Source organism: Paroedura picta, chromosome 16 (assembly GCF_049243985.1).
Source record: "Paroedura picta isolate Pp20150507F chromosome 16, Ppicta_v3.0, whole genome shotgun sequence".
Classification (NCBI taxonomy): domain Eukaryota; kingdom Metazoa; phylum Chordata; class Lepidosauria; order Squamata; family Gekkonidae; genus Paroedura; species Paroedura picta.
The window spans coordinates 28975865-29097760 of NC_135384.1; the positions used below are offsets into that span (position 1 = coordinate 28975865).

A 121896-nucleotide genomic window follows, 5' to 3' on the forward strand; every position below is an offset into this window, starting at 1 on the left:
ACCAAGCTCTTTGCAGCCAATGCATCCCGATTCTGGACCATATAACCAAATTGGGGCTTAATTGCAGGAATGAATGGCAGATTCTTAAATCTTTGCTTCACGAGAAGGATCATACTGTACTGGCTAAAGTTGCCAATGTCCCTTGTTCTATGTTAAAAGTCAGTCTTTTGTGTTTGCAAAAACGCTAGACTGCCTATCGGGTTTCAGTGTCTATCGCCTAAGTTCATCTGTGTTGCGGTTATCTGTATTTATATGAATTTTATGCCATTAAAGTTAATCCAGACCAAATCTGGGTTAATCTTGGCAAGGCCATGGGTGCCGTCAGGTGGACAAATTCCTCCTGATAGCCCCTAACATGGAGGTTCCCAACTAGTGAGAAGTCCTCCTGCTGCTCTGGTCACATTTTTGAAAAACAGCAGAATCTATCTGCTTGTTTACTTAGCCCAGGTGTGGCACCCGGGATCACCTTTGGGAGGTCTGGAGGAGAATCAAGCAGGCAGATCGGCTCAAACCTTTGACAACAGCCAGGAGCTTGCAGAGGTGGAAAAGAAAAAAACGGGGGAAAGGAGGGATTTGTTTGAGAAAAGCTGTTGCACGGTAAACAGGACAGAAAAGAGATGGAGACAGCCACTTAGGGCTTGCCTGATGTGTCCCCAGGTCATTCCTGGGCGGGATCCTCACGGGCATCTATGTGGAGGGAAGGCCATGCCCATTAGCGGGTTTCTGGTTAACCGTGGGGGGCAAAGGTGACCATTTCCTTTCTTTGAGCGATGTGCAGATACAAGGCACATGCCTTCCAGGGCGCAGGCGGGCTCCGTTCCAAGGATGAGCTGCCTGCATCTTCGGTCTGCGAAGAACACCTTCGTCTACATACCCTCCTTTTGATCCGTTCCCCACAAAGAACCTTAAAAAGGAAGGTTTCCCTTTGTTGTTATCCCGCTGGAGGGAACTTTCACTGCCCGATAGCTCTGGCAAAGGTAGAGTGACCAGATTGTCCCACTTTTGGAGGGACATCTGGGGGCACCTGGCAAATTGTACTTAGGTTGCAAGTAAAAAATATATATATTGCAATACTATTTTTGCGTTCCATGCGTTCTATGAACATTTTCGTTGCTCCATATAGATCAAAATTTTAATCAAGAACCCCCCCTCCCCCCGATCAATGGTGTCCTGCTTTACCAATGTTAAAATCTGATCACCTTAAGCAAAGGGCTTTTGGCACAATTGCCTTCGTAGCACACCCAAAAGAAGCAAGTGTGGAATAGTGGTTAAGACTGTCAGACAGAGTAGCCGGTCCCCTGGTTGGACCTAGGGACCCCCCTGTTTTACAGCTCCTCCCCAGCTGACAGAGATCAGTTCCCCTGGAGAAAATGGCTGCTTTGGAGGGGGAACTCCGTAGCATTATGCTCCCCTGAAGTCCCTGCCCTCCCCAAATCCCACCCGCTCCCAGCTCCACACCCAAAGTCTCCCGGAATTTCCCGACCCAGAGCTGGCAACCTTATAATTATCTCAACAATCCCAAATGGAGATTCTAGGTCACTGTTATGGCAGAGAACCAATCTCTTTCTTTTGGCGACTTTGGAAGAAAGAATATCACTTAGGGAGAATGAAAGAGGTGGAGGCCCCACTGCGCCTACAATGGCCCTTCTGGAATTTGATCCCGAGACTCGCAAACGTTCCTTCTTGCCAGCGAAGGCCTCTGGGAAACAAGCGTGCCTTCTTAATACCAATAATTTTTATCGCTTTTTTTGAAAGGGAAGGAGTGTTGGGCCCGGGGGCACAGAGAAGGAGCTAGGAATTTCGGTTAAGTGCTGGATGGATGCTCCTCACTTGGCTGGTCCCCCTTCGGGCCACAATGGGGCCTACCTGTCCGAACATTGACGGATTTGTTCTTACACAAGCCAGAGCTCAGAAAATCCCTGGCAGCCGTGGAGGGGGGGGGGAAGAGAGGAGGAGGGAAACGGGGCCAGAGCTTAGAAGCTCCTTGGGAGCATTTTTCAAGCGTCAGCTCGTTTCAGAGACCCCAAGCCCACCCAGGGCACTGAGGTTTTCTTTTAACTTGATAGAGTCCTTTTCACCCCATGTTGATACCAGGGGTACAGAATGTCAAAAGTATGTGAGCAACACAGGTCCAGCCAGGCGCATGGCTGCCCACAAAGTCTTGCATGGCGCAAACAGGTCAACTAGCAGGCTGGATGTGAAATCTGCATACGCAGCCAGAGGCTTCCTGGTTGTCACTGGAGTAAATTTACTTCAGGGGATCCTCCCCAGCTGCCCTAAATGTATCAAAGCAATGTTAGAGAGGCCAAGGTGATGGAGTTTGTCCTCGATCTTACTCGTCCGTCTGGAGTGACAGAGATCTAAGAATATTAGCGTGGTTAGACCTGAGGGGGGAAAGAAACTTCTCTCGAGCCAGAAATATCAGGCTGGAAGCCAAACACATGTTTCTCGAGATCCCAGCTCTGCTTCCAGCCTAAGTAAGGCATGAGGTATACGGCGAGACACTCCAAACCGAGATCTGACAAATTTAGCTTGAATTCCTTCCAGTTTTTGATAATCGTTATGCAAACATACCTGTGCACCGTACATCAACTGTGGGATTACCTTTCCTTGGAAAACTTTCAAAGTCTAAGGTATCTTTAAAAGCATCTTAAAATTGCTGCGGACGTTCTTTGAGCCTGGTCAGTTTCTCGTGTCCCTTGTTCTGCCCACCAGCCAGTTCCTGGGAAAACCGTCCCTCGATATTGGAACGCTTTAACGTGCCTGATTTCATGACTGCCTCTCTGCCATCGATGCTTTGTCAACCTTTTGGAGAAGACCGGGAGTTTGGTTTTTGAAAAGCGAAGTGCTCTTTGTCACAGTATCCCATGAGTACCCAAAGAGCTCTTCTGAGCCCTGCTTGGGTGTAGGAAAGTATAGCTGTATCATCATCAGCCTACAATAATGTGGATCGTGTTCTTCCTGCAATGCGTGTCAGGTGGAAATCTGGGTCCATTAGATACTGCACCATGGAGTTGCTATAAAAAATTAAATTATAAAGGAGCAAGGATACATCCTTGTTTAACTATTCTTTTTGCAGGCACCATTCATTCATTCATTCATTCATTCATTCATTCATTCATTCATTCATTCATTCATGCATTTAATTTCTATTCCACCCTCCCAGCATAGACTCTGTTCTATGCTCTGGTCGTTCTATGAAAATCCCCACAATGTTGTATGTAAACCACCCTGAGCCTTATGGGAGGGCGGTATTAAAATCTAACACATAAATAAATAAATCGCACAGTTCTAAAATTATTATCATACAGTATGCGTAAGGGTAGAAGAAGTCTACGAGCTATAGTGGATGCTTCTAATTCCTGCCAAAGTCTATTTCGTGAAATGCAATCGAAGGACATCTTGTCATCTACAAAGGCTATGCACGGAGCGTATTTTTTGGCCAAATGGCTCAATAGCAAACCTTGGTCAATGGTAGAACATTAGTTCTTGAAACCTGCTTGTCCGTCTGCAGTGAGGTTCTCCGTGTCGAGCCAGTCCCAGAAGAAATTGCAGCTGGCCTGGAAACAGAATCGATTTCTTGCATTTGAGGCAGAATATAATATACCTGGGTCCTTGTGCTTCTCTCTATCGGGGTGCAGTGGTACACTCCCCCACCCCACCCATCCCAGAAGATTAGCCTGTAGCTTTGTAGAGAAGAAACAGGGGATGGTTAGGATTAAACAGGGCTCTGCAGAAAGCCCGATATTTCTCCCCGCCCTTAATCATACCCCACCATTTAACAGCTTGCTTGCTGACAAGCATAAAATCAGCTGGACAAAAGACATTCTCAGTTGTCTAGGAAGTTTGGGAAACTGAGAATTCTCTGGGATGGTTCACTGCTAATCCAGAACACATGAACACCTATTGTTGTGTGATGATAGATCTGGTGCTGGGTTTGGAACAGAAAGACCCGGGTTTGAAACAATGCTGGGGAAAAAATCACTGGATGTTCCTGCATTGCCAACCTCCAGGTAATGGCTGGAGGTCTCTGGCTTTTACAGATATCAGTTCCCCTGGAGAAAATGGCTACTTAGGCAGATGGACTCTATTTGTGGTTCGAAAGGCAGTTCTAGGGGGTCAATGACCCAGTGGGGTTGCCAGTCTCCAGGTGTGACCTGGAGATCTCCTTGGAGTACAACTGGCCCTCAGATGACAAAGATCAATTCCCCTGGAGAAAATGGCTGCTTGGGAGGGGGGGGGGGACTAGGGCATTGTACCCTCTTGACAAACCCTTCCCTGGCCAAACCCTGCCCTTACCAGACTCCACCCACCCAACCTCCAGGTATTTCTCAACCCAAAGTTGGCAATAATGTGTCCCAGGGAATTCTTATCTTTCCTGTTTCAGGAGATGACGAATTTAAGGCTCTTGTCTGCCCTGCAACAGTCAAACGCCTCCCCCTCTTTCGGAGGGATCGATCAGCTGTCACCGGGTAGCCCGAAGCTAGAGGCAAACTCACAACATGCACACAGAAGATTTTAGATTTTAATGGATGCTAAATGTTTCCAGAGACCTTTGACCTCCCGCTAATGGCTGGTGCTGACCGTGGCACAGTCCTTCTCATCGCTGACCACCCGTTAAGGGTCAGCTGCTCTGAAGCTTGGCCAAGGCAACATCTTCGCTGGGATTTTTGCAATTTGGGGGCAAATGGAGGAGGAGAACTGCCGTTAGGCGGACCGGCTTCTCCGATTGGGTTGTGGGGGCTGTTTCCAAAGGAAGGTTAAAGAAAGGATGCAGAGAAGAGGAGGGGGGGCGAAACGTGAATGCCGAAGAGCTACATAGAGGAAGGCTAGAGAAGGAAGGGAAGAAAAACAGCATTATTTTTTTTTAAATCCAAAATGCCGAGAAATGTTATTCATTTACCAAGATTTATCCTTTCATTGGTCCAGTTTCCTATGAGCGTTTATTTCACCCTTGGATGCATTGGGTAGTAAAGTCTGGAAAAATTAACTGCAAGGCCTTAACAAAGGGAACCATTTACCTGAAGGACTTGATTCTGAAATATTCGGAAATATGCCCCAAACGTACACAGATGCAACCCACAGTTTGAGTCTCTTATCATGAATTTAGGAGAGAGCCTCAATCCCTTGTGCATCATGAGGGGTGGTGAGAGCTGCTAGCACCGTGTCCACCTCCCCACCAGCTACGAGTGCGGGAATGGGGGGGTAAGTTTGCCAAATCCAGATTGGGAAATGCCTGAAGATTTGTGGATGGAGAGTCCACCTTCTAAAACATCCTTTTTCTCCAGGGGAACTGATCTGTATAGTCTGGAGAGATCCCCCAGGTCCTACCTAGAGGCTGGCCTCCCTAAATGTTTATATTAGCTACCTTGAAGGGTTGTTGTACAGGAACCTCTGAAAACTCTATATGCTCCTGGCCAAGGTGAAATCACAATTAAAGGAGTAAGGAGACTGCTGCTCTCCTTTTTTTGTGCCAACAGTCCCCAAAACCTTTGAAAGGAGTGTCAAAGTGAGATGTTTGGACTGGCGTCCTTTCCCCTCTCCTTGCAACACTGCAAGTGGGGAAATCTGGACCTGTTGAAATTCTGCCTTGAGAACATCTCTTTAAAACATGCCCAAGCACAGGTTTTCACTGGCTCAGCTGAAGCATTCCTTCTGGGGACTGAGAGAACTATGTGACTGCCTGTTGAGACATCTGGAAGGTGCAGGACAGGACGTCCGCATGGTCCTTGGCCCCACCATTGCTTGGAGCTTGCCATGGGGACACCAAGAACAGAGCTCTCCCTCTCATCCCCTCGAGGGAGGCCCAGCAGGGTGCCGACTTGGAGAGCTGCTCTTCGGTGTTCCCTCCCTTTTCGTAGGGCTTCTCCCCCTCCCAAACACCTCTCGGCTGCTACGTTGGTGGTGGAAGAAGGCAGCGAGGTCAGGCGGTGGAATTTTAGCTGCAGGCCACCGAGGCGAGATGCCATTCGGCTCAGCGATCTAAGGTGTGGGGCCGTGGTTGCCTTGGAGAACAGCCATTTGGGGGAGGCCGAGGCGCGGCCCACTCTGGACCCGCTCCGGTGCGCTCATTCGCAGGTGGTGCTTCCTCCCGCCACCCCTGGACTCCAGCCCCATGCGCTTGTCTCTCGCCTAATCTTTAATGCTGTCTCCAGGTGCCCCGAGGTTGACCCCCTCTGGGAGGCACGGTGGTGGAGGAGGAGGCCCTGCGGACATTCGGGCCTTGGAGGGCAGTCTAAAATCCCAATAAATGAATGAGCGAACAAATAAACAAACGAATATTGAAAACAACAGCTGAAAACCACACCGGTTGAATTGGTTTTTCAATAGAGGCAGCCAATATCTGTATTAAATTGAATGAATAGCAGATAAGGCATGTAAAATATATTGAGCGATCAAATCAATTACATTCTGGTATTACGTCTGCATGAATAATCACCTGTAAAGAGCTGCAAAAACAAAAAAATACAGTTTCACTTGAGAAAACTGTTGAACCTCCAGGAAATGCAACAAATCTGGCAGACCAAGATGGAACAAGGACCTAATCTGGCAGGGATGAGGAGGAGCTAGAGAAGACCCCAACAGGCAGGAGTAAAAGTACCCTCGATTTCGAAGAAGAAGAAGAAGAAGAAGAAGAAGAAGAAGAAGAAGAAGAAGAAGAAGAAGAAGAAGAAGAAGAGCTGGCTTTTTTTGTACCCCATTGTTTACTACCTGAAGGATTCTCAAATCGCCTACCCTTCCTCTCCCCACAACAGACACCCTGTGAGGGAGGTGAGGCTGAGAGAGCCCTGAGAGAACCGTGACTGGCCCAAAGTCTCCCAGCTGGCTGACGGGTAGAAGGAGTGGGAATCAAACCCATTTCTCCAGAATACAGGCTGCTGCTCTTAAAACACGACACCATGCCCGCTCTCTGGTACTGCCTTTCGCAGAAGATGGGAGGAACCGTTCCAGCCACTCCATCGCTGGCCCCGTACCGGTTTACGTTCTTCCTCACTGGTAGGACATGTGTGGACATCATCTCAGCTGGCTTGGCAGACCCTTCAAACACCTCGTTTTTCCTTTGCTGGTTTTGACCAGTGAAATATTGGTGGCAAACCACTCCGCTTGCATTTTGAGCCAAGCCAATGTCTGTGGCAAGGGTAGTCAAACTGCGGCCCTCCAGATGTCCATGGACTACAGTTCCCATGAGCCCCTGCCAGTGTTCGCTCATGGGAATTGTAGTCCATGGGCATCTGGAGGGCCACAGTTTGACTACCCCTTGGTCTGTGACCATGACTCCTCTCCCCTCTCCTTTCCCCCTGCGTGCCTAACCTAACCTCCCACCCACCCCGAGAAAAGTCCAGGAGGAATCTAATCAACGATACCCCCGGGGAATTCCCAGCCATGCATTCCTTCCTTGACATCATCTCCCGTCTGGGCAAAGCATTCTGCTTATGTAAGTCTCCTGACACAAGACGACAACACAAGTATCTTCAGGCCGAGCGGAAGGCCTGTAATCCAAACTGACAAGACTCCAAGAGGAGGCGAGAGCGATGGAGCCGGGTGCGAGAGACGCGTGGAGGGCTGACAGGACCGTTCAGGGGAAGTGAGGTTGGCTGGAGGGGAGGCAGGTGCAGAGACCCGCAGAGATGAGCCGGTTGTCTCTGAGCGCACACAGCATGCTGGAGGCCTGCTGTGATCTTCAAGCAAAGGTTGGATACACACTTTTCTTGGATGCTTTAGGATGCTTAGGGCTGATCCTGCGTTGAGCAGGGGGTGGGACTAGATGGCCTCTATGGCCCCTTCCAACTCTATGATTCTATGATTCTATGGTCCACAGAAGGACCCAGATTGATACGGACAATCCTCAATGCATCCCAGCCACAGAGGCCAGCATAGAGCCAGCTTGGTGGTCAAGAGTGACGACATCTAATCTGGGGAACTGGGTTTGGTTCTCCACTCCTCCTCCCCATGAAGCCAGCTGGGTGACCTTGGGCCAGTGCCAGTTCTCTCAGAGCTCTCTCGGCCCCACCGACATCACAGGGTGTCTGTTGTGGGCAGAAGAAGGGTAGGCGACTGGTGGCCGCCTTTGGGACTCCTTCAGGTAGTAAAAAGCAGGGTACAACACCACAGCTTTCTACTTCTACTAGTAGGAAGACCTGCAGACTGAGGGATGCCAACCTCCAGGTGGGACCTGGCGAATTATCGCTCATCTCCAGACTAAAGAGATCAGTTCCCCTGGAATTTTTGAGAATTTTGAAAAATTTCCTAAACATTTATTGAGTGATATGACCATATATGGTCAGGTTGACCTGCCCCCCCCCTTCCCAAACTGGCCAGTGATGGGCCTAGAGGGGGTGGGAACCCGGCTCCAGATGCATACACAGCTGTGCTTCCCAACCATATTCTGCACGATCGTGCCCCTTCTGAGGAAGCCTGAGGAATGTCTTGGGTTTCATAATGGGAAACCAGTTCAGAATGGCTGCTCTGTGGCATTATACCCTCTGAGGTCTCTCCTGTCCCCAAACCACACTTTCCCACAGCTTCCCACCCCCCAAAAAAAGAATCTCCAGCTCCTTCCCAGCCCAGAGCTGGCAACCTTATCGCTCAAGCCAGGTCCAAATTGGACTTTCTATTTTAGCCAGAGGTCTGTCACGTTTAATCTTTGTCCCTCTCCATTCTCCGGAACAAAGCAGGCCATGCGCTTGGCTGTCTGACTCCGGGTTCTGCTCCCACATCCTGGCACATTCCTGGAGACACACCTTTTGGTTTTAGTTACACCTCAGAGTTCAGAGTTGAACTCCACAAGGCATTATTATTCCTTGGGACATGTTGTTGTCTGTCCCAGAAGAATCCGACAACTGGGTCCCCCTTGGGGCTAATAGTCAAGGAGATTCCTCATGTTTAAACCTGACCCACCAGGCGCTGCTCTCGGAGCGGGCGGAAACCTGAGACGCCAAAGTTGGCAGCGAGTGGGGCCGGACTCTGTGTGTGTGTGCAGGTAGGTGGGTGGGTGGGTGAGCAAGCGAGCGAGCGCATGACACTTGTGTGTCTCCCCAGCACATACCTTTTCCATCAGCCATGCCTTGATCCCGCCTTGAAGGAGGCAGGGAACACACCTGTGAGACCAGGCTGGGGAAAGGCCTCTGGGCGTAGATGCGACACGGCGGAGGAGAGCAAGAGGGGGGAAATAAGTTGTTAAAGGTTTTTCAAAATCCGCCACATGCCGGTTTCAGGTGACCCCCCTGGGTATTCTGTTTCACTCCCTTGTTCAGAGCATGGCATGCCAGGGGCCTAGGCTGAAGAGAAGCCAAAATTATTGAAAACACTTTAGTATGAGACCTACCGGGCCAGTCTGGGCAATCGCCTCCAGCAGCATCAACCTCTCCTTGGAATGTTTCTCCGTTACTCGGAAACTTAAGCTGAAAAGTAACTCGATTTAGTGCCGTAGGGTTAAGAAGAGTGTAAGCCATGAGTGTGGGGATGCCCACCCCCAGGGGGGGACCTAGAATCATAGAATCATGGAGTTGGAAGGGACCTCATGGGTCATCTAGTCCAACCCCCTGCACTAGGCAGGACACTCACAATCCTACCGCTCATCCACTGTCACCTTCCACCCCCTTGAACCTGGGGATCCCCCAAAATTCTACCATCTCCAGATTACAGAAATCAGAAAATGGATGTTCTGGGAGGGATGGGGTGGGGGGACTCTATAGAATTGTACCCCACTAACTTCTAGAGGAGTTTCCCAACTCAGATCTGGTGACTCTATCCCACCCCATCCCCTTCCGATGGCTAGGGGGAACCTGGTAACCCAACATAAGTCTTCAAATAAGATTTCACCACGGCCGGAAGCCTAACGGGTGGATTTGGGCATTGGACTAGCCTCCAAAAATCCTTATTAGGAAGTGGGGGGATCATTGCGGCCCTTCGGAAGATCTGACCCCCCTATATATTAAATTATTTATTTGAAACATATTTCCATCTTTTAAGCCGCTGAATCGCCGAGACGGTTTGTTCAGGGTCAAACGTTGGCCGACCACCTTGAAACCAAAAGAATGCCGCTTGTAAGAAAGCAGACTAACCGGGGAATCCCATGTTCACCTTGGGGGATTTTGCCTGCCCCACGCACACTAAGCCTCAGATGCAGGGAGCGCCTTGAAGAAAGGCATTCTGGGAAACTCCCAAGGATGAACACCTGTAAACGGCCTGAACAGTGGGAGGGGCAGTGAGGCAGGCCAAGTCCCTAGGAAAATGTTATGGAATCGGGCTTTGTTAGGTAACCACTTGGAAAACGGCCCCAGCACCTGCGACATCACACCAAAGGTAGCGAGGAGTTTGCCGAGCTGGGGAGCTCTTGAAATTCGAGAACAGAACACGCATGCCTTTGAGAAGAATGGTGCACCTGGTCCCTGCAGGAAAAAATATATATATGTCTGAGCAAGATGTATATGTGAGCTTAACGTCAACTTCTTCCAAAGACAGCACATGTCATGCGCGGGGGCGAACTGAGTGTGGAGCAGCAAAAGCTACAGCGCAAAAGGAGAGGACAGCTCGTTTGGCCAGGGAACCGCTGAGTCAGATGAACCCTTAATGCAGCTTTCCTCCACTTTTTGACCATCGAGAAACCCATGAAATGTTCTTCAGGCTTTGAGAAGCCCCAGAAGTGACATGATCATGCAGAACATGGTTGAGAAGCAGAGCCCAGCCCCCCCCCTTTCCACCCCCTCCAAGGCCATTTTGAAGGGGGTGGGTGGGTCAACATGGCACTATATGGTCATATCCCCCGATAAATGTTTAATAAATTAAAATGTATAAAAAAATTAACTCCCACCCATTCAGGAAACCCTTCCAGGGCCAAGAAGCTCCAGCATTTCATGAACCCCTGGTTGAGAAAGCCTGCCTTAAGGCCATCTAGTCTGCTCCACCCAGCACCCCACCCTGGCAGCTGTAGTTCATCCACCCCCTAATCCCCATGACTCCATTACAACCCAGCTTTCCATAAGCAGATTATTAGAATTATTATTAGAATTTTACAAATAGGGAATTCAGCAATCAAATGTACCTTGCTCACATTGTTTTTTGCCACGTTGGGAACCTCAAGGGATCAGGACTGAATTTATGATTGGCAGCCTAGGCCTAGGGGTAAAAGTAGATAAGAAGGTAGGTAGGTTAATTGGTAGGTAGATAGATGATTGTGGATGGATGGATGGATGGATGGATGGATGGGTGGGTGGGTGGATGGATGGGTAGATGGATGGACAGATGGACAGATGGACCGACGGACAGACAGATGGATGGATGGGTGGGTAGATGGATGGATGGGTAGATGGATGGAAGGATGGACTGATGGACAGATGGACGGTTGGGTAGATGGATGGATGGATGGACGGACGGTTGGGTGGATGGATGGATGGTTGGATGGATGGTTGGATGGATAGGTACGTATATTACGGTCAGTGACCACTGCAAAATACATAACAGCAGAATACAGCAATAGAAGAAAGTTAATTTATTTGCAATATGGCATTGGAGGAGTTTTCCAGTTCCTGTGGAATGCCACAGAGACAAATCAGTGGGTTCTCGATCAAATTGAGCCTGAACTTTTCTTAGAAGCTAGATGGAGCTCTCCTACTGGGCCTATGGTTGAGGCCAGCTAGATAACAGCTGCAGCAAAAATTGGGCCTCCCTCGTGGCCCCTCTGCCCTCCTTTCCTGCCCCATCTTCTCCCAATGAGCTAACATCATCTTGTTATCCAACTCATCCAACGGTGTTAAATTGTGGCTTCATATCATTCTTAATCTGGTTTTATCTATGCGGATTATTGTTTTACTGAGTTTTTAGACTATGTAAACTGTCCCGAGACGTGCAACCGAGACGGGCGGCATATAAACCGCAAAATAAACAACAAAATGACTAAACTGAGGCTATCGGAGTTTCCAGAGATGTAACAGCCATGGGGAGGGGAGGGGGGCTAGTTGTCCTGCAGGCCCCATCTTATGTTGCCAACCTCCAGGTGGATCCTGGAGTTCTCCTGGAATTACAGTTGCTTTCATATTACAGAGAGAAATTCCCCTGGAGGAAATGGCAGATTCGGAGGATGGACGCCAGAGCATCACATTCCTCCTGAGTCCACTCCCAAATTGCCAGAAATCTCCCCAATCAGAGCTGGCAACTCCGTTCCATGAACAAAGGTTAACTGTTGCCTAATGGGATATGGACAGGGGAAGAGACATGGGGGGTCAGGTTGCCGCTGAACCTCACCGAAGACAGATTTCTGTCAACACTCGAGGTTCTCTTGGGTTGGACCCTTCCCAAAACAGCTGTTTTGAAACGTCGGAATGAGCCTCCAAGGGAAAGAAACCGGCTTGCCCCAGCCACAGTCACGCTGTCTAGGTTTACACCAGGACTGCCAGATGTTCGACAATTTATGCAGGCAATTATAAGAAGAAAGGGTCTTTTTCGACAAGGTGTACATGTGCGCTCAGGTGTAAACACACAGGCATCTGTGTGGCTCAGGACCTCGCCTGACAGACATGTGGGGCCACGCAGCATCTCAACCAGGGTTTTGTAGGATATGCTTCATACACTACTGCAGGGGTAGTCAACCTGTGGTCCTCCAGATGTTCATGGACTACAATTCCCATGAGCCCGCTGGCAGGGGCTCATGGGAATTGTAGTCCATGAACATCTGGAGGACCACAGGTTGACTACCCCTGCACTACTGCATAGTCCAACCGCTTGGAGTACATCTGGCCCTTCCACCACCCCAGGGTTAGGCAGCAGCTAGGCCATTTGCCATTTTGTCCCCTCTTCCTACCCCTTATTAGAGGCTGGTGTGGGGAGGGATTGGACGATCGAGTAATTACCGCCATGTTTGTTCCAGTTTTGTGGTATGATTTTGTCGTCCTCTTTTTTAATGGGGTTTTATTGAGGTTTTTACTAGACATTTGGTAACCCGCCACGATCTGGTCTCGGGAGTGAAGGGAAATAAATTTAATAACAACAACAACAGATGGAAATAGATTTCCCAAATCAAAATGGAAGCCAAGGCATTATGATAGTCTATAGACTACCACTCCCATGGGCCCCTGCCAGCACACGCGTGTGCTGGCAGGGGCTCATGGGAGTGGTAGTCCATGGACAGACACCTGGCAAGCCGCAGTGCTTCCGTCCCTATGCACATCCCCACCATTTGCATTCGAACTCTGCCCTACACTTCCTCTCTCCCCTGGGGGTAGCAAGCGAGGAGTTAAGTCTGACACCTCTTCTCACAGGATTCGACGCCTCCTTTGGCGGTTGTCCTGGCTTTAAGCCGCAGTTTAAGCAGGGTCCCCCCGTGACCACAGTCATACCCCCAAGCGCCTCGTCTCCGAAATGTGCTGAAGCCCAGAGGTTGAAGTTCTCTCATGTTCCCATCACCGATGGGATTAAAATGTCGTGGGAAACGGCATCTTGGCAACGGGAGTGTGCAGGGTGGCTCGGCATCTGTTCAGCCATGCCAAAAATCCTCTCACCCTCCTGACGCTACCCTGGTCCTTCTGCCTGGGCAGCACGAACCTGGAAGCAGTAACTGGGTGGTACCGGAGAGGCTGGCACGAGGCCCATCTCCGAAGATCTGTGGATAGAAGAATTCTCAAGGGGGGAAGGAATGGCTGTTTTTCCTCTTACCTGGTTCCAGAAATGATTTCTCCACGCCTTAGCCTTCCTCAGCATTTTTGCCATTGAGAAATCGCGGAAATATTCTTCAGAGTTTGAGAAAGCCCACAAGTGGGAAGGTGGTGCAAAATTCCGGGTGGGAAGCATTCACGCCCACCCATTCAGGAAACCCCTCCAGAGCTTTCAAGAAACCCATGAGAAAGCCTGCTTTAAATTCTGAGACAATCTTGACCTTTCACTTAAATCTTAATTATTATTATTATTATTACTATCAATCTTGACTTTCTCATGTATATCCTGAGGAAGTTTCATATGTCTAAACTTCCTTGTCTTGAAAAATATAGATTAAAAATAATATCTAAAACATTGATCATACTTCTTTCTATCTAGAAATCGCTACTATTATAAGTACTTCCCAAGATTCGGTACTTTGACCTATTTTTAATATATTCCCCACTTTGTTTAAAATATCTGCCTTCCTTCCTTCCTTCCTTCCTTCCTTCCTTCCTTCCTTCCTTCCTTCCTTCCTTCCTTCCTTCCTTCCTTCCTTCCTTCCTTCCTTCCTTCCTTCCTTCCTTCCTTTAAAAAAAAGAAAAACTACCAATCTTTAAATTCTCATATAGGCTTAAATTTTCAATATTTCAATATTCCTTTTCAGAATTAAGTGTTAATAAGAAAGGATACATGGGAGGGGGGAAATGTAATGATTAATGTTACAATGCAAGTTTGATTTACTCTTCTGTATTCTATTCACTAGACACTTAAAAAAATTAATTTAAAAAGAATCTCTGAATAAACCAGTAAACTGAGAAAACAACAACCCTGTACTGATATGCACATTTATTCATCGGTGGTTCAAAGGTAGCTGATTCAACTCAAGTAATTGGTTGAGAGGTGTCGTTCAGGGCTTACAAGGGAAATACTCAACATTAGTCTGCCTTCTGTGAGTTTTGCTGTATTTCCTTCATACATTTGCCACGATCTCCCTTCTTCTTTCAAAATGGAAACCAGGAAAAGACACCAAGAGCTTTTAAAAACAAATAAAATGGCTATATTTATGGAAACATGAAAGACAGAGCACAGACACCACCAGCTCCACACAGCCAGAAAAGGAAACAGGAGCACAAAATACATACTCAGTTTAAAAACAAACCAAGGCATACACAGCACTATTTACATTTTTAAAAGCATGTACAGTCAGGGCAGCAACGCAATAAAACGTTTATCTGCCGCTTTATGGGAAAGCATACAAAGGTCATAAATAATATAAATATCTGTTCTTCCCCCTATCCTAAGTAGCTGTACATTTTGAGGTAGGAAAACACCCTTGCATCTACCCTTAAATGCGTTAAGCAGTTTGCTGGAGTAAATACTTAAAAAAAACAAAAAACTCAAACAAGGAAGCTTTTCCCTTTTGTTACAGAAATCAGGGGATACCCACAAGATATTGCTCCAAAGTCTTTCCACTCCTTCCTTCTCTGTGGGACTATCCAAGCTCAGTTTTAGAATCCAGTGGCACCTTTAAGACCAACAAAGATTTATTCCAGGGTGCGAGCTTTCGAGTGCTTGCACTCGAAAGCTCATGCCTTGAATAAATCTTTGTTGGTCTTAAAGGTGCCACTGGACTCTGATTTTTGCTGGGCTGCTTCCGCTTCTTGTAACAACAAGAACTTGCTGCACGTGGAGGAACGGGGAATCAAACCCGACTCCCCCGGTGAGAGGCTGCCACTCTTAACTACGACATCATCCTGTCCTCTCCCCATCTGCGATGGAGTGGATTGAAAACTTAGATATTTGCTTTTAGGGGGGTTTCCCACTCTGCCTGCATAACTATTGCATCCGGTTGGCGATGTATTTATGTTATGTTAGATGCTTCCTGTGTAGAATAGATAAATAAATAAATAGTGCCAGGGGCGTGGAGGGGTGACCCTGGCCAATGTGTCTGTGATACAGCCACGCAAGAAGACTCGCTAGAATTCCAAGTCAGCGTCAAAAAAAAAAAAACCCGCCCATCCTAGAAGCACCAGACCAGCACCATCAACGCAGGTATGCACGTGCTCATCCGTGGGACTTCCCAATAAATTCCCTCCAATTCCTTGCCTGCATAAGCAGGCTCTTGCATAAGCAGCCACAGGAGTGGCATGGTCAAAGGAAACATGGGGTTGCAGGTCAAGGTGACACCTTACAGGTGGTGGAAAGTGTGGTCAGGTTGTAGACAACCGAGGGTGACCCCTCAGGGCGAGAAACGTTCAAGGTGGTTTTCTCTGCATCACGGCCCTGGAATTCCTTCGGGGTCCCTCATCCAAATACCAGCCAGGGCCCACCGGGCTTAGCTTCTGAGATCCAATGAGATCAAGCTAGCCTGGGATGCCCAGGTCATAAGGACCTAAGAGAAGCCCTGTGGGATCAGACCAGTGGCCCACCCAGTCCAGCACTCTGTGTCCCACAGTGGCCCAAACCCAGGGGCCATCAGGAGGTCCACCAGCCGGGCCAGAACTCCAGAAGCCCTCCCACTGTGGCCCCCCAAGCACCAAGAAAACAGAGCATCGCTGCCCCAGACATAGGAACATAAGAGAAGCCATGTTCGGTCAGGCTAATGGCCCATCCAGTCCAACACTCGGTGTCACCCAGTGGTCAAAAGCCGGGTGCTAGCAGGAAGTTCAGCAGGGAGGTCAGAACTCCAGAACCCTCCCCCCGTTGTCCCCCAAATGCCAAGAAGTGGGAGCATAAGACAGAGTGTTCCCTCTATGCCCTGTGGCTAAGAGCCACAGACGGACCTCTGCTCCATATTTTGATCCTCTTGAAGTTTGTCCGTGCTTGTAGCCACCTCCACGTCTTGCAGCTCAGAATCCAACGTGTGAATGAGTCTTCCGACGCCTGACTAGGCCCCCATAAAATCCCTGTCCTGTCCCTACTGAGGGCTTCTTGCAGCTCAGGCCCTGCCCTTTCTCTTGAACACGGTGCTAGTATAATTCAGGCTTCCTGTGCACAGTGTCCCAGGTCCAATCTGCAAGGATCACCCCCTGCAAACCATTCCAGGCTGGGGAAGACCTCCGTCCAAGACCCTGGACAGCGACTCCCAGGAAAAGCAGAGAATCCCGCACAAGATGGGCCAACAGCCAGAACCTCCACAGAGCTGCCGCTTCTAGCAATGTCCTCCTCACTCCCTGGCCCCCCAGGAGGTGAATTCCAAGCTCTGGGTTCTCCTCGGTCCCCGACACCCAAGGGACACCAAAGTCCTGCAGCTGCCCCCTTGTCCCATGGCTATTTGCAGCTGTAGAGCATCTCCTCTTGCATGCACTGCTGGCATTCCACGTAGCAGCACCACTGCACCTGGCAGTGACAGGCGAAGGTCACCATGCGGCTCTGCGTGTTGTAGCCTCGGCCGCAGCACAAGCTGTCGCAGTTGAGCTCCCGGGAGCATGTCCTTCCGGTGGTGCCCGCCGAATACTCGCTGGGCAAGCAGAAGGTCGGGGAGTCTTCCAGGTAGACCAGGTCCGTGGGGCGAGGGGCGGAGGGCCCTTTGGCCAAGCGGCCGTGGGGCTGAGGGCCGGCCAGCTCCGAGTGGCCCACGGCGTCGTTGGAGGTGCTGAAGAGCTTGACGGCGTGGTCGTAGCGCAGCTTGAGCAGCTTCCCCGTCTCGTGGAAGGGGGAGAGCTGTTTCCAGCAGGTCCTCACCGCGCACGAGCCGGACACCCCGTGGCACTTGCAGGTCGTCTTCAGACCGTTTTTCACAGCCTGAGGAAGGGCGAGAGAGGGAATTAGGCGGCGCCTAGCAAGAAGGACTGGGAAAGTGGAGCTGGAGGGGGTCCGGAAGAGCCAGGCTGCTGTTTGGGTGGGAAGAATGAGGAGGACCCCCAAGCCACCTTTCCCTTCCTATCCCTTTCCTCTCCCTGTCAAGTGGGTGAGGCTGAGGGGGCTCTGAGAGAATTGCTCTGCAAAAGCAGCTCTAACTAGCCAAAGATCAACCAACTGGCTGCATATGGGAGACGAGCGAGGGGGCCCTTCTGCACACATTGGATAATGCACTTTCATTGTGGTTTTGCAGCTGGATTTTTCTGTGTGGGACAAGATAATCTGCTTCTAAAGTGCATTGAAAGCACATTATCCAACGTGGGCAGACTAGAGACCGCCATAGAAGCTCCTCTCCCCCCCCCCCCCGGTGGAAGCTTTGGAGCGTCTTCTTGGGGGAACTCTTCAAGTACAAGCAGAGCTAAGCCGGTGGAACAATTCCAGCCGGGCCGGGAATGGGGCGGCAGCCAGAGAATCCCACCCTCCCATAACGTCAGCTTTCACCCGGGTCCCTGGCCCCGCAAAGCACCCAAGCTTTAGCCCAAGAGTCCCTCCAGAACACTGGAAACTGTCTTTTCTCTTCGGATCACAATGCAGCTGCATTTCCAAGTGCTACAAGAAGTGCGATTATAAAAATACCTGGCCATGCTGAGAGCCAGGGATTGGAGCTGGCGGGCGGGTGGGGGCGGGGAATTAAAGGAAGGGGCATAAAAGTCAACAGGGGGGTGGCTTCCGCTGCTTCCAACATTCAATTAGATGGTTTATTCAACAAGAAGAGCACACAACAGATGTCAGTGAGACCATGGTGGTCAAGGAAAGGGCAAAATGGAGGAGCACTTTATAAATTTTAGGAACTTTTATTGTATTTTATTATGTTTAATGTTGTATGTATTTTGTATTTATGATTTAAATGTCTTGTTGTAACCCATTTGTGGAGAGGGGGGGGTTCAAAAAATTAAACTATGAATGATTTAATTAAAAGGCCTACTCTGTAATCTTAAATAGTACAAATCTGGGGAACGATGAGTCCCTGTTAATGAACAGATACCTGCCAGACTGTCTTCAAGGGCAGCCCCAAACAGATCACGTTACAGTAGTCCAGCCAACGGGTTCCGGAGGTTACCTTGATCCCCATGTTGGTGTTGTGCATGTCCACTTTGGCCTTCAGATCTTTCCCGACCTTCTTTTGGCCCAGGAAGTTCTTCAGGAACCTGATGCTGAACTTGAGGTTGTCTCCGCAAACACCCCACTGCCACGCCTTGCGATTCTCCAGATCGGGAGAGTCATCGCATGTGCAGCGCTCCATCCTCCCTGCGCTGCATGCTCGAGCCAAGGAGTGGGTCAGCGCTGCCGAAGACACCGCGTAGAGAAAGGCTGTTTCTTTAAATCCTGGGGGGAGGGATGGCAGGGAGGGAGGAGAGATGGCAAACAAGTTGTTAGGACTAAGCGAACCATTGGAAAAAGAAGAAAAAGGGGCCCTTAGTTCTCCCATTGTGCATGAAACATAGAAACATGGGACAGTTCTGAGACTCCAGGAGGAGGAGGAGGAGGAGGAGGAGGAGGAAGAAGAAGAAGAAGAAGAAGAAGAAGAAGAAGAAGAAGAAGAAGAAGAAGAAGAAGAAGAAGAAGAAGAAGAAGAAGAAGAAGAAGAAGAAGACAAAGAAGAAGAAGAAGAAGAAGAAGAAGAAGAAGAAGAAGAAGAAGACAAAGAAGAAGAAGAAGAAGAAGAAGAAGAAGAAGAAGAAGAAGAAGAAGAAGAAGAAGGAACAAGACAAAGACGAAAATTTGGTTCTTATATGCTACTTTTCTCTGCCCGAAGGAGGCTCAAAGCAGCTTCCAATTGCCTTTGCTTCCTCTCCCTACAACAGACACCCTGTGAGGTGGGTGAGGCTGAGAGAGCTCTGACAGGACTGTTCTGGAAGAACAGCTCTCTCAGTGCTGTGGTGAGCCCAAGAACACCAAGCTGGCTGCATGTGGAGGCGGAGGTGTGGGGGAATCAAACTGGGGTCTCCAGATTAGAGGCTGCCACTCCTTAAGCACTGGCTAGAAGAGAGATAGAGATTCAGGTGTGGAATAGATAGCCCAGGTCTCGTCAGGAATTAAACAAGGCCAACTTTGGCTAGTAGTTGGATGGGAGGCCTCTCGGGATTTGGTTGGTTCCAAGGAACACCAGAGGGCAGGCAATTGCCTTGAAAACCCTATGGGGTCATCATCAGTCAACTGTGCCTTGTCAGCTCAGATACCGACGGTAGGAATGAACAAAACCCAGAAACGGCACGGTCACACCCCAAATCCACTTGGTTTGGGAACTCTCAACACATACTTTCCTTCAGGAGGTCCGTCCTCCCTCCCAGGCTGCAGTTCCAGCGCTCATTGCGGAATTGGTACTGGCACTCGACGATCCCGAGCCGGACGGCGTCCCGCAGCGTCTCCGCCAGGCCCGGCTCCCTCCGGCAAAGTCTCTTCTGCTTCCGGGACAGCCGGAGCAGGTCGCATTGCTTCAGGTGAGCTCTCCCCTGGGCAGGGTTCGTGGAGGGCCCCAGCAGCGGGAACTGGATTAAGGCTTCTTTCCGCGTCAGCCTAGGGGAGGGGAAGGAGAAAGAACTCAGGGCTGGAGAGGCAGGAGGTGCGTCATGCTAATTAGCAGGGGAATGTACAAGATCTGCAGAGTGCATGATAGAGTAGCATCTAAAAGAGTGTCCTGCAGGGGGCATCGGAGAAGGTACGTATTTAGCATAGTTAGATCAGGAACTCCCTGCACCAGACATGACAACATAAGAAAAGCCATGGGCCCAACCAGTCCAGCACTCTGTCACTCAGGGGCCGAACCCCAGGAGCCCTCTGGAGGTCCACCAGCAGAGCCAGAACTTCAGAAGCCCTCCCACTGTGGCTCCCCACCCAAGCACCAAGAAGACAGACCATCACTGCCCCAGACATAAGAACATGAGAGAAGCCAGGTTGGGTCAAGCCAGTGGCCCTTCCAGACCAGCACTCTGGGTCACACAGTGGCCAAAACCCAGAAACCGCCAGGAGGTCCACCACGTATCTAAAACAATAAATAATTTCCTTATAACACGGATTTCCATAGCAGATCCTTTAAACAAGTCTACAAAGAACAAGGAAAAACTTTCAGTTTTATCTATGACAAATATAAATCAAATTGCTTTCAGTTGCGCTATGATGATGGTTCCTGGCGGGGAGAAAGGCAAGGGGCAGATAAAACAAATCAAGCAGCAGATAAAACCAAAGTCTTATCGGGCTCAGTAAGCGAACAAATGCCTTGTCCGACAGGTGGGGAGTTGTATTTCTGATGCTCCCTCGTAAAGTGGAAAACTAACTTCACAAGCCGAGACCTAGAATATTTTTGCGTTTTTTTGTATTTTCAGAGCATTTTTTGGATAGGAGAGCACTGAAAATGTGATCCTTCACCTGCAGCCACCCCTCCGTCTCCCCAGGCATATGGCAAGTATTTCAGGCTCAAGAGGAGATCCCTCCTGCCCTGTTGCTGGCCTTTCAAGGGATCTGGTTGGCTCCTGTGTGGGACGGGAGGCTGGACTAGATAGACACCTGGTCTGATGCAGGAGGGCTCTCCTTACATTCTTGGGTTCCCTGTTAGTTTCTCCCATTTTCCGTGGTCCGCAACTAGAGTGGCCTTTCTAAGCCCCGCGAAGTCACAGCCTCTAACCAAGGGTCCCTTTTGTATCATGCCCAGAGGTCGGTAGGTTCCTTTGACTTCTTTTCACTGTCCTTTGCAGCATGTTATCCTTCGTGGTTTCTGTTTGGTTCCAGTTTCCTCCTATAAACTTGGGTGTGAATCCTTTATTGGAATGACACAGGCACGTTTATTATTTGCTCACAGCTCATCAGGGTGCGAGTTTACACACAAAGGAACAGTTCTAGGAAGTCTCCTGCCATTCTGAGTCAACATCGAGGCGAACTATCAACAGTTATTGCATACTTCCCCCCCCCAAGACAAACAAACAAAAAAAGTAGAGTTTTTTCTATCCTCCTGAATAGAGGAACGTCTCCTAGATCCTTCAGGTGTTTAGCAGTTGGTTTTGGCACAGTAAAATAAGAACAGTCCCTTGAAGCATCGGAAGGCCTGTGCATTGGCCAATCCTGCAGCTTCCCTTGTCTCCAAAATACAGGAAACAGACAGCCACACTTCTGGAATAAAACGTGACCTGGTCTTTTGCAGCAAGCAGGCCTAAGCATTTTCAAAATGTTTCAACTGGGAATCCAGAGGAGCTGCTCAAGGGTTAGAATGCTAAACTTCAAGAGCAAGGACTGGATTTTAACAAGTTAGAAATTAAAACCAAAGTCCAGTAGCACCTTTAAGACCAACAAAGATTTATTCAAGGCGTGAGCTTTCGAGTGCAAGCGCTCTGGTTTTATTGTGCTACTTCAGACCAACATGGCTACTCATTTGAATCTAGAAGAAGAATTGGTTTTTATACCCCGCTTTTGTCTACACGAAAGAGTCTCAAAGTGGCTGATAATCACCTTCCCTTGCTCTCCCCACAACAGACCCTCTGTGAGGGAGGGGAGGCCGAGAGAGCCCTGACAGGACTGCTCTGTGAGAACAGCTCTAACAGGACTGTGACTAGCCCAAGGTCACCAAGCTGGCTGCATGGGGAGGAGCGGGGAATCAAACCCGGCTCTAGAAGCTGCTGCTCTTAACCACTACACCAAGAAGGAGAAAAACCAGAAAGTGGACAATTGGAGACAATATTGTATGATGATAATAATAAGAACAACAGTTTAGATGCCAAACTGTAGACAAAACCTCCATGTGAAAGCAACTTGAAAGCAGCAAGGATATTAGGAATGACCCAACTCGAAGAGAGAGCTAAGAAGACATTACGCCTTGGGGAAAAATTAACAAAGATGCTGAAGACGGTGCCTAACTGAGAAGCAAGACAGAAAAGTCAAGATTTTCTCAGAAAAATCCAGCTCCAGTGTCTCTCATGCGGTAATTCCATGGAAGTCAACACGCTTTAAAAGTTGTTCATTCGGCTTACAATTGCCCTGCTAAGTCTTGTTCTTTTCCTGCTTTGTACCAGCACCCTCCCAAGACCGGGCGCTCACTAAACCAGGCCACACAGGTCCACCCCCAGGAGACTGCATGCGCCGCGGCCGGCTGTGAGGCCTCACGCATGCCTGGTCACAGAGCCAAAAGGCCTCCAGCCACGGAAGAGCGAGCCAGCGGAGAGATGCCTATCGCTCACCCCTTGCCCAACAATGGAATGCTTCCACCCTTTCGGCCACACAGAGTTCTTCTTCCGGCCAGCCAGCCAGACTGGTTAATCGTTAAGCCAGGAAATTTCCAAATTACCCGCCCCTCCCCAAGATGGCGGCAGCCAGCGCGGTGTCGTGGCTAAAGAGCAGCGGCTTCTAATCTGGAGAACCCGGTTTGATTCCCCAATCCTCCTCCAGAGGCAGCCAGCTGGGTGACCTGGGGCCAGTCACAGTTCTCTTAGGGCAGTTCTCTCAGAGCTCTCTCAGCCCCACCGGCCTCCCAGGGTGCCTGTTGTGGAGAGAGGAAGGGAAAGGGGTTTGTAAGCCGCTTTGAGACTCCTTCGGGTAGCCAAAGGTGGGGGATATTTGTAAAAACAGCTCTGAGGGACACTAGTCTTATGTGAGCATTATCCCTCCTCCCCTATCTGCACTGTGTAATCTTAATGCTGCATTGAGCAGGGGGTTGGACTAGATGGCCTGTATGGCCCCTTGCAACTCTATGATTCTATGATTCTAATTAATGGAGACACACCTCTGCCATGCATAAGTGATCAGTTAGCAGTCTTAAACAGAACCAGAGTTGCCCAGATCCTCTCTGCCGGCCAGCAGGGCATGGGGGATGCCAACTCCAGCTTGAGAATTCCTGGAGGTTTGGGGGTCCTTGGATTTGCACACCTGTTTGGAGTAGCTCCTCAGCCCTGGACAGAGTGGTGATCCGGGACCACTCAGATTTTTTTTCACAGTGCGCTCCACATTCGAGAATAAAATTCTACATACCGTTTGTGGGCGGCACGCTCTATAGGGTTCTTGTGCTACCTCCTGGGCCATGGTGATGTTATGTTCGATTTTATGCGTGTTTACTCTATATCGGACCACCGAAGAAGGCTCTCTGGCCAACCATGCGCAGACGTTGAGGTTATTATTCGATAACTATCATTGCGAAATACAAATTGCATTTGGGTCTCAGTAGTCAACGCTGAAATTGATACTATGGCTTAGGAAACAAGAGACCTGTTTAGAAATATATGTTTGTACTGTTCAAGCAAATGTTTGGAGCATCGCATTGGGAAACTTAAGCACAGTGGCTGCCTCGTGCCCGGCATTCACCACATCTTCTAGGTTGCGTCTTGAGATCTTCCGAATTACACCCGATCTCCGGCTGACCAGGATCCGGGGAGGAAATGGGTGCTTGGAGGTGGGCGCTAAGGCATTTGATCCTGCTGAGTCCTCCCCTCCCCAGGGTCCGCCCCCAAAAATCCAGGAATGTCCCAACTCCAAGCTCCCCCCACCCTCCCCACTCAGAGATTAGCTATTAAGTTTGCAAGTCTGTGATCAGTCAAGCAAATCTAGAGATAGGGGTGGTCACATCCAGTTCAGCCCAACAGGGGCCTAGACCAGGCCATTTGTGGTTCAAGGGACTCAGTCATCCCAAACCAAGAAGACGGGATCGATCCAGGTTGGGTCACCGCGTTGGTCTGAAGCAGCAGGACCAAGATGGAGTCCAGCTGCACCTTGAAGACCAGCAAAGTTTAATTCTGGGCAGAAGCTTTCGTTTGCAACACACTTCTTCCAAAATAATGAAACGGAGTTTCCTCAATTCTTCATATAGGAGTGGGAGGGGATGGCCTGGAAAGTTTACCTAGAGTTCAAATTGATCGGTGGGTTGATTTGATTTTTATACCGTCTTCCCAGCTCACTGGCTCAGGGCGCTGTGCATTGTCATAAATATCTGTACAATAAAACCAGGTAAAAGTTGAGATCCAAAATGAAATTAAGAATTAAGCCTATTTAAAAACAAGCGGATGAGGGGGAAAACTCACGTAAGGTCAATAGGGGAAACTCAGCACCTCTTCTTACAGCAGGGGTAGTCAACCTGTGGTCCTCCAGATGTCCATGGACTACAATTCCCATGAGACCCTGCCAGCGTTTGCTCATGGGAATTGCAGTCCATGAACATCTGGAGGACCACAGGTTGACTACCCCTGCATTACAGTATTCCTTTATTTTGGGATATGTGCAAATCAGTATCTTCAGTGCCAATATGCTGGTATAAGTATTGGTTGGGCGAATTTTGGCGAATTTCAGCTGAAAGAGATATTGCATGTCTCCCATCATAAAGAAGATGTGCCACAAAAATTTGTTTCTGTTGACCTTACACAGGTTTTCCCCTCACTCTACCGTTACTGTGTCCTCCTTTTCCAGTTAAAAAGAAATGACAGCATTCAAGTTTAAGGGATCTACCTCAGAAGCCCAATCCCCAGAACTTCTGAATTCGCCCCAGACGGACGGAGGCAAATCTTGTGAATCTTCAAAATTCCAATAATTGCCTCAATCTCTCTCAACTCCAGTTCCACAATTAATTCTGCATCCGAACTCTGTCTCATTATATCAGAAGAAACAGGCATGCCTGCGGAAGCTCGTATTTTGAATAAAACTTGGTGGGTCTTCAAGGTGCCGCTGAATTCTGCCTGTGGCCAGGAGGCAGCGCTGACCCTCCTGAGTCCCAATTCCTGCCGCTGTTTTGGAGGAAACCTGAGCTGGGCTCAGGTGCCTCAGATTGAGGCCGAAAAGGATGACCCTGCTGTTTTCCTAAGTGCCCCCAGGTCGTTCTACCTGCCTGCTAACAAACCTGGGATGCCAGCCTCCAGGCGGGACCAGAACTGCAGACGAGAGCAATCAGAGCCTCTGGGGAAAAGGGCTGCTTTGAAGGGTGAACCTTCTGGCATTGCACCCCCTGAGGTCCCTGTCCCCCATCCCAGGCTCCAATCCCAAACTCCCAGGAGTTTCCCAACCTATCGCCACCCCCAAGGCCCCCCTACTCCCCAGCCAGGACACCCAGCAGCCCTATAACAGCCCCCCCCCTGCGTGCAAACAGAAGAGCGTATCTGTGTTGGGAAAATTTATGGTGTATATCGAACAAGGTTGCCAGCTCTGAGTTGGGAAATTCCTGGAGAATTTGGGGGCGGATTCTGTGGAGGATGTGGTTTGGGGAGGGGAGGGACCATAGAGAGAGTACCCTAGAGTCCAACCTCCAAAGCAGTCATTTTTTTCTTGGTCACCTGGAGATCAACTGTAATCGTGGGAAGTCTCCAGGTGCCAGCTGGAGGTTGGCAACTCTATTATTAGGGCAGGCAGAGCCCTGACCCTCCCAAGTGGGTCTCAGCCACCTCACTGGCCTTGAAGACCATCCCCAAGCCTACTGCTGCAAGCCTTTTGGAAAACACGGATCATCTCCTACATTTTTTGCAGGCACCCCTGGAAGGAGTTGTCCACGCAGGTAATAAAAGAGGATCTGCTGCATGGTTCTTCCCCTTCCTCCCCCCCTGCCCCACTAACAGCTGGGTGAAATGTTCAAACCACCCAACGAAAGCAGCTGCTGTTAAGATTGCAGCTCCCTTAAGCAACCAAATCCACCTAAGGCAATATTCAATATTTGCTTTGCATTAAGGAAATGATAGCGGAGAGAAAAGGGGAGAGGGAGCCTTTGGCTTCTTGGTAGCCGCAGAGCGGGCGCACTTCCTGCAGAGGCAAAGGCCTCCCGGGAGACAAAACTGGTGTGGGCCCCTGGCCGGAGGGGGGCATCCAAGGGTACTAAAAGAACTTGGGCAGGTGATTTCTGAACCTCTGTCCATTATTTTTGACAATTCTTGGTAAAGAGCCAGAAGACTGGAGGAGGGCAAATGTTCTCCCCATCTTCAAGAAGGGGAAAAAAGTGGATCCAGGTAACCAGTGACCACACATTATTACGAGTGCTGATGTGGTAATGACAAATGTGGTTTTAATTTATTTTAAATGGTTTTAAATTGTTTTAGTGTTTTAGAAGTAACTGACTATACGTAATTAATCTATTGAATTTTATGTGTAAACCACCCTGAGACAGTTTTACTGAGAGATGGTATATAAATCTATAAATAAATAAATAAATAAATAAATAAATAAATAAATAAATAAATAAATAAATAAATAAATAAATAAATAAAACTACCGACCCATCCGCTTGACATCTATAGCTGTCAACATTTGGGAACAAATCATCCATCAGTCAGTCCTTGAGCAGCTAGAGCAGATGGCTGCGATGACTAAGAGTCAGCATGGCTTTCTCAAGAACAAGTCATGTCAGGCTAACCTTAACGCTTTTTCTTTTTTGGGGAAAGTGACTACCTTGCTGGATCAGTAGAATGCTGTGGACTTGGTTTATCTCAATTACAGCAAAGCTTTTGATAAGGTTCCACATGATACACTTGTTGACAAGTAGTTGTTACAGTGCGGTCTGGATCCTATTACTGTTAGGTGGATTGAGAACTGTTTGATAGATCGCACCCAAAGGGTGCTTGTAAATGGTTCGTCATCTTCTTGGAGAGGAGTGATGAGTGGAGTGCCTCAGGGATCTGTCCTGGCCCCTGCGTAGTTCAACATATTCATAAATTATTGGGATGAAGGAACAGAGGGGGTGCTTATGAAATCTGCAGGTGATACCAAACTTGGAGAGGTAGCAAACACAGCAGAAGACAGAATCAGGATATAGAATGGAAAACTGGGCTGAAATGAATAGTGAAAAATGTAAAGTTCTACTTTTAGGTAGAGAAAATCAAATGCATCATTATGGGATGGGGGAGACTTGTCTTGGCAGTAGCATGTGTAAGAAGGATGTAGGAATCTTAGTAGACCATAACTGAACAGGAGTCAACCAATGGGTTGAAATTAATTCAAAAGAATTTTTGGCTCAACTACTGGAAGACGTTTCTGACGGTGCAGTGGAACTGTCAAATCACATCAGACTGATGGCCTACCCTGTAGGGCTTTCAAGGCAAGCGACAAACAGCGGGGGATGGCCATCTCCCATGCAGGCACTAGCCAGGGCTGACCCTGCTTAACTTCCAAAATCTGACAAGATCAGGCCAGTCAAAATGTTTGCCAACATTCAAAGAATCCCCTCAAGGGACAGTTTTGGCCCTGCAATCACAGGATCTGGGACAGTCCAGTGCCTGAGAAAACCCCAATATTTTGAACTGGTAAAGCATGCCAAATTTAAAATCACAACACTTTCCCAGGCGCAGCCGTTACCCAGCCTCATCGGCCCAGGCCAACTCGGAGCGCCAGTTTGCAGCATCAGTCCCCCACATGTTCTTGGTTTGCACAACCTTGGCAAAAAGACATGTGGAATTTTCAACCAGGAATCTTCCACCTGCATAGCTTGGCAGAATTGGTTTCTCTTCGCGGATGCTGCTTCAAAAACCAGGACTGCAAGGATGTCACTTAAAAAAAAAAACATCCAGGGTGCTACATTTCATGTGGTTCCTGGGAGCATGGGGGACATCCCCCACAAACGGTCAGAGTCCCCCCAGTGGGCAAACGGCCCCTCCCCATAATCTGTCCACCAATTAGCAGCACCCTAATCGCCAGGGGCAAACAATTTTCCACTGGTCAGGGTCAACGAGGAGGTGAAGCTAAAAATACGGGTAAATTCAACACAACAACATTTGAGTCCAGTGGCACCTTTACGAACAACAAAGTTTTAGGTGCCCCCAGCCTCATATCTTGTTCGGCTGCTCTGGACCAACAAGGTGATACACCTGAAGGTAAATTCCATCTAGCTTCCACAAGGTGTTCTCCCACGTTTTGCAAAAGAGATGAGTTTGGGGGCAGCTGGATACGATCAGAGTTCAGAAGCCAAGCCAGCCACAAAAACACACACTCCCACTGTCACGAATGCACACCCACACACCATCCGCTCACCAGCACATAAAGGAAACCAAAGGCTTCTTGCTACATATGTTGTGCTTATGTTATGCCTTCAGTTGCTATTTCACCCATACCAGGGGTAGTCAAACTGCGGCCCTCCAGATGTCCATGGACTACAATTCCCATGAGCCCCTGCCTGCTGGCAGGGGCTCATGGGAATTGTAGTCCATGGACATCTGGAGGGCCGCAGTTTGACTACCCCTGACCTACACTGACCGATGCCCGGACTGAGGGGGGCAGTTATATTAGGTGGCCGCCATTGGCTATATGCTGTATATTTAAATTAGTTTACTGTTTTATGGAGGATTTTAAATTGTATGGAGGTTTCTAGTTTGTTAACCGCTGCGAGCCAGTCATGGGAGCAGTGGTATAATTAATAATAATAATAATAATAATAATAATAATAATAATAATAATAATAATAATAATAATAATAATAATAATAATAATAATAATACCCCAGACTGAGGTCACTCCATCATTCAAGCACACCGATCTGGATTCTGAGCCTCTTTTTTCACACCTGTGGAGCGTAAGACATGCTCCCGTTTGGGAATCGTGGCCCTTCTTCCAGGAGCATTCGACAGAAGCAAGCACCAAGGGGAAGCGAAGCAGAAAGGAAAACAGAGGTGGAATCCTTTGGGAGTTAAGGCCGAACATCCTGCAGGGTTCGCGATCAAGGGGAGCGATAGTAATAATAAGAATAAAAATGTATTGGCCCTGGCCAAAGGGCCTCGCAATATGCAAAGAAGCGTACAAGAATCACACAACCCATAAAACGCCGCAAACAACAAGCGAGTAAAATCCCACCCCTGTTTCCCAAGCCCCGGTAGAGAAGCCTTCAGGTTGCAATGTCGATGTTTAAACAAACAGAACTCTCTCCCTATCGCCCAAATTTAGGTCCGTAAAAGGGTGCCTCGCTCCACCCCTGTAATCAAGCCAGGAGGAGACACAGCGCATGGAAGGACCCTCCAGAGCGCATGGGGAACCGAGTCCAGCTGGGGAGGTTGGTCGGGAGACATTGTCACAAAGTTTTCGCTTTTCCAGTGTGCTTTTGGGAGGGGGGGGATCTACAAGGCAGGTTGACTATCCGATGCGGCTCGCAGGCCAAAGGACAAGCGGTCAGCACCAGAGACAGGCACCCCCCACCTTCTCCCCCAACTCCAAACATCGTGCGCATGCACACTTCAAGGCCAGGCTGAGAGGTGCCGCTGGAGGGAGGTTGCCAGCCTCCAGGCGGGACCTGGGGGTCCCCTGGCATTCCTGGCCCGTTCCCCTGGAGAAAGGGGCTGTGTGGGAGGGGGGACGCTGTGGCACTGCTCCCCACTGAGGTCCCTGCCCCCCCCCCAGGCTCCCCTCCACCTCCAGGAGTCTCCCACTTGGATCTGCCAACCCTCCGGCTCCCACCTGCCCGCCCAGGACAGCCCAGCACGGGACTCCAATCGTGTCCTCTCTCGGGAGCGCAAAGCCAGACGGGCGGCCGGATCCAACGCCGGGCAGCAGGAAGCGGGCGGGGAGGAAGGGGCAGCTCCGCGGCACCCTCCGCCTGTCCCCAGCCGGTCTTGGCACCCGCCTTCCACGTAGGCTTCCGTGCAGAGCAGCAGGAGGCGCAGGCCGGGGGTGCCAGGCTCCCGGTGTGCCCTGGGGATCCCCCGGAACTCCCGCTCACCTCCGGATCTAGAGAGATCAGTTCCCCGGGAAAAAAGGGATGCCTTGGAGGGGGGACTCTCGTCCGGACGCCAGCCTCCCGGCGGGCCCTGGAGAAGGGGGCTGCTGTGTGTGTGTGTGGGGGGTCCCTTCCCCGGATCCCAACCCCTGCGCCCGCGGCCCAATCTCCCGGAGTGCCTCCCGGAGGGCTGGCGGCGGCCGAGCCAAGCGCCCAGTAGGCAGCCCCGGGGGGGCGGCCCGGTCCCGAGGGGAGCGTCGCGGTGCTGACCCGAAGTAGGCGTCCCCCGGCCCGGGGAGCAGCAGGAGCAGGAGCAGCAGGCCCCCGCGCAGCCTCTCCTGCCCGCGCATCTCGCCGCCCGCCTCCGCATGGCGCTGCGCTCCGCCCGCCCGGCCCGCCGCCCTTTAAAGCCGCCCCCGGCGCCGCCCCGCCCCCCCCGCCCCCCCTCCCGCCGGGACAGGGGGCGCGGCTCGCCCCACTCCGCCAAACGCCCGCCCGCCCCGTCGCCGTCGGGGATGGCCAAGCGGGCGCCCGGCAAGGGAGCCTTCTGGCGCTGCGTGCGAGGACACCCTCCGTCCAGGGGCCCATGGCCCGGAGGGAAGGGGGCGCTGAGGAGCCCCGCAGTGCCCATCCACGGCGGCAGCCAGGCCACACGTCCCAGTCCCCGCGGGGCCCCGGGCGCAGCCAGCCTGGGCAGCGCTTGGCACAGCCGTCGGGGGAGCACGGCGCCCAAGAGCTGCTAGAGAGGGGATCCGCTCAGGGGGACGCAGCCCCCCGGGCGCTCATCTATTGGCCCTTCTTCCTACCCAAGTGTTCTGGAAGCCCCCGCGCATTCCTCCTCGACGCAAGCGCCTTTGCCTGGTCCCGGGTTCGACTCCCCCCTCAGCCGTGGGCGCTCCCTGGAGCTGGGGCCAGCCGCATCCTCTCCGCCTGGCGCACCCCGCGGGGTTGTTGTGAGGAACCCGCGGGGGCGGTAGGCAAAGTCGGGCGCTAAAGTCTCCCGGCGGGGATTTCCCTTCCGTGTAACAGGGGGAAGCGGATCTTCCTGGTTCGATAGGCAGGCTATGTTCTCCAGGGCGCTGCGGGAGGGAGAAGCCCCTCCTCTGGCACTTGCAAACCAGCTAGATGACCCAGAGCTGTTCTTGCGGAGCAGTTCTCTCAGAGCTCTCTCAACCCCGCTTACCTCCCAGGGCGTCTGTTGGGGGGGGGAGGAGGAAGGGGGAAAGGCATTTGTAAGCCGCTTTGGCACTCCTTGGGGCAGTAAAAGACGGGCTAGGAAGCCCCGAATCGCCTTGCCGTCTTCCAATTCCTGTTGACTTCCGTGGCTGATGCCAACACGAGCTCTGCGGCGGAGCGATGCTGCGGCCGCGCCTTTCGCAGGGCTGACTCAGCCCGTCCTGTTCAGATAAGGAGCCAACGCGGAAACGCCAGCGCCCCGGAAGGCCGCGATCCGCCGCAGCGCACCTCTGCGCCATTCACAGACGGCGACCCCGAGCTGGCCTGGGCGGAGGGATGCCAGCCTCCAGGTGGGACCTGGGGATCCCCCGGAACTGTAGCACATCTCCAGACTGCAGAGAAGGAGGAAAGAGGCGCTTCGGAGGAGGGGGGAGGGTCTCTGGGGCTTTGTACCCCGCTACCCCTCTCAGGCTCCATCCCCAAATCTCCTGGCGTTTCCCTGCCTGGATCTGGCAACCTGCCCCTCCCTCTATTTCCCTGGACGGCAAGAGAGCACAGTGAGGGCTGTGTGAATGGGCACCCCCCCCCCCAGTGCATCTGAAGCAGGTTTTTCAACCAGGGTTTCATGAACTCCTGGGGTTCCCCAAATGGGTGGGAGTTAATTAATTTCTATATATTTTTTAAAAATATAAATTTCTTTGGTCATGTCATCATCCCCCCTCCCCAAATCCCCCCTCACTGGCAGTCTTCAAGCCAAGGTTGGATACACACTTTTCTTGGATGCTTTAGGATGCTCTGGGCTGATCCTGCGTTGAGCAGGGGGTTGGACTAGATGGCCTGTGTGGCCCCTTCCAACTCTATGGTTCTATGATTCTATGATTCTAAATTGCCCAAGCAGGGAGGGCAAATCCAGAAGTAGAGTCAGAAAGCCCAGTCTGGGGCCAGGAAGGCTTGCAATTCAAGAGATGGCAGGACAGGTGCCAGCATCCGCTGGGGCTGCCACCTGTGCTTAAAGTGGCCTTCTCTGCTGGCTCAGCCTTCATCCTGAGAAGACTCATCTCCTTGAAGCGGCCGACCGGTGCTGCTTGGTCCCTGAGCTGGCAGCTCCCTAAGTTAGGTGTCCCCTAAATACAAATATTCCAATTATATCAACATTTATGGTGCACAACCTAAAGTTTGAAAAGGTGAGGAGGGGCCGGGAGGCGTGATTATATTTAGCATTATGCCATTCAGCTGTTGTAATGCTATTTTTAATGATGTGTGGAAATGCCCAGTTTTGTAAGCTGCTTTGGGATGCCTTCAAGTAGTGAAAAGCGGGATATAAGGATAACAGCTCTTCTTCAAACTCATCCAGCTGCCAAGGAAGTACCCACAAATGTCTGCAGTTATACTGGGGGAAGTATATACTGGGCTTCTCACTAGCGTCTTTATTATTTGACTGGGTTTGGTTTATGTATATCCTAGCTTTCTCCCCCCTGGGGGCCCACATATATGTGACTGTCTTGTGGTCACCCAACCAGCTTCCGTAGCAGAGTGGGGATCCGAACCTGAGTCTCCCAGATCCTGTTCCCGCTCTCTAACCACTGTGCCACACTGTCCTGGTTTGGCCCATTGTGTCCAGATGGCCCACAGTCTGCAGGCAGAAAAGGTAATTGTGCAAGGAGAGACAAGAGGCCTAGCTGAGACCCAGCACAGTTTCATGGTTAGGAGCTGCAGCCTCTAATCTGGAGAACTGGGTTTCATACCCCACTCCTCTGGGTGACCTTGGGGCAGTCTCAGTTCTCTCAGAGCTCTCTTAGCCTACCTCACAGGGTGCCTGTGGTGGGGAGAGGAGCAATAGGCGATTGTAAGCTGCTTTGCAACTCCTTTGGGTACCAATAACTCAGGGTATATAAAAACAGCTCTTCTATAACTTCTTATTTGGGGACCATAACAACACCTGAGAAATCTAGTTTAAAACATCAGAAATTCCTCCAGTGTCTGTGACTGAACTATGCAGGTGAAAAGGGTGCACAATTCCAGCAGCCAGTGTGGGTCATGTGTTGAGACAGAGTGCTTTGTGAGAGCACCCATCTTCTGTTCTGCCTTCTCTCCCACCCAAAGGGGCACGATCCAAGGCAGGACAATTCCACGCACTTCTGGATATTGCCAAGCTCTGAATAGCCGCATTTTCTGTCTCGCCTGCAAACTGCTGTACGGAACATGAATCGGGGACCTTGCCAAACGGTTCCAGTTGTCAATCTCTGTGTGGGGTGGGAGCCTGTTGGGAGGGCATCCCTCCCTCCCCCCGCATGGGATTTTCCAAGCTCCTTTCTTGAACTGTCAGTTTCCAGTTTTTAACAACCCCTCCTCAGGTGCATAATCATCTCTCCCTCTCTCTCTTTTGGTAGTTAAAAGCAATTTTGGAAGAAGGGGGATCAAATCAGGAATGTGCCACTGGAAGGGGGGTGGGGTTAACCCTTCCCCCCTGCTCCAGTATCCCCCTGGGAGAGAGACGTACAGATATTATGAAGGCACCTCGGTGGGGCAGAGAGCAAAGAGGGAAGGGCAAGCTTAAAATCAAATGCCAGCAAGTAGCAATGGGCTTATGGTGTACCCGGCCGGGGGCTTTCACGTGAAGTGAGATGCACAAGTGGTCTGCCCTTGTATTCCTCTGCAGAGGCTTCCTTGGGGGTCTCCGATCCAAGTATCAACCCTGCTTTGCTTCCACAGTCTGATGAGATCCGTTTACATGTTGCTTTCCTCCCCACCATCCAAGGACTGAGAGAAGTAATTGTGGATCTTCCACATCCAGTTTGGATCCTGGTTTTCAGAGTCCTCTGACAACTACGAGGCACTCCCTTTCAAACTGTATACAATGTTGGAATTGGGAATGATCTATTTATGCCTTTTATACTCTGCCTTTCTTTCTGAGACTCCATGCAGATTACTCAAGCGTAGGAGCCAAAGTAAGTTGCTGGTGTCCTCTGTGCTGGGACATGCCCGATCTGCAGTGTGCATAATGGAGTAGAATGTCAAGGGCGTCCTGCAGGGGGCATCAGAGGAGAGAGATATTTGGCATAGATAGGACAGGAACTTCCAGATGATTTTTGAGCTATCGCCTCCAGTGTCCTGATTGGGTCAACAGAAGACTCCCTGCTTGCCCCCAGAACAGCAGCTGAATAGAGGGATGACTGCAGAGTGTGTGACTGTGATGTCCCCTTGTTGGTTTGAAGCAACAGAACAGAGTATTAGGTCAATGGCAACACACAAAAACATGCCAAGAAACCATGAGGTTTCTTGACGAACCTGGGAGGGTTTCCTGAATAGATGGGAGTTAATGAACTAATTTTATATATTTGTGTTTAATTTGTTATGTTTAGTTTGTTAAACACAATTATGATATGCCCATAAATTGTCATGCCGACTGCCCCCCCTTCCCAGAATGGCCAGTGATGGGCCAGGAGGGGGTGGGAAGGCGAGGGGCCCCGGGTGGGCGTGTCCACAGCTCTGCTTCCCAACCCTATTCTGCAGGATCCTGCCCCTTCTGGGGTTTCTCAAAGCATGAAGAATGTTTCAGGGGTTTCTCTATGGCAAGGCGGTTGAGAAAGGCTGGCCCACCCCAGCACTATGTTGCCGTGTCTCCTCTTTTCCACCCGAGGGCAGCATCTCCTCACGAAAGCCTCCGTCCCAGGGCCCTGCCAAGCCCCCTGTTGCAAAGGCTATATTTAGCTGGTCCCCCCCATACAGCTCCAGTTTGTTCTCTCTTTTGCTGGTTGCTCTGTGTCCACGCTGAATAATTATGAGCGGGCTGAACCTTCCTACCCGCCCCCCAGACTCTGTCCTTTTGCTGGCCCTCTGTAGCCTCAACAGGCTGAGGGCTGGAAACACAACCCCAGTTGGACAGAACCTTCACGTCTAAGGGTTGCATTTGGAGAGGGAGAACAGGCAAATAGCAGGCAGGGGGGAAACGGAAGAAGAAAATGTATCTCTGGGGCTTTAAACCTGTTTCTGCCACACCGTGGAAGCTGGGTCCAGCTTTTAAAATGGTCCCCAGAGATACAGGGATACCTCTTAGAAGGGGGGTGAGTACAGGTGGGGCTTTTTTTGCTTTTTATGGGCTGCGCAGGCTTTTAAATGCTTTGCTCCTGCAGCTGGGGCTGCCAAATCCTGAGGCTCTTCTCGATGGGTCTGAAGAGAAGCTGGGGCGGCCATTTTGTAAATGGCTCCTCCTCCTACGGCAGCCATTTTATGGGGTACACGTCAGTAAGGCAAATAAACTGCCTCCAAATTCCAAAAGGGTCCACAAGCTCAGAAAGGTCAAGGACCCCCACTTCCTGGCTGCTTCTTGATATCTCCCATCGGCATCCTATCATGTGGTTTATTGGATATCCCACCCTATATTATTGTTATGCCAATAAATGACTGGCTATGCAAAGGGGGGGGGCAAACTGTAGCTCTCCAGAGGTCCATGGACTACAATCCCCGTTAACCCCTGCCAGAACCATTTTGGGTCTGGTAGCCCATGGACCTCCGGAGAACTACAGCTCAGCCATCCCTGCAGAATCTACCTTGAATCCCAGACTAGAAATGTAAATAAATATTTTAAAAATCTTGAGTCCAGGGACACCGTTAAGATGAAGAAAGCTTGAATCTGGGTGCGTCTCAGGAATAAAAATTTGCTGGTCGTAAAGGTGCCGTTGGACTCAAACCCGGTTCTCTTGCTTCAGACCTACACGGCCACCCACCTGCGTAAACATATAAATGCCTCGATCTGTCTGTAGCAATGATCGGGAAATATTATTGAGCGCCATCCCATGAGAAGCTTTGGCTGACCGTTTTCTGAACATCGGACCTCTGTTTCCTCTGGCCAGCTGGCAGCCCAGTTCCGGCCACTTCCTATCGGATTTCGAGGAATAATTTTCTTGCAAGGGACCGGACTGATCAATCACTTCCTCATAGGCTCCACCGGGTGGCGCTGTGCTGCTTCAAATCAGGCATCCTCTTTTGCTTAAAAGTGTTTGCAATGCATGCGCCAATAAGGAAAACATTGGAAATGCAAGGAAGCCTTTGGAAGAGAGCTGAGGACTGAGGGTAAAGTGACTCTGACACTTTACAGCTCTCCCTTCGGAGCTTTTATTGGCTGCTGGACATATTTTAGATGGGTTAAGGGCTGGTGCGTGTGAACACCAGACCTTTGAAGAAGCCCTATAAGGCTCCTTTTGGTTCACATAGTGCAGAGCAGACTGGTCTGCAATAGTTCTAGTTTCCCCTCCCCAAACAAACACTTTTGGGTTTTAAACCTGCTTTGTGGCCAGAGGCCTGGCTCTGCACCTGCCCCGAAATCTGGCACCTGGATGGACTCAGCCTACTTCAGCAGATGACATTGAATGCAAACTGGTGGGATGTTTTGGGGGTGGGTGGGGTTGGGGCTCAGCCAAACTGTGGGACTGTGAGGCTCTTTTTATTGTTTTCCGGTGCGATGCAAAACCAGTCCCTTTTGGGCCTGTGGGTCGGGACGTTGAAGGAAGGGGGTCAGGTTGCAGCCCGGAGCAGTGGGGGCGGGAGAGGGGATTAGGTCTGTCCCGGAGGCTGTGGGGGTCCCTCCCAGCCCTGGAGGAGGGAAGTTTCCATGCCACAAACGGGCAGTGACCGACCAACCCGTGACAAAGGAGGGAAAGGCGGCAGGAGAGAATAGGCCCCCCGCAGGGCCCGTTCCCATGGAGACCCCAAGGAAGCCTGAACCAGCCTTGCGCTTTTCACAGCCCTCCTTTGAGTCCTGGAAGGCATTATGGCCACCAATAAAAGGCCCTCCTTCGGCCTCCCTCCTCAGCAGACCCTGGTTCATCCTTTCCCCTCCAGCCTCTGGGATCCGCTGATCCCAGGTGGAAGGTGGGGAGATCTAGGGCTGCTCCTCCTCCTTCCGTTCTCCTGCCCTTCCCACCACCACCATGGCGTCCTGTTAGGCAGGGGTAGTCAACCTGTGGTCCTTCAGGTGTTCATGGACTACAATTCCCATAAACCCCTGTTAGGGATCTAAGAGTGGGAAGGGGCCAGACAGGCCATCTAGTCCCACCCCTGCTTAAAGCAACCAGGAGAAGTAGCTATCCAGACCCTGCTTGAAAACCACCAGCGAGGGGGAGCTCACCACGTCCTTGGCCAGGTGGTAGCCTCTAATATAGAGAACTGGGCTTGATTCCCTGCTCCTTCTCCACATGCAGCTAGCTGGGTGACCTTGGGCTAGTCACAGTTCTCTTATGGTTCTTATCACAGAGCAGTTCTTTCAGGGCTCTCTCTCTCTCTCAGCCCTTCCCCAAAGGATGTCAGTTGCAGGGAGAGGAAGGGGAAAGTGTTAGTAAGCTGATTTGAGGTGTCATCAAGTGTAAAAAGTGGGGTATAAAAACAGCCTGGTGTCTCTTCTTTGAGAGCCAGCCTGGTGTCATAGTGAAGAGCAGTGGACCCTAATCCAGAGAACTGGGTTTTATCCCTCACTCCTCCTCCATATGCAGCCAGTCACCGTTTTCTCTCAGAGCTCTCTCAGCCCCTCCCCTCCCTCACAGGGTGTCTGTTGTGGGGAGAGGAAGGAAGGAGATTTGTTTGGTGACTCCTTTGCGTAGGAAAAAGTGGGGTACAAAAGAAACAGCTCTTTTTCTCCTCTTCCTCCTAGGAGCATTAGATATGAATTTTGTACTTATTTTGCAGTTTGAATCCTGCAGCGCCTCCATCCGGGCTGGCCTGCCGCTGTACCCATCTCTCTTCCTGCCCAGCTGGTTCTTCCTGATCCAAACCACCATATCTTAACCTCAGTTTCATCCAAGTCCTCTAACCCAGAATAACACCTTCCCCCTCCCCTCTCACACACCCCTCCCATGCTCAGGGGGTGGGTCCTGCAGGGGAAGGTCAGACGGCTGATTAAAGTACAGGATTCTACAGCAAGCCCAGGCAGAGGCTGGATGGTGTGTCCCGGGGCGAAATCCAACGTCCATTTCCACTTCTGACTCTTTCAGAGGGAGGTCAAAGCAGGAGGGGAGGGGACTTTTGGAAATGAACAGGAAGCTAGGCGATGTCGGTATGGAGTTGGGTGGGGGTCTTGGACCTCCCCTCCCCCCCCCACATCAGGGGGAAGATCCCAACACATCTGGACTCTCTCTAGACCGGACTCCTCCACAAGCCCTTGGGTTGACTCCAAACAATGCCCTGCTGTCGCTAGGTTTTGTCCCTCCCTCCCTCCCTCCCGGACAGACGCTCTCCTTGAATTGTCGAAGGTTCTCACAGCTGGTGGTTGTGGCTTTTCCAGGCAGTGTGGCCAGAGTGGTCTGGTTTTCTTCACTCCATGATGTTTCACCAGCAACCGTGGCAAATTAGGGTGGCAAAAGCAGCGGAGGAGGAAGAGGAGGAGAAGAATTGGTTTCTAAACTCCCAAAGGAGGCTCTCCCTCCCTTCTCTGTCCCCACAGCAGACACCCTGTGAGGCAGGGAGGACTGAGAGAGCTCTGAGAGAACTGGGACCGGCCCAAGGTCACCCAGCTGGCTGCCTGTGGAGGAGGAGTGGGGAATCAGACACGGTTCTCCAGCTTAGAAGCTGCTGCTCTTAATCCAGACACCACGCCAGCCCCCCCCCCTCCGGTTGATTGCCTGGTTTGGACCGTGTTCATTAAGTGGAGGTGGCGACCCCTTGCCCCATGTTTTCAATCCACTATCAAGGAGGGGGCAAGACCAACTTTCCACCGCACTTCAAATCCCCCCCGTTTTGAATTCTACTAGTTGGGGGAGATCAGCAAAAAGGTTTTAGAGAGCCAGCTGGACAGGCATAGGCGGTACCTGCCACGCCCTCCGAGAAGTAAAATGGCCCAGACATCTTGTACCACGTGATGGGTTATGCACACCTGTTGGAATATGCAAGAGCTTCATTGTGCATAATTGAGCGGAATATAAGAGTGTCCTGCAGGGGGCATCGAAGGAGATCTGTATTTAGCATAGTTAGATGAGGAATTTATAGCTCCTCTCCAGGCCACAGAGGTCAGTTCCCCTGGAGAAAAGGGCCACTGGGGAGGGGGGACTCCATGACATTATACTGCATTGAGGCCCCTCCCTGCCCCAAATCCCACCCCCTCCTGGCTCCACCCCCAAGACCTCTAGGTATTTCCCAACCTTTACATTAACACCCCCAACCAGGTATTTATTCACTTTATTTATACCCCGCCTTTCTCCCCAATGGGTACCCAAAAAAGTTGCCATCCTCCGCCTGCTCTCCATTTCAACCTGACAACAACCTTGCAAGGTAGTTTTGGCTGAATGGCCCATGGTGACCCAGCAAGCTTCCAAGCACCAGTAGGGATTCAAACCTGGGACCCAGATCCTTGTCCAACATTTTAACCATTATTGCAGAGAAATGTTTAGCCTGGACCGCTCCCTGATCTCCTAGTTTTGTTTTAACGCAGCGGGCCTTTGAAAAATTATTTATGGGATTTATTACCCACGACTCCCTGACAGCTCGCCTCCCATCTGCCATGCCAAGGGAGACAGCCCAGATGCCTCCTTATTTACTTTATTCATGTCCCCTCTCCTTCATGTCTTCACAACAATCCTGCAAGGTAGGTTAGGGTGAGGGTGTGTGGTTGCCCCAAGGTCACTCAGTGAGCTTCCAGGGCACCAATGCAGATTCAAACCCGGGTCTCCCAGGTCTAGTCTACGACGCCAAGCCGGCTCTCAATGACCGTGATGTAGAAAAAAAAAAAGAGAGTTTGGTATAATTCTGCAGAAGGGCTCCCAGGAGATTCAGAACCCAGGTCTGTATTCTGGACCCGTTGCAAGGCCACTGGGCATTTCTGGATTACGTGATTCCTGTTGTCAGCTTCCAGCAGCCAGAATATCCTTCCAGGATCTGGAATTCAGCATTGCTTTCTTCTGACTTGCGTCCCGCCTGAAAAACAGTCAGAGAGGCTTGAGGGAGAAGAAAGAAGCTGGTTTTGTTTTGTTTTTTGTTCACTACCAGAAGGAGTCCCAAAGTGGTTTATGAACCCCTTTCCCTTCCTCTCCCTGCAACAGACACCCTGGGAGGTAGATGGTGCTTAGAGAGCTCTGAGAGAACTGTGACTGGCCCCAGGTCACCCAGCTGGCTGCATGGGGAGGAGGAGGGGAGAACCAAACCCAGTTCTCCAGATTAGAAGCTGCCGCTCTTAACCACGACACCAAAAGTACGAAGAATGGTGGGAAAATGTTTTGACATTTGTGAAAAGCTCCCTGGGGTTTCTCCAGAGGCAGACCAAACCCCCAGCCTCCCTTGTCCCAAATTGCAGCAGGCTCCTGCCTTTGAACAAGGCATGGGGAAACCGTGCCCATTCTATATGGAGGGGCTGGGTGGGAAATCCTTCCTGACCTCCCCCTTTGCAAACTAGTAGCCGAGAGTTGCATGAGGCGCATGTGGCTTCTTGACCTGCCCAGGCCAGAAGCCTGGAGATAGAGGGGGAAATAACCTCTCGCCCATCTGTGCACAGAACAGAGTCCGAGTGCAACAAACTTACGTGCGTACACAAGTTTACAACTCGGATAAAACTCTGTTCTCCCGCTTAGGCCAACATGGCTGCCCACCTGACCCTATCCTCTCTCCGTGGATCAGCCGGTCAGTCGGCGAGCCCATCTGAAACACGGCGGCTCTCGCTGGCCTCTCTGACTCCGCCTGCCAACCTGTCCTGCCTAGGGAGCTCCTGGCATCCCAGGGGAGCAATCTGAAGGGCAAAGTTGCCCTTTTTATGTTGGAGCTTTTAACCTCAATCCGATTCTGCTTTGCATTTCAGAATCCCACGTGTGCGGTTCCCAATATATTGCGATCCGTCCTGAGCCTCCTGAGGAAGCGCAGAATGCAAGACTCACGGATAAAGAAATTGCCACCGCTGACAGGAGCGCCTCCGGCTGCTTGTCTGTGCGCCGTGCTGTGGAATCCTGGCCGGGAGAGCCTGTGGCCGGGCCCCGAGCCCCCTCCTTCCCCGCTCCCTCGGCCTTACCTTGCAAGAAGGGCCTCGGCCTTCTCGAGCCCGTCCAGATGGGCCGTGTGTGCGTCACGCATCCCTTGGAGACTTTTTTTTCAAGAAGCTGAAATCAGGTTAGGCTGGGGAACTGCCTTCCCAAGTTTTGCCTGCTCCCTTCCCCGACAAGCAGGCGGAATAAAGTTGGGGTGGGGAGAGGGGGAGGGGGGGAATGATTGACAGGGCTGAACTATAGACGCAACCCTTACCTTAGGGCCATGCGATCCCATTGGCTGTCCCCTGACACCCCCAAAGTGCAGCAAGAGGAGATTTGAGGAACTCATCAGCCAGGGGTGGGTGGGGGGGAAAAAGCGTCCCCGGAGGTGGATTTCTGACAACGCATAAAGTCATTTTCCACCTCTGGAGACTTTCGGGGGCTCCACTGGGTGTGCGAGCGCACGAGGGGGGTGGGGGGTGGGGGTGAAAAGGACCTGTGGTTTGGGGTGTTTTGGGATTTTTTGTTTGTTTTTTGCCGTTCTCTTTAAATGTTTTTCTGCGACCTTTGTGGAGAGCAGGGCTCTCCCTGACACCCAACCCGGACGAATGGATCACTACCTGCTTGGATTAGCCTTGGCTTTCCTGATCGGTGACTCAAAGGTCTTGGCTGGTTACCCCATTTGGTGGTAAGACTCCGCTTCCCCCTCGTCGCAACCCTTTTCGGGGTGACCGTCTTCGTTCATTCCCATCCTGTTCTTGTGCGTCCCCCTTATTCTGTCTTCGGGCTTCGCGTGGATTCCTGTGTTTGAACCTCCCACTTTGGGGGTGATGAATGCAAATCTTTCAGGATGAGGGCATCTCAGGGTTTTGTTTTTGCCCATCTGGAAGGGTATTGCTACGGGATAGTTCTACTTTCTAAAATGTGGCTGGAGACCCAGCTGCAGCAATCACTAGTGTCAAAAACAAGTTCTCGGGATGTAACTTTTAATCGGGGGACAATTAAAGTGTAAAGGCAGGTCTAGCCATATGTGCAGGAGGGAAGGTATCTTTGGGGTCCCTTGCTATTAAGGATTTTGTTACAGTTCACAAGAGAATATTGGCCAGGCTGCTAGCAAGGACATCCCCCTGATGTGTGGTTTGACTCTCATTAATGTGGCTTTCCTTCCCCTCTCTTCGTATGTCCTGGTTTGGAAGGGATGTAACCGGGCAGGTTTCTTCTTGTGAAATAGTTGGTTATAGCCTCAGCAGCGTTAACTGGGATGCTAAAATTCTAATTTCATGAAGGGTTTTTGTTTGTGGCCATAGGGATTTTGGCTCCCTGCTTGGGGGGCAAAAACGAAACTGGAAACATTTTTCTCTCCCAGCCGAAGCAGCTCTCTTGTGTCTCGTGCAAAGGTAGGAAGAGAAAAATGGGTCGAAGATTCATCTTTTGAAGGGGGAAATGTTATCAGCAAAGCTACAAAGCTGATCTTGGGATAATATCAGCAGCAAAGTTGATCTTGGGATAATTAGCTGGAGTTAGAATTCAATGGTTTAATGTTTAGGTCAATGTCTCTCTTTTTACGTTGAAATCCACATGTTGGATAATGTTCAAAGGAAACGCAGTTAGAAACTAGAAAAGGAACATTTCTCCTAAGAGCACTTAAATAAGCCACATTCTGCCCATGGTTTTTACGTTATTTGTTTCTTAAGTCCCTTCTAAACAAACGCACAAAGAAATGAGCTAGGCTGCAGTGTAGAAACCGGCTCACATTTTGATAAACCCTAACATTTTGCAACCCTAACATTCTGCTTACGGGCCCTCCCCCAGTATAATTCCCATAAATCTGAAGGATACATATGTAGTGCTTCTAAATTTACAAAAAAACGGCATCACATTATTTTTGCCTGATAATCTGGGAGTAAGGGGGAGACTTAAATCATAACAAAAACAAGTGGTTTTTCTTGCCAGATTGTTGATGAGTCACAGATTTGGGCGCGCAGCCAGGATATCTCCCCCCTTTGAGATCCTTTCGTTGAGGTTTGTCAACTCTCTGTTTGTCCTACTTTGATAACATCAGCTTCTGGCAGATTTTATGGATAAGCGGAAAGCGAGGCGCTTTGGATGGTAGGAATTAAAAGCTCTGTTGGAGGCTGGAGTCCTCTCGAGAGCCGTTCCTCGGAGGGCTGGATGTTGGCACCAAGGGTGACTGGCTTGCGGTCCCGTTGAAAATTAATCAGTTTAGAGACACGGAGTGGCATATTTTCATTGCAATTCCAGTCCTTCTGCTGGATGGAGGGGGATGAGATTAATTTCCCTCTTTTGGGTTTGCCTCCCCAAAATTGTCTTTACCTGTCCTTAGAAAAACCTGTCCCCCAGAGTCCCCTGAAATATACAAAAAACAAAGAGTCAAATCCCAGTTTTTAAAAAAACATGTAGATAATCTAGCATATATAATTCCACTAAGGTTGTACCCAGGATTCATTAGGTGCTCTATGTATCCGTCTAAATTAAGTTGGCACAATTGTGCTCCCTGAAGTACAGGAGAAAAAGCAGGAATAATAAGGACTAATAATAAGATGAAGCATGCTGATTGACTTGGCACTTAAAGGTGCATGTGTGCTAAAGTGGAGGTTTTGCTAAACCATGCATAATATGTCCCGAGTGGAGGGGGGGCTGCAGGAGACCCCCCTTCTGCCTTTCATCTTCTTGGGTGTTTTCTTGGTCCTTGTGCTTGGCTCCGTTTCACATCAGTGGCCATCAAGCGGTTTGCTCCTTCATCTTGCAAGGGTCCCTCAATGCTTTGCAAAGAGCCGATCGGTGGGTCCGAGCGCACAAGAGAGTTTCTTGCAAGATCTCATCCTCTGCCTTCGGGACAAGTTTTTGCAAGAGACGAGGGGGAGGGACCCAAACAGAAGCTTTCTTCAACTAGAACATGAGAGTGTAAGATTCTGTGAATTTAGGCAGATGGTGAGTGGGTGGGCAGAAGGGATTGTGTCTGAGCTTGGCTTTTGTGGCTCTTTTCCTTGCATGCCCAGGGAAATGCCCATTGCCACTTTGGAGTCGGGAGGCGAATTTCCTCCAGGCCAGACTGGCCAGAGTTTCTGGTTTTGTGGGGGCATCACTTGGGCAAGATAGGAGGGAAGGCAGTTGTGAAATCCCTGCATTCTGCAGGGGGTTGGACTAGATGACCCTGGAGTTCCCTTCCAACTTTATGATTCTATGGATAACAGCACGAACGTAGCTCTGTCTTCCCCACGTATCATGTATTTGGATGATAAATGCAAATCCTAGACCACTGGATTTAAGCATGTGCCGCCATTGAGATAACTTTTTAACAAGGAACAGCGAAAGAAGAACTTCCGGAGGAGTGGCTGTCCTGCCAGGAGGGGAAGGGATGGCCCTCTAGCCTCAGCCCACCAGAGACTACAAAAACACAGACCTGGCTGGCCTCAAAGAGGGAGGATGAGCCTAGGCCATGTCTGGGTCAAAGCAGAGGTCAGAGGGCAAAGCCATTTCCAGGAGGCAGGAGGAGGAGACAGGTCCAGGAAGCGGGCTGGTGGGAGAACCCCGGGGCGGGCCACAAATCAGAGAGACGGGCCATGCAGTCTCTCCTGGGAGTAAATCCCCCCCCCAAAAAAAAAGACCTGTGTCAGCTTCCGAAGAGACCCACGCAGCATTCCTCACTGAGGCTTAGAGTCTAGCAGCACTTCTATATAAAACTGGGATTTCTTCCGAGGAGGCCTCTCTTGGAATACTCTCGGGGGAGCGCTCCCACAACTTGGCTTACTTCCTCGAGCCCTGCACAGTCCTTTTCTCTCAGAGTATTGTTCAGCAGCATCCCTCGTTCCCAGTTATCATTTTGGATGTCTTTTGTCGGTTCACTGGAGAAAAGAGCTGCTTTGGGGGGGGGGGCGGGTAACGTCATAGCATTAGACTCCACTGAAGTCCCTCCCCTCCCCAAATCCCACCCACTCCTGACTCCACCCCAAACCCTGTGGGTATTTCCTAGCCAAGAGCTGATATGTAGAAAGACACATCTGGGCATGTGGCTCAGAACAGATCGATAAGGGAAGCGTGTACCGTTGAGCATAATATGTGACAACGTCATTAGTGGTTCATTGGACACGCAGGGGGTGGGGATGGGGGTGAGGAGCCTGGCTTTCCCTGCTCCTGCAGGAGAGGAGGGCTGCATCCTTTTGGTTGCTGGGAAGGGGCTGTGGCAGCTGCATGGTAGGTGGGGAGTTGACCCAGGGGGTGTGGAATGCGGCCTGCCTGCCGTACAGTAAAGGCGGAGGGGGGGGGATCCTGCTTTGCCTGCTGCCGACAGAAGAGCTCCAGGCTGATCTGATAAAACATGACAGGAGCCCTGAAAAATGTTTAAGGCTAGGCTCCCCCCTCCCCCCTCCATGTGTTTGCACCTTGACAGGGCAGGAGAAGTAGATTCCGAAAAGAGAAGAGAGCAGCACAGCAGCTCAAAGGGGTGGCAAGAGGGCCGTACGGGAAGGCCTGCTGACTCACAAAGCAGCCCACGGCACACGAGGAGAAAGTTCATTTTGCGATAGCCCGAGGCCTTCTGGGCCCGTTCTGCACACACTGCATAATGCACTTCCAGTGTGCTTTTGCAGGTGGATTTTCCTGTGCAGAACAAGAAAATCTACTTTGAAAGTGCATTGAAAGCACATTATCCTGCGTGTGCAGAAGGGGCGCAGCTGGACAGAAGCTTGCAAAACTGGAGCTGCTTATCTGCCTAAAGGGGGGCTGGCTACACATATTCGGCCTCTTTTTGATAAAGATTTAGGCGGGTCGCCCTGTTGGTCTTATGTTTTGTTTTTTTGGGGGGTAGTAAGCAGTGGGGTACAAAATACCCCCCAACTCTTCTACTTTACTGAAGGGGTCTGGTTAAGAGCTCCTCCACCTGCAGCCAGCTGGGTGAACTTGGGATAGTCACAGTCGTGTTTCAGCTGTTCCCCAGAGCAGTTCTCTCAAAGCTCTCTCAGTCCTGTTTGAGTTACAGTCCTGTTTGAGCGGTTCTTGCAGAGCCGTCCTCTCAGAGCTCTCTCTCAGGCTCACAGGGGGCCTGTTGTGGGGAGAGGAAGGGAAGGCGAATATAAGCTGCCTTGAGACTCCTTCAAGTAGTGAAAATGGGGTATGAAAACCAGCCAAGATGGCTGTTGCAGGAGGTGGAGCCAGCCACAAAATAGCTACTGCAGGAGGCGGAGCCAGCCAAAGAAGGAAGACCCTTGCGCTGTTTTGCCTGCTGCCGCCAACGCAATGCTACGCAGTCGGTCACCTCTCCAGAGGGAGCCTTGCTGGGCAAAAACTCACCTGACCTGGCCCATTTTCTCAAAGCACTCAGTGGGCGCTTCATAGAGACCCCCAAGCTGGACAGATTTTTGGCTGGAGGTGCTTTGCATCCAAAAAGTCTGCCATTCTTCTCTACGAGAGGTAGGAGCCCAAGGATTCACACAGCATGAAAGCCAAGTTTCTCTCAGGGCGATGGGATGATGGGTTAGGGCTGACCCTGCGTTGAGCAGGGGGTTGGACTAGATGGCCTGTATGGCCCCTTCCCACTCTAGGATTCTAGGATCCTATGATTCTAGGATTCTAGGATTCTATGAGTGAGGCCGCATCCAGCCTTCTGGATCTGGACTCCGATCCACTCCCGAGCATCGGTGGGGTGTCCAGAGCCTTAGCGCATCCTCTGCTCGCACCCCTTGGGTTCCCTTCCAGGGCGCACGTGAGCCGGATGCTTCTGGGTGGATTACACGGTGAACTGACTCCATTGTGGGCCCTGCCGCAGGAGCCGGCCCCCCCCCTCCCGCACCCCGCCCACGGACAAGAGGGCCTAAGCTTCTCCCAATGAGGTAGCCAGGGAAACGGCCCGGTGGGGTTAAGGATGCCTCTCGCGTCAGGGCTGCCCTTTTGAGAAGGGGCACTCTTGGCAGGGGGGAGCCAAAGAAAGGATCATAAGGAGAAAAGTTTCGGAAAGTTCACCGGGGACAAGTTGCCGAATGGCTGGCACCCCTGCTCCGGCCTACCTGCCTTCTGATCAAAGCAGCCCAAGGATGGCACGTCAGTGTTCCAAAAAGGGATAGAGACGAGATCTTTTGGTCCCCAACTTGTCCCCTGGATTTGGGGGTTCCAAATGACCAGCCCTCTTTCTGAAAGCATACAGAAACAACTTACAATATTTATAATTTGCCATTCGATGGTGGCGGAAAACCTGGAGAATGGATGAATTCCGAAATGGAAGACTGTGAGTCTTCCAATGGTTCTTCATTGTATTACAGCAAAAACCGGTTGAGGATTTTGGAACTGCCTATGTTTTTGGGTCTAATAATTGGCTTTTGAATGGATTTCTACCACTGGTCAACAGAAGGAGAGGGATGCTATACTATTGAAAATCAGTTATAATGAGATTACCCCTGATCGCGGTATTCCGACTGCGAGTGGTATAAAAACAAGCTCTCCTTTGCTGCCTTTTCCTCCTTTGCTTTCCTTCTTCCGTGTCTTGTTGGGCTTCGGACAGTGAGATTCAGGGGAGTCCAGTGTGATTGTTTGTGCATGAAATTCATCCACAGAGAAGGCTCTGGCCAAATCAGGTTATGCGCCAGGTCGATGGAGGCCTCTTTTGCAGGTGGGCTGTGAGGCCCTGAGGATGCTGGTTCAGCACCTTCTCTTGGAGAGCTCCCCGGGGCACAAAAACTGACCAGCCAGCAGGCAGACGGATGCTCTCCGTTTCCTGTATGCTAGGACGGAAGGAAGAAATCTCCTCTCCCAATTAGAAAAGGCTTCTGATGGTGTGAATGTCAGTTTGGCGTTACAGGCAAGGCTTCATGCAGAACACAAGCACTGGGCCCTGAAACTTATCGTCCATTAGTTATCACCCCTTCATGAAATATCACATTGTGTGATAGGCACCAAACCTCTGAATCCCAGAGACAGGAGACAAGATCAGGAGAAGGCCTTGGCTTCTATGCCCTGTTGTTGGTCCTCCAGGCAAACTGGTTGGCCCCTGTGTGAGAGAGGATGCAGGGCTAGAAGGGCCACTGGTCTGATCCAGCAGGGCTCTCCTGATGTTCTTAGGAAGGCCTCTATGCCCTGTTGTTGGTTGTTCAGAGGAGAGGGGGACAGGAGAGCAACAGCTGGCAAAGAGTGCTGTGTGTGTGTGTGTGTGGGGGGGGGAATGATGCCTTAAAGAAGCCAGACGAGCAGGACATGGAATTGGGGTTGGACTAGATGACCCTGGAGGTCCCTTCCAAATCTATGATTCTATGATTCAAGCTGTGTGTGAAGATGCCTTTGGGACTGGCTTTCTTAACCAGAGTTTTGTGAAACCCTGTTGTTGTTGTTTTGTTGTTGTTTGTTTGTTTTTGAGAATCCTGAAGGGTTTCTCGAATGGGTGGGAGTTAATTTTCTATATATATTTTAGAAATTTGTCATGCGTTTATCGGGTGATATGACCATATATGCCTGCCCTCCCCAAATGGCCAATGGTGGGCCTGGAGGGGGTGGGAAGGGGCGGGGAAGGGGTGTGTGTCCACAGCTCTTCTTCCCAACCATTTCCTGCATGATCGTGCCTCTTCTGAGGTTTTTCGAAACCTGAGGAATGTTTGGGGGGTTTTCCCTATGGTAAAAAGGCTGCTTCGGGATGTCTGCTAACAGGAGGGGGCGTTTTGCTGGGCCTGGGTGCAAACAGCAGCTGAGCGTGAGGTGGGCCCCTCTCCGCAGGCCTCTTCATGCGTGCCTTGCCTCTGCTCTCTCCTTGCAGGTCCCTGGCTCTGGGCCAGCAGTATACCTCTCTGGGGTCCCAGCCCATCCTGTGCGGTTCCATCCCAGGCCTGGTGCCCAAGCAACTCCGCTTCTGCCGGAACTACATCGAGATCATGCCCAGCGTGGCCGAAGGGGTGAAATTGGGCATTCAGGAGTGCCAGCACCAGTTCCGGGGGCGGCGTTGGAACTGCACCACCATCGATGACAGCCTGGCCATCTTTGGTCCGGTCCTAGACAAAGGTACGGCCCCTGCCCTGGCTGCCCTGGCCCCCGTTCAGGCCCTGCCGTCTGAGGGGGTCAAAGGAGCAGGGTTCGGTAAAAGTCCGGATCGGACCCTGGAGCAGACGGGTCAGATTCAGTGGAAGGCAAGAATTCTGGACAGAGTTATGCAGAATCTTTACATCAGTTGGAGACTTATACTCTTGTATAACATAATTCAATAGCCTGGAACCCTTGTTGGTGTCTAAGCTGTTGCTGGACTCAGATTTAACGGTTCTGATGCAGACCCAGCAGGGCTGTCTTGGGAAACTAGGGCCAACTGATCAATAAGCTGCCAACGCATTTCTCACTCTGCTTCGAAAAGCAATTCCAAATCGAAAACGGCATCCAAAGCCTTTTAGATCAGGCTGGGTTTAAAATATCTCTCTACAGTTGCATGCTAGAGATAGGAAGATCTGCTGGATCATTCGGCCCAGTTCTTATTTTAAAACCGACAAAGGAGATGAGAAATAGACCCTCCCCCACGCAAACAAACGGGCAGATCCAGTTAGACTGAGCAAGCAAGATAAAAGTGAAGGGCCTATAAGATCTACGTCCCTTTGGGCTTCTTCTGGCTAAACATAGAAACAGGTGACCATTCATTTGTAGTCTCTATCCTGGGCTAGGAATTTTACCATTTCCCCCAATGTTATTCCTGTCCTCTCATCCCCCAGCTTTCTGATCACGCGTAGTAAAAAAATCCCATTCCTTTATGCTAGTTATGTCTTTCTCAATGGCCCCCAGGACTGGCCTGAAAGTTCAGGTGATGAAGAGTTGGTTATTACACGCCACTTTTCTCTACCAGAAGGAGTCTCAAGGGGGCTTCCCTTCCTCTTAGCTAGCAGCTAAGGAAACCAGGGGGCATCTGAGGCCAAACCAGAGACCTGCCACAGCCCTTTGGGAGAAGCATCAGGGCTTTGTATCTACAGGAAGGCTGAGGCCGGACCCTCCGGCTGCAAAATGCCCAGCAGCAACGCGATAACCCGGCTGTCTTTTCCAACGGGGACGGGGACGACCCATTTGCATTTCAAGAGCGAGCTGCAGGGAAGCGCAGAGGCGATTCCAAGACCGCATGGGTGGCAGAGCGGGAGAGAAAATGAGCTTAGAGGCAGGAGGAAAGAGCTAAGCCCCCCATCCCCACTGGGCGCCAGGGCAAGGGATATCATCGCAGGCCCCGGACCGATGCGCGACCCTGCGCCATTCACACGCCCTTTGGCCACCGCCGGCCCAGGAGGGGAGGACCAGCCGCAGAGGTCTCAATAGAAGATTTCCGAGCCTGCCGGGTGGGTCTGTGGTGCGACGGCGGGGCAGGGAGGCTGCGGGCCCCGTTGCCAAGGGGTGGCCGCGGGGAATGCCAGCGTGGGTACCGCTGGGCCTGGCGGAAACATTCCACATTATGTGGGTAATACAGTGTGACACCGGTCAGACAATGGCAAATTGAGAGACCCAGCAGGTAACGGGTCTGGATCGGAGGCCGGCACAGTGAGACACTGTCAAGCGCCCCTAATCCGCCCGGGCTGAGCCGCTCGCTGCTTCTGGGAAATCTCTCAAGCCTCCATCCCTCACACACAAGACAATCCCAAGATCGGGAGGCGGGGAGGGGGGGGGAGGGAGCAGTGTGTGTGTGTGTTGGGGGGGGGGAGGGTTTTTCCAAGATGGTTATTCTCAACCTGCTTGAAGAATGGGCCTGCTGAACAGCCCGGGCTGCTTTTGAGACGGCGGCCCTCGAATTCCCACCCCCGGTTGTGTTTTTAGGCAAAACAAATGAGCAAAACTCATCCCCGCCGTAAGGGAAAGAGATTTCGCTGGATCAGGATGCAATCTGTCCGGAGTTTGCAAAGACAGGGCAGAATATAAACCCCCAAATTAATGAATTGATTTGTGTTCACCCCCCAAAACTGTGGCAGGCTCCACAACCGGACATTACGGAGCTGGAGCCATTCTAGGTCTGCCCCCCCCCCAAAAAAAGTTACTTTCAGAAATGGTTGTCCCCGCTAAAATTGAGCATGAGCCCCCATCCTGAGGATTACCGACCTGTATAAGCCGCTTTGAGACTCCTTCGGGGAGAGAAAAGCGGCATATAAGAACCGACTCTTCTTCTTCTCCTATTCTGGCTCTGAGCAAGGCTTTTTTGGCACAAAGTCACCAATGTGTCCAGTAGAAATATTTCCTGCACTCAAAAGGTGAGCACCTATTTCAGTTTAGCCAATAAAACAATTCAAACGGCAGCTGCTCTTTTAGCCCTGACCGTCAACTCCCAGCCTGGCGAGGACTGGTCAGTGAGCAAAGGAAACCAGGTTGATAAAGAATAAGGCAGTTAGACATGACCAAAACTGCACAGCTGAGGGCTGGTGGTGGCTAACAACAATCTAGTTGCAATACTGTGTGATGTCCTGTATTTTTGGTGCCGGAGGGCCACAGGGGGAGGGCTTCTGGAGTCCTGGCCCCATTGGTGGGCCTCCTGATGGCCCCTGGGTTTTGGCCCCTGAGTGACACAGAGTGCTGGACCGGGTGGGCCATTGGCCTGATCCAACATGGCTTCTCTTAGGTTCTTAGGAAGCTCAGAATCCTCTCGGTGTCCTCAGCAAAGAAAGATTCCGTAAAACCAGGGACCGCCGTATTCCGGAACAAGCACAAGAACGGTGTCCGTGGCAGAGAACGGGGGGAGAAGAGTCGTTTCGGGGGCCAGGAATGTAACGTTTCCCTTTCCTTTGCAGCGACCCGAGAGTCTGCCTTTGTCCACGCCATCGCCTCCGCAGGGGTGGCGTTTGCCGTCACCCGCTCCTGCGCCGAAGGGACTTCCACCATCTGCGGCTGCGACTCGCACCACAAGGGCCCCCCCGGGGAAGGGTGGAAGTGGGGCGGCTGCAGCGAGGATGCCGACTTTGGCGTGCTCGTCTCCCGGGAGTTTGCCGATGCGCGGGAAAACCGGCCGGATGCGCGCTCCGCCATGAACAGGCATAACAACGAAGCCGGCAGAACAGTAAGTGGCGTCTCTGGCTTTCAGAGGAAGGTGGGCCCAGCTCTTTCGGCCCAAAGCACAGGGGTGTGTGGGCTGGACTAGGAGGTGGCAGACCTGGGGTCACAGTTCCATGTGGGCTGAACGTGGGCCTTGCATTCTCCTTGAGCAAAAACTACCGCACAGAGAACAAAATGGGGAAGGGAGAACCAAGGATGGTTCTATTGGGCACCTTGAGAACATGGATCAGGCCAATAGCCCATCTTGTCCAGCCTCCTGCTTCACACAGTGGCCAACCAGCCCTTCTGAATGGTCAACAGGGCATAGAGGCCGAGGCCTTCATAAGAACCTAAGACGAGCCCTGCTGGATCAGACCAGTGAGGGTCCATCTAGTCCAGCCTCCCGTCTCACACAGTGGCTTACAAGGCGATTGTAAGCTGCTTTGAGACTCCTTCTGGTAGGGAAAGTGGGGTACAAAAAAAACCCCAGCTCTTCATCATCATCTGGCAAGAAAGGTAATGACCAGTTGCTCCCAGGCTGCTTCCGGCCCACCATCCATTTTTGATGGCCTATACCCGGCCTACGCTGCAAACGTTGCACAAAACTGACGTGGTCTTCCTCGTGTGTTTCTGCTTCCTTCTGGGTAGACCATCCTGGACCACATGCACCTGAAATGCAAGTGCCACGGCCTGTCGGGCAGCTGCGAGGTGAAAACGTGCTGGTGGGCCCAACCCGATTTCCGGGCCATCGGAGACTACTTGAAGGACAAGTACGACAGCGCTTCGGAGATGGTGGTGGAGAAACACCGGGAGTCCCGCGGGTGGGTGGAGACCCTGCGGGCCAAGTACGCCCTCTTCAAGCCGCCCACAGAGCGCGACTTGGTCTACTATGAAAACTCGCCCAACTTCTGCGAGCCCAACCCAGAGACCGGCTCCTTCGGCACCCGGGACAGGACGTGCAACGTGACTTCACACGGCATCGACGGCTGTGATCTGCTGTGCTGTGGCCGGGGCCACAACACGAGGACAGAGAAACGGAAGGAGAAGTGCCACTGCATCTTCCACTGGTGCTGCTACGTCAGCTGCCAGGAATGCATCCGGATTTACGACGTCCACACCTGCAAATAAGAAGGTGGGTGCGCGCAGGGCAAAGGGCCGGGCTGCCGCAGGGCAGAATAGGAATCCAAAGCCGGCACCGTGGCCCAGTTCAAGAATGGGAGTTGGGAATTCCTTGGACCAAGTCTCCCCTCCGCGCTTCCAAAGTACAAGAGAGCAATGGGAAGGTCAGGGTAGCCAATGGGGAGGGCTGACCCATGGTTCACCTTTTGGGCAACAGTGGTTTCCGGGCTGCGTGGCCGTGCTCTGGTGGTCTGCGTTTTCACACGGCCAAGCCCAGGCCGACTGTTAGCCTCAAGGCGGGAAGCAGAGTTAGCCATGGAAGCAGTTCCATTCCCCGGCTGTTCCTCAAGGGGGAAAGCAGGGGATGGATATGTCCATTGAGCACCCCTTCATCCTACTCTCCGTCTTGCAAGAATCCTCCCGTGGCACAATCGCCATCCCACGGCCACACAGCCCAGAAAACCCACACCAGTCCATTGGCTCTGGCTGTAAAAACCTTCAACAATGCACCTTTGGGCGCCTTACCATGTTTGTATTTTTTTCCCTGTGCAACTTTTTTTAAAAAATGGGAATGCAACAAGCAGACCTTTAAAAACCTGCACATCATGCAGTTTATGCTGGTTAAGGAAAGCCATGGTGGCCTTCAAAAGGGAGCCGTGACCACCCAAAGCAGGGCCAAACTTGGCTTTAGCTTCTGCACCCTCAACCTTCATGGTATCGAAAGCAGAGACGAGCCGCGGGGAAGGTGGGCCGCAGGCTGTGACTGTGCTCTTTGTGTTTTTTCCTTTCCCTGGAAAGAGCCTCTTGGTGCAGCCGGAGGATAAAATGGAAGCGAACGACTGCTGGAGAGCTGCAGCCACAGCCGTGGCACCCTCCCGCCACCCGGCTTCGGTTGAGGACAATGGACCCAACGTCACCCACAAGCTGAGGCAGCCAAAGGGGAGGGGTTGGGCGTGTGAGAGAGGAAGGAGTCGTCTGGAAATCGCCCCCACCGAAACTGGACCTCTTTGGACTCTACCAGCCCCGCCAGCATCTTCCTTGTTCCCTGGTTCTGCTGCAGTGGCCAAATTCAGATCACAAAGCTATCGAGGCGGTGCTCTCTCTGTTCGGGCACAGGCCATTCGGCAAACATTCTTGCATGGAGGATGTCGCTCTGGCCCAGTGAGTTGCCTTTCACCTCCCGGACACATCTCCGTGGACAACCTGGATTTGCAGTGGTGGCCAGCGCCTCGATTTCGTTTTCAAGGGGGCGGGAAGAAAACGCCCGCATGCCTTTCCCTGTCAAGCAGGATTTGCCCGAATTCATAAAGCAGAGTCTCCATGTCCTTACCCAGGTGTTGTCATCAGTCAAAGGTGACCCAGCGAAATAATGTTTGTACGTACGCACACAGTTTTATTTAATGTGTATATACATTTTTTTGTTATTATAATCCAGGCATTTTTCTAAAGGACTGGGATGGGGGAGAAGCCCAAAACGGCGGCAATGTTTAGTCCAGCTGTTTCAAAAGTTATACCCATTTGAAAATGTTTGCTTTTTTTCCGGCTAGTGGAACAATAGGATGGCCGCCGATCCTTGAGACAGACCTGCTGCCCCAATTTAGTTTTATCCGAGGAACTGTTCTGGATTTTCCCAGAAGAGCCCAGAAACCGTTGTCTGGGAAGGGTGCTGGGAATTCTCTTAAAGATTCTGGGCCCCTTCCTTAGCACTACAGTTTTTTGGGGGAGCGGTAGAGCAGGTGACTATTAATGACAATTAAACTAAAAATATTAAGCGTCCACGTCTGTTTTTTAAAAACAACATCTACAAAGAATTCCCGATGCGTTTTGGCCATAAAAGGCTTCTTCGGGGGAAGCGACTTGTCTGTCTTCCGATGATTCTGCAAAAAGGAGTGAAAGGTCTACCTTGGCTTTGTTTTTCCACCCTTGTGATGGCCACAGCTCTTTGTTTTCTGGTCCTTTGGTCAAAAAGTCATCCACCTTTGCTTGGACGTTACCTGGTAATGCTTTCCTCAACTGTTTTGACCATTGGGAAACCCCTGAAACATTCTTCAGGCTTTGAGAAACTCCAGAAGTAGCACAATCAGGCAGAATAGGGTTGGGAAGCAGAGCTGTGGACATGCCCACCTGGGGCCCCTCTCCTTCCCACCCCCTCCAGGCCCATCATTGGCCCTTTAGACTCCCATCTATTCGGGAAGCCCTTCCAGGGCCGTCAAGAGACCCCTGGGGTAGAGTGACACAAAGAGCAGCAAGAGCCCGGGTAGAACCATCAGTGGCTGAAAGCTGAAGTTTAAAGGCGCACTAGCTCGGGAGGGGACATGGGAGCCCACCGTCCAGAAATTCCCAGACTTTGAAATTTGCAAATGAAAACTCCGACAAATGCAGTCATCTTGAAGGGGAGGCTGACTTTAAAAAGGTGCTTGTGGGTTTTTAATTAATCCTTCATAGGATTAATTCTTCCCCTTCATTGTTTCCCCCAGAGTAGCCAGATATTCCACATCCAGATGAGGGAGAAGGTGGAACACCTGCAGGCCCTTCCGCTCAGCTGCATCCCAAGTTCTTTCCAAAGCTGTCTAGGGTTTTCCGCCTCTTAAAAAACTGCTATATTCTGAAAATGCTCTTTTTATAATTATTTATTATACCATGTATATACCTTCGAGTTAACTAAGATTATATATATATTATATATAAATATATATATATATATATATTTGAAGAAAATATATTTCATCTTTCTTTGGTCCTTTTAAGTCATTAAAGGTAAAGGCACTTAAAAACGGTGAGTTTTTTTTATTGATTTAATAGATTTATAGCGGAATGATTGGCTGGGGGGAGGTGAACTGGCCAATACCGAACCTGGGAAATCTGCTGTGACGAGTTTAAAATGGAGCAGAGGGAAATCTGCTAGGTGTGTCGGCACAATTCTTTTTCACAATCAGCAGGAGAGAAGCCAAAAATGTGTGACAAATAATAAAATGAACCACATGCTTCACGAATATACATTAAATGGGTGGTGGCCGTGCCTTCAGTAGGAGTGGGCACGAACTAGAATCCAATTGGAGTGTTACTGAACCAAACACCTGAACCCAGAAGACCCAAACCCTCCCTCCCCCCCCCCCCCCCACCGAAATAAACCGACCCGCTTTCAGGACAAAAGAGCTGCAAGGCTTTACAGAGCACCGGATCATTTCCCTTCTTTCAAAAGGGTCCAAGTTTACCATTCTCCTCCCACAGAGCAGAATGGATGCTCCCGTATTGGTGGCCAGAGCTGCCTGTCAGTTCCACAAAGCCACTACTAGTGCTTCCAGGTCCACCCCCACCCCACCCTCTTTCTCTAATGGTAGTCAGTGTGCCAGCATGGCTGCTGAGTTTAATGTTCACTCTGACACAGCAAACATACCCGGCACCCCCTTCCAACCACCAAACTGAGAAATCAAGTTGAAGGACCTACCATCCAAATCCTTGGAAGCCTCCCATCCAAGGTCAGTCCGGCTTAGCTTCCCAGATAAGATCAGGATTGCCTGGGCTATCCAGGTCATGGCGGATCAATGGAATGATACCCTTTCCCTGTTTACACTTCACTCTCCATCTTCTCCAGCTGTAGACAGCAGAAGACTTTGAGCCACAATATGTCTCCTGCTGGCTCAGAATGGGTCCAGTCACCCACAGCCCCTGCCCCAAGGGTTACCACCCTACTAACTTGTCCCTTGCTGATCCTCCCACACCCCTCCTCCTGTCGACACGGGAAGGCCTTCACTCTGAAACGTTGCATTGTGACATCCCTGAAATCTTTCCAGTGCCACCGTATCATGGGCCATGCCAATTTCCAAAACAAGCAGCACCACTCACTCATCTGTCAAGCACAATTCACAAGCAGATTTAAGTTATCTGTGCATTTTATTGCATCCATCGGTTTGCATTTTAACCATACAAACAATCGAGATATAATATATATATATATAATTTTTGTGTGTATTTTTTCCCTCTCTTAATATAGATTTGGACAAAAATAACACAATAAAAATGTTTACATCATCTGACCAAAGACTTAAGTTAAACACAAATATTTTGCCTTCACTGAAAGATGAACAATGGGAAAACAGAAAAAAAGGGAGTTTGGGGGGGGGGGGTACAGCTGAAAGCAGCCCAAACCACACGATGTCGTATCTAAGGGACCTTGCAGGCTCCATTTGGGGTTCACAACAGCCCCCTTCCCCCACCACATGGGGGGAAATCCAAAAGGACAAAAATTGCTAGCCCGCATATGAAGAAATTCAGTGAGTTGTGACCTGAGCACACTGCTGTGTTCTCTAACACAATGGCTTGCTTTTTGCTGCACCAGGACCGGAGGGGAGGAAATTTTCATTCGCCCGATTCGGCAGCTTGGGAAAGGGAAGGCGCGCATATGATCTGGGAAGAGTGTGGCAAGATGGCGGTTCGGCCCAGCCACTTGCGTTAGGGGGGTGTTCACCTGGGAAATACTGAGGGCCATGCGATGCTTTGGACGGCTCCGCAGAAAGAGAGGCAGAGAGCTTATGCAGATACCTCACTTGCGGGCGGCTTGGTTCCTAAGAGCCTCTCCCCGGGCCGATACGGTTTATATGTTTCTACCCTGGGAATCTCATTTCCCGATTTACAGCACAGAGTGCAGGAGAGCTTACTTCAGCAAAGCACGGAAGTCAGGCAGTGCTTCCCCACGACAGCAACAGGCACGACACCTAGACTAGCCGTAAACACAGAGGAGGAGGAGGCCTCTATCACAATACAGGACGCCGTTCAGGCAAGCGGTCTTGGGGCGGAACGGATCGGGCAGGCCCAGAGGGCTGCATGGTGGCTCAGGGCACACCATAAACCACAAGGAGTCTTCCCGCAAAGAAAACAGAGCTTTCGCACTCGGGACCCCGCCACGGTGAAAGGCCAGAGAGAAACGAATTGGGGGGGGGGGTTCAGGATTCGCTCGTCCCTGGTGGCCAGTTGGGTTGGGGCCGGAGGGCAGCTGAGATGAGCAGACTCACCAGGCCCCTGCTGAAGACAGCAGGAGCCGTGACACTAAAACAATGCAACCGTGCCAGATTCCAGCAAACTGAGGGCTGGGGGCAGAAAAACAGGAGTTTTCAAGTTTTACGGATCGAGAAGTTTGCCAGTCGAGGTCAGGCCCAGCTGTCTGATTTGACAAACTGAAGCAGCTTCCGGGGGGTAACTGGGCAGGAAAGAGATTGTGAGTGGCACCTCTCCTCCTGTCTCAGATCAATGCACAAAATGCTGAATGCTTCGGTTACCATGGTCTGGAGCTCCCAGTGTGGTACTGGCTGGTCCATGAAAGAAGGGCTGCTGTGGGCACCGCAGACTTGACAACCAGTGGTCACAACCCTACACTGTGGAGTCACATGCTGCAAGGATAGTGGAGGCATGAAGTAAGAGGACCCCTGGCAACACGGCACCAGCCGTGGCGGCTACAGGGGTGCCCGCGTGCAGGCTGGTGTGCCTCCCTCTTTTCCTCCACCCCATGGGCTAATGCAGCGTGTGTGTGTCTGTGTGTGTACGTGTGCATGTGGTGCAGCAGGCCGCAAAGCACGAAAGCACAATTACTGGAGCAGAGACTCAATTTGTCACAAGACACCAGGCGATTCAAGACAACAAAGAGTGCACCGTTTGACTGCGTCCCACATGCAAAAAAGGCCGGGGTGGGTGGGGCAGAGGGAGCATCTTTGCAGGGAGCTGGACGCTGCGCTCTTGTATGGATGTGCCACGTGGGAAGGAGGAGATCCAGGGCGGGGGCTTATTGTCCTTTTTCTGGCTGCTTCCCTGGCTGGCCGCTGGCTTCTTCAGGTGGTCCCGGCTTCCTTCTTAGTCAAGTGGGCTACTGCAGAGAGAGAGACAGAGAGCGTGCAAGTGCCACGGGAGGCGTGGGCCACTTGGGGACCGCAGGTAAAGGTGCTGACAAGGATCCAGCGAGGGGAAGCACATGCAAAACCACACGCCAGTGGCACCCCGGGCATTACGCACAACAGCTGCAAGAAAAAGAGGGTCACAGTCTCACTGGGGCAGGTGGAGGGCAAACAGCACAGGGAGGGAGAGGCAGCCTGCAAAGATTATTCTCCTGGGGCTCAGAGCAACACAGTCTCAGCGGAATCTGAACTGCAGCTGGCTGAGAAGCTGCACATCATTAGCCGTTTAATACTAGGAGCTTTTCCGTGGCTCCTGTTATGAAGATAGAGAAACATTCAATCTGCTGTCAAACCAGAGGGAGGCAAACGCTCTCCTGTTAGCTTTCAACAGTCGTAGGCAGGGAAAGAACTCAGAGACCAAACAACAGGGCCAGAAAGACCACAAGGCAATAACCTTCCTGGATTGTACCACATTAGACAGCAGAAAGGGTGGTGGGGGCGAAGGGAGCCAATATGAATGCCAAATTGCCTTCTGTCAAACTGAGACTGTCTCCGCTGCATGTCAAAGAACAGCCAAAACAGTGCTCTGGGGCATGCACAGAGTTCGCCTCCTCGGCTGACGAGTCATCAGAACCAAACCTCCAACGTCTGGGGCATGAAGGTAAGTTTCAGACCTGGTGAGTTACGATGCCCGTCCACACACTAACACAAGAGTCCCTCCTTGGTACTTACGCTCCTTCTTCTCTTAGAAGCGCCAGGAATTTTCTCACGCGGTACTCAGGATCCATCTTTGCAGAAGCAAACAAACAAACACAACACCTTTGTGTTAGCTATGGCAAAGTTGTAGCGAGGCAAAGGGCAGAACCGGAGCATCAGTGGCTTATCAACAATTCTGGCTCATGCAGACCGCTGCCACGGGATAAGAGGCCTCGGTACGGTTGGGCCTAGCCCACAACCATTTTGCAGTTGGCACCGTCCGGCAGTCCAAGACAGCGGAAGCTGGCAACACCGGCTTTCAGGTAGAACCTGGTCAAGTCTTGGAAGCCAAGGGACAGGACGCTGGATGGGATTTTATTTGTTATTGTTTTGCAGGCTGGGGCCTTTTCTCCCCACAGATAAATCTGGGGCTCAACCAGCGATCCTCCCTGTTATGTGGTATCCCTCAGAAGTCTCTGCTTCTGGGTGTGGCTGCCCAGAAAGAGCCTCCTTGGTGTTCTTTGTGGGCACATAATGCATCCTGTTATGGAGCAGCGGCCTCTGGAGGACCAGGTTCGATGCCCCACTCCTCCTCCATGTGCAGCCAGCTGGGTGACCTTGGGCCAGTCACAGTTTTCACAGAGCTGTTCTTGAACAGCTGAGACCTTTATAAAAGCCTAAGAAGAGCTCTGCGGGATCAGACCTATGGCCCGTCGAGTCCAGCATCCCGTCTCACGCAGTGGCTGGCCGGTTCCTCAGGAGGGCCAGCTTACATCCCTTTGCCCAAGGCCTTTTCCTGCTTGTTTCCACTCAGGGGTGTACAAGCAGAATCAAGGCCCATTTCACAGGGCTGCAAGGGAGAGAAGGCATGGACACCGCAGGCCTGGGCTTCTGAAATATTCCAAGGGCAGGATGCGAAACCTGCCCTTCCAGGTCAAAACCAGCCCAAAGCAGCCGAAATGAGGAGCCACAGGAAAACCTGCTGCAATTCCTCCCCCATTCTTGCTGCCCTTACTTGCTGCCTTGGTCCATCCTCCCGGCACCTTCTTTCTGCCTCCCCCCCCCCCTCGGAAGTCCTAGGGAGTTCAAGGTCCGGAGGTGGGGTCCCCAACAAAAGGTCCGCTCTCTTTTGGATGCCTGTGCTCATCAGGCCCCCTTCCAGCTCGCTACCATTGTGTCTACCTGAATAGGTGTGAGCAATAACTTACTGGCTTTTGCCTGCAGGGATGGAATTAAAGAGTCAGGGGGAAGAGAGGGGAAAAAAGTAATCTAGATAAATGACTTTGTGCCCCCGGGTGACATCCAGTCAGAGCAGATTCCCGGCTCCGTGCAAGTCCCAACAGAACGGCCCAGGAGGCGGCGGGAGGGAGGAGGGGCGGCAGCCGCACACCCTGCGCATGGCAGCATGGCAGGCCTCACCGCTGAAGCCTTGAAACCCGTCCGGGAAAGACGGGGGGGAGGCTCCCTGCTCAGCTGCATCAGGGACACCCGACGTCCCTTGGAGACGCTGGCTAGCGGGACTCGAGGACAAAGGTGCCCCAAAGGAAGCAGCCTCGGCCCGTTTGGCCTGGTCAGAGTCCTGTCCAGGGGCAATTCTCCAAGACCCCCGCCCCCCCCCCCGGTAGAACAGCCTTTCCCACCTGGTTCAGCTGTTCAAAGAGGGCTTCAACCGAGGGTCCACAGCAGGCAAGCAGTGGGCTCTGCCATTGCGTGGGGGCCTCCTGAAGGGGGGTGTTTACATGTGACTCCAACTACCCTCCTGAAAGTAGGCCACGAGGCCATGTAGGCAGGAGGCTGTCCCTGCCTTTGGTGGGCTCCCCTTCTTTGGGGGTTGTAAGCAGAGGCTGGTGGGTGCTGATTCTGGGAATTTAGGCAGATCATGAAGGGTGAAGAGGAGCTGGGTTTTGTACCATGCTTTTCACTACCCGAAGGAGTCTCAAAGCATCTTACAATCACCTACCCTTCCTCTCCCCACAACAGACTCCCAGTGAGGTGGGCGAGGCTGAGAGAGCCCTGAGAGAACTGGGATTGGCTCAAGGGATTGGCTCAGCAGACTGCATGTAAAGGAGTGGGAAATCAAACTCAGTTCTCCAGGTCAGAGGCTGCTTCTCTTAACCACTATCCCGTGCTGGCTCTCAGCTCTTGCGGCCCTTTCTTATATGCCTGATTGCATCTTTGGGGTCAGGAAGGAATTTTCCTCCAGGTCAGATGGGCCAGAGGTCCTGGAGGGTTTTTTGCCGTCCTCTGGACATAGAGCGGGGAGGAGGGTCGTCACTGGAGACAAGTTGTGAATACCCTGCATTGTGTAGGGGTTGGACTAGATGACCCTTGAGTTCCTTACTGGCTCTGTGCTTGTGTGTCCCATTATCAAGTCTAATGTAGCCGCTGATAACCCACGTTCCATTAATATATAACCAGACTCCATTAGGCCTTTGCATTAACAGAACCCAAAGAGCCACATAGCTGGGTTGGGGCAATCAGCAGGATTACGGGCTGGTGTGTCTTGAACAGCACCAGCACCCCATCTTGTGATGCAAAAAGAGCAGGGTTATTTTGTGTGTGTGTGTGTGTGGGTGTGTGTGTGTGTAAAAGCAGCTTTTATTGTCCTGAAGGCCACGTGCAACTTTGTTAGCTGTTCCACGGGAGGGTGGAGGGGACAGATCGGTCCCCCTGCCCCCTCCCCCAGCAAATAATTAGGTCTTGGGAGTCCAGATTTCCAAGTGTCGTTTGAGATTCCACAGGCATGGCCGCTCCTTTGCTCAAACCGCCTTGCAAAGTAGCTGCACCTGTCTTGGGCTGAGAAATGGCTGCCCAGGTGTAGCCTGGAGGTTTTGGGCTCCTGCCAAGATGCCTCACTCTTCGGCTGCTACTGAAATACGCCAGGAAAAACCACTTGGGCAGCGGCGAACCTGACCTGGCTTCAAGGGGAAGCTTCTACCCCCTGCCTCTCTGCAACCAGTTTGCCCCCTGCTTGGGCAAAGAAAACAGCCCGTCTTCCCTCTCACTTTGGGATCCAGGTCTAGAAAAGCTCTTTTCCGCTGCCACAAACAGAGGGATATGGCTGCCCATCTTGACCAACCAGCCTGCAGGGAGAAGCTGGCGTATGGACGGCCATTCCACTCCCCCAGGCTTGGCCAGGAGCCCTACCTGTAACGACATCTCTATCAGCATCAGCAACTTCTTGATCCCGATCCACACTTTCCTCCCTTTGACGTTCTGGGCGATGGTGCTGCGTTCCTTGTCTTTGAAGCTGCCCAGGAGCTAAAGGAAGCCAGAGAGAGAGAGAGAGAGGCATGAAGAGAAGCCTGGATTCAGCAGTTGGGACACACACACACACACACACACCCCAAAGCCTGTCAGGACCCACTGAAACCTCTAGGCCTGTGCAATTCGATTCAGCTGAGAAGTACTTGAATCAGCCTTGATTCGGGCACGAATCAATCAAATCAGTCTGAATTGTCATTTTCCAAATCAACCTTGCTGAAGCAAGTGGCCTTTTAAACTTTTTAAGGGGGAAAGAGAAAGGGGGGGGGGAGAATCTGAATCAAAATTACATTATTATAAGTGACTCGAATTAATCGATTTACACTGAACTGAAAATGGTCCGAGCCTTCTTCTCCTTGTGCAGGCCTAGAAACCGTGTCCCCTCCTTCCGATGAAAGCCTGCCGTGCCCCAGTTATCAATCTCTTCCCTTCCCATTCCCGGAGTTTACAGACACGTCTGCCACTCTCGGTCCGTTAGTCCCTTGATGTGTCACAACACCTGCCATAGGCTGAAAGCAGCCCAGCCCCTTGGAACATTCCTCAGGCTTCAAGCCACTCGGGGGAGGGGGGGGGGCAGGTCAACATGACCACATATGGTCATATCACCTGATCACTGTTTAATAAATATATATAGAATTAATTGACTCCCACCCATTCAGGAAACCCTGCCAGGGCCATGAAGAAACACCCTGGAGCTACCCGTCCCTTCCTTTGGCTCCCTTCCCCATCGACGGCTGACCTCAAGAGCCTCCATGAGATGGTCCCCGGTGGCAATGTTGGGGATGTGGACTGTGGTGCTGAACGTGTCCAGCATCTCCATCTCTTGCAGGACGTCTTTGCGGCTGGTGGTCCCGATGATCAGCAGCTTCCGGCCCTGCGTGTTTGAGAAACGAAGGACGGCAAAGAGAACGGTCGTGAGAAAGGGGAGCCTGATTCTCTCCAGGTATCGGCCACACAGAGCTGCACAGTGGATGATCTACTGCCCAGTGATTTCTTTGCTAGTGAAGACATGGAGACATGGAGCTCCCTTATACTGTCCCAAACCCTTAGTCCATCAGTATTTCCTGTTCAGACCGGCAGCACCTCTCCAGGATCTCAAGTGGAGGTCTGTCACACTGCCTGTTGGCTGCTTCTTTATTTGGAGATGCTGGGGATTGAGTCTGGCAACGCCTCCGCGCCAAATAGATGCTCTGTAACCAGCACTGTAACCCACAGCACTGTAACCCAACAAATACATGCAGGACCCAAGCAAAATGGTTCAACAGCTCCCCTGTCCTCCGGGACTTCTCTATGTCTGCAATCTGTTCTACGCCAGGCAGAAGAGGCTGTCCTCTCCTGGGATTGTCCTTCTGCCCCAGATACAACAGGTCTGCAACAACCTGGAGGGCTGAAGAAATACCTCCCCCAAACTACCGCACCGTGCATCGGCATCGTGCCGCCGTGTTCTCAAAAACAGACTCCCCACACCCATATCATCCGCATGGGAATCCATGTACCTATGTGCAAGGAAAAAGGGCCTTGTAGCTACTTTTTGTAATCCTGTTATTTAGCTGCCAGCTGAAGGAAACACCTCACACATCTGACAGAATGGGCTCTGGGCCACAAAAAGCGTACGGCACAATAAATGTGTCAGTCTTCGCAAGGGCGAAAAGCTTTTCGGCGGTGCAGTTCTGGCCAGAGTGGAACCATTCTCCCTCCGAATTGGTGCCAATGTTTTTTCTCAGGTGCTCCAGCTCTGACAGAGCTCTCTCTGGCTTGGCCAACGGGGCCGGAGAGCTCCACCGTCACACAGGTCAGAAGGGGAGGGATCCTGCTGTGGCAGTCGAGAGAGCTCAGGCTGGCAGGCAGGCTCTTCTTCCCCAGGGCCCCAAGCCCACCGTCCCTTTTGAGATAGGGCAGTGCTTAAAAAAAACAGGAGACATTCTTGGAACTAACAGCAAAGGCCCTGAGCAGATAAACTGGGAAAGTTCGCTCAGTGACGGGCAGCAAATCCTGGCGATGGAGTGCATGGAGGAGGCCTGGAGGCTGCGTTCTATAGGTCAACCCTGGAAAAGTGGGAGGCTGCGAAGAAGATACAACTCAGCCAAGGTAAGCACAGCGTTCTGCGTCTGGGCCCAACCGATCCTTAAATGGAAGCTTTCGCCTATGGCGAAAATAATGGCCAGCATCCGGAAGGGTCACACCTGGGTCACCGCACCATGGATGCGTTGGACCATCTTGAGAAAGCTGGTCCTTCCCCTTCACTCTCCTGGTCTTCTCCCCAAGGAAACCCGCAGGAGAAACAGGGGGAAAGTGCCTTGAGCGGGCCACTCCCCGAAAGTGTCCACCAGACTTCTTATAACACTGCCCAAACTGTCTGTCCAACTTAACAAAAGCTGGGGGGGTGGGGGGGGAGCGAGACTCCGATGGTCTCCCCCCCCCCCGGGCCCCCAGCTCAATTGTTTGCTTTTTCAGAAGAACCAGCGGGGAACCCCATGTGAAACCTCGGTGGGGAACCCGAGCAGCCGCTGCCTTGTGTGACCGTGCATGTAGATGAAGGGAGCCTCTCGGGTTTGGCAAGTCGGCGCTGCTCAGCCGCGCTCTGCTCCGTTCTCAGAGGAGCCCTTTTCTCCGCCGGCTTGGCTCCCTGCTGAGCAAACCCTTTTCAGCTCCCCCTCCCCCCCCCTCCCCGCACAACCTCTCCTTCCTGCAAAACCCGGGGAAACCCGACTGAAAGAGAAGAACGCAGAAAAGAAGGGGTTGTCTTTTGCTTCCTCCTCCAATCTGTTTTGGAAGGGTTTCTTTTACCTCCAAATTAGCTTACGTTACAAAGAAGAAGGGGGGGGGAGCGGGGCGGGAGAAAGACTCCAAACAAGAATGACTCGTGTTTGGAAACTTTTCTTGAGCTGGTAACCGATATCTTTTTTAAAAAGGGAGAAAGGCAAAATCACCGCAACCCCACCACCACGAACAGGCGTGCTAGGGAGCCGGGGGCAGGCCTGATGACCGACATTCCCCAAAACAGGGGACCCCCACCAATACATTTTACAGGTCCCATGCAGCTTCTTGGAATTATTTACAAATCTAATTCCCCCCTGTGAGAAAAGCACAGTGTGCCTGCAGATACGCAGCACACGGGAGAACCTCGGAGACGGCTGGCATAAGCTCATTGTCTGTTTGTTTGTTTTTAAGACAGCCTTTGCCACAAAACATGGCGCTGCAGAGTGCCAGAGAAACATCACTGCTGCAGGCAGGGGCAGAATTTACAGGAAGCTGGAGGCAGGGGGATGCTGTATCTGGAAACCTGTCACACTCCAGTTTGTTTTCCAGTGGCCAGCTGCAGGTTAGGAAATTCCTGGAGTTTTCGGGACACAGCTTGGGGGGGGGGGTGGAGTTTTAGGGGGAAGGGGAGAAATCCAGCAGGGATGTGCCGCCATACAGCTGCCACCCTCAAAAGCTGCTGTGTTCTCCCGGGGAACTGATATTGCAGTGTAGAGAGCTGCTGTACGTCCAGGAGTATGTCCGGGAGGCCTGATACAGGCCAAGCCAGGTGAAGGTGGTGGGTGAGGTAAATGTGCCCTGCAGGTCTGTGGGCCACTGGTGGAAGTCTCCAAGCCAAGAAGTTTGAACTGAAGTTTAAATACAATGGGAACCTCAGAAGCATTTATCTGTTTGGTGAATTGCCTGTGCTCTTTCTGGTAGCCTTCCTCAATCAGACTCAAGGTGAGTCACACCAAGTGAGCCAAGGCAACTGACAAGCATGACGCTGGTGGTCAACTCTGCTGACCCACACGCCCTGCCGCCTCGCCTGAGCCCACACCTGAACCCCCCCCCCCGGAAGAGACTTACGTGTGGCGGCGGCTTCTTCAGCAGCACCAGCAGAGCCTGCAGCACCAAGTTGGAGAATCTCGGCCCAATTGGGACGTAATCTGAAAGGCAACCAGGCCGGATCAGGGCAAGGGAGGACGGGCTGCTCTGGCCAGGACTCACGGCCACAAGAACGGGTGACCAGAAAGATGTCAGGCAGGGGTTCTGCTCAAGCGTTGTCTACGAGGAGGGGGTTATGGGGAGACCACCCACCCACCTCCTCCCACACCAGTTTCTTTCTGTTGATCAGCTACAGGAAAACAGGAAGACTGGTGGTGCTTCCCCGGCCTCTGCATCACAGGCCTCCGGATCTGACCGCCTTATTGGTTTGAGCAGTCAGGAGGGCTGCTTTTGCTACCGGCAGGTCACCTCTGTCTTTCTCCCTGGACTCCTGCCTGCCCCCCACGGTATGGATGCCCCTGCCCGCAGCCTATGCAGCACTGCCCTCAAACGTCTGTTCAGGCTCCACAGAGCTTGGGATGGCAGACAGCCAAAGCAGGACTTGGCCCCCAGAGATGTCCCATGCAGGCCATGGAGGGCTCCACCCCCTGTCAGAAGAGCCTGCCTGCTGCTACCCCCCAGTGTTTATCCTACGGCATGTGTACAGTATAGCCAGGAGATCGTGAAATTGTCTGGCAGCCAGGCAAGGGACGTTCGGGGGTGGCCTGTCTCCCTGCCGTGGCCCCTGGTGTTCCTCGGAGGAACTGCCACCCGACTCCTTGGAGGTCTCCCACCCAAATACGACTCCGGGTCCTCCCTGCTTGGCTTCCGAGATCTGATGGGACCAGGCTGCCTCACCTAAGAGCCGCTCGATGTCGTCCACCACCACGCAGCTGAGCTGAGACTTGTAAGCGTCGTCAAAGATCTGTTTTTTTTAAAACAGCAACGGTCAGTCTCCGCCCCGGAGTATAACGCAACATACGTTCAAACCGTGCAAGGACCGGGTCTCATTTCTGCCCTCGCAAACAGGAATATGCTAATAGCATGCTCAGTTGGCTTCTTTGCAAAACTCGCCGTATTCTTTTTTTTTTAAAAAAAGAAAAGCTGTGAAATTATTATCAGCGCACAAAACAGACTACAGTTGCAGCGGGTGACTTGGCAGCCCTTGTGATCTGGAACAGGCACCGTCAAGCCCGAAGAACAGGTGTCTCGAACGATTTGGCTAAAAACACAGAGATGGATGAAGGGATATCGTGCCTTTCTATGTCATCAGAAACTGCACCGCACTGGATCTCTGGAGCCCTTGGAAGAGTCCCCTATATCTCTACCGCACAGGCTCTTATCAAGAAATGCGACACAGAAAAACAGCTCTCTCCCACTCTGGCTTTGGCGTCACACACACGGAGGCTCACCCCTTGAACAAATCTTTGTTGGTCTTATAGGCGCCACGGGGCTCAAATTGGGTTGTGCTGCCTCAGACCAACACGGCTACTGACTTGAATCTGTCTTCAGGAAACAGGAGCATGGTTTGCAGCCCCTGAGTGAGATCTTCCTAACCCAAGCACAGTGTGGAGTCATCCCTCCACCTGTGCAAAGCAAAAAAGAAAAAAGAAAACCCCCAACAAACCCTGGAGGCTTTGAACACAAGACTCAACAGGTCTCTGCAGCTGGAGAAGCATCGAGCACCGGATTCCCCTGCCTGGGGAAAGAGGGATAGTCTAGATGACTCAGGACTTCCTTTCCCAACTTCATCATGATGCCCTCTGACGTGGGCGGTCTTTTTCCTCACTGCTCCCAGCAAAATGTTTGCTTCCCTTCCTTTCACCCCAGCACAGCACAGAACTACCTGGAGCTCTCCTCTCCTTACCTATCCACTCCCATGCCAGTTTTTGCCTGCATTTCCGTCCCAATATCAGCTTGTTCCTCCACTCCTAGCCCCTTACCTTCTTCTCTGCTACCAGGCGGCTTCTGTAAGGACCAGGCTGTTCAGCCCACGCAGCACAGCCCCTGAGCAGATATACCCAAAGCACCGCTGGAAGCTGACCTAGCCCCATTGGTAACACCAGATGCAAATCTGGTGGCCGGAAGCAGCTGGCCGCTCACCTTCTTCATGGCCTGGCACTTGGCAGTTTCTGAAAAGCCGATCATCTTGTCGGGAGAGCAGATCTTGATGAAGGGGAAACACGATTCTTCAGCGATTTTCGCAGCCAAGGCGGTCTTTCCGCTGTGCGGAGGACCTGAGCAAAGAAAAACACCATGGTGGACACCATTGAACAGCAGGAAGCAGAGTGGCACAGATTCCAAGTGGGGAGAAGGGAAGCAGTTTGGTCTAAACCGGATCGGTCCGTGGAAGGGGGAGGGGGTTGGTCTTCTGGATTCGGGGGTGGCGTGGTTCGGGAACACCCCGAACCAAGCCAAAATTTTCTGATTTGTGTCCCTCCCTAGTCTAGAATTCTGCATGGCCTCCATCCAAACGCAAACCGTGCCTGCTGACATGCTTTCTTACACTGTCCCTATTCATCTGGTTGTCAATCCAGATCAAAATGTAGAACATTTCCAGACCTAAACCAAGTCAAGAACCTAAAGAGGTCAATGGAAGAGAAATGAACATGCCTATCCAAGGTAGAACACAATTTCAAAATTATAGTGCCAGTTTTAATCAAGTTTAAAACCCCAGGCTTTTAGCATAGCCCCAATAAAATAAAATACATAGTAACACCTCCATAGGCCAGACACATTTTGGCCTATGGACCTACTCTGGAGGAAGGTTGGCCCCCGATGACAAGATGCTTCCTGGACCCTGACAGGGCTTGCCTTGACCAGGGTCTGTGTTTGAAATATTAGAGGCCTCAGATTGTTCTCTGCCCACAGAATTGACTACAGGTCCATTGTGTCCTGAATATATCTTTTTATGTAAAAGAGCCAAGAGGCTACAACAGCTATGAATGCATTTATTGCATATTTTACGTATGCTGGTTTTATTTGTTGCCTGACCTACGATAAAGGCGGTAATGCCGAAAAATATCTGGTCAGTGGAGGCACTAGTTGGTCTGCACGTATTGATTTTGTTGAGGTTGTGCTAAAAGCCTGGGCTTTTAAACTTGATTACTAAATACTGGCGGCATCATTTTAAAATGGTGTTCTTCCCTGTAGAGGCTTCAGTTCATTTCCCTGGTGTTGACCTTTTTAGGTTCTTGACCACGGGTCATATACATTATGCCACCCTGTAACTTTGGAATAAAAAACCCACATCAAACTCACGTTTTCTAACTCCGCTTCGTTCGCTAATCACAAGCTAGCTCTGGAAGGCGTCAGTGAGCAGAGGGGGTCAGCCTCGGGCCCAGCCAGGCTGCCCCAAATAGTTTCATTCCCTCCTTCCACAAGGTCCCAGGGACTTCATCCCACCCCAATTCCAGGCCTCCCAACTTGCTAACTGGGTCTTGAGGGAACGGCACCTGAGAGCAGCCAGCGTTCCATCCCTTCCTTGTGGACCAGAGAGCACAAAGCAGGGAAACCTACCTTCCAAAAGGACGCTGACCAGGGGGGTCCGGTCACTGTTCTTGACCTGCTGCACAAGAAGTTCGCCATCGTCCAGGACCCGTGTGACGGGGTCACCCCACTTGATGATGCCGTTCATGATGTAGCTGGCGTAATCCTCCTGATTGGTCCCAAATGCCTGTGGGGTTAAGAGAGGAGGGGCTCAGAGCCAGTGCAGGAGCCCCACTTACTAGTTTGAGGGCAGAGGAGGAGGCAGGGCAGAGAGAACGGGCTCTTGGCCCTGGCCTAGCAAACTTGGGCTTGCATTAGGCAGCATGGTGGACCAGGAACCCTCTGGAACAGGCTTCTCCACCAGAGTTTAACAATTCTGGAAGGGTTTCCCAAATGGGTGGGAGTTAATTAATTTTCATACATTTTTTTAAAATGGGGTGATATGATCATACATGGTAACCTTGACCCATCCCCTCTTCCAAAATGGCCAATGATAGGCCTGAGAAGGGGAGGGGCTTCGGGTGGGCGTGTCCACAGCAATGCTTCCCAACCATATTCTGCACGATCTGCAGAATCTGCAGGTTTCTCAAAGCCTGAAGGATGTTTCAGAGGTTTCTCAATGGTAAAAAAGTTGAGAAAGTCTCATCTAGAAGTTGTCTTTTTCCTTCCTCTCCTACAAAAGCTCTCTTCAAACTGGCTGTTGCCGCCTATTTTGTATTGCTGTGACTTTTGCATTTAGCCATTTTACCATGTGTTTTGTAAGTCGCTTTGGCCCCCTTCGGAAAGAAAGGTGGCAGAGAAGCGCCCGAATAAAGTGAAAACGAAGAAGAATGGTGATTACGTTCCTTTGGGTGGGGATCGCTCTGAATGCCCGCGCTGAAGTTCAGGAGGAAGGGCAAACCGGCCACACTTACCGGCTTGATGTCATTCTCCAGGGAAGCCAAGAAGTCACCCCTGGTCACCTGCAGGGACTCTGCCTTCTCCATATCGACTTCCACCTTGGTGCTGGCCTGATCGGAGAACAGGGGAGGACAAGGTTAACAAGCCAACCAGCTAAAAGTGAGCGTTCCGTAAACGGGAATTGCCCCGATCAAGCAGGGGCGTTGTTTGGAAACCTTGACCCTTGTGGACTCTGACTTGCAAAGGAGAAAATGGCCGTCAGACCTTGAGGGTGAAGAACCCAATGGCAAGTGAACCAGGCTGCACATCCCATTCTATCTCCACCTCCGTGTGCGTTGCGCCAGCCGGCTCTTCTGCTGAATCCCATCTAATTGCACGGACGTGACCGGACAGCCGCTGGAACGACCACTTGACCTCTCTGCTGCTCAACCCCAAAGCGCCAGGCCCCCTTTCCTCTGCGGCTCCCTCACTCAGCTGCCTGCAGCCCTTTGGGGCCCAAGGCAGGCATGTGGGCCAGCAAGATGTGAAGTACGTTTGGAAAGCTTGCACCCCCTCTGCACAAAGGCCCCGCCAAATTTCCACCTCCCTGCTCTGGAGGCTTAGCGATCAGAGTATTCTATGGAAGGCAAGCGGCTGCATTTTGGCCAACCGGCAGGACGGTCACTTGGCTTGCTTGTGCACATCTCTTCCCGTTGAGACGCAACTCCCCATTGGCTGCCTGAGGTCGCCCTTTCACCTTGACTGTCAGAGCCTCGGTATCCTCTCCCCCCCCCCAAAGGAAACCGTTCCCACCGACACCTGCCTATCCCAGTGTGCATTCCTGGTCCGTCACCTGCTACAGACTAACCAAAAAAAAAACAACAAAGAAAGGGATCGGCATTTCAACACTCTCCAATATCAAAAAGTGATTTTGCAGGTTCCAGCTAATCTCTAACCTTCTCACCCTGACATTTTGCAGGCCGCATCGCTTGCTTCCTGCGAAAGGCACGGTGACCTTTTCAAGTTAGAACAGGGACGAGGGGAAAGGAAGGGGAAAGACACCTCACCCGCCTCCTGTCCCAAAAGCCCGGCTTCAGGAGCCCAGGGAACAACACATACTGCGGATGCTGATGCTTCTCGGGGTGAGGAGGGAAAGCCGCAAAGGCCTCTGGGCCCATCTCCAGGCCCCCCGACTGGCTTTTAAAAACACAGCAATACCACTCCTGCAGGATGTTAAAAAAGCAGGCTTCTAGCTACCAAACACCTTCGATCTTCCTGCCTTTCTCCCTCCCTCCGTCCGTCACAACACTGGCTCTCCAGAGAACGAGATTGGTCTATGGCCACCCAGTTTGATTCATGGCTCTCAGGGTAGGTGAACTCCTATCCTTTCAACTACATCTACTTCTAAACTTGCAGTGTGGCCAACTGTTATGACCAGGGACTGGAAGCCCAGGGGAGGTGGGATGGATTGACGGGTTAAGGGCCTGGTCGAGCCTGCTCAGGTGAGTCAGGTAGACCCCACTCAAAGCACCAGGGGACACCGTGACAGTCAATTCCTCAGCCTCACAGACGTTTTATGGCTAAGCTGACATCACTCATTAGAGAGAAGATAACTTCCTTTATGATTAAGTCGAAACCTCTTGTTGACTTCTTGCAGGAAAGACTGGAAGGTTTGTGAGTGTGGAGACGAAAGAAAGCAAACATACATCTCATTTTACGCTTGGTATAAATTGATATATCAAATATAGATTATTGTTTATGATTTTGTTGGCAGTAGACAAAAAAATTATTGTACTGAAGTAGATATTTCTGTTCCTTGTTCTTTTTTATTATGACTTTTTGGGGTACCTTTTTAATCTGTATGAAAATCTCTAATAAAAATTTGGAGAAGGTAAGAATCCATTCTGTCAGTTAAAAATACCCCCCAAAAAAAGAAATAGTGTCTACAAAACTGAATGGTGGAAGCAAAAGGGCGCACTGCCTTAAGAGGCGCAAACCTTGATGTGCCGGTTCATGGCGGTGGACTGTGCCGCGCGGACCAAGCCCTCCAGTTCAGCGCCACTGAAGTTCTTGGTCTCCACAGCCAGCTCCGAAATGTCCACATCTGAACTCAGCAGCTGGTGGGTGCGCATCCTTGACGTGTGGATGTTTAGGATCTGCATTCGGCCCTTTTCGTCTGGCAAACCTAGAAGAAGAAGAAGAGTTTGTTTTTATACCCCGCTTTTTCACTGCCCAGATCAGCTTACCACGGCCTTCCCTCCCTCTCCCCACTCTGTGAGGTCGGGGGGGCTGAGGGAGCCCTGGCTTTACTGCTCTGTGAGAACAGCTCTATTAGGACTGCGGAGAGCCCAAGGCCACCCAGCTGGCTGCGTGTGGAGGAGCGGGGAATCAAACCCGGCTCAGCAGATTAGAAGCCACTCCTAACCACTACACAAAGCTGGCATTCTTTGGTTGGCTCTCTCTCCCATGACCACAGCACTGGTTGGTGCAAGGTAAATACCCACGTTCTCCAATCCCCCCCCCCTTTCCCTTAGGAGACTGCACATGCATCAGGACAAGGTGAAGGACAGAGAAACCAAATGGCAGGCTACTGCAGATCTTAGGGATGTCCGTGGGGAAGCAGAGATATTCATAGCCACAACGGACCATCCGCTTGGCAGGCTCTCTTCCTCTTTCGTTCCCCTTAGCCCTTCTCTGTGGCCTCGCCCCCTTCCCAAGCAGTGTAAGCTGCACAATCACAATCATAGGACTTTTAGCTTCAATCCTCCCTTGAACGTCTGGGGAGACCAGAGAAGCTACTAGAATTAGGGGAAAAAATGGGCTAACCATAAAGTATTGGGGCTGAAATAAGAATAGGAATTTGGGTGAGCATGATACTTTAGCGGCCTGGGTTAAAACAGGAAAATCAATTTGGTCGCTTTTACTTTTTTTTTAAATTGTTACGGGCCAATTCCAAACCTTGACCGATGCACGTCATCTAATAGTTATTTTTGGATCGGTTCCCTTCTTTTCTTTCCTGCTGTTGGTCCGGGACCATTATTAAAGGTCAGATTTGACACGTGACCCTATCGGTCAACATTAAAGTTTCCGTTGCCTACTAACCAATCTCCATTTTCACCTCCAGTCGCCCGGGTCGAAGAAGAGCCTCATCTATCAGGTCCGGCCTGTTGGTCATCCCTACGGACCAAACAGAAAGGCTTATTTAAAACAAACAAGCAAAAATTCTGAAAATTGCAATCTGAGCCATCTCTTGGATTGATTCTTAGAGGTCCAAACAATAAAAGCCTGTGCCAGACTCTTTCACTGTCCTGCTGCTGCCGACAGACTGAACATGGTTAGAAGTGAGCAGGGACTCCCTAAAGCGCCTGTCCTGCCCCAAATTTGCCTTGTCTTGAAGGTGCTCCTGGTTTCCGGCTCTTTCCTACTAGTACTGACAGATGGACATGGCTAGCAGGGACTCCCCTGCCCCAAATTTGGCTAATCTTGAAGTTGCACCTTGACTCTGGCTCTTTTCTCCTGGAACAGGCAATTTAAGAGCAAAGAATGTCCAGGCCCAGTCTGACTGGCAACCAGGCTCTCCCCATCCAGAGGCATCTCAGTTAAGGCACAAGCCCCCGATAGCTACCCTGTTTTAAATTTCAGACATCTCAAAACCTGAACGAATGAACGAACGAATAAATAAACAAACGTGTTAAGTGAGTCATTGGCTCCTAACGCAAACACCGCAACTAGAACCTGCAGTGGGTTCTATTGGTCCGTGCCCCAAGCAGAACAAGGTATTCGCCTACCAATGACCAAGATGTTGTTCAACTGCTCGACCCCGTCGATTTTCGACAGCAGCTGGTTGACAACCGTGTCGTGGACGCCCGTGCTCCCAGCCATGCTCCCTCGCTGCTTGCAGATGGCGTCGATCTCATCAAAAATAATAATGTGGACTCCGCTGTTTGCACCGAGCTGCCCAAGAGAAACAGGAGAGGACAGTGAGTGACTGGACGGGCATGATGAAGCAGGGTTGGTTTTTATGCCCTGCTTTTTTTTTACTACTCACAGGAGTCACAAAGTGGCTTCCCATCGCCTACCCTTCCTCTCCTCAGAACAGACACCCTGTGAGGTAGGTGGGCCTGAGGGAGCCCTGAGAGAACTGGGACTGGGCCAGTCACTGCCTCTCCGTCTGGCCTCCCTCTCAGGGCTGTGGTGAGCATTCAAAAGGGGACACCAGAGCCATGCTGAGAGTCCCCCGTGCCCCACGACACCCAGCCCCAGTCTGAACCCTCGGCCGTGGAGAACAACACCTCGGGTTCTTTCCCAGCATTACCCTCCTTTGCTCCTCTTCCGCGTCTGCAAAGAGCTTCCGAATGTTGGCCTCTGACTCGCCAACGTATTTGTTGAGGATCTCAGGGCCGTTCACGACTTTGGGCTCTCTGGCGTTCAGCATCTTGCCAATCTGCCTGGCCATGAGGGTCTTTCCGCAGCCGGGGGGGCCGTAGAGGAGGATGCCTTTCACGTGCTTGCAGCCTGGCAGGACAGACAAAGGGGAGGAGGCAGCCGTAAGAACCTTAAAGATCCCACGCTGGATCGGGCCGGTGGTCCAAACCCAGGGCCAGTGGCCCATCCAGTCACACAGTGACCCAAGCCCAGGGGCCTTTAGGAGGTCGTAGTCTGAGGAAGAGTGCTTCAAGCACCCGAAAGCTCACGCCTGGAATAAATCTTTCAAGGTGCCCCTGCTGGACTCTGGTTTTGTTGTGCTGCTTCAGAAAGACAAACATGAATCTATCCCACTTGAATCTATCCTTAGGGGATTCTCAGTTCAAGTTAAAACGAATACCCCCCCCCCCACCCGAAGCATCAATTTGGGTTTGAGTTTTACTCATCCAAATGCACGCCCCTATTGCAGACTCTGGCCGCTGTGCAGCATGCACACTGCCTGCTGCCGTGAGTCAGCTCCTACTATGTCATTTCCCCCCCTTTTGTCTAGTGTGTCACGCTAATACTTTGGCACCTCTGGTTGGTTTTCAGATCCCTTCAAGTCAAACCCCATCCCACTGCCTTCTGGAGGCCCTGCTCGGTGGATTGTACTTTATTCCGGTCGCTTCCACACACACTAAATGACACATTTGGCAGCTGGATTTTGCCGTGTGAAATGGCCAAATCCACTCGCTATCAGTGGCCAAAGTGGATTGAAGCCGTGTTATTCCGCATGTGTGGAAAAAGCCCTCTACGTGATCTGCCTTGAGTCCCAGTGAGAAAGGCAGACTAGGAGGGAGGGAGGGAGAGAAGGAAAGAGAGAAAGAGAGAAAGAGAGAAAGAGAGAAAGAGAGAAAGAGAGAAAGAGAGAGAGAAAGAGAGAAAGAGAGAAAGAGAGAAAGAAAGAGAGAAAGAGAGAAAGAAAGAGAGAAAGAGAGAAAGAGAGAAAGAGAAGAAAGAGAGAAAGAGAGAAAGAGAGAAAGAAGAAAGAAAGAAAGAAAGAAAGAAAGAAAGAAAGAAAGAAAGAAAGAAAGAAAGAAAGAAAGAAAGAAAGAAAGAAAGAAAGAAAGAAAGAAAGAAAGAAAGAAAGAAAGAAAGAAAGAAAGACGCCCAGTGTGGAAGGGGGAGGGAAGAAAAATATTACAGGAGGTGAAAGACTAATTTTACACATGAACCAGCAAGGTGGTGATAAATTAAAAGTGATCCTTGTCAAATTAGTGTCAGGGAAGAGCCTGTTAATGCAGCACGTGGGGGAACACGATCCCTTGTGTAGTCAAAAAAACAGGGAAGCTGGATTTGAATGATGAGTGATGCTGGCAAAGGGGAATCCCAGCTCACTGAGGCGGGAGAGGCTACAGAAAGGCTACGAGCAAGTCGGGGCAGATTTCAACGCAAACGAGTTTGGGGAATTTCTGCCGCGAGACAGGCCAGATGGACATCACCCGTGGCTCCTGCGCATTCAGCATCTGGCAAGGGGGGACCACGAGCGATGCTCTCTCCAATCCCGAAAGGTAACCGCCCTGAGCCGGGCCCGGGAGGGCAGTATAGAAATTGAATGAATAGTAGCAATAAATAAAAAATAAAAGCCCTCCCAAGGTGAGCCTCCCTTTCGGGCTGCGAACTGAGTTTCAGGCAGGGATTGCTGGCCCGGCTCTTCCTTTCCACAATCTGGAGGTCTGCGTCCATCAGGTACCAAACAGATGCAAAAACCTTGGCAGGTCTGAGTAGACCGTGAGCTGCAAATTTGGTGTCTGGAGCTCCCCACACCTGGGTTGGTTTTGTGAAAAACGTATCCCGCATGTCCTGAGCTCAAACACCCAAGGGGAGCCACTAATAGGCTCTGCTGGGGAACAACTTCTGTGTCTCGTGTGTTTAAAAACCACTGGGAACTGCAGGCGCTGAACCCCAGGAGTATGGTCTCATTATCCCCCGAGAGAGGCAATTCTCACCCTTACACTCTCCAAAGTAAACCTTTTTGGCTCCATGCCTGAAACATGCCTCAAGTTTTAATGTAGGGGGAAGTGAGGGAAAGATGCGCCTTGACTCACAGATCAATCTTTCTCAACTTTTTTTACTGCTGAGAAACCCCTGAAACCTTCTTCAGGCTTCGAGAAATCCCAGAAGTGGCCCGACCATGCAGAATATGGTGGGGAAGCACGGGGTGGACACGCCCACTTGGGGCCCCTCCCCTCCCCACCCCCTCCAGGCCCACCATTGGCCATTCTGGGAGGGGGTGGGTGGGTTGACATGACCGTATCTGGTCGTAAAGGGTAAAGGTAAAGGTATCCCCTGTGCAAGCACCGAGTCATGTCTGACCCTTGGGGTGACGCCCTCCAGCGTTTTCCTGGCAGACTCAATACGGGGTGGTTTGCCAGTGCCTTCCCCAGTCATTACCGTTTACCCCCCAGCAAGCAAGCTGGGTACTCATTTTACCGACCTCGGAAGGATGGAAGGCTGAGTCAACCTTGAGCTGGCTGCTGGGATTGAACTCCCAGCCTCATGGGCAGAGCTTTCAGACTGCATGTCTGCTGCCTTACCACTCTGCGCCACTACCTGGTCATATCACCTGATAAATGTTAAACAAATTAAAATATATATATATATAAAGAATTAACGCCCATCGAGTCAGGAAGTCCTTCCAGGGCGAATTAATTCTGTCAGATAACTCACATTCCTAGTGTGACAAGGACAAAAAAAACGGGGGGGGGGATCAGCCAACACCATCAGCACCCACGAAGCTTTTAACATCCCAAGGATCTTGTGTGATGATTAGGCAGATGGTGAGTGGGGGGGGTGGGAGTCATTGTGTCGGCGCTTGGCTCTTGTGGCCCTTTCTTGCAGGCCCAGGGAAATGGCCGTTGCCACTTTGGGGTTGGGAAATGAATTTATTCCAGGCCAGAATGGCCAGGGATTTGGGGTTGTTGCTTTTTTTTTCGGGGGGGGGGGCATCATCTAGGCATGGAATTGGGGTCCTTGTGAGTGGACAGGTAGATATGTGTTTCCTGCCTTCCATAGGGGGTTGGACTAGAGGACCTTGAAGACCCCTCCCGATTCTACGATTCCATGTACAAAACACGTCCTTTACCACAGAGCTGTGACTCCACCTCTCCTCCATGCAAAGACCATCCCCGGCTTAGAAATTACAGCACCCACCTGGCTAAAACGGTGGATTCAGCCTCCGTCCAAATAGACAGGTGATGACAAACTCGAAAATGTCACGGCCCCAAAACTGCACCTCACCCACGCTTGGTTTCACATCTGATCTTGGCTCGGAGAGAAAGGCAAGCACTGTCTCCAAATGTCAGCTCCTTTAACAGGGAGCTGATGAAGCTCGCCATTTTTGCTCCAGGCTGGCAAGGCTAAATGCCTCCCCCATCTAGCTTCGGGGCCATCCATGGGCCCGAAGGTCACCCCGTAATGGGACGCCGGGGCTATCAAGCCTTTCTGTTATTGGCTCGCCTGCCTGCTAACAGCTCGCAGCGCATGGGCACAGTGAGAACAAGTCGGCCGCACGGCAGCGAGCCAAAAGGACGGCGACAAGAGAAGAAACGACAATGCTGAACCCAGAGAGGTTGTCATCACTGCAGCGGCCCGAGGAATGCTTCGCGCGTTGACATTTGGAACAGATGAGGCTGAAACGGCCGGCCTCTCGTCGGCCTCTCTCATTAAACCCACTTGTAAAGGTCGGACTGGGACGGGTCTAACAGGACCGCCTGCAAGGTGAGCGCTCCCAGGTTTTCCACCCAATTTGACCCCAGTAGTCCGCTCAGGAGCAAACACGTGTGACATTGGTCCATCGGGAATCTTTGTGTGGATATCACTGGCTATTTGGGTCTTCTAGTTTTCCACAATATGTTTTTACTGCCTGAAGGAGTCTCAAAAGCAGCTCACAATCCCCTTCCCTTCCTCTCCTCACATCAAGCACCCTGCGAGGCAGGTGGGGCTGAGAGAGCTCTGAGAGAACTGGGAATGCCCCAAGGTCACCCAGCTAACCGCATGGGGATTAATCAAACACAGTTCTCCAGATTAGTGTCCGCCCCTCTATAACCATGACAACCAAGCCAGCTCTCAGGAGTCCTCTGCTCTTGCAGGGCGCTGGCTTCCTCCTTGTGCTGCCTCCCCGAAATTAAATTTTCTACATAGACAATTAGGGCAGCACTGTGACAAAAGGTTTCACCAAGGATAAATGACTGGGGACAGCGCTCTGTACTATGGGGTATCATTTGCTATAGGGTTGGCTCCCGCTTTGTCATTTTGCCTCATTTAATGCGTCACGTCAACAGTAAGGATTTGCTTCAGTTCTGTTTTTTAGGAATGTTCAGCCTGGAGAAGAGGAGGCTGAGAGGGGACAGGAGGGCTCTCTGTAAGTCTTCGGAAGGTTGTCACTTAGAGGAGGGCAGGGAAAGGTTCCTGTTGGCAGAAGAGTAATGGGTCTAACCTCCATGGAGGATGATATCAGCAGGATATCAGGAAATATTATTTCACAGAGTAGTTCAGCCGTGGAATGGGCTGCCTCAGGAGGTGGGGGGCTCCCCCTCACTGGTGGTCTTCAAGCAGTGGCTGGACGGGTACTTACCCTGGATGCTTGAGACTGATCCTGCACTGAGCAGGGGGTGGGACTAGATGGCCTATACCAGCCAGATCTGCGTGCAGCAGGGAGACACACACACAACTGCAGCACACAGATCCTGGGGCCAAGCTGAGCTGGCAGGAACAGTTCGCTCCCCCCAACACAGTTGACCCTTGGGCTGCCCTCTGCAGTCCCTTTAAACTTTAAAGGGATTGCAACAGAAGCCCAAAAACCACCTGATTGCTCCTGCCTCTCTGCTCTTCTTGGATCTATAGGTAATTCACGATTATATGCAGGACTTTCTCCGGATCCCCCCCCCCCCCATGCCCACTGGTTTTCCTGAGAAAAGTGAAATATTTTTGGTTCATTTAGGCCCAGCCAGGATGGGGATGGAGGGGGGGGGGCGCAACTAGATGCCCGGTGTCTCTTTTTGGCAACAGCCACGAATCTGCCTTAATACCGACTGACCCTCAACGGTAGGGCAAATTCTAGACCACCTGCAGGAGAAGCCGCAATGAACAGAGCTGAACTGGGTGGAATCCAGCAGACCTTCTATTAGGATTTACACAAACGAGAGAATAATTATCTTTCGGAAGGAATGCAAAAAAAAGAAAGAAAAAAGAAAATCCTAGCGCACACTCTGAAAAGCCCTGGGCTACAAAGTAAAAAGAGGGTACTTAGAGGGGGAAAACCCACACTCCAGCCCCAAAGTAGGTTTCAAATACTGTCGGGGGTTTTTTTTTTTTTGAAGCTACATTTCACTTGCTGTAATTTTAGGCTTTTAGCAAAATCACAGCAGCAGAGGAGACTCACCAGCAGCCCCATCTGCTAAGAGCTGGAAAATGAGAAGGCAGACAGTGGCCACACCCAGATTAGAGAGGACGGCCAGCAGCACAGAGAAGCCACAGCATCGTGGGAGCTTAGCCGCAGCCATCACTCGAGGGGCAGGCGGGAGACCGTGGTTAAGAGTGGCAGCTTCTAATCTGGCCAGCTGGGTTTGATTCTCCACTCCTTCACATGCAACCAGCTGTGTGACTTTGGGCTCGCCACAGCCCTGATAGCGCTGTTCTCTCAGCCCCACCTCCCTCACAGGGTGTCTGTGGTGGGGAGAGGAAAGGGAAGGCGACTGTAAACTGCTTTGAGACTCCTTCAGATAGAGAAAAGCAGCATATAAAAGCCAATCTTTCTTCTTCTTCAGTAATCTCAGGGCTCTCTCAGCCTCCCCTCCCTCACAAGGTGTCTGTTGTGGGGAGAGGAAAGGGAAGGCGCCTGTAAGCCGCTTTGAGACTCCTTCTGGTAGAGAAAAGCGGCATAGAAGAACCAACGTCTTCTTCAGCTGAAAATCGGAATATCACAGTAGTAACTGGACAAGTTAGGAGGGGCGCTGAGAATACTGGCAGAGCTACTTTTTAAGCCCTGCCTTTCTCTACCTGATGGGAGCCCCAAAGCGGCTTATGAACCCCTTTCCCTTCCTCTCTCCACAACAGGCACCCAGTGAGGTAGGTGAGAGAGCTCTGAGGGAACCGCCCTGTGAGCATAGCCTCAAGAGAACTGTGACTGGCCGAAGGTTGCCCAGCTGGCTGTGGAGGAGGAGGAGTGGGGAAGCCCAGTTCTCCAGGTTTGGGGAGTGTGTTCAAGCCTACCCTTGTTTCTTTGGGCAAAAAGAATACATTTCTTTTCAATGCCTCCTGCTCATTCCCATTGGGACTGGGTCAAACTTGTGTCCCATGGAAAGGTGACCATCGTACCTTACGAAGGGCCACCTTTGCAGACGGGGAAGGCTCAAAATAATTTATACGTGACCAACCTGCCCCCTCCACGCCTGAACTTAAAGGAAGAAAAGAAACAGTGAGAGAGAGAGAGAGAGTTACGATCTAACCTTGCATCTACCCAAAGCAACCAGCTCTGCAGAGGATCGATCCAGCTGGCTACAACTGGCATATTTACTGCTCCGTGTTTAGGAGATCCGGGATGAAGGAAAGGCCACGAAGGGAACGTCGAAGGGGGAAGCGCTCTGCTGTTCCGCACGGGACCAAAGGCTCAACCCCTCCCCCCTCCCTCCCGTGAATTATTGCAGGAATCCTGAGCAGATGTCAGCTTGGCATTAAAGCCCTGAAATATAGTTGGCCAAGCAAGTTAAAACGAATGCAAAGGGGGGGGGGGAAGGATGAGTGTCAGGAAGCAGCGCTACTCTTCAAATTTCAGATAAGCTCCTTTAGCCTAAGGGGGGATCCTGATGGAGAGAAAGGGGTGAGGGCGAGCTCGGCTTCCGACCGAGAAATGGCTCCGCAGAAAGAGGGCTGGGAGGAAAGCACGTGGAAAGGCGGCACAACTTGTTCAAGACCCGCTAGAGCAGGGGTGGCCAAACGGTGTCTCTCCAGGTGCCCATGGACTACAATGACCCTGAGCCCCCTGCTCTAGAAAGCCTCCTCCCTGGGCCCGGGGCGGGGTCCGGAGCACCGCGGCAGCAGTTCTGCAGCCACCTTGGGGTTCAGCACTCACCCATTTGCTCCACGATCTCAGGCGGGAAGACGCGGGAGGCAAACGCCCTCCGGAAGATGTCGGAAAACTCCTTGTCGAGGCCCCCGATGCCCATCTTCTCAAAGTTCCAGTCTGGGTTGATGATGGACTGGCGGTTTTCTCTGGTTTTGGATTTGCCTGCAGGGACAAGAAGCCCGTGAAAGAAAGAAAGCAAGAAAGGGGGAAGGTGATTCACCAGGACACGGAATCCGTGCAAGCGAGCAAGCAGGATGCTGCAGGGAACTCCAGGCAGTGTAGACCAGGGGTAGTCAACCTGTGGTCCTCCAGATGTCCATGGACTACAATTCTGGCAGGGGCTCATGGGAATTGTAGACCATGGACATCTGGAGGACCACAGGTTGACTACCCCTGGTGTAGACAACGTAAGCCTGGCGGGCACATATACCTACGGCTTTCCTGCATTCTTATTTCCCTTGGTTGTGTGTTTCTGATTCTTTGGGGTTCTTCCCTGCGCTGCACATGTTTTGGGGCTTTACATCCGGCGTTTATTGATGCCAGATATTAAGCGATGCGCTATCAAATTGACCGCTAGGGGGAGCAAAATACATGCAAGGGTGGCCAAATTGTGGCACCACAGATGTCCATGGACTACAATTCCCATGAGCCCCTGGCAGGATCCATGGAGAACGGGAGAGCCGCAGTTCGGCCACTCGTGCATTACAGGAATTCACAAGCCAGGAAATGAGTAGGAGGAAAAGCCCTAGTGAGAGCTGCTAAGGTTAAGAACAGGAGCCAGGATCCCCCTCCCCCTCCCCCCGTCCCCATCTCTCCCCTTCAGCTCCACCTGAGACCCTGATGACATGGGCATTCTGATCCTGGCCTAACTCAGAGTTTGTGTCATGTCTATTCTACTTATTTTTCAGTGTCTGTACCGCCACTCCCAAATGGCTCAGGGAGTCATAAAAGCCCCCAAAACAGTAATTATTAAAACCCCATAAAACAGTAATTATTAAAACCCCATAAAACAGTCATTAAAGCCCCGGTGGAAACCACCCCAGGACGGGGACAACTTTCTCCCCCTTCCCAGGCTCAACAGAATACCCGTGCCTCAGGGGGGCCATCTCAGGAGGAGCCTGATCTTTCGAGAGGGGCCAGATCTTCAATGCCCTGGCCTCGACAAAAACCCTGGCGGAAGAGCTCCGTTTTGCAAATTGGTTCTAATTGAAAGGTAATGTCGGTTGAGCTCTGGCTGGCTTGCCTAAATCTGGTTTCCTAAATCTCTACTGCCACATGCTGGTCATGTGCAGTATTATTACAATTAAGATTAAAACCAAAACAAACTCAGGCTGAGATTACTGACCCTATAGTTCCGCGATGGCCAAACTGTGGCTTTCCAGCAGTCCATGGACTACAGTTCCCATGAGCCAGGGAACTGTAGTCCATGGACCTCTGGAGAGCCACAGTTTGGCCACCCTTGCGTAGCTGTTTCCCTCCACCCCATGTCGATATTTCTGGGTTTACCCCAGAATAAAACCTTGCAGGAGAACCCTCCTTAAAAATCAGCAGCAGGCTTAGGGCTGCCTAGTGCAGGGGGTTAGACTAGATGACCCAGGAGATCCCTTCCAACTCTATGATTCTATGAGTCAATGAAACAATGAAACTCACACTGTTTTCGACACAGTAAAGGAGGTCAGCACAAGACTGCGGGGATTAAGAGATGCTTTGAGAAGGAAGCTTCTTTTTGAAAAGGAATCAAACCATTGTCCACATTTCCCCCGGGGACACTGTTTTAATTATATGAGCTTTACATACATGTATCTGGGCCTACGCCCCACGTGCTCCCGTCATCAACGGTAATTCCACATTATCAATTTGCTTATTTAAAAAAAAAACAGGAGGGGAAGCTTTCTGTCAACGTACGCAGGCCGAGAGAACAGAAGAGCGACCACCTCCTTTGTGACATTCCCCCAAGATCCCTGGTCCCAAGGAGGTGGAACTGGCCTCAACCAGAGGAAGAGATCTTTTGGCAGCCCTGTCAGCGTCTGAGATCTGACGGGATCGGACCTGCCTGAGCTACCCCGGCCAGGTCTTTCCTTGCAACTCCTTTCAAAGAGGCTGGCTGGCTGGCTTCCCCGGAAACTTCCTGCCTTGGCGATGGGACACCATCCTCTCCTCCTTACCCAACAGCGGATGAAGACAGCCGGTGCCCTCGCTGCTGCATGCAGAGCTTTGAGGCTACCTCTGCCCCTGGCCCACTCACCCAGCCAGCGTTTCTGCACCTCCCGCACGCGGAGGACAAACGAACAAGAAGCAGAGAGCAAGGGAGCGTTGAAGGGAGCCAGCGAGAACCAGAAGCCAAGGTCCTGCTGGAGACTCTGGCAAAATCCTGCCGCCCCTCGGCCTGCCCCGACTTTCCCTGCGGCGAGAGACAGGAAAGGGAGCCCAAAGGGAGTCCGGCCCCATGAGGGGGGTCCAGCTGGGTTGGGCTCTCCCCGCGCCCCAGGGCCGGCCTTTCCTGTGGACAGAAGGCAAGAGGAAGGCCCTGGGCAGGATGGAGAGAGGTCTCAGTTGGCCCCCCTGGTTTCAATTTGGGACCCTCTTAAAGCTTTTCTGTTGCTTCCCTTCTCTAGGCGAGGAAAGCATGAAGTCTTGGGGTGGAACTCAAGGACCTTTTCTCCCAGAATTCTGCCCCCTTCCCAATTCTCCTTCCAGCCGTCTTATCTGCACCCTTCAGGCAGAGTCTCGGTGGTAGAGCTGAGTCAGCACCGAGGGAGAAAGAGGGACCTCAAGGAGGGGCTGGAGCTGGGGGGACCAAACTGGGACAGGCCTGGAGGAAGCGCCCGCACCCCCCACCCCGCCGTTTTGAGACTCCTTCAGGTAGTAAAAAAGCAGGGCAGAAAAGAAAAAAAAACAGTTCTTCTTCTCCGTCACAACCATATTCATAGATGCCGGCAGTGCTGATTTACATGAGACGATAATATCCAGAACTAAAAGTGGGGGGGGGGGGGATGCAGCTTGACAATCAACTACAGATCTACTTGTACAGAAGTTGAAAAAAGAATGGACTTTAGACTATAGATCTACACACACACACATATGCAGGCATGAGCACATAGACACTTCCTTGCTCTGGCTGCCTTCAGCAAGGAAGATTTACCTCCCAGCGACCAGGAAACAAAACGTTATCGAAGCTTGGTGGAAGGGAGGGTCTCCACATCCACAGTGGCTTTGCAGAGGTTGTGTGTCGACAACTGCAGGACGCTCCCCTTTGTGGGACCGCCGGCAAACTCAATTTGCACTCTGCCCAAAGCGAGCGGCCGTTTCCCGTCCTCGCGTACGTACCAATGAGAGTGAGAGAAGAGCTCTCCGCCTTCTCAAACGCCACTTGGCTGTTCCCCACGACGAGGCCAACTTCAATCTGAGCGCAAAAGAAAGATAAAAGCCACAATGAGAGAACCTGAAGAGTTACCGGGGGCCGTGCACGCTCGGCAGCGTTCCTCAGAGCCAGCGGGGTTGAGAGTAGTGACCTCTCATCTGGAGAACCAGGCTTGATCCCTTTCTGGTCCTCCCCAAGCAGCCAGCGGGATGACCTTGGGCCAGTCCCAGTTCTCTCAGAGATCTCTCAGCCCCACCTACATGGCTATCGTAGGCAAGGGAAGGAAAGGTGATTGGAAGCCACTTTAAGACTCCTTTGAGTAGTCAAAAGCAGAGTACAGAAAAATCAGCTCTCCTCCTCCTCCTCTTAAGCCTCAAGACCAGGAGAGGCTCCAGGAGAACTTCTCAAGCAGGAAATCCAATAAGTAAAGAAAGTAAAATGTCAAAGCATGGCGTTCAATCTGCACAACATGGTTAGAATCTTCAGGGTGTCAAAACACTGACTCCCAGCTTGCTCTCATTTATCTTCTATGTTTATTTAATTAAACCAAATGCTGCCTTTCTTCCCAGCAGGGACTCAAAGCAGCTGTCCCTTTTTTCCTCCTCACAACCCTGCAGGGTAGGCCAGGATAGGCTGAGAAAATGTGGCTTGCCCAAGGTCACCCAGCGACCTTCCACAATCTGAACCTGCGCCTCCCGGATGCTCCTAACTCGGGGAACTCGGAAAGAGACCTGGGCTGCTTCTACACAGGGGTGTTGTTCTGCTTCACGTTCTTCCTTCAGAGCGGTTGGGGGAAGCAACCACAGGAGATCCTTTCCCCCGGCCCCCTTCCCAAACTTGATTCGGCTCCATCCTTTGGGAAGGACCGCAGCCTTTCGGATGCCGTGTGGATGGGAAGGGGTGGGTTTCTGCAGGCAACAAACGCCCAGTGCAGTACGTTCATTAGTGCAGCGGCCTCAAAAGTGGAGTCACCCAATGGCACTCATGCGCCCGTGTGAGCCAGCCCAGAGACTGTGGCCATCCTGCTATGGCTCATACCTTCTGTTTCTTGCCTGAGGCAGGTTCCCCTTTGAGGATGCTCGGGTCCATGGCTTCAATGTCCTTGACCAAGAGGCCAAAAAGCTTGTCGCTGAAGCTGAACACGAGCTGTGGGGACAAAGAAGAGGGGGGGAAAAATGAGGTTACTTAAATACGGCCATGCACTTTTGGCCTCCCCCGTCCCTGTCCCCCCCAAGGACGGAGTGCTACCACAACTTCACCCTTCTACACACACACACACTCATTTTTTTCAAATCCGCTATCTTTGCACCTACCAGGACTGAAATGTTTCTTTCCTTAAAGGTTCAAGAATGGATGCGGCACATTTCTGCCACTGGCTTTTGATAAGCAAAGGCCCTCGGGAAATCTCCTGGGCGCACCAACACGGAGACATGTCTCATGTGGAGATGTTCGGCCCATTTTTTAATCAAAACAGGTTCTCTTAAAACGTGAGGCTCGCCTCTAAGTCTGACAAATACATATACTAACAAGGCCTTACTGCAGTGGTTCTCAACCTGGGGGTCGAACGACCCTTTCACAGGGCAAGCAGCTTGGCTGGGGGGCGCCATCTACACAACAGCTTTGCGGGGTAGATCGAGATAGAGCGTTCGTCTGTCTGGAGCAGCGGAAAAGAGCGAGATCGGCATGGTGGGGCAAGAGGCAGAACTGAACTGAGAAACCCCGGAAAAAACCCAGTTTATATACAATCATGAACAGTCTATCTTCACGCCGTTGTGGCGGGTAAAGAAATCCAATCATTCAAAACTTTCAAGCCTACAGATGCAAAATGACTTTCTATCATAAGTGATCTGAAACCGAAGGGCCAACTTTCATGAAGATTCACCGCCTAGCGCCAATTCTCGTCTGGAAACTGGTCCAAGCTTCACGGCATGGAAACGCTCCCAACGCTTAGGGAGAAACAACACGGCGGAAACACAAACCTGCTGTCCAACCGTGAACGCCTGGTTGTTGAACTGCTGGATGAACTCGGCTGCCATTTTGTCCGAGTCGTAAGGGTTGGAGTCGACGCTCTTCTTCTGGAGGAAGTCGATCTCTATGGTCATCGTACCAATGCACTGCTTGGTCTTATCGAAGTTATACACGGAAACTGGGAGTAGGAAAGGAAAGAAAAAAACAAGCAGATCAGTTCCATGTGGCTGGATTCGCATCTGAGCCATATTTATACACCTGCTTCAAGGAAAATAAAAAGGGTTGAACAAAGGTTTCATCTCCTTCAACCCTCTTTTAGACTGAAAGAACGAACGCTTCATTTTTAAATAGAGATACTTTTAACCCATTGATTGATCTATGATTTTACCACTGAGAAGACTCTTTGAGACAAACGCTTCAAAATAAAGTGCCCTTTTAAGAAACTCTTCGTTATTTGAAACAAAGTTTGAATCTAGGTGAACCTTTAAAAACAACAAAGTTTTATTCAAAGTATAATTCGTATGCTTGCACACTTCACCAGACACTAAAGCTTATACCTTGATTAAAACATTTTTGGTCCTAAAGTTGCCAATGGATTCAAACTTTGTTCTGCTGCTTCGGACCAACATGGCTACACACCTGAACCTCTCTTCTTTAACTAGATCAGTCAAACTGCGGCTCTCCAGATGTCCATGGACTACAATTCCCAGAAGCCCCTGCCAGCAGAAGCTGGCAGGGGCTTCTGGGAATTGTAGTCCATGGACATCTGGAGGGCCGCAGTTTGACTACCCCTGATCTAGATTGACTTACTGTGACATCTAGATGTCAAAAAGTCTTGTGAAGCAGAAAGCACGTCACCACCGAAGCTGCTAGAAGGTTAGCTAGTAAATCCTGGCACATGAAACAGAACTGAAATGTCCCTGCCTGGATGGAGTGCAGCTAACCCCTGCACTGGTCGCCAGGAATTTGGGAAGCTCAGGTCACAAAATTAGCCCATATGGCGTTTTTCCATCTGCACCAGGCACAGCTATAGCACCCTACCTGTCCTCCGGCCACCTGGCCACAGTGATCCATGCACTTCCAGATTAGACTACTGTAACTCGCTCTACACGGGCCTGCCCTTGGCTTTGACCCGGAAACTGCAGCTGGTACAACATGCGGCTGCAAGGGTCCTCACCAGAACACTGTGTATGACCCATTTTCAGCCAGGGCTCGGACAACGGCACTGATTACCAGTCTGCCTCGGGTCAAGTTCAAGGTATCGGTATAAAGAGGCTTTGAGCATATCAGAACAGAAGAGGGGATTGACTGAAATCTCAGGGCTGAAAACGCTACTCTTAGCTGGCTCACGTTTATATTAACCAGATACAGGGCTCTGCTGTGATCTTTTTTAAGGGTCTTAAACCATGGAGAACACTCGGACTGCACAATTAAAGATCTGTCCATCTCTGCATCCTGGAGGAAAACCTGTTCTCTTACATCTTTATTATTTCCTAGTTCTGCTAATAAATCACCTGGGACAGTGGAATGTGAAATAATACCACCTGTGAAGGCAGAAAGCGGCCCTTTAACTGGTATTAACTGTAGGGAGGAAACTCTAACCATTAACTGCCTTTATACAGAACAAGACTGGAAGCCGTCAGTCTGCCTGAAGAAGGAGAAAAGTGCAAGAGTCCTGCAGCACTTTAAAGACTGTGGCAGGGGAGGAGCCCCCAACTTGGTAGCTTGGCCTACTCTGTCCAAAACCTAAGGAGAGACTCTGAGAAACAGGCCTGCTCCTCTCCTGCCCTCCCCGCCTCCCCTTCTGTTGATCAGAAATGCAAAAACCAGGCTCTTCTTCCCCTCTCTGAAGCTGTGGGAAGAAACCTGCCCCTCCTGCTCATTGATTCTTCCTGCCACAAATGCTTCAGCCGTAGGAATATCTTTCCTTGCTGCCTGAGGGGAATTTGCTTCCCAATTACAATCCCCCATCAGGAACATCTCCAGATTGGGGGGGAGCCTCTCGCTCTATCTGCACCAGAAGTTTCCCAACAGCCAATCCGGGAGTCGAAATGGAACATGCGTTTCACCTTCCCTGCCTCACCGCCCCTGGGCCGCTGCCTGCTCCAGTTACTAAAGGCTTTGCTGTCTCAATTTGGGTTTCAGTGTTCTCGTTATGAAAGAGGCTGGGAATTAGAACACCACACCGAAGATGCATTTTGTGCAATTACCACTCTATGGCCTCACTACTGAATGATTTATGCGCCCTGGTCCGGATCCCCAGTACGGAACTCAAAATGAGTGCCTGGAGTCCTACGTGTTTCTTTCAGCGTGTGAGTGAGTCACAGGATTTGGGGTTGGCTGTGCAACAAGGGCGGGGCATCCCACTGCCTCCTGCTCTCCCCAAGCGTGCTTGATCATTGTCCTCAGAATTGTCTTGTGTGAGGAAGTGTGCCCGCACATGAAAGCTCATGCCTCAAATATATCTGTGTTGGTGTTAGAAGTGCTGCTGGGCTCAAGTTTTGTGTTGCTACTGCAGACCAACATGGCTGCCCGCCGGAAGCTTCCTTCAGAACTATATTTCAGTGGTGTGAGTCAGGTGTGGATGTGCATTCACAAGCACTAGGGAGGTTTCAGCCGACTTGGCAGTTCAGCACCATGGAGAGCGTGCTCACGGGTGCGTGAATTGACAGCGGCACAATCACAGCAGTGAAGGAGAGGACAGGAAAAGAAGCCAACGATGCCAAGGGCCTCTGACTATATCAGGGAAACAAGACAGTTACATTGTTCTACAGAAACCAGCATGAACGCCCACGCTCAGAAGAGCGTATAAACATTGGTTCCATGGGGCAAGATGTCTAAATTTCGTTGGCTGTGCCTTCCCAACAATCACACAACACAATCAATACTGGCAGAGCATTCTTTGTGAGAGTACACTCTTCCCCCCCACTCCCAACATATTTCTGTGCCCCTCTGCACTTGATCTGCCCCTGTGAATCTCCCCAGCATTTGTTTGAATTGTGCTTGTTCCTTTACCGTGGTCCAGGGTATAAATCATCTAAATACATGAACTGACCAAGCAAATCAATCGTATTTCTCTGTGTTGGATCCCTTCCTTGGCTAACCTCACTCCATTGTTTGCAAGCCTTCTCGCGTCCTTAAATGTAAACTCAGTGAAAAACTGCATTGTTTTTTATTGCCGGAACTGTGCTTCCCTCTATTTGCTGGCAGGGGCTCATGGGAATCTGGAGGTCTGCAGTTTGACTACCCCTGTTCTAGTGCCTGTGGATCCCTTTGGAATTCAGACATGGTGGGCACAGAAACAAAATGGCTGCTGCAAAAGGGGGAGGGGTGGTAAGGGGAGGGGCCCCGGGTGGGCGTGTACACAGCCATGCTTCCCAACCATATTCTGCACGTTTGCGCCACTTCTGGGGTTTCTCAGCGGTAAAAAAATTGAGTAAGGCTGTCCTAGACAGATGCTCAAACTACTACAGCGGTGCTTTGTGACAAGAGAATTCTCTTTCTGGTCAGTCCATTCCAGAAACCCAGCTGTGAAAAAGACTTATAGAAGACACTTACCATCTATGTCTTGCCCAATAGAGAGTCCGGCCCATTTTCTCTAGAAGGGGGCAAAGAAAGAATGAGATGCATTAACAGGGAAAAACTGACCACAAGCCAGTATTTAAAAGAAGCACTCCTGGAGAGAGAAAGATTTGCTAAGAGTAAAAACAGAAACATCAGAGCCACAACAAGAGTTTGCACCTGTAGTCGGACCAACAACCAAGACTTGCAGGTTTTTATCCCCTGCTTTTCTCTGCCATGAGGAGTCTCAAAGTGGCTTACGATCATTTTCCTTTCCTCACCCTAAAAGTCAAGCAAGGCAGAGTATTCAACTAGGAACTGGGAATCCCAGGATCAAATCCCCACTCTGCCACGGAAGCTTACTAGGTGATCTGGAGCCAGTCATGCAGTCTCAGAGTGTCTAACCTGCAAAACCAGAAGAACTAGAAGCAGAAGGAGAAGAACGAGAAAGAGCTGGCTTTTTATACCCCGCTTTTCAATGCTCACAGTCCCAAAGCCTCAGGGGAGACACCACTCTTCATCACGTCCCTCCGCTGGCTCTCAGCTGGCCGGACAACAACAAGAAATGGAGGATAAAATGCAGAGGAGAAGGATTTATGCTGCTGGGGGGAAAGGTGGGCTAGAAATGAAGCTAAGCAAATAAACAAGTCGCTGGGCCATGTGCTCCCCCCGATAATATTAAGGGTCTCTTTACACTGCTGGCTCACTGGCATCGAAGACTCGGGGGTTAGTACGAGGATTTCGTCCTCCCTCTAGATCAGATGTGTTCTCATCACAGCTTCACAACCTTGCAAGCTTATTAGGGGGAAGTCCCCCCCCTCCAAATAAAACCTCTCGCTCAGCAATTCACTCCCCAGGCTGGGCGATGCTCGATTCACAGGTTCAGGCTGTTCTCGTCAATACCGCAGGGAGCTCAGGGAAGCCAGGAAGCTTAATCACACATCACTAAGCGTGGCTGCTAAATATCTGACGCCGGTGCCACTTTGGGGACTTGCAAGAGCCAGATCGTCAGGCGGAGATTATCTTCCTTCCTTTCAACAGATGGAGCCCAGCATGCGGCACGGAAGTGCACGGCCTGCACTGGCGTAGCTGGATCCTTCTGCTTCCCACGGCACGTGCGTGGGCAGAGACTGCGGGAGGGATTCCAAAAAGCACACCAGCCTGGTCTCTGGTGTAAACCCAGCACAGCTGGCCACCCTGTCCCTGGCAGAACCTACGGAGGTGATATTCCTCCTTAACCACGATACAAAGCAGGAGAAATTTTAGAGAACTTGGCTTGCAAAACAGGGATGTGATATATCACACAGACATCCTGAGGAGCAAATAAAAGCCCCAGCTCACCTCCTGCCTTGAACACAGGTATGGGAGGTGTCCTCCCCACCCCTAGCCAATGGCAGGGAATAGGGAGGAGGGCTACTTCCCTGGGAGTCTCCCAGGGGATGGACTGGAACTAAATACAGTTTCAGTAAAATAGAAGAGGGCCTGAAAATCTACAAAACCAGGCTACCAGCCCTAAAAAACAGTAGACTGAAAAGCCATGGGACTCTAAAAACACCTTGCAACGGTTCATCAGATAAGACAGACAAGACGTTGACAAATTGACTTGCTAATGAACTCCATCCAGACACAGGGACAGCACTTCTTAATGGACTTGCTAATGTACTCTTGCCAGACACAGGGAAAGCACTTCCTAGTGCCAGTCCATCCCCTGGGAAAGCTGGCAGGGGCTCCTGGGAATTGTAGTCCATGGACATCTGGAGGGCCGCAGTTTGACTACCCCTGATCTAGAAGAACCTTTGGAACTAAAACCCTTTACAAACTGTCCCCTTGATAAGTGCGGGGAAGGGGAAGTCAAACTGTACCTGAGGCAAACTGAAAGCGATGGTTCCGGGAACAACCGACTGGTGACTCCGCAGCGTAAAAACATATTTGTGATTTGCAGAGGTCCTCACGATGACGTGCCTGGGGGGGGGGGGGAGAGAAAACGAGGCTTCCTCAAAAACCCAGAGACGCTTTCAGATGCTTCCGTTCGGGCGAGAAGGCCTCAAAATGCTCTTTTGCATGGAGACAGTCGATTCGGCCCAGCGCCTTTTTAAAAAACCCAAGACGGCTCTGGGCAGGCTATCCCTGAGCATAGAGACATCATTGGGTTGTTAGAAGAGCTCTGGAGCTAGCTGAGCCAAACAGTCCTTGCACCGTGGGAGATGCTTGGCTTCGACTGGGCCTGGAAAGTCAAGGACCAGGGCAAAAACTACCCCCATGTTCTTCACTACCGTGGCCTGGCTCCAAGCCAAGTGGCCCTCCCAGCAGTGCAAGGAGCTTGTGGATGTCAGAGACTTTCAAGGGCTGAACTCTCCCCTGGATAGCATAGAGCAGGGGCCCCTAGGGTGGTGCCCAGGGGCGCCCACCAGCACCTCTCCTGGCATCTCTCCATGTGTTTCTTTTTAAAGATGTCTGATTCTTTCTGCAAATCTAAGGAGTTCCTCAGGTTTGCAGAAAGATGTTTTGGGTAAGCGTGGCCCTTGTCTGCATATTTAGACATCCGCAGAGAAGAAGCAGAGCTATGGATGCTGTTTTTATCCCTCGCAGTTGCAGAGAGAACCCTGGACGTCGAGAGATTGCTGCCATGGGAACGGCAGGCTTCCTCCCCCAGAACAGATACAGGTGCTTCCGTAGAATGCCAGGACTGAGTGCCAAAACAGTGCGCTCTCTCCCCACGCACATAAAGAAGGATGAGAGATCCTCACAGCGCTGTCCCTGAGGTTGTTTCCCGTACTCTTCATTTATAATTCACGCTTCATTTATTTGCTAGCCTTCCTTACAGCTCTTGCCTCCACCCAAGGGCTTGCTGGCCCCACACCTGTTTGCTAAAAACCGTCCAGCCGTAATTCAGCTCTGCAAAGGTTACCGAACAGAACGGGAAACAATCCGCATGGATGTCTTACTGATGCAAGGTGTGTGGTTCTGTGCTAGGGGTTGCCAGCTTTCATGAGCCTGTGGACAGCTTTGGAGTTCTGACACAGGGTTATGAGCCCAGCCCCAAAATGGCTGCTGCAGGAGGTGAAGCCGGCCCCAAAATGGCTGCCAAAAATACGCCACAGAGATCCTTGTGCTGTGGTAGTGGCGGCGGTTGCCCAAGTACCATTTTGAAAAATACGCATAGCCAGTCAGACGATTTGCAAGGCAGAGGCCCCACCTCCTTTTGTAGAACACCTCCTTGGGGGGGGGGGCACTATGGTGCCCCATGTTGGCGGCCCCCCTATATGAGCAATGTGATAAGGTTCCGGGCAAAAATCACACTGTGGCCCTGGTTGTGTAATAACAACAGGAACAGCAGCAATGCCGTGACTTTTCTAGAAGAACGCAGGGTCTTCTGCACCCGCCCTCCTGCTTACACGTCATTCCTCCAGAATGTGCCCTGCCCCCTAAAGGCACGGAAACCATTCCAGGCCTTTCTTGAAAAAAGGAAAGCAGAGACACTCACAGGCCAGACTGGAAGTCCTTCTCGTTGACCACAGCACAGTTGCTTAAAGAGAGCTCGTCCGTAGGACATCTCGCTGCTTGCATAGTCTGTGAAGGAATGAGAGAGAAAGGTCAGCGTTGACACACAACACACCGAAGGGGATCTGCTTCCAAAAACACTGGCCCCTGACAAGCCCCCGTGGGTGGTGGGAGCCACACACCCCTACCGACCCATGCTTCATGACACCTGCCCCAGCAGGCAGAGGACAACTGGGCAGCACACACACTAGCCATGCCCGACCCATCTCCCCAACTCCATGGACCTGAGGCTGGGCACAGTGACTGCTCATGTTGGACAATGTGACACCTGACAGCTGCCCTGTATAACCCCCTCCCCCCACGGCCTTCCCTCTGGGGCCACCCCTCCAGTGGCTGCCAGTCCCCCATCCTACCTTCTTGATGGGACAAGCCAAGGGACTCATGGCCAGAGGCAGCTGGCCCCTCTGCCGCTGTCCCTTGATTGCTGGTGGCAAAATGTCAGGCACCAGGGAGGGTGCCCGGTTTGCAGGCAGGTATTTCTCTGCGGAGGCCCTGGCCCCCACGTCAACAAGCCCCACCCAACCAACTGCCCCAGGTGCAAAATACAGTAGATATTCTACTGACCCCATAACATTATACTCCACCGAGGACCCTTCCAACCCCAAATCCCACCCACTCCCAGCTCCTCCCCCAAAGTCTCCAGGTATTTCCCAACCTGAAGCTGGCAACCCTAAACCTTGCTGGATGGAAAAGTAAACGCTCCTCCCCAGAAATTAAAGACCTACTGGCACAGGCCCTAGACAAAATCGTGTCCTTTGGGCTTTACGCTTATACAATCTGGTGGGAAGAGAAGACCCTTGAGGGGGTCTCCGTAGTTTGAGATCACTGTCAGGATGGTGCTATAGTTTTAATAGCTCCCACTTCCAGATTCACCCCTCTTGGGCATTCGTGGTTCTTTGCTGAGATGGGCCTTGATAGATGTTTATCTGCCTTGGCAGCAAGCGGAGAAGTCAACGGTGACTTTTTGGGATCCGTTTGATAGCTACGAACGCTATTTGACTTGCAGATATCCTGGGGCATATTCTATTTTTTGCCCGCGATTTTTAATGCACGGACTGGCGGAGCCCAAGAAGCCTTGGATTTCGTGTTGCCGGGAATATTTTTAACCACCCTTATAGATCATCCGGAGCCTCTTGTGGCGCAGAGTGGTAAGGCAGCCGTCTGACAGCTTTGCCCATGAGGCTGGGAGTTCGATCCCAGCAGCCGGCTCAAGGTTGACTCAGCCTTCCATCCTTCCGAGGTCGGTAAAATGAGTACCCAGCTTGCTGGGGGGTAAACGGTAATGACTGGGGAAGGCACTGGCAAACCACCCCGTATTGAGTCTGCCATGAAAACGCTGGAGGGCGTCACCCCAAGGGTCAGACATGACCCGGTGCTTGCACAGGGGATACCTTTACCTTTACCTTTATAGATCATCCGAGGGTAACAATTGATCCGGTAAACTAATAGGCACAGCAGTTATAGACGGCAGAAGATTGATTATTTTAAATGGCCTGAAGGGGAGAGCAGACCACGGGGAGTTTACCAGTCAGAACAATTCTGAAGCCAAGTTTCCCTGGCTGCTTCCTTATCTCTGCTGATTTGATTGATCTCGAAGTGGGGGGAAGCTATTGATCATGATCCTATGCCCTTGCTTCTATTAATAAGTTTGCCTAACGTTTTTGGTGCTCAAAATAGTTCTCTGATACCCATCATCTGTCAAGACCATAACAAAGTGAAGAAGACCTCGTTTTTTTATGGCCCGCTTTTCACTACCTGAAGGAGCCAGCGAGACAGACAGACAGACAGACAGAAAGACGGAGGTCTAGGATTGCACCGACAATCTCCCGGGGCTTTGAATGTTTATTTTGGAACCAGCTCTGCAGGGATTAGTGAGTTAAGCTTTTTCCGATGTCACATAAACCAGATCCCGCTTGAGAAACACACTTCCTATGCAACAGCAAGCTGGCAACCAGCGTCTATAGAGGACGACAAAGCTACGAGGCATTATTTCATTTCATTTTAATATTTATATACCGCCCTCCCCTGAGGCTCAGGGTGGCTTACATGGAACTTGGGAAATCACAGTACACCAGGGCTCAGCACACCTCAGGGGCCAGGGCCCTTGTGGCCCACAGTATTTTCAGGAATGATTTTACTGCAGTGTCTCCTGACTGCTCTTCGTCACCTTTGTACTTTCTAACAGGAATCCAAAAAGATCTCCAGCAGTCGCAAACTGTTTTCTACTCCTTTTGTCTACTGGGCAAACAGTGATGAACAGCAGCTATCCGCTGCTCAAGATCTGTCACGGAGCTGGATGAAAGGAAAGAAATGAGAGAAACTGAACGCACGGCCCTCCAAGCGGCAGCATCCAGCCCGGGGCCCGAGAACCAGCAGCAAAAGACTTCTCTGTCCGTTGTGACAGAAGGAGCCGACCTGGCCGGGTGCGCATCAAACTGGGCTGAATCCGCAGCAGCCTCCCTTGAGCCGCTTGAGATGCTGCAGCGTAGACATGCTAATTCCGGGCAGAGAGCACGGCTGCTGCAGAAATCTGCATCCTCTCCAAGTGGCACAGGGCTACAGGGTAACTGCAGTGGGAGGCAGGGAAGCGTCCGCCGGCCAAAATGTCCCTCGCGCCTCACCCTCGCCCCTAGGAGCAGAACGCCCCTGCATGCTCATGTGCTGGAAATGGGGAGGGAGGGAGGGAGGGAGGGAGGGAGGGAGGGAGGGAAGGAAGGAAGGAAGGAAGGAAGGAAGGAAGGAAGGAAGGAAGGAAGGAAGGAAGGAAGGAAGGAAGGAAGGAAGGAGGGAAGGAGGGAGGGAGGGAAGGAAGGAAGGAAGGAAGGAAGGAAGGGAGGGAGGGAGGGAGGGAGGGAGGGAGGGAGGGAGGGAGGGAGGGAGGGAGGGAGGGAGGAAGGAAGGAAGGAAGGAAGGAAGGAAGGAAGGGAGGGAGGGAGGGAGGGAGGGAGGGAGGGAGGGAGGAAGGGAGGAAGGGAGGAAGGGAGGAAGGAAGGAAGGAAGGAAGGAAGGGAGGGAGGGAGGAAGGAAGGAAGGAAGGAAGGAAGGAAGGAAGGAAGGAAGGAAGGAAGGAAGGAAGGAAGGAAGGAAGGAAGGAACTCAGCTGCCCCACACTGTGGCTCTAAGCCATGCATACCCAACACCAACCACCCCACAGTATTCGGTCTTTCTGTGTATTTTTCAGCTTCATCTTACCCCAAATTTAGCAGGCGTGGGCAACATAGATTATTATGCAACATGTTTGTGGAGCCAGTTTCTCAAAGAGGATGAAAAACAGAGGGCCGGAAAGAACCCAGGTGCCCTTAGCACCCCTCACCCTTGCAGGTAGCCCTGATTCGAAGAGTTACCGCGTCATTCCGCCAGATTCGGAGTTCCGGGCAGCCTGAAACAGTTCTCCGGAATAAACACGGCAACTATCACACCACCTGGGGTGCTGTCAACAACAAGCATACCGGGAGGTCTACATTTCTTTCCGCTTCTCCAGCAAGCGTGAGATTTGTTTGACTCCCTCCCCAGCCCCCGCCCCCAACACTTTTCTGCTCAATCTCACAGTGGGTGTTAAAATTGAATAATGGAATGCCAGGTTTGATTCCTCACTCCTCCTCCACATTTGGCCAGCGGAGTGACTTTGAGCAGATCACAGTTCTCTCAGAGCTTTCTCGGCCTCAACTACCTCATAGAGTGTCTGTTGTGGGGAGAGGAAGGGGAGGTGATTGTAAGCCTCTTGGAGACTCCTTCGAGTTGTAAAAAGCGGGATATTAAAAAAAAACCTTCTGTTGGTGCTATTCTTCAAGCAGCAAGACATCCTGAGAATGATATCCTATGTGCCTTTCACACCCATGGAAGAAAGGAAGAGCTGAACACAGGGAAGCGGAAAGCTAGGCTACAATCATGGTAGCCACCACTACACAACTGCTTTTTGGCACAAAAGCTGCAAATAGCACCACTGCACCTTAAATCATTAAAGTAAAGTGTGTTTAGATGCCAGAGATGGGGAAAGCATGGGAGGGAAGCGATGTAGAGTCCTCGTTTTTCACTTTCAGCTTTCTAGAGCAGGGGTAGTCAACCTGTGGTCCTCCAGATGTCCATGGGCTACAATTCCCATGAGCCCTGCCAGCAGATGCTGGCAGGGGGCTCATGGGAACTGTAGTCCATGGACATCTGGAGGACCACAGGTTGACTACCCCTGTTCTCGAGCATCCCCAGAAAGTGGGCACTACTGTTATTGCAAATTTGCATTGTAAGGCAACCATGTTCAAAATTTTTAAAAGATATATAGAGGGGAGGGGGAGACGGAAGGCAGATAGTAGGCGGAACTGATACATCCCCACTTGAGGCGGGAATGGAGCAGGGAGCAGAGCTTCCTCATTGGATAAACACAAATTCCCTCCCAAGGGAGGGGGAGAAATTGCATTTCCTGGGGATTCTCAAACTGCACAGGCAAAGGGAATTGATTCAGATCTGCTCCTTTTCGTGTAAAAGGTTTGTGATCCTGCGGAGCTTCAGGAAGGCCGCTGTGGCATTTTTCGTGGCTGCGGAAACAGCCACCGATTCAGACATCCCAGTCAGAACTGGGCCTGACCACAAGCAGAGTTGGCAAGTTATCCAATTTGTGCTGGGAGAAGAAGAAGGCTGAATTCAGAGCCTGGGCCCACACGGCCCGCCCGTAGCTCTGCACAAGCAAGGAGCTGTTGGGCTTGTGTTTATTGGACAGCAGCCTGCCTGTCCGCCCACACCTCCTGCCATATGGCGAGCTATGCACAAGCCCAGAGGACTTTCGGAAACAGTTCCGCAATATGCCATGGGTTGTCACGTGACAGGCACGCAAACCAGCTCAAAAGGAATTGGGCTACATGGCCTTTGGAAATCCTAACGGTTAACGCACTGCTTTTATGTGGCCAAGGGAAACCCCAAGCGGGCCTGCCTTTTGCCTCCCTCCCTCCCTCCCTCCCTGAAGCATCAGCACCATTTTCCCAGGGCCGCAAGCAACACAGAAACCGGATGCACTTCAAAGAAGCTTTCCAGACCGCTGCATTCCTGCAGGGAATTCCCGCAGGCGTTCCGAGGCTGCCTAATTAACGCTAACTCCTTAATGACCTTTGCTGAGACGCACCGAGTGGGGGAGAACAGAGAGGCTTGTCTGCTGGGAGCATCGATCCCTGGGCTTTGAAGGGAAAAACCGACAGACGCGTCCTGCTATTCTGACGAGTCAAGGAACAGGTATTCCCTTTAGCCAGCCCCGCCAGAAGAACCAGAACTGCTCTGATGCAATCCCCAGCCCGCCTCTTCCCACAGCATTGCTGCAGTGCTGCGCTGCCCAAGACGACGGCCGTGCCACAAATAAACATGCAGCAATGCCGTATCAGACCTTTTCTGAGGCTTCCCCGCCGCCCCGAGTACCCAAGCTCCCCTGATGTGCTGCAAACTGTGGAGGCGCCTAAAACACAGCCCCTGAATCAATTCCCTTCTTGCATTCCCCCTTGAAGTAAGATAACAGGCCTGGCCTTTCCAGGCATATACCGAGGGGGGGGGGGTTGCAGGGAGACTGTCTACGGATTCCGTTTCTCCGTTATCTCACTGCTAACTCATCCTTCCGGAGCTGGGTGGCAGGGAAAGTGAATTAGGACCATTCTGATATCGTTTGGAACGGCGGCATCTGGCCACATCCTGCTACCTGACCGGCATGCAGAGCCCTCCGCCTGGTTGCAGTGTGGTGCTGGCTGCACAAACACCTCCAAGCCCTCCGCCCCGCACATGCTGCTTTTTCCCCCAACAGAGGAAGCAGAGGCGAGGAAGCCTTATGCAATGCCCGCCTCTCCCAAGTATTTATCACACAAATCTCTCCAGGATTCATCAATCTGGCTGGCCTCGTCTGGGTAACGCTGCGTCCGAGAGTCACCGAAGGGGGAGAGGGGATTCGTTGCCAAGGAAAAGCCGTTTCTATTAAGAGCTTTAGGAAAGGGAGCCCCTATTTCCCTGCCGCTGCCAACCAGGACAATCTACTGCAGTGATCTGAAAGGGAGGGGAGCCTCTTGAACAAGACTGATTCCATACAGGACCCACAGAGAGGGATTTATGCCTGGAGGAGGAGGGGGGGGTGAGTTATAAAATATCTCACAGGTTAAGGCACCCCTAATCTAAGGATGTGAGATAAGGTTGCCAGTCATGCAGGTTGCTTGGCAGCAACTAGAGAACAGGGAGTGATCCTAAAAAGGAGAGGGGGATATAAAACGTGGCACAAGACTTCTGCGGAAAGGGGTCTGAAATGAAACACACTGGGGGGGGACAGGAAAGACAATGGGGACAGTAGGACTGGTGCAGTGCAGCTAAACAGCAGAGTAGGGGTTCCTGAAGTGGGTGGCACACCCCACCGTCTGGGAGCAGTGGAAGGATCTAGGAGGGCCGGGAGGAATTTGGGGGCAGTGGGGGGCAGCAGTCACACTCTTCCTGCTGTCGTTGCATCTTCCTACCAAGAGACATTCCAAGGGGGCTTGCTGGTAGTAGGGACCCTGGATATCCTTGGTGGTCCCCCAACCTAGTGCTGACCGGGGCCAACCCTGCTTAGTTTCCTGAAGAAAGCGGCAGCATCAGAGGATGGGCTGGAGGGGACCATATCCCGGTTGAGTTGCTTGCTCCCCAGACTCTATCCTTCCCAGGCCCCACCCCAGATTTCTTAACCCAGACGTGGCAACCCTCCCCTAAAAGGCTCCATCTTTAGGAGGCTAGAAAAGCCTTCTCCTGCTTGCTCCTGGCTGGGGGGGGGGTCAAATCTTTGCTTTTTTCGCTCTCTTTCTCCCCAAAGAGATTTTTATAAATAACTTTTACAAATAACATTTTCCCCCAGACTGCCGTACAACAGCAACAACAAAAAGGTGTAGTGTGTTTTGAATTTGCAGGAGACCTAACACCAGGAAAGAGGTGTGTGTTTGTAGGTGGGGAGCGGGGAGGGGGGCACTAGGGGTGTGGCCTGGGGCATTTATATATGCCAGATAAAAACAAGTAAGGTTGGAATCATCTACAAAGAACCTCAGATGGTTAGGATAGATAAAGACCTATAGCAATGGCCCCAAAGGAGGGGAGGGAGAAGGAGGGGAAGGGACCAAAGCCATCTAAGGAAGACACTTTGGAAAGGCTGGGGCCTGGGGGTCACCGCTAGAGTCAAGAGCTGGGGGAAGGGGGCAGAGAGATTGTTTACCAAGCCGATCAGTACTAGAAGGGAGCAGGGGTGACTCAGAAACTGGTCCTGAAGCCGTGAGTGAATCACTCCTACTAGAGGTAACAGGAGGAACCCTGCTGTGTGTTTAAACTGGAAGCTGCTTGGGGCAGAGAGACATGGCTGTGCCTCTTTCTTTGCAAAGCACCTTCCTGGGGCCACAGGGTGATTCATTGTTACTTATTATTATAGCACTAAAACAGATGACAGCTGTCAGGGTAACCTAGGGAGGCCACCCTCCTGATAGGTCCCGGGGATCCCCTGGAAGTATAGCTCATCTCCAGACTACAGCGATTAGTTCCCCCTGGAGGAAGGTGTGCTCTGGAGGGTGGACTCTATGGTATCGTGCCCCACTGAGGTCCCTGCTCTCTCCACCTCTATCCCCAAATCTCCAGGAGTTTCCCAACCTGTATTTTGGCAATTCTATCTCCCCCCCGACCAATCGACTGCCAGTGGAGGGGGGGGGGTAGGTCTGGCAATCTGAGTGCAGCCATTGGTTCAGCCCACCCCGCTGCAGCAGCCCCATAGCGAAAGGACACCTTTGAGATATTGCCAGCACCGGCACCTATTCTGAGTCAGCAGGAAGACCTGTTGGATAGCTGGGCATAGCTGGTGCCTCCGAAAAATGCCGCAGCACGTGGGATAGAATACAGGAAGGGGCCCAGATCAAAGAGTTGGGATTAGAGGAGGGGGGATAAATTAAGCCACACCATCAAGAGAGATCAAGGTGGGTATGTTAGGCTGTCTGTAGCAGTAGGATGGACCAAGAGTCTAACAGCACCTTAAAGACTAACCAAATCAGTGGTCAGGCATGAGCTTCTGTGAGTCACTGCTCACTTCTTCAGATGCCTTGTGGTCCAGATCCCTGAAGACGTATGCAGTGACTCACAAAAAACCATCCCCGGCCCACATTTAGTTAGTTTCGAAGGTGATCTTGGACTGTTGCTCTATCCTGATGCTATAGAAAGACTAAGATTAAGAATCAACATTTCTACTAAGCGGATGTTTGGGGCGTGATCGTTTTGCCACTCCGAGGCCGCCCCAAATGCAGCCTTTCAGCATGTGACGTGCACCTGTGGAAAAGGAACCTAGCCAGTGCCTTCAGCTCTGGGGAATCGTATGAAATAAAGCCTTCCGCAGTTCAGACATCCACTGGTCCTGAACAATTTTTATGGAGCACAATAAAATCAGAGCCCAGTAGATGTTATTGTGCTACTTCAGACCAACACGGCTGCCCATTTGAATCTAATATTTATGGAGCCAAAATGTATATAAAACACGCACACACTCCCCAACAAAATCTGGTTACTGACCTACCCTGTCCCTTTAATAACAGAAACTAACAGCTGATACCTTTCATGGCACCGGGATCAATAACCCTGCCTGGTAAAGCAACACCCCATAAGGCGGGGGCAAACTGCGGTTCTCCAGATGTCCCTGGCAGGGGCTTATGGTCATTGTAGTCCATGGCTACCTGGAGAGCCACCGTTTGGCTGGCAGGGACCCATGGTCATTGCAGTGCACGGCCATCTGGAGAGGTACCCAGGGGCTCATGATAACTGCAGCCCATGGCCATTTGCAAAGCTACCTTTTGGCAGGCAGGGACTCATGGTCATTGTAGTGCATGGCCACCCAGGCAGTAAAGAGACAGGACTTTGCTTCCCTCCCCCTCCTCCTCTGCAGAAAGCTGCTGTGAGCATCTCACCACGAAAGACAAAACCCAGGCAGCAACTAGAGTAAAGCAAACAGCTGGGGAAGGGGGCAGGTCTACTCTGGAGGAAGCCCCCACCGCCTCCAGGGGGCCCAGCGTGCCAACAGGCAGGGCTGGCGGCTCAGCAGGCGGGAGCCCCTCACAACAACCCTGCCAGGTAGGCCAGGCTGGCCCGACAGCCCCCCCCCCCGGCCTGACACGTCACTCAGCGGCCGCCCTCCCGCTCGCTGCTCGACTCACCCGGCCCGCCATCTTGCTCCGCCGCTGCCGACCGAGGGACTGGCCGGGGAAGCGGCGCGCCGGCGCGGAAGCGGCCCAGGGGGAGGAGCCGGGCGCGTGACGTCAGCGCCCGCTCTCAGCCCCGCCCCTCCGCTGCCTCTCCTCCCCGCTCCGCGGCCGGCGTCGTGGAGGCACTTCCGGGGGCCGCGCGGCCGGGCGCAGGACGCGCCCCGGAAGTAGAAGCCGTGGACGCCGGGAGCCAATCAAATGGGAGCCTTTTGCAGGCGGAGCGGTCGCTTCCGAGGCCAATGGCGCCGGCATGGAAGCGCGGGGTTGTTTTTGCGGGGCGGCAGGAGAAGGGGGCCATGGGGGAAATGGAGCTCTAGGGAGGAAATAAATTGGGGCGAATTAGTCGCCTGGGCCGTGGCATGATCGTCCTTTGCTAAAAAAGCTAATCGGTCCTCCGGGTTCAGTTGCCGCGCACAAAAACATTGGGGGGGGGGTCCTAAAAATGTCAAGGGTGGTAATTGGTGTCAGACCCCTCCCCAGATGAGAAAAGAAGTGTTTGAAAGAGACTAGTCGCTCGCCCCGCCCGAGCAGGAGGCATCCCCGCAAGTAATGAATGGCGTCATCTGCCCCTAAGCTCAGCCTCTTGTCCCGCAACCCTTCGGGAGGCGGGGACTCGTGTATGTTTCAAGGAAATCAGTGTGATCGAAGTACCTTGTTATCCAACCTGAAAGCCAGGATCCTGTTTCCCTGAGTGAGGAGTAGAGTTTCCAGATTCAGATCAGGAAACTCCTAGAAACAGACCTCAGTGGGTCCAGTGCTACAAAGTCCGCCTTTCAAAGCACCCCCCTTCTCCAGGAAGTCAGATCTCCATTGCTGGGAGATGAGCTGGAATTCCGGGAGATCTCCAGGTCCCACCTGGAGACGAGCATCTTTGCGCTTTACATGGTCTCCGAGTAGGGTCGCCAACCCCCAGGGAGCACCTGGCAATCTCCCGACGACTCCCCTGGAGAAAGGGGCTGCTCTGTAGGGCGGACTCGATGGCATTGCCCTGCGCCGAGGTCCCTCTCCTCCCCCCCCCCCCCAATCTCTCGGCATTTCCCGACCCCGATCTGCCCTCCCCACCCGACGGCCGCAGCGTCCCCCCTGGACGGCGTTGCCGTCGAGACTCCATTTCCCATCGACCCCTGCGTCGCCGAGCGAGCCGGGCCATGGGGTTCGAACCATAGAGTCCCGGCTCCCCGGAAGAGCGTCGTCGGGCTTCCGGCGGAAGCGGAGCGCTGTGGTTCCGCCCGGCGTGAGTGAGCGAGTTTTGGCTTTTCGGTTGAAAGATGGCGGCTGCGGCGGGCTTGGAGTTCCAGCGAGCCCAGTCCTTGCTCAGCACCGACCGCGAGGCCTCCATCGGCATCCTCCACTCCATCGGTGAGAAGGGCCCGCCGCGGGGGGCGCAGGGCGAGCAGGCGGGGAGGGAGGGGGGCCCATGGGCCGTTGCTGACTCACGACGCCCCTGCAGGCAGGCAAGGTGGGGGGGGGGAGCGGCAGGCAGGCAGGCAGGCGCCGCGGGGCCAGGCCGGGCCTCGGAGGGATATCGAGCCCGGCCTCTGCCTCGCTCCGCGGGGGACAACAGCGGGGCACAGAGGCAGGAGGATGTCCCAAGAGCCCTGCTGGGTCAGACCAGGGAGGGCCTATCCAGTCCAGCCTCCTGTCCCACTCAGGGGCCAACCAATTCCTCTGGAGGGCCAGCAACAGGGCAGGGAGGCCAGGGTCTTCATAAGAACAGCAGAAGAGCCCTGCTGGATCGGACCAGTGGCCCTTCTAGTCCAGCATCATGTCCCACACAGTGGCAAAACAGTTCCTCTGCAGAGTCAGTTCCTCTACAGGGCATGGAGGCTGATACCGCCTCCTGATAATAACACTAGAAGAGCCCTGCTGGATGAGACCACTGGCCCATCTAGTCCAGCCTCCCGTCTCACATGGGCCTAGCCAGTTACTGTGGAGGGACAAAAACAGGACACAGAGGCCAGGGTCTTCGTAAGAACATCAGAAGAGCCCTGCTGGAGCAGACCAGGGAGGGTCTCACACAGTGGCCTTCCACGGGGTATGTAGGCTGAGGGCTTTATTGGAACTTAAGACAAGCCCTGCTGGGTCAGACCAGGGGTGTCCATCCAGTCCAGCTCCTGTCTTGCACAGTGGCCATCCAGTTCCTCTGGAGGGCAAGCAACCCTCCAGAAGGGTCTTTATAAGAACATTAGAAGAGCCCTGGTGGATCAGACTAATAGTCCAGTGTCCCATCTCATGTGGCCAGCCTGTAGGGAGTCCGACACATTCCATAAATGTGTCTGACCCCCCTTTTACGGTCCTTGCTACATCCTCCAGCAGTCAGTTCTCCACGTTTGTCACTTGTCCTGCATCAATTGCCCATTAGCTTCAGTAAGTATCTCTGAATTCCAGTGTTATGGGACAGGGAACAACTGTAAATTCACTTTCTCCTTGCTCTGAATGTTTTTATAAACACATATACCCTTTCTTAGTCATCTTTCTTTTTGAGACTCGAGAGATAAAAGGAAAGACTAAAAAGTTGGGGGAGTGGGTTCCTACTAGAAAATATAAATGCTGGGATGGTGGTGTGCGTGGAGGAATTAGTGGCTTCTACCACTACTGTGTTTATCTCGTCTACTCCCTTGACCTGGCTGCCCAAACAATTATCCTGCCATATCTTAGGCTTTTCTGCCAGCTTCCCTCATTGGCTTCCAGCAAATCCCAAGTTAACAGCTACCAGCTCTGGTTTAAAAGGAATGGAAAGGTAGATTGGAGCAAGGAATGGAAGCAGTGAGAAAGGAATGGCAAGAAAGGCTGTTTGCCTGCTGGGAGAGAGCTGGGCTTGAAGGCTTGCTATTTTTGCTGATGAAGAATTCTTTTACCCAAGGCATGGTAGAGGCTGGGCTCACAAAAGTTTCCCAATCTTTGCCACTTTCTTCTGTGCTTTTGGTTGTGGTTCAGGTACAGGCTGGTAATAAACTATTTCTGTGTCATTTAAACTTAAACTGCTGATTGCTGGAAAGGAGACTGTACCAGTTCAAGCTCAAAGGCTTTTCTGGTCACTTAGCAAACCTCCTTGACAGAAGAGGACAAAAAGTATTCTGTGTGATTTACGAGTTTCAAAAGGAGGCTTGCAGCGGGCTTGGGAGATAAAGGGATGGCTGGTGTGAGATGGAAAAGATGGTGGGGAAGACGTTAGGCTGAGCAGGGGAGCTGTGTGAATGATGGTGAAGCTGTTAGCAAAATATCCGTGCAAGCTTCTTAGGGCTGGCCTCTCTAAGCTTGCCCGCACCTGTGGTCCCCTTCTGGCAGCATGGGGCATGCGCTCTACGGGTGCTCTCATCCAATCAGTCATGATTTAAGTTTGCTGACAGCTGCCAAGATGGCCCAGTGTACTAGACAGGTGGCTGAGTCAGAAATGTCATCAGAGAAGTAACAGTAGGTGCTGTGGGCAGATTTTGGATCATATATAATGCTTGAGATGTTCAAAGGGCCAAAAGTCTTTTCACAAAAGGTGTTCAGGAAGAAGATTATCTAGAAGTACTTCAGTGTCATGGTCAGGGACTTGAAAGCCTCCCTGTCTGGGCTGCTTTTTGCCAGTCTCTCTGCCAACTCCATTTTTTTACATCCACTTTTTGTTCTGGATTCAAGAGGCACTACTCTGTGTGCCCCACCAAATGGGACAAGGCTTTAGCTTTCTCCCCCTCCCCTAGCCGAATATAACCAGCTTGAGAGCATCTTCCTCTTTGTGGCACCTTTGCCCGCATAACTTAATTTACTTTACTCCATTTGTACTCTGCTTTCGACCCTTTGGGAGCCCAAAGCAGCTTTCTTACTCCTTCTTCATTTTATCCTCACAAAACTTTGTGAGGCAGGTTAGGCTGAGAATGTTGACACCCCCCCCCCCCATCTCACAGTAAATGTTTGTAGCAGACGGGGGGGGATTGGAACCTTTCCCTCCCAAATCCTGATCCAGTACTCTAACCACTGGACCACACTGCCTCTCTACTGACTTTGACAGCTGGGAGATTATGCTGTCAAGGGCTCCAGGCAAAGAGGAATCTTGGATCCTGCTACTTCGGGTTCAGTTCTCTGTGATGGGGGCAAGCGGGTGCAGTCAATCTGCCAAGGCACTTATTGTGTATTTAATATGTTCCCCATAGGCCAGAGTAGCATGTTCTGAAATGAACCCAATTGACACAGGATGGTAGGTGCTCTCTTAGGGGACACAGCTTGCTCATGCTGCGTGAAACTTTTGTTTGGGCCGCCTCACACCGTTGTGTTCGTGTTAGACCGTTGTCGATCAATTGCAAATAACCGTCTTTCTTTCTGGTCCTGTGCAAACCATCGTAGGTGTTGTTGTTTCTTTGTTGGCTTTTAAGGGGTGGTGGACTGAGAACCATTCCTCTTGACAGAACTGGCAGCTTCTCTTCTTGATGGGCTAAGTCGAAGTTGTAGCGATGAACTGTGACTTTTTGATAACTGGTTATGCAAAACTGCAGCGCGGTCTTGCTGAAGCCAGTCTGTGTTGTCCTGGGTTAGTCTCTGGCATGCTGATCGATGCGCCGTTCAAGTAATAAAAGGAGCAGGAGTGTAAGCTACTCCGAATATCCGTGGGGTTTTGCCTGTCCTTCCATGCAGAGACTGCCAAACGGATGACCAGCCCGCTCTTCCTAGCGTCGGGAAGCTCCAACTGTAGTATCTTATTTACAGTATCCAGTGACACGCTAAGGAGCGAAGGAGATTTATTTCACTCGCCTTCGTGGTGACGGTGTTCTGCCAAACAGGCTGGGTTACTCAAGCAGCCTGCAAATGGAATGCTCTTTGCTCCTGAGCTGCTGCTGCTGAAAACTCAGGCGTGGTGTTCCTTGTCAGATCCCTGGATCCTCGCGGCATCTGTCTTGCTGTCTCCCAGCGGTGCCATTGATCAGGTTAATTTTAGAAAGGAAAGGCAGGGCAAGACACGAGTGGTCCTTTACTCGATGGCTGCTGCTTCGCGTCACTCCGCCTTCTGCCCAGTTCTTACTTCTCCAATAAATACTTTGTCCTCGTAGTGAAGCGAGATGTCCAGGAGAATGACGAAGAGGCCGTGCAAGTCAAGGAGCAAAGCATCTTGGAGCTCGGCAGTCTCCTCGCCAAGACAGGGCAAGCTGAAGGTACGTCGAGACCCTGTTCACATGCCGCCTAGTTACCTGCTCCCGTGGTCTGGCCGTGAGTCGTGCCACGTTCACATGGACCCTTGTTCCCAGTTTGGGGTAGTGGCCAAAGGTGCTAGCTTCTAATCTGGAGAGCCGGGTTTGATTCCCTGCTCCTCCACATGGGGCCAGCTGGGTGACCTTGGGCTAGTCGCAGTTCTCGTAGAGCAGTTCTCTCAGAGCTCTCTTGGCCCCACCAACCTCCCGGGGTGCCTGTTATGGGGAGAGGAAGATGTGTGTAAAAAACCTGAGCTCTTCTAATTACTTACCACAGGCTTATCAAGCAAATGGTTATCTATAAGCTTGGAATTGTACAATGCTTTGTATGGTTATTATATTGTATTTAGTATGGCCGTTAGATATTCTGGCTCAGGACCTTGCATCCAAAGATTGCGCTTCATGGTGAAGCCTCCCTCTGCTCAAATACGCCTCATGCCCTGGGGGTGGTCATTCCCAAATTGTCAGCTGGGGTTCCGGGGGCCTCCGTTTCATTCCCCCCCCCCCGTGCCTGAAACGCACTGGCTGACTACTTTGTCTGTGTTGCAGAGCTCGGAGGACTCTTGAAGTACGTGCGTCCTTTCTTGAACTCCATCAGCAAGGCCAAGGCAGCCCGCCTGGTTCGCTCCCTGCTAGACCTGTTCCTCGACATGGAAGCAGCAACAGGACAAGAGGTGAGGCAGGGAGGGGGGCATTTGGGCACGGGCCTGCCTCCTCCAAAGTGCAGAAGCCTTGCAGGGATTCTTGGGTGTCCTCTTCCCACGGGCCATGTTCAGAGAAAAGCAGTCTGGGGAGAGTAGCAGCAGATGTAGAAGAAAGTTTGACCGTGTTTCCTTTTCCGAAGGTTGACTTGTGTCTTGAATGCATCGAGTGGGCCAAATCAGAGAAGAGGACGTTCTTGCGCCAAGCTCTGGAGGTACGTTTTAAAGTCATCTTTCCGCGCATTTGGTTTTCTGGCCTCTTGTGCAGCGCACAAGGGTCTTCCCAGCGTGGCTGAAGTCAAGCTATGGCCATCATTTTATAGCTGGCTCCACTTCCTACCGCAACCATTTTGTTGCTATGCCCACCGCAGTGCGTCAGGAAAAGATTGGGGGGACCCTTGGTGTAGGGCAGGCGTAGTCAACCTGTGGTCCTCCAGATGTTCATGGACTACAATTCCCATGAGCCCCTGCCAGCGTTTGCTGGCAGGGGCTCATGGGAATTGTAGTCCATGGACATCTGGAGGACCACAGGTTGACTACCCCTGGTGTAGGGGATTGTGGGGAAGAGGCTGTGTACGTATCCTTGGCTACAGGCAAGATGATCAGCTGTTGGCAGGGGGTTGTGGGAATTGTAGTCCATGGACATCTGGAGAGCCACAGTTTGGCCACCACTGGCCTGTCAGCAAAATGAGTGTCTTTGGGCCATCCCTCTTGTCTCTGGGATCCATCTCCCTCTGCCGGGGACGTCTTCCCCTTGAAACTCGCTATTTTTTCCTGCAGAGCCCCACCCACCCAAAGCATTTACAACTGGGCAATGGCCATCCCATTTGCTCTCCTTGTCAAACCTTCCAGGTCTTGCCCGTTCCTTGCCTTCTGCAGTGTTCACTGGAAGATTGGCTCCTAGATGTTTTTGCCTGAGTGTCCGGGGCAGTCAAGTCAGAGCTGGCTTATGGTGATTCCAGAGGGTTTCCCAAGGCAAGAGTCAAGCAGAGCGGGTTGGCCGTTGTCTGCCTCTGCAGAGCTACCCCGGACTTCCTTCGCATTCTCCCAGCTAGCTTAGCTTTCGACAGCTGCCGAGATTGAGCTGGCCTGGGCTGGAATGGTCAGGGTATTTGTATTTCTAGTTGAATTTTAATTTAAAATTAATTTTTAAAAAACTTTCCCTTTTGCAGGCAAGACTGGTGTCCTTGTACTTTGACACTAAAAGGTACCAGGAGGCGTTACAGTTGGGTAAGATGACGTCCAGTTGGCATTAACACTGTCGTAAGCTTCAGATTGTACTTCCCGAAAGGTTTTCATCGTCGTATTGCATATTTGGCATGAGAAAAATGGCATTTCGCTTGCTGCAAAAGAGAGAAAAATGTTTTGCAGGGATTGTTTAGTGCAGGGGCAGTCAACCTGTGATCCTCCAGTTGTCCATGGACTACATTTCCCATGAGCCCCTGCCAGCGTTTGCTGGCAGGGGCTCATGGGAATTGTAGTCCATGGACATCTGGAGGACCACAGGTTGACTGCCCCTGGTTTAGTGCACTCCCACGCAAAGTCTGTGAGGAAATGACATCAGTTGGCCACGCCATGCGCCCCCCCCCCCCCCCCCGTGTCATGTCATCCAGAATTCGCACACAAATCCTGGTAAACTCAAAACACTTTTTTAAAAAAGTTCTTTGAGTCAGGCTCCTCTCCCCTCCAACCAAGGTCCATGACTCACCAAGGGCTTTCTGCGGCTTTTAGTCCACCTGTGGGCAGCAGTAGGCTGCGGGAGGGGCCCTCTACCCACCACCCAAGGCCCAGATGTTGCAGAAGGCCCCTCGGCCACCCTCAAGCTAAACAAAAGAGCAGCCCTCCCAACCCCAAGGAAGGACTCGCTTCGCTCACTGACTCAGGTCGACAAAGTGGTGGGAGCCTCGGCCAGCAAAGGTTTGAAGGGCCAGGGCCCTTCCCCTTCCAACCCCCTCCAGGCCTGTGACTGGCCACTTTGGGAGGGGGCGGGTCAACTTGCCCATATAAGGGAGCTTGATTTTATTTAATTATCAGGTTAAACATCCCAACACGCCAGGGCACCAGTGGCGCACCAGTGTGTTGTGAGAGTCCCTGCTCTAGTCATTCTGCTCTGCTAGTGCTCTGTGCCCACGACTGCATCGTTTGTTTGTTTCGTGGCCTTGCTCAGGACAAAGCATTTATTCTGAGGGTTTCTCAGGCGGCCTCCTCCGGTGCATTGCTTTCTCCAGGCTCACAGCTCCTGCGGGAGCTGAAGAAGATGGACGACAAGGCCCTCCTCGTGGAAGTCCAGCTGCTGGAGAGCAAGACGTATCACGCCTTGAGCAACCTGCCGAAAGCCAGAGCAGCGCTGACCTCGGCCCGGACCACAGCCAACGCCATCTATTGCCCTCCCAAGCTGCAGGCAGCCCTGGACATGCAGTCAGGTAGGCGGGGCAGCCATGCAGTTCATCCATCGGGGGGGGAGGGGGGGCTCCTCTTCCTGTTGGACCAGGGCCACTAGTTATGAAGGATATCACGGCAATGTGTTGTCTGAAAATTAGAAGGTGGTGCTTCCATGCTCACTTGGCCTTGGGCCTGTGACCTCTTGCGGGGAAAGCAGCAGAATTTTTGAAACCCAAATGACAACCAGTATTAGAACAAAGTTAGAGTCCTGGAGCACCTTGAAGACCAGCAAAGATTGACAAAAAGCCCACCCGCCCTCTCCCCGAGACACCCAGCCTGGGAAGATTTATCAAACAAACTAGAAAGGGAGCATAGACCATGCACTAAGCAAACAGAAAAGGACATGTTCGTGTATATTCAGCTACCAAATTAAATAATGTAGACAATACAGCATATCTTGCAACAATACTATATTCATGAACGATGCAATTAGTGCATAGATTAATATGAGCCAGCCACACAGGCTTTTGCAAGCCAAAAGAAATGAGCACCACAGATAATGCAGTAATAAACAATCCAGAGCAGGATAACGGAATGTGAACAGAGTTTGGCAGCCAAGTGCAACACAAAGGGTGTTTATCTTCTCATAAACAAAACTGTACCCAAGGAGAATTCACATCCAACATGCCTTTCGCCCCACAACAGGCTTCTTCAAGGGGCAGGCCTCCAGAAACAATAGCATAAATCTTACAAAAACAAAAAGAAAATGCCCTGTTTTAATACACCTGCAAAATGTTTTGATGCAAATATCCCCAGGCAGAATAATGTCTCGATGTCTTCCCAGCACTCTGAATCTGTGTAAAACTTTGAAATTGGAAAAGGCTTCTGATGTGGCAACACACCAAAAAACAAAACAGACTCCAGAGAACAAAAAAGTTGATGACGTTATTGTTATTATTATTATTATTATTATTTAATTTTTAGACCGCCCTTCTCCCAATAGGTCTCAGGGCGGTTTACAACATAAATAGTTAAAACACAATAAAATCCCCATAAAAACCCCAATTAAAAGTTACATATAACATATCACATAACATATAGCGGCGGTGGTCACAATTCTGATCTTAGTTCAGCCGCAGACGCAGAAAGAATTATAAATGGAAAGAAGCATAGGTCCCTTATACCACTAATAAATTTTGAAGAACGTGACTCATTTTTCAAAACTATGAAACTGAAACATAATAATATTAAACCGACTGACAAGCACGAAGGCTAAGAATAAATGGTTGCAGCCCGGCTTAAAGAGGGAACAAGAAATATGAGAGAAACTTGCCAGGGGGAGTGGCCTTCCTGTGGGATTTAAGAAACCTCAGCATGCCAGAATTCCTCAGAAGAGCATTCAAGCCAATGATGTCTAATGCCAGACCTGTTCTCTGCTTGGCCCCCCGTTTGCAAACAGGCATCATCCACGCAGCGGAAGAGAAAGACTGGAAGACCGCTTACTCCTATTTCTACGAGGCGTTCGAGGGTTACGACTCCATCGACAGCCCCAAAGCCATCACGGCCCTGAAATACATGCTCCTGTGCAAGATCATGCTGAACTCGTACGTGTGGCCCCGCCCGTTTCCTCTTGCCCCCCACTCCCCATTACCGTGCCAAGCATTCTGCCGTCAGGATCCCTGCTGTAATCGGAGGCCCCTTAATGTGTGGGACAGGGGTAGTCAAACTGCGGCCCTCCAGATGTCCATGGACTACAATTCCCAGGAGCCCCCTGCCAGCATTTGCTGGCAGGGGGCTTCTGGGAATTGTAGTCCATGGACATCTGGAGGGCCGCAGTTTGACTACCCCTGGTGTGGGTGCCAGTTGTAAACAAACCGGAGCGTGTCCAGAGGAGGGCAGCAAAGGTGGTGAGGGGTTTGGAGACCAAGACGTATGAAGAAAGGTTGGGGGAGCTTGATCTGTTTAGCCTAGAGAGGAGACGACTGAGAGGGGATCTGATAAACATTCATGACCACAAGTAATCAGCGTTTCTTGATTTGCGTTCTCTCCCCAGGCCAGAGGATGTACAGGCGCTGGTGAGCGGGAAGCTTGCGCTGCGGTATGCTGGCAGGCAGGTATGGGAACGCCGTCTTCATATTTTGTCTAGATCAGTGGTTCTCACCCTTCCTAATGCCACGACCTCATGTTGTGGTGACCCCCAACTATAAAATGATGCAAGTGTTCTTTCACAGAAATTAAACTGAAACTGACCAATGGCGTGAAGATCCATGGTTCAGGAATGTATAGAAATTGGTTATAAATTGTATATAAATTAGCGGGCACCTTCAGGAGAAGCAGCGACAGTGGCAGCGCCCCCCCCCAGCCAAGCTGCTTGCCCTGCCACGACCCCTTTGAAAGTGTCGCTTGACCCCCAAAGGGGTCCCGACCCCCAGGTTGAGAACCACTGGTCTAGATGGCTTGTTTTCAGCAGTCATTTTGGACTGCTTGCCTCTGTGACGTATTTCAGTAAATAGCAATAGAATTCAATCGCCGTCCATCCTTTGTCAAGGATCTTTCCCGGTTTTCCTTTTGGGCTGCTGGAAGATTCCCCCCTCCCACTTGGGAGGCCCTGAAAAGCATGAATGGCGCAGACACAGCATGCTTTTGCCGTGACCCAGCATAACACCAGTACTGTCTCTATTCTTTGCAGACGGAAGCACTAAAGTGCGTGGCACAGGCCAGTAAGAACCGGTCACTGGACGACTTCAAAAAGGTGAGCCAGCCAATTGGAAACAGGGCGGATTTTCCTGGCATGGGGTACAATTAAATCCTGTCTTTTGAAAGCTGGAAATGTGGAGATTGGTGTTCCCCGTAAGCCCAGTGGGTGCGTGGGCACTCATTAAGACCAGAAGCTCTTCTTAGCAGCCGTCTGGAGCTTTTTGGCTCTGTCCCTGGCCCCAGCTTGGTGGGATGCTCTGCCAACTGAGAGACGGACCTCGGACAGTTCCCCATGGCTTGTAAGACCAGAGTTATTCTGCCAGCCCTACAGTTGAGGCCAAAAACTTCTAATCTGCTCCCTTCCCTGTCAGAATCCACCAACCGATAAAAATGACCATCTCTACGATTCTCTCCCCCCCCTTCTCATGATAGAAAGAGCAGGCAATTAATTTTCATCCATGTTTTAACGCCCGTCTTCCACACAGAGATTAAATGGCACACAAGCTGTGGAAGTCCCACCACCTCTTCTTCTCTGGGAATGCTCTTATATAATGCAGCACGTGCAGGAGGCCTGGATCAGTCTTTTTTGGAGGGGAGGGGGCGGGTTGACCCAGGGGAACACTTCCCTCTTTTGGCTGGGACGGGTTGCAAGCTGTGCTCGCGTTACTGGCTGAACCTGGCACCCTTGTCTTCCGCAGGCTCTGAAAGATTATAAAGTGGAACTCAGGGACGACCCCATCATCAATACACATTTGGGCAAACTCTATGATAACTTATTGGAACAGAACCTGATCCGGGTCATTGAGCCGTTCTCCAGAGTGCAGGTAGGGAAGACTTCCGGAGCGTCCGCATCCTTGGTTCTCTACGTCCAGGAGGCACAGAAGGTCACCTGCCTCGATTTCCCAGTTAAACCTCAAAAGCCAACCATCTCCTCTCCTGGCAGAGCTGTGAGCATTGAGGATGGCATGCATGGGGAATAATGCTCGTTGCGGGCAGCCGTTGTGGCTCCGAGATCAGTTCCTGCCAATTCTCCCACCTGCCTTGACATGTGCATAAAAAATCTTCATCACTATTGACCGAGGAGTGAATTTTCTTGGAAAGCTGTGTGGATCTTCCTTTGTTTTTCTCTGCACCGGCAGGGGAGTGTGTTTTCTACGGAGTAGGTTAGAGTCTGAAGTGATGGATAAATCTCCAGGGTAGGAAAGGCTATAAGAGAACAAGAACGGAACGGTGCATTTATAGAGTGATTTTTGGCTTGTGTTCCCTGTATACCTGCCCAAACTGTTCAGTGACATTGTTGAGCAGAGGTTATAGGAGGATCCCTCCCCCTCCTCGGGGATCAGAAGGGATTGTCCCGATACACAGATTCGTATTCAGGCAGGGATTCCTAACCTTGGGATTATGCAAGAGCTCCCCGGGGATTAGGCGGCCCTTCCCAGGAGCTCCGGTGGCTGCTGACATCACTAGATGTCACTGGAGCCCACTTCCCCTGATGCTCTACAGGCCTCAGCTCTTTCTCCACAGTGGAAATGGTAAATGATCAATTGATTGACTGGCTCCCGCACCCACTTCCGTGAAGGGCCACATTGCACTTCCGGGGTTCCTCAGAGCTTGGAAATATTTCAGGGGTTCCTCCATGGTCTGAAGGCTGGAAAAGGCTGCATTAGGGAGACAAGAAATCTAGCCAAAGGGACCAGTTGAATAATGGGAGAAATGTACATTGTGGCCTAAATGTTTTCTATAGACAGAATCGGCCACACTCACGGATGCTAATCTAGATTCCAGTTGGTGGCCCTGTTGGTCCGCAGCAGCAGAACAAAGTTTGAGTCCAGGGCACCTTGGAGGCCAACCGAGTTTTATGCACAATATATAAGCAAAGCAAGTTTTATTCTTGAATAAAACTTTGTTGTTCCTAAAGGTGCCCCTGGAGTCAAACTTTGTTCAGACGCAAACCTACAATCTGCAGGTTCCACCAGCACTTCCTGTGTGCTTTGAGCACCTTTCCTCGGCTAGCTTTACCGTGAAAGCGACCTTTTTTTTTAAAAAAAAAAAAGTGTTTTCCTCCCTGTCTGAATTCCTTTTTCTTTTTCAGATTGAACACATATCTAGCCTTATCAAGTTGTCAAAGGTAAGAGCCCGGGGGACAAACAGTCTCAACGCGGTGGCATTCTTGTGAACAGCCTTGGTAGACGGGGCAGCTGTGAAGAACAGAATCCACTCTGTTAAAACAGACCCCCCCCCCCCCAAAAAAAAAAAACACAAGCTGCTTTAAGGAGCTGATCCTTCTTGGTGCTCTGAAAGAAAAATATCTTCTGTTCTCTCAAGGCTGGAAAATGCCCATGCATGAACTGCATTTAAATGCATGAGGTGCATTTATTGCGTTCCAGCCATGGTAGACACAGCTATTTCTGCAGGGCGGCTAAAGCGTACAGCACTAGAATGCATTGACCTGCCCTGCATAATAGAAGCTGGTTCCTCCTCCAGAGCAAATTTGTGGCGAGGATTCCTTTATTTGTGGGAGGAGGGAGGGGGCAGCAGCTTCTTGGTTCCTGCTAAAAGGCTCATGGCGCCCCTCGTGGAGGTCATACTTGTCACTCCGTAAAGCGGCAGCGTTTCTGGTTGGCAAGATCTGCTGGCTCTGCTGTCAGGTCAAAGAGGGCTGACTGTCATCTGGTCCCATTTCAGGCGGATGTGGAAAGGAAGCTTTCACAGATGATCCTGGACAAGAAGTTCCACGGTGAGTCTCTCTCTTGCCTCCCGATACTCCCGTTCATGTCTCCTCCGTGGCTCGGCAGCCACGAGGACTTGCTTGGGCTGCCTTGGGTCTCCAGGTGCTCTGTCCTCATGGCCTGGGGCTCCTGGGAATTGTAGTCCATGGACACCTGGAGAAGCCACCGTTTGGCCACCCCTGGCGCAGACTTTTAAACGTCTCCCCGCATTCCACTCTGAGGCTGCTCAAGAGCTGATTCGGCCCTGTTAATTCGGGCGGCGGTGGATGAAGAAGGGGTCTGTGGCAAAGCAGCACCTTCCCGAGACCCTTAACTCAAGGCTGGCCCCCACCCCCCACCCCACCGTCTCTCTCTCTAGGTATCCTCGACCAAGGGGAAGGCGTCTTGATTATTTTCGATGAACCGCCTGTAGACAAAACGTACGAAGCTGCCCTGGAGACCATTCAGAACATGAGCAAAGTGGTGGATTCATTATACAACAAAGCCAAGAAGCTGACATAGGTGAGGGGCTCCTGCAGCCCACCCGGGGGGCTCTGACCCATCTCTTGGTGCCCTTTCTCGGGGGGCCGTTGAGATTGAGGTGGCACCATCCTTTTTATTATTTCTTTTTTTCTGTCTTGCAGAGTTGGGAACTGTAGCTTTGGAGATTGGGTGCGTGAAACCTTTTTTTTGGGGGGGGGGCAACGGGCTAGAAGACTGGTGGTTTTTTTCCTCTCCCCCACCCCCCATTTTGCTCTACTTTTTCACTTGGAAAGTTTTAAGACTTCCTCATCTGATCCATCCTGTCTCTACGATTGTGTGTTCCAGTTTCCATGTAACCTTTCACCTGCCGAACTTTGTACTGGGATGGGAAAATAATGTTTTAAAAAGGAAAAAAAAACACGATTTTTTTTTGTGGGGAAGGGGAAGGGGGAGGAAGCCGTGGCAGTATCCCGAATAAAAGGAGAGGCGTATGCGACCTTTAAATAAAAACAAAAGTGATTCCCATTTTCTTGAGGGTGGCAGGGAGGGGAGGCAGAATTGTATGTCGGTGGTAGGAACTCTGCCACCAGAGGAATGCTCCAGAGGAGAACGAAATTCCCACACAGCAGGGAAATTCCCATACAGTTCCCTGGCACACCATATAAACTACTATTATTGTATGCATGCGTTCATGCACGCAGAAGCTGTGGCCAGTTACGGCATCTTGCCTATCAGCAAGAAGCCCCTGCAGGTCCATCCCTCCAAAAAAAACCCTCCCTCCAGAGCTTTCCTTGCAGGAATTTTGGCCCCTGTAGAGCCACCGGTTAGAAAGCGAGGACTTGAGTTAACACGTGGAGTGTTTCACAGCCAAAGTGAAATCGGCTTTTCGTCCTCTGCCATTGACACTACAGAAAGAACTGGGGGAGGGGGCTCTCTTGATCAAATGTTCTGTTGAATTCTTGGGTGCCTTGAATGCCCCAGAGCCTGCTTGAATGCATTTTCCCCCCTGTGATTTGCTGCCACGGTCTCATCCGTAACTGAACATTTCCTGGTTCTGTACTGCGTGATGTCCCCTCCCGTCCCACAATGACAAGGTATACACTTGCCCTAACACTTCCCGAGATGTGCATTTGGAAGTGCAGTGGGGAGCATGTGTTTACGAAAAGGTTGTTCTTTTGTTTAAGAGTGGAGTTGAGTTTAGCGTTTTAGAATTTCCGGGCCGTTCCTGGGCTGCCCAGAATTTCCTTAATTTTGTGCGACTCCCCAAGCATCCACCAGGGGGAGGTATACCCTTGTTCTGAGGACCCCATGACAGCCACCGAAAACACTACCCCCCCCCCCAGGGTGTCATTCTCCCCACCCGCCCATCTCTTCCGGGATAAATGCGTTTGCATCCCAGTGCTTAACTGTTTCCTGCTCCAAACTGGAGGCAAGGAAGATCCCGTTCGAATACCTACAATGCCCCTGGGGTGACCCTGAGAGCAAGCAGGGCAGAGAAGGGATCCTGGCCTGCCCCTGTGACTGTCTTAGCAGCCAACCCGCCGGGAGGGGAGTGGGGAGTGGGGAACTCCGCACAGAGGCCCTGGTTCTTGGCAGCATCCCCATGCCTGTCAAAAAGAACCCTTCAGTTGCTCCCTATCAGCATGGGGAATTCTGGGGGGAAGGGGGAAGATGACTGTCAGGCCCAGCCTCCCGCCGTACGCTGAAATTATTTTCCACGTGTCACTGACATCAAGGTAGCGTAGCCTCTGGCCGTGCTGCCCTCTTCCCTCGACGCGTCTCGACCTTCATTTTGTAGAATTACTCTCCTGTACCGTGAGATATTTTTGCATTTGCATGCAGTCGTTCCGCTGGCTGACCCACCCTCTCTGTCCCTCTGACCTGCTTCTCTCCCTGTTTCTTTCACTCTGTCTTTGTCTCAGCCAGTCAGTTGTTCGGGGAGGTAATTTTTTAAAAAAAGAAACTTCAGTCTCGGGGAGGGTTTCGGCACCACGGATTCCAAATGTACAAACGGTTCACGCTCAACACACACCAGGTATATCTGATGTTCAGATGGCATACAAATAAATTTTTTTTTTCAAAAACCAAGTCTCTTTGTCTTCACGGAAGTGGCGCTGGCCCGGCCGCGCCTGACTTCTCTGGCCCCCAAAAGCGACTCGCCACTGGATGTGACCAGTGTTAGGCTGGGCTAATAGGATAAAAATGAAAACAGGTGCTTTAGGTCTTGTAGAGCAATGGGAGGTGGGCTCTAGCAATGTCAGCGGGCGGGCCAACTTCCCCGCTAGGCTGTGAACCCCTCAGGAACTCTGATTGGGAGTCCCTGCCCTGCATAAAGATCCTGACATGCAAGTTGTGTTTACTTTTAGAGGATTTTTATCCTGGCTTTTGCCCTGGGATCTGAGGCCTACCAGGCGTACCAGACCTGTCTGAGAGGTCCGACCCTCAGCCTCCTTTTTGGCTGCCTTTAAAATATCTGCCAGGGCCCCAGTTCTTTTGAGCTTACGGGCAACTGGGGGATTTGGCCGCAGGGTGGAGGGCACAAGAGGCAATGGTTCTGGAGCGCAGGGGAGGGGAGGGGGTGACTTTTAAAACATCCACTGCGAAATAATAAAACCAGCACAGGTACGAGCTGTCCCTGAAGGATGGAGCAGACAGACCGAAAGAGGGCATCCCGGGTTTATAGATCATTTGGCTTGCTTAGTATTCAAAATGCCACAGGGCTTTGCCTGGCTTACTGTTCAATATTTAATTTCTTGATACGTAGAATATATATATATAACGTGTGTTACATTCTCTTCCCCCCCCCTCCCGGGGTGGGGAGGAAATATCACTTGACATCAGAGGAATTGGAAAGAGAAAAAGGAAGAAAAGGGGAAAAAAGCCTTAACACAAGCTAAATTGAATGAAGAGCCAAAAAGGTTACAAAGGACTGCGTGTCCATGCCCAAGAATTCTATTAGTCGTGTTTTAACATTAAATATTGACAGAGACACGGAAATATGCATGTGTTTATTACAAAGTGAAATTTTAAAAGACATATTGGCCCTGGGGGCAGCCTCAATTAAGAGCCTGATTGTACGGTGACCAGCGGAAATGACTCATGTATTTCGGCCTGCTGGCCTTCCTCTGTGGTCAAAGACATAATCTTGCAACGCAACCCTCATTTCCTATCAGAAATATTTTGATGAAGATCGTCTGCTACCCAAGCGGTCTCATTCTCCATGGGTTGCTACCATGGTCAGCGACACTTTGCTGTTGCCATGCCTCAGTCGCGTATATTTCACCC

The 121896-nt window shown here is 51.5% G+C and overlaps 4 protein-coding genes and 1 long non-coding RNA gene across 9 annotated transcripts; 2 read left to right on the forward strand and 3 right to left on the reverse strand.

Annotated features, from left to right (window-relative positions):
- Positions 1-14666: 14666 nt before the first annotated feature.
- Positions 14667-30438, reverse strand: WNT9B (Wnt family member 9B). Its single transcript, XM_077314852.1, has 4 exons — positions 30347-30438; positions 19754-20010; positions 18554-18819; positions 14667-17376 (listed from the first exon to the last, which is right to left on the reverse strand). Exons 1-4 carry the CDS (start codon positions 30424-30426, stop codon positions 16903-16905), a joined length of 1077 nt encoding a protein of 358 aa, XP_077170967.1. The 5' UTR covers positions 30427-30438; the 3' UTR covers positions 14667-16902.
- Positions 30439-31297: 859 nt separating this feature from the next.
- Positions 31298-56061, forward strand: WNT3 (Wnt family member 3). 4 transcript variants are annotated; one of them, XM_077314387.1, is made up of 6 exons: positions 31298-31602; positions 41028-41332; positions 48947-49188; positions 51924-52189; positions 52813-53296; positions 54082-56061. In XM_077314387.1, exons 2-5 carry the CDS (start codon positions 41091-41093, stop codon positions 53290-53292), a joined length of 1230 nt encoding a protein of 409 aa, XP_077170502.1. In that variant the 5' UTR covers positions 31298-31602; positions 41028-41090; the 3' UTR covers positions 53293-53296; positions 54082-56061. The 4 variants fall into 4 exon arrangements, with proteins under 4 accessions (XP_077170502.1, XP_077170503.1, XP_077170501.1 ...); XM_077314388.1 differs by lacking the exon at positions 31298-31602 and adding an exon at positions 40745-40754; XM_077314386.1 differs by lacking the exon at positions 31298-31602 and having other exon boundaries at positions 40967-41332.
- Positions 39765-41376, reverse strand: LOC143825944 (uncharacterized). Its single transcript, XR_013226996.1, has 2 exons — positions 41235-41376; positions 39765-40153 (listed from the first exon to the last, which is right to left on the reverse strand). It is a non-coding gene; the product is annotated as an uncharacterized LOC143825944 (long non-coding RNA).
- Positions 56062-57158: 1097 nt separating the features above from the next.
- On the reverse strand, positions 57159-104600 carry NSF (N-ethylmaleimide sensitive factor, vesicle fusing ATPase). 2 transcript variants are annotated; one of them, XM_077313677.1, is made up of 21 exons: positions 104425-104600; positions 95187-95272; positions 93565-93664; positions 91700-91739; positions 88153-88319; positions 87212-87319; positions 86140-86215; positions 82819-82974; positions 75598-75797; positions 75071-75236; positions 74385-74459; positions 73280-73467; positions 71318-71413; positions 70434-70590; positions 69018-69151; positions 67773-67839; positions 66957-67036; positions 63868-64002; positions 63012-63125; positions 59901-59956; positions 57159-59143 (listed from the first exon to the last, which is right to left on the reverse strand). In XM_077313677.1, exons 1-21 carry the CDS (start codon positions 104434-104436, stop codon positions 59128-59130), a joined length of 2229 nt encoding a protein of 742 aa, XP_077169792.1. In that variant the 5' UTR covers positions 104437-104600; the 3' UTR covers positions 57159-59127. The 2 variants fall into 2 exon arrangements, with proteins under 2 accessions (XP_077169792.1, XP_077169793.1); XM_077313678.1 differs by having other exon boundaries at positions 59133-59291.
- Positions 104601-105657: 1057 nt separating this feature from the next.
- Positions 105658-120695, forward strand: PSMD11 (proteasome 26S subunit, non-ATPase 11). Its single transcript, XM_077313834.1, has 14 exons — positions 105658-105831; positions 109503-109604; positions 110190-110314; positions 110485-110556; positions 111514-111571; positions 112570-112764; positions 114183-114327; positions 114777-114837; positions 115413-115475; positions 116119-116244; positions 117513-117548; positions 118106-118157; positions 118508-118650; positions 118773-120695. The coding sequence occupies exons 1-13, from the start codon at positions 105741-105743 to the stop codon at positions 118648-118650; spliced, it is 1269 nt and encodes a 422-aa protein (XP_077169949.1). The 5' UTR covers positions 105658-105740; the 3' UTR covers positions 118773-120695.
- The last annotated feature ends 1201 nt before the right edge of the window (positions 120696-121896 follow it).

Bases quoted from the DNA above. Each gene is read 5' to 3' on its own strand.
- WNT9B (XM_077314852.1), bottom strand. From the start codon at position 30,426: ATGCGCGGGCAGGAGAGGCTGCGCGGGGGCCTGCTGCTCCTGCTCCTG. The intron at 18,820-19,753 runs GTATGTGTTGAG...CCCTCCCCCCAG, and splicing joins GACGGACCTCCTGAAGGAAA to GATTTAAAGAAACAGCCTTT. The intron at 17,377-18,553 runs GTAACCTCCGGA...GCCCTTCCTCAG, and splicing joins ACACCAACATGGGGATCAAG to GCTGTGAAAAACGGTCTGAA.
- WNT3 (XM_077314386.1), top strand. From the start codon at position 40,983: ATGTTGGAGCTTTTAACCTCAATCCGATTCTGCTTTGCATTTCAGAAT. The intron at 41,333-48,946 runs GTTAGGCTGGGG...CTCTCCTTGCAG, and splicing joins TTTCAAGAAGCTGAAATCAG to GTCCCTGGCTCTGGGCCAGC. The intron at 49,189-51,923 runs GTACGGCCCCTG...TTTCCTTTGCAG, and splicing joins TGGTCCGGTCCTAGACAAAG to CGACCCGAGAGTCTGCCTTT.
- NSF (XM_077313677.1), bottom strand. The intron at 82,975-86,139 runs GTACGTACGCGA...TTGTCCCTGCAG, and splicing joins CTCTTCTCTCACTCTCATTG to GCAAATCCAAAACCAGAGAA. The intron at 73,468-74,384 runs GTTAGTAGGCAA...TTCTTCTTCTAG, and splicing joins GGAGGTGAAAATGGAGATTG to GTTTGCCAGACGAAAAGGGC.
- PSMD11 (XM_077313834.1), top strand. From the start codon at position 105,741: ATGGCGGCTGCGGCGGGCTTGGAGTTCCAGCGAGCCCAGTCCTTGCTC. The intron at 109,605-110,189 runs GTACGTCGAGAC...TCTGTGTTGCAG, and splicing joins CAAGACAGGGCAAGCTGAAG to AGCTCGGAGGACTCTTGAAG. The intron at 118,158-118,507 runs GTGAGTCTCTCT...CTCTCTCTCTAG, and splicing joins CCTGGACAAGAAGTTCCACG to GTATCCTCGACCAAGGGGAA.